The sequence below is a fragment of the Hoplias malabaricus genome, chromosome 7, assembly GCF_029633855.1.
Source record: "Hoplias malabaricus isolate fHopMal1 chromosome 7, fHopMal1.hap1, whole genome shotgun sequence".
Classification (NCBI taxonomy): Eukaryota; Metazoa; Chordata; class Actinopteri; order Characiformes; family Erythrinidae; genus Hoplias; species Hoplias malabaricus.
In genome coordinates, this window is record NC_089806.1 from 6,557,218 (window position 1) to 6,701,396 (window position 144,179).

Sequence of the window (144,179 nt, forward strand, 5' to 3'; positions counted from 1 at the left end):
TTTGGAGATTACTCTTTTGATTAAAACTCTTTTCACACAGTGAGCAGTCGAATGTTTTCTGTTTGTCTGTAGTTTTCTCTGTTGTTCCAGCAAGTGTATCACTGTGGAGAGTAGATGATGTTGTTTCTGGAGACATGGTGCTTCCACACTCTGTATTTTCACATGTAATCTCTCCTGATTTCCACATTGTGTTATATTCCTTTGGGTGAGTTTGTGGAAGATAGGCAGGAATGCCTTAGACACCAGGAGCAGGAGTTTTTCTTTTCTGGAAGTGAATAACGAAAAATTTTTTAAAATTAAACATCAAATTCAACAAAAGTTATAAAGTGGTAACAGTAGTAGACTGTGCTGCAAATATGACTTTGACACTACAGTGTTTTAAAAGCCCAGTGAACCCACAGGGTGGGGGTGGGTGGAAGTGTAAACACTGGACTGTGCCTGAATTATTTCACCTGAGGGGAGAGGATCTACTTCTACCTCAGATGGACAGTTTTAATGTGTGACTACATTCCAGAAAATACAGAGACCTGTCACTGGACGGCTGCAGGTTGGGGATATTTCTCATGTGTCACATTAAACTGATCAGAATAGTCGTGTTCTTAGTGTAATCAACAAGAATAATCAATAACTAAATGGTCCAAATTGCAAAATAGTTTGTCTGAGTCCAAGGAATCAGGGTAAAAAAATGTCGTCTCTACGCCTCACAGTTTAGGAGATATTGACCTAAACGCGTTTTGTTGCTCTATAGCGCCACCATTAGGCCAAGAAGTGTCATTTTTATTGGCTGAGTCATTTAAGGGGGTTCCCTATCAGTCTGCCAAGTGTGGTGTTTCTAGGCTTTACGGTTTATGCTCCACGTTGCGTTTTAGCCGAGAAAAAGAATAAGAAGAAGAAGAAGAAAAATTCGAGCAATTACAATATGGTCCTACACTACGTGTTAGGACCATAATAAGATAAAAAGGTACTCTAAGCTGGGGATAGTTAGCAGTAGAAAGGGTGTTTGCATATTTATAACTATTGTAGGAGCCTAACTACATTTATTATTATTATTGTTTTTGGGGATAAATACGCTTGTGAAAGACAAACTCACGAGAGCTCACAAGAAAGAGATTTGGTAGAAGGAGAGTTGGAGTGATAGGTGTTTGATCTCAAGCTTTTTTTTTTTATGGAATCTCTGTAAAATGCTGGATTTCTCTTCTGGTATCAATGATCCTTCAAGAGATGTAAATTGTTAAAAGCTTAAAGATCACTTCTGTGGATATTTTTCTCAAATCTTTTATTGTAGAAGTGGATTAAAAGACAAAAGGAGAGTGTTTAGAGCATCAAAAAAGGCTTTGTACTCAGTGAAAACATATATTAAAGTCAAAAACCTGCTCTGCATGGATTAAATTCTACAGTACTGTCATTTTTTTACTTAAAGTGGGGAAATTATACTAGTTATGGTATTATACTAGTTATGCTTCTTTCTGGCAAGAAGAAGGGAAGTGGACTGGTGATGTACATTAACAACAGATGTTGCAATCCCGGACATGTTACAGTGAAGGCGACTGTATGCTGTAAAGATGTGGAGTTATTGGCGGTCAGTGTCCGACCGTACTACATGCCGAGAGAATTCTCGCACGCCATTGTGGTGTGTGTTTATGTTCCGCCGCGTGCTCTTCCGGACAGAGCGTGTGACGTCATCTACTCAACAATCACTAGGCTGCAAACTCAACACACTGATGCCTTTTTTGCGATCTCGGGCGACTTCAATCACATAACATTGGACTCCACTCTCACGAATTTCTACCAGTTTGTCAACTGCCCTACTAGAAAAAACAGAACAATAGACCTCATGTATGCAAAGTTGAGGGATGCATACAGTGCCACGCCCCTCCCCCCGCTGGGGACGTCAGACCACAACCTCATTCATCTACAGCCAGTGTACAAGCCCAAAGTACAGAGGCTACCAGCCACCACACGCACCTTCAGGAAATGGACACCTGAAGCAGGTGAGGCTTCGGATCCACAGACTGGAGCATGTTACAGAGTGGTGAGGACCTAAAGGAGGTCACACATTGCACTACTGACTACCTGAACTTCTGTATGGACATTGTTGTTCCCAAGAGAACTGTACGCTGCTTTCCCAACAACAAGCCTTGGATAACCAGCAATGTCAAGGCCCTTCTCAATAGGAAGAAAATGGAGTTTAGAGAGGGAGACATGGCAGAGCTGAGCTCAGACTTAAGTTCTTAAGCATACAGAATTCAAAGTCAAGCTGAGAAGGAAGGTGGAACAGAAACTGCAGGAGAACAACATGAGGGAGGTTTGGGATGGTATGAAGACCATCACTGGCCTCAAGAAGAGCAGCAGTTCTGTGGAGGGGGATCTGGACATGGCGAATCAGCTGAACCAGTTCTACTGCAGGTTTGACCGCCCTGATCCTGATCCAACTCCAATGACAGTGGTATGCCAACCACCACTTGCTGACTCAGACATTGCTCTTGTGTGCATGCCTGACCAACCAACACCTCCTACATCACACTCTGGGTGACCCCCATTACAGGCTATCACACCCCTCCCCCACATGGTGTTAGCGGCTGCAGTCAAAAGCCATCAGTCTCCAGCCATCCAACTTCCCCCCTTCCCCCCATCGTCATGGCTGACCAGGTCAGAGGACAGCTGAGGAGACTGCGACATGGTAAGGCTGCCGGGCCGGACAGACTGTGTCCAAGGCTGCTCAAGGCCTGTGCTGCTGAACTGGGAGAGCCACTGAAGCACATCTTCAACCCGAGTCTCCATCTCGGACGAGTTCCAACACTGTGGAAGACATATCTCACCCTTGTCCCCAAGAAGCCACACCCAAGTGAGCTTAATAACTACAGGTCTGTGGCTCTAACATCACATGTGATGAAGACAATGGAGAGACTGGTCTTATGCATACTGAGACCCCAGGTAAGCCATGCACTGGACCCACTACAGTTCGCATACCAGGAGAAAGTGGGCGTGGATGATGCCATCACTTATCTCCTACACAGGACACATTCACACCTGGACAAGGGGAACAGTGCTGTGAGAATCATGTTCTTTGACTTCTCAAGCGCTTTCAACACCATCCAACCTCTCAGACTGGAAAACAAGCTCCAACAGATGGGTGTGGACGCTCACCTGGTAACCTGGATTACAGATTATCTGTTAGAGGGGCCACAGTACGTGAGACTGAAGAACTGTCTCTCCGACACTGTGATTTGCAGCACAGGAGCTCCACAGGGAACTGTGCTCTCCCCAGTCCTGTTCACCCTGTACACATCTGACTTCTGCTACAACACTGAATTGTGCCACATGCAGAAGTCCTCTGATGGTACTGCGATTGTGGGGTGTATCAGGAATGAGCAGGAGGAGGAGTACAGGAGCCTGGTGGAGGTCTTGTGAAATGGTGCAAACTGAACCACCTCCAACTGAACACTTCAAAGACCAAGGAGATGGTGGTGGACTTCCGCAGGTCAAAGCCTGTCCTGCTACCAGTCACCATTGCTGGGGTGGATGTGGAGGTGGTGCACACCTATAAGTATCTGGGCTTACACCGAGAAAATAAACTGGACTGGTCAGCCAACACTGAAGCACTCTACAAGAAAGGGCAGAGCATGCTGTACGTCCTGAGGAGGTTGGGGTCCTTCAATGTCTGCAGTAAGCTCCTCAGGATGTTTTACCAGACTGTTGTTGCCAGTGTCCTCTTTAATGCTGTGGTATGCTGGGGAGAAAGTATAAAGAAGAGGGACACTGGGCGACTAGACAGGCTGGTTAAGAAAGCTAGCTTTGTAGTGGGGGCTGAACTGGAGTGCATCACTTCCATATCAGACAAGAGGACCCTGAACAAACTGATTAGCATCTTGAACAATGAGTGTCATCCACTCCACAGTATCATAATTAAACAGAAGAGCTTGATCAGCTGGAGACTTCGCTCACTGCTAGACAGAGGAAGTCATTTGTCCCCAGGGCTATTGAGCTTGACTTCTCGGCATAGTCTTGTCTGCCCATCCACCACCTCCATATTGTACATGTGCACCTAACTGGACAAGAGACAAGTCAACCAACTCATCAACCTCATGTGTACTTTAACCTGACAGCTACAATAGGTTTATACTTAATACAGGATCATTGCACTGAACTGCCTTGCACTATTTATTTATTTTACTATATTTATTTCTAATTCCAAACCTCAGTCTATACTGATATTGCACATTCCATACCCAACTTTTAAACTATATACTGCACTCAAGAGATCATCCTCAGCTGCTCACGGTATCACAGATTCTTGCCGACTGTGTTTGATCATTCTTAAGCACACTATGTTAAGTTTTTGGTATTTGATTTTTTTATATTTTGATATATGACTCAGCCTATAGTATTTTTAAGCATTCTATGTTGATTTTGATATTTGTTTTAGGTTATAAAGTATTTTTAGCATTTAGTATTTTAGTTATCATGTTCTATCTTCTACTGTCTCTTATGCACAGTGGAATGTTTTTCTTTATAGTAGTCCATTGCTGTTAGTGCTTCTTGTATGTGATGTCTGTAAGCTGTAAGAGGTATATTTATCAGAAGGCCTCGTAAGGCAGTATTAAGAAATGTTCAGTGTTTTTTTATGTTCAGCCATATGCTCTATGTCTGTGCGCTACAGAGAGGGATGTTTAGGATGAGCTGTCAGTGAGAGCAGGAAACTATCAATTTTACACCCTCCCTTAAGAACATGCAAATGTAAACTATCCTCTATGTTTGCCTTATTTGGAAAGGTAAGGACTATATACACGAGGGATCCGAGCCAGCCAAGAGAGAGAATCGGAGCTCTCAATTGAACACTACTCTCACGGGATCCTTAAGAACCCGTAAGACACTGTTTTGGTAAATAAAGATGTATTTACACTTTTAATCGTGTCTGCGGAGATTCTTTTCCATCACCTGTCTTCACAACACAGCAAAAGTTAACAAAACTACTGAGACCTTGAATTTCCCCTGGGGATCAATAAAGTATCTATCTATCTATCTATTATCAGAAACAGAGATTTACACAACGAGGACAAAAGTATGAGGACAGTCGACCACCCAACACTCCCAGCTAAGAGCTAGCATTATCCTCCTGAGCTGAGTGTGGAGCAGCTCCCACATTTCCCCCATTCTCCATCTTCCTTTTCAGAGAGAGAAAATGTGTCCCCCGTTTCTGTGAGAGTTCAAACCCAGTGTAAAAAGTGTGGAAAAGTCTTACACAGATATTTACCTTCAGTAAAACACCTCCTGATTTAGCTCCAGCTCACAGCTCTTCTTCTGCTCCTCACTCACACAGTCCCCGCCCACAGCACCGCCCCCTACGCTCTCATTAGCTACAGCTCCACATAACAGTGCTTTGATTGGCCCTCAGCACCACTACAATATAAAATTTATGTCCCCTCCAACAAGTAACAGGACCGACTGAGCCAGTCACGGTGTCAAACTGTAAGTCATAGTGATGGGAATTTCGGCTCTTTTTGGGGAGCCGGCTCTTTTGGCTCGGCTCTTCATAAAGAGCCGGCTCTTTCGGCTCCTAAATGGCTCTTTGTTTTATCACTTATTTCCACTGGTACAGAACAATATTACCTACATTTTACAAAACTATATGGACAAAATATTATTGTTCAATATTACAAAAAATTAATAGTGTTTCAATGGCCAATTGTTTTTATGGCTGTCTTGTAATAACTCACTGATTGCACTCACACATTCAATTGTATAAATAACTGGATTTTTATTTAAACACCTTAATAAAAAATCACTTGTAAACTCTGAAATATAGCCAATAGAACCCAAAAGGTAGGTATTACAAAATAATCATCCATTTCTGGGTAATAAAATAAACAAATACTCAGCAAAACAGCAGCATTCAACGGTAGTGATTAAAACAACCACAACTGTCAACAAACATTTAACTGATTTAACATTTTCCTCAGCTATTTTTTGGAAGGCAGATTGGCATTCAGGAAAACCAAGTGTCTCAGCTCGGAGGGTTGGAGGGTTGGAGCTTGCTTGTTGTTCTCTGATTGGTTGAATGACAAGCCTTAGAAAAAAATGGCTCGGTCTTAGACGGGAACCGGCTCTCATCGTTCACTTACAAGAGCCGGCTCTTTGAACCGGTTCGTTCGAGACCGACACATCACTAGTAAGTCATTTAAGGAATAAATCTCATCTGATTCACTCGTGGGCGGCACGGTGGCGCAACAGGTAGATGTCGCAGTCACACAGCTCCAGGGGCCTGGAGGTTGTGGGTTCATTTCCCGCTCCGGGTGACTGTCTGTGAGGAGTTGGTGTGTTCTCCCCGTGTCCGCGTGGGTTTCCTCCGGGTGACTGTCTGTGAGGAGTGTGGTGTGTTCTCCCCGTGTCCGCGTGGGTTTCCTCCGGGTGACTGTCTGTGAGGAGTGTGGTGTGTTCTCCCTGTGTCTGTGTGGGTTTCCTCCGGGTGACTGTCTGTGAGGAGTGTGGTGTGTTCTCCCTGTGTCTGTGTGGGTTTCCTCCGGGTGCTCCGGTTTCCTCCCACAGTCCAAAAACACACGTTGCAGGTGGATTGACGACTCGAAAGTGTCCGTAGGTGTGAATGTCTTTGTGTCTGGGTTGCCCTGTGAAGGACTGGCGTCCCCTCCAGGGTGTATTCCCGCCTTGCGCCCAATGATTCCAGATAGGCTCTGGACCCCCCGCAACCCTAAATTGGATAAGCGGTTACAGATAATGGATGGATATTCATGTGTACATACATTCCTTTATATGCCTAAGGTATGTGGGAAAAAATATGTTCCCCTTCTGTTCTATGTATTCTATATTCTATGGTCTGAGTGTCAACAGTTCCTCTTGGGTTCTTGATTTTAAGCTTAATTAAATACTCTGAGCAAATAGCAGTTGTCAATTTCATGTTTTTGCTGGATGTCCACCAAAGCTGTGAGCAACATCACTTCATATTAATATTAATAATTGATAGGACATATGTTTAACCATCTGGAGTCTGCACTCCTAGCTGTGTTAATCATAAAAATTCAGAGAATAACATGTTTTTTGCTGCAATGCATTTAATTAACATTTCTGTAAATGTTTACTCTTTATTTGAAATAGAATATTTTACCTGTAAAATATTTATAACATTTAAATCCAATGTAAAAACTTTGAAACTATAATAGGTGGATTATATATAAAATATATTTTACCTATAAGAATGATCTAAAATCAGTGTAAACTTTTAATAAGGAACAACAAGCTACAAACAGGCGGCACGGTGGCGCAGCAGGTAGGTGTCGCAGTCACACAGCTCCAGGGACCTGGAGGTTGTGGGTTTGATTCCCGCTCCGGGTGACTGTCTGTGAGGAGTGTGGTGTGTTCTCCCTGTGTCTGCATGGGTTTCCTCCGGGTGACTGTCTGTGAGGAGTGTGGTGTGTTCTCCCTGTGTCTGCGTGGGTTTCCTCCGGGTGACTGTCTGTGAGGAGTGTGGTGTGTTCTCCCCGTGTCCGCGTGGGTTTCCTCTGGGTGACTGTCTGTGAGGAGTTGGTGTGTTCTCTCTGTGTCCGCGTGGGTTTCCTCCGGGTGACTGTCTGTGAGGAGTGTGGTGTGTTCTCCCTGTGTCTGCGTGGGTTTCCTTTGGGTGACTGTCTGTGAGGAGTGTGGTGTGTTCTCTCTGTGTCTGCGTGGGTTTCCTCCGGGTGACTGTCTGTGAGGAGTGTGGTGTGTTCTCTCTGTGTCTGCGTGGGTTTCCTCCGGGTGACTGTCTGTGAGGAGTGTGGTGTGTTCTCCCTGTGTCTGCGTGGGTTTCCTTTGGGTGACTGTCTGTGAGGAGTGTGGTGTGTTCTCTCTGTGTCCGCGTGGGTTTCCTCCGGGTGACTGTCTGTGAGGAGTGTGGTGTGTTCTCTCTGTGTCTGTGTGGGTTTCCTCCGGGTGACGTTGGCAGGTTGATTGGTGACTCAAAAAAAAGTGTCCGTAGGTGTGAGTGAATGTGTGTGTTTGTGTGTTGCCCTGTGAAGGACTGGCGCCCCCTCCAGGGTGTGTTCCCGCCTTGCGCCCAATGATTCCAGGTAGGCTCTGGACCCACCGCGACCCTGAATGGGATAAGGGTTACAGATAATGAATGAAAAGCTACAAACATGTTTCATATCAAAACCATATATCCTCACATATAGTTATATAAGGTTTACCCAAAAGTTTTATAGTTTTCTTATAGGAGTCCCTTATATGTCATGATTTTTTTTCTTTTGTACAAATGTGGCCATAATCATACACAAAATAAATCTGACTTATAGGGAACATATATAACAACCTATTATGTTTTTATCTGATTTCAGTGAGAAAAACACTTGTGTCCCTTATAAGAAACAGTGATTTTTTTTAATATGGACAGTCTGTCTTTCAGAAATATCATTTTACTTAAACAGATCTTCTTCTTCTGACTGACAAAGTTACCTCTGCACTTGAAGACAATACATTTGCTTGTGGTATTTTTATAGACCTTGAAATGATTTTGATACCTTTAATGATCATAAATTTGCATTAATTTAGTTTTCATGATACAACGAATAACTTATTAGAAAGTCTTTTTCAAATAAAAGGCAGTTTGGCTCCATTAAGGCTTGTTATTCTAATAAACCTAGATTACCTTGTGGGGTCCCACAGGGATCTATTTTTGGACCAGTATTATTCTATATTTATATTAATGATTTGTCTTATATTTTAAATATTCTGTTTCCAATAATGTCTGCAGATTACACCACTCTATTTCTTTCACATTCAAATTTCCATTTCCTGATTAAGAACGTAAATTTTAGATTCCCTTCCTGGATCCAAGTAGAATCCAGACCCACCACGACCCTGAACTGGATAAACTCTTACAGACAATAAATGAATGAATGTTAATGTTTATTAACCAGTTAAAACTCAGAAAAATATTCTGAAACCCAATAAAGTTTCCCCAAGTTTCAGTGTCTTCACCTTTTTCTTGATGCATTCATGAGTCTTTGAACCCTGATGTCTCAAGGTAATCACACACTCGCTGCAGGTTTTCTGCTTCTGTTTTGGTTGAAGGCACTGATGTTTCTTGATACTCCTCTGTTTAGAAAAACTCGTCCCACTCTCTGAACTGGAACAGGATTTTTGTCTTGTGTGAGTGCGCTGGTGTGTTTGGGCATTAGACAGACTATTAAAATTTTTCCCACACTCAGCGCAGTAATATGGTTTCTCTCCTGTGTGAATGCGCTGGTGCATACTGAAATTACTCTCATTAGTAAAACTCTAGCCACACTCTGGACAGGAATATGGTTTCTCTCGTGTGAATGCGATGATGTATTTGGAGGTGACTCTGTTGAATAAAACTTTTCCCACACAGTGAGCAGTCATATGTTCTCCGTTTGTCTGTAGATTTTTCTGTTGTTACAGCAGATGTATCACTGTTGAGAGAATATGATGTTGTTTCTGGAGAAATGGGGCTTCCAGACTCCATATTTAACCTCCTCTGATTTCCACATTGTGTTATATTCCTTTTGAAGAGTTTGTGGAAGATAGGTAGGAATGCCTTAGACACCAGGAGCAGGAGACAACACCAAAAGTGATGCTTTTTTCTGGAAGTGAAAAAGAAAAAGGAAAATTTAAAATTAAACATCAAATTCAACAAAAGTAATAAAGTGGTAACAGTAGTAGACTGTGCTGCAAATATGACTTTGACACTACAGTGTTTTAAAAGCCCAGTGAAGATGGGGTGGGGTTGGGGGAGGGTGGAAGTGTAAACACTGGACTGTGCCTGAATTATTTCACCTGAGGGGAGATGATCTACTTCTACCTCAGATGGACAATTCTAGTCAGTGGCTACATTCCAGAAAATACAGAGACCTGTCACTGGACTGGTTGGGGATGATTCTAACATGTGTCACATTAAACTGATCAGAATAGTCAGGTTCTTAGTGTAATCAACAAGAGTAATCAATAAGATAAAAAGGTACTCTAAGCTGGGGATAGATAGCAGTACAAAGGGTGTTTACATATTTATAACTGTGTTGAAATAAATACCAGTGTATTTCACAATGCTATGATAATTAAATTTTACAATATCAAAAAATCTGATTTCCAGAATGATGTTTGTCCATTTTCCAATACTGACATAATTTTTTGTTTATTCATTTCCACATTAAACGGTGTCTGTGTTTCCAAATTGTGTTGTTCCAAACACAATGAGGAAATAAACTCAGGTCCCAATGAGAGCATCTTTCCCTCCAATTCCCTGTAAACAAAGCAGAACAGATCTTCACAGAAAACAAGCTCTGTGCACTTGTTCCATGGGATGTGAATGTTTAGTCTCTGATTGGTTGTTTATGAGGATAAAAATTGTTAGATAAATTCTTACTATTTGTGCTCAATGCAGGAGAAACCATTATTACAGTCCAGCGCTGGAAATTCACCCTTTATTGATATAATGCTGCTTTCCATTTACATCATAAGATGCTGGAGCTGGGAATGACATCACACCGAAGTTGACCATGTTCCAGTTAAATTTCAGAAAACACTATGCCCCTGTTAGAAGTTAGTGAAACCAGTTGATTAAAAATCATTCAAACACAGAGAGTGGACATCATTGTGTGTACGATTTAATGACACACCAATAAATAGTAGCCATCCTTTTTTTTTAATTAGATTGAATTAAGGGCTTGTAAAACTCCAGTTTAAATATCCTACTTGTAACTCAGAAAATCTGACATCTGAGTTTAACTAGAAAGCAGCATGAGAAAGAGAGAGAGAGAGAGAGAGAGAAAAAGAGAGAGAGAAATTGTGGTTTCCCACCTGAATTCCACAAATGCCCACCCAGTGATGAGATACTAATAAAGCCCCTGTGAATTCAGACAGATTCTTCAGGGTGAGATCATCTCAGACTTCATTTTTAAAAGAGGTGCTTGAGGTGGAGCTCCATCAAACGGTGGAACACCACACAGGTACGGCAAGCCATTTTAGACTAAAATGATGCCTGCAATACAAGTCCTAACTCAATTTTTACTGGTAAGAACTCTAATTCAAGATCTCTCTACATATCCATTATTAAATTCAGACTAGTCACATTGCCAGGACATATCTTTAATGTAATTCTGACTAGCCATATTTCTCCTACATTGAATTTCACACTTTCGTATCTGTAATTACATGTTTACTAGTAAAAACTCCCATTAGAGATATCTGTAATTATATTTTTAGTAGTACAAATGTAACTTTATATACCTACCATGCAATCCCGACTAGTAAAATATTCCTGGTCCACATATCCATAATTGAATTCTGACTAGTAAAAATGCTAATTCAAGATCTCTCTAATATAGTTTTTACTATTAAAAATATGCATTAGAAATAGAGATCATTTATGGAGAGTGTCAGTTCAGAAGGATCTCTGGGGAGGAACTTTCTGACACTTTCGGCAGGTTTCTAAATAAACAAGTATATTTTTACTAGTAAAAACTCAATTAGTACTTGTATCACTGGTGTAACTTGTATGGTAAGCCGTTTTAGCCTAAAATGACACCAGTGATACAAGTCCTAACTAGTTTTACTAGTAGAATTCTAATTAGAGATATCTGCAATTATATTTGTACTAGCAAAAAATGTTATTTCAGATATCTACAATGCAATTCTTACTAGTAAAACGTCCTGGTCCACATACCCATAATTAAATACTGATTAGTAAAAATGCTAATTCAAGAGCTCTCCGATTAAGTTTTTAGGAGTAAAAATATACATTAGAGACATGTAAGATTTCAGATTGATATCTACAATTCAGTTTTGAGTAGTAAGAATTACATTCTTGATATCTTTAAAAATATAGTATTTTTTTAAGGTTCAGTGATATTTTTAATTAAATTTTTTTTGAGAATATAAAAATATTTAACGTGCCATGCCACAAGTGACCTTTTTCTGTGTCACGCCTGTCTCTGTGGACGCCTCGCTTCCTCCCTCACTTCATGCCGGATTACCACTTGAGTCTGTGAATTACTCTGGGAACCAGTTCCCATGGTTCAACGGATGGTCACATGACTCCATCAACCAATGGGAACTCTTTGGTGCGCTCCGGGTCACCTGAGTTTTAAGTTACAGCTGTTTTGTATTTGACATAATCATTCAGTTACTGTATAAACCCAGGTTTTTGCATCTGCCACTTGCAAAGTATTGCTAACTCTTTGTTACTTACTGAGCGATTCTTGTTTATGAAATCCAACTCATGTATGACCATTTCTTACGTTTCTCTTGACTCTGTGTTTTTGGATCCGGACTGCTATTGTTTGATACGTTGTGTTTTTGACCTCAGCCTGTACCTCATTATTCTTTGGATTGCCCTTTTTGTTGTGACTGCTCTCTCTTTACGGTGTGCTTTGCACCTTAACGTCTCTGAAGTAAAACTGTTCCTGCTAAAAACCAGTGAGCGTCTCTCCTGTTTACATAGCCTGACATTCTGCAAGTTAAATTAATTAAAATGAGCATTCCCTCACCAATAAGACAACTTATTCAGGGGTGTCCAAACTTCACGTAAGATTAACATTCATTCATTCATTCATTCATTATCTGTAACCTAAACTATTCAGAAATTTCAATATTTAAACCTACGGTACGCATTGATAATACTATTTGCATTTAAGTTGAAAATAAATTGAATTATTTGCTAATCTTGATTCTGATTACCAATATACGTGTTCTTTCATGTTCAAGAAAATACGTAGAGACATCACAACAGGTCCTGCAGGATGTACCTTAAATTTTCCTTACATTTGAAGAGCCAGTTATCAGAGAGAATCTAAATTTTTGATGAAAATCAGGTAAATGTTTAGCTAAATCAAAATTGATTTATTGGTCAGTATATTCATTCCTTCATTATCTGTAACCCTTATCCAGTTCAGGGTCACGGTGGGTCCAGAGTCCTGGAATCATTGGGCGCAAGGCAGGAATATACCCTGGAAAGGGGTATATTCCCGCGCCAGTCCTTCACAGGGCAACACAGACACTCACACACATTCACACACTTTTGAGTCGCCAATCCACCTACCAACGTGTGTTTTTGGACTGTGGGAGGAAACCGGAGCACCCGGAGGAAACCCACGCAGACACAGGGAGAACACACCACACTCCTCACAGACAGTCACCCGGAGCGGGAATCGAACCCACAACCTCCAGGCCCCTGGAGCTGTGTGACTGCGACACCTACCTGCTGCACCACCGTGCCACCCCTGGTCAGTATATCATTTCATTAAATCATTACAATGTCATACAAGCAACATGCTTTATGTTTTTGAAAACAGACAGAGGCTATCATAGAAAGAATTTATGAAGTCACACATTGGGACAGAGCCGACTTACACAGAACACCTTACATTCTCGAGGTTTTAACACCTGAGGTAAGACATCTGTGATGGGAAAATGCAATCTAACATTGTAATGAGATAATAATGATGATAATCCACCAATATACTCTATTAATGTCACACACCGATACATCATGATTGAAGTGTGGAAGTATAGAACTTATGCTTTGGCTCATGACCATAAAGTACTTACATAAATGTACTCAGGACATGACCCTGGAGTGGGGAGGGAAAGTGCTTAACATTGCATTTCTGTAGTTAAATTAGAGAGGTAAAATATCTAGATAGATGAGAGAAGGCTAATAAATATGTTCAAGAACATCCTGAGTGGAAAGTTTGACCTAGCCGTCTGCAAACATTATGCTGATGAGAGAAAAGAAGAGAACAGAACTTTGTATAGCACAAGATGCCAGTTTGGGAGTGTCTGGATTTTGAGCAATGACACATGATGTCATAATGAAAATTGGTGTATGTGCAACAAATGTTTGAATAAACTAGAGGTTGGAGTGAACACGTGACTCTGTCTTTATTCCTCTGATTTCTCCTCGGGCCTGAGAATCATTTTAGAACTTGGTCTTCCTTCTTGGAGACACTTGGGCAATTGCCATAACAACATCTATTTTAAAATTGTTTCAGTACATACAATGAAGAGCCACAAAAAAAAATGTTTGATTTAATTTAGCATCTTTTCATAAGTCATGCAGATAACCATCTTGATCCTACAGAAGACAGAGGGCTTCAACAGGTTCCAGGCCCAAATGGCTTTTATTACAAAGGGAAATTAGAATAATGCTTTCCCAACAGTGTAATAAGTCTCTTCCATTTACACTTTATTCAATATTTTACTCTTTTTTACACCTATTTTTATATTAAATTGGAGATTTTTGATCACTTTTATCATACATTGTCACGATTCTCGGGGTGGACTGACGGAGGGGGACGCACTTGCTAAAACACAGTGAACTTTATTTTTAAAGAATAACAAAAAAAGAGAGATAACCGAGACATAGACAAAGGAGCTATGCGAACTAAACTAGGACAAAGTAAAATAGACAAAACCTAAACACGGAGTACTAAACAGACTAAATCTAAACAGTGTTAAACAGACAGAAACAGACTCAACCTAGACATATAACTAAATAGACAAACCTGGACACAGAGCTTAAACAGAGACCTAAACCTGTGGGAGAAAACCGGAGCACCCGGAGGATACCCACACGGTCATGGGGAGAACACACCACACTCCTCACAGACAGTCACCCGGAGGAAACCCATGCAGACACATGGAGAACACACCACACTCCTCACAGACAGTCACCCGGAGGAAACCCACGCAGACACAGAGAACACCCCACACTCCTCACAGACAGTCACCCGGAGGAAACCCACGCAGACACAGGGAGAACACACCACACTCCTCACAGACAGTCACCCGGAGGATACCCACACGGTCACGAGGAGAACACACCACACTCCTCACAGACAGTCACCCGGAGGAAACCCACGCAGACACAGGGAGAACACACCACACTCCTCACAGACAGTCACCCGGAGGAAACCCACGCAGACACAGAACACACCACCCTCCTCACAGACAGTCACCCGGAGGAAACCCACGCAGACACAGGGAGAACACACCACACTCCTCACCGAGACATAGACAAAGGAGCTATGCGAACTAAACTAGGACATAAAGTAAAATAGACAAAACCTAAACACGGAGTACTAAACAGACTAAATCTAAACAGTGTTAAACAGACAGAGAAACAGACTCAACCTAGACATATAACTAAATAGACAAACCTGGACACAGAGCTTAAACAGAGACCTAAACCTGAACACGGAAAGCTAAACAGACTGAACAGTATTGACAACGAGAGACACAAGGAAGGAAACAGACAGAGAATAAACTGAAGCGAGGGACAGACAGACTGAGCAACATGACAAAGGAAGCAACAAGACTGAATTAGAACGAGAATGAATGACCAACAAGAGGAACTGATACAAGGGGACTTAAATACTTAACACAGAAGAGACGCACCTGAGACAGATAACGAGGGGGCGGAAGAAAGGCGGGACATGGGCGGAGACATGGACAAAAACAAACAGAGCCATGTGCTGAGAGAGCACATGGCGGGGAAAACAGACAGGACAAGGGCGTGACATACATTTACAATTTATATACATATATTTTACACTATTTCACATTTGATTGGAAGTTTTAGAACAACCTTTCATTCATATTTCATATATAAATGTTCCCAAAACACCAATACATCATTTTATAAATTAATTATTTTATAAATAATCACAATCTTGTTTTCTTTATAATTTCACCACAATAAATACAATTTATGAATTTAAATATATATTTTTTCAAACTTTCAAACACAGAATTTTTAGCAGAAATTGCTCATCTGGGTTTACGTTGGTACAACCACACCACGCACCTCGAACAGATAACAAGAATTTTCTGTGGACAGGACGGAAACAAATATTACACACAGGAACATTTCATGGACTTTAATTTTGACAGAGAATATAGTCAGAGTTTGGAAACTTTTGAAAAAGAAATTATTATTAGATGAGATTTATTTCTTATTTAAACGACTTTTAGTTTGACACAGAGTGGCTCAGCTGGTCCTGTTACGTGGTGAAGGGGACTTTTATTGTATGTTGTGGTGGTGCTGTGGGCCAATCAGAGCTTCAGCCAATGACAGCGGACTCTATGTGAGTGAAGAGAAGAAGAGCTGTGAGCTGGAGCTAAATCAGGAGGTGTTTTACTGAAGGTAAATATCTGTGTAAGACTTTTCCACACTGTTTACACTGGGTTTGAACTCACTCTCACAGAAACGGGGGACACGTGTTCTCTCTCTGAAAAGGAAGATGGAGAATGGGGGAAATGTGGGAGCTGCTCCACACTCAGCTCAGGAGGATAATGCTAGCTCTTAGCTGGGACTGTGGGGTGGTCAGGTGTACTCATACATTTGACCTCGTTGTGTAAATCTCTGTTTCAGTTACAGCGAGAGGCAGTAGTAACATGAAATGGCATATTAGGTACAGGGGACAATGATATATACCAAAGGCATTACATTTGTTTTTGTATTTGTGAGAGTGACATACAGTAGTGTTAAAAAATGTTTGCTCCCTTCATAATTTTTTTATTTATTTATTTTTCATGTTTGTCATTCTTTTATGTTCCAGTTCATCAAACAAATTAAAGCATTAGTCACGGCCAACACAAGTAAATACAAAATGCAGTTTTTAAATGATGGATTTTATCATTAAGGGAGAAAAAAAAATCCAAACCTTCATGACCCTTTGTGAAAAAGTGCCCCTAAACTGTGCACCTAAATAACTGGTTTGGCCAGCTTCAGCAGCAACAGCTACAATCAAGCGTATATGGTAACTGAGTCTTTCACCGTGCTGTGGGGGAATTTTGGCCCCCTCATCTTTGCAGAATTGTTGTAATTCAGACACATTGGAGGGTTTTTGAGCATGAGCCACCTTTCTGAAATCATGTCACAGCATCTCAATAGGATTCAGGTCAGGACTGTGACTAGATCACTCCAGAGTCTTCACTTTGCTTTTCTTCAGCTGTTCAGAGGTGGACTTGCTGGTGTGTTTTGGATCATTGTCCTGCTACAGAACCCAAGTTCATTTCAGCATGAGGTCACGAACAGATGGCCGGACAGTCTCCTTCAGGATTTTTGTGGTAAACAGTTTAATTCATGGTTCCATTTATCACAGGAAGTTTTTCCCAAAATGTTGGTGATCATTAAGATGTTTCTGGCAAAACTGAGAGGAGCCTTAATGTTCTTTTTGCTCAGCAGTGGTTTTCATGTTGACATTTTTGCCCAGTCTCTTTCTTATGGTGGAGTCATGAACGCTGACCTTAACTGAGGCAAGTGAGGTCTGTAGCTCTTTGGATGTTGTCGTGGGGTTTTTTGTGACTCTTGGGGTAATTTTGGTCAGCTGGCCACTCCTGGGAAGGTTCACCACTGTTCCACATTTTCACCAATTGTGGATAATGACTCTCATTGAGGTTCGCTGGAGTCCCAAAAGTTTAAAAATGGCTTTATAACCTTTTCCAGATTGATAGAGCTCAATTACTTTCTCATTTGTTCCTGATTTTCTGTGGATCTTGGCATGGTGTCTAGATTTTGAGGATGTGTTGGTCTACTTTGCTTTGTCAGGTAGGTCCTGTTTAAGGGATTTCTTGATTGAGAACAGGTGTGGCAGAAATCTCAGGTGTGATAAACCACAGTTATTTTTTTACTTTTTTTATGTTTAACACTTTTTCACAGAGGGCCATGTAGGTTTGGAATTAATAATAAGATTCTTAATAATAAGAACCTTCATTTAAAAACTGCATTTTGTGTTTGCTTATATTGCCTTTCACAAATATTTAAATTTATTTGACGATCTGAAACATTTAAGAGTGACAAACATGCGAAAAAAAAATAATCAAGGGGGAATGTATATTCCATTGTGGAACATCTGCCAGTAGCCTACGTTTAACAAGCACTTTGATGTTTATATAGACACTTAGCTAAAAGTTGGTGCCAAATCCATATTACTAGTAAATATGTATCGATGGTGTCATTTTAGTCTAAAACGGCTTGCCGTACCTGTGTGGCGTTCCGCTGTTTGATGAAGTTCCACCTCAAGTACGTCTTTTAAAAATGAGGTCTGAGATGATCTCACCCTGAGGAATCTGGCTGAACTCCAAGAGGCTCATACACTAACACTGTAGCGCTGGTTCCAGTTGAACTCGGATGTCAGATTTTCCGAGTTACAAGTAAAATATTTAAACTGAAGTCTCACCAGCCCTGAATTCAATCTAATTTGAAAATAGATGGCTACTATCTATTTGTGTGTCTCTAAATCATACATCATTAATCAATAAAGGTTGACTTTCCAGTGCTGGACTGTGTGATTAAAACATAGAGAAATAATGGTTTCTCCTTCACTGAACACAAATAGTAAGAATTTATCTAACAATTTTTATCCTCATAAACAACCAATCAGAGACTAGACATTCACATCCCATGGAACAAGTGCACAGAGCTTGTTTTCTGTGAAGATCTGTTCTGCTTTGTTCACAGGGAATTGGAGGGAAAGATGCTCTCACTGGGACCTGAGTTTATTTCCTCATTCTGAAGTGTGTCTTTGGAATATAAAGCATGTTTGGAACGACACAATTTGGAAACACAGCCACCGTTTAATGTGGAAATGGAAAAGGAATATAACACAATGTGGAAATCAGAAGAGATTAAATGTGAAAATAAGGAGTGTGGAAGCACCATTTCTCCAGAAACATCATCATCTACTCTCCACAGGGACACGTCTGCTGTAAAAACAGAGACAACCACAAAGAGACAGAAAACATACGACTGCTCACTGTGTGGAAAGAGTTTTATTCAACAGCTTCAGCTCCAGATACACCAGCGCATTCACACAGGAGATAAACCGTATCAGTGCTCAGAGTGTGGGAAGAGGTTTAATCATAAGAGTGATTTCAGTATGCACCACCGCATTCACACAGGAGAGAAACCGCATCAGTGCTCAGAGTGTGGAAAGGGTTTTGTTCGAAAGACTAATCTCCGAACACACAAACGCGTTCACACAGGAGAGAAACCTTATTCCTGTTCAGACTGTGGAAGGAGTTTCTCTCGACACGGTTCTCTAAAAGAACACCGGAGCATTCACACAGGAGAGAAACCGCATCAGTGCTCGGAGTGTGGGAAGAGGTTTTTTTTACAGAGTCGTCTCCAATCGCACCAGCGCATTCACACAGGAGAGCAACAGCATTACTGCTCTGAGTGTGGGAAAAGTTTTGATAAACAAAGTCTACTCCAAGTGCACCAGCGCATTCACACAGGAGAGAGACCGTATTACGGCGCTGAGTGTGGGAAAAGCTTTGTATGTCTGTCTAATGCCCGAAAACAACAGCGCACTCACGCAAGACAAAAATCCTGTTCCAGTTCAGAGAGTGCGAAGAGTTTTTCTAAACAGAAGAGTCTCAAGAAACATCAGCGCCTTCAAACAAAACAGAAGCAGAAAACCTGCAGCGAGTGTGGGATTACCTTGAGACCTAAGGATTCAAAGACTCATAAATGCATTAAGAAAGAGAAGAAGAAACGCTGATATTGTCGTGCTGATGGTTGGGGAACTTTATTGAGGTTCAGAGTTTACCAGGGGTTTTTACTAATTTATAAACATTAATATTTATTCATTCATTCACTGTGAGCCAATCCAAGTGTGTTTTTGAAGCATGTGAGAAACCCACACAGACACACATTCATTCATTCATTCATTCATTATCTGTAACCCTTATCCAGTTCAGGGTCGCGGTGGGTCCAGAGCCTACCTGGAATCATTGGGCGCAAGGCGGGAATACACCCTGGAGGGGGCGCCAGTCCTTCACAGGGCAACACACACACATTCACTCACACCTACGGACACTTTTGAGTCGCCAATCCATCTACCAACGTGTGTTTTTTTTTGTTTTTTTTTTTAATAATTTTTTTGTTTGGACTGTGGGAGGAAACCGGAGCACCCGGAGGAAACCCACACAGACACAGGGAGGACACACCAACTCCTCACAGACAGTCACACGGAGGAAACCCACGCAGACAGAGAGAACACACCAACTCCTCACAGACAGTCACCCGGAGGAAACCCACACAGACACAGAGAGAACACACCACACTCCTCACAGACAGTCACCCGGAGGAAACCCACGCAGACAGAGAGAACACACCAACTCCTCACAGACAGTCACCTGGAGGAAACCCACACAGACACAGAGAGAACACACCACACTCCTCACAGACAGTCACCCGGAGGAAACCCACGCAGACACAGGGAGAACACACCACACTCCTCACAGACAGTCACCCGGAGGAAACCCACACAGACAGAGAGAACACACCAACTCCTCACAGACAGTCACACGGAGGAAACCCACGCAGACACAGGGAGAACACACCACACTCCTCACAGACAGTCACACGGAGGAAACCCACGCAGACAGAGAGAACACACCAACTCCTCACAGACAGTCACCCGGAGGAAACCCACACAGACACAGAGAGAACACACCACACTCCTCACAGACAGTCACCCGGAGGAAACCCACGCAGACAGAGAGAACACACCAACTCCTCACAGACAGTCACCCGGAGGAAACCCACACAGACACAGAGAGAACACACCACACTCCTCACAGACAGTCACCCGGAGGAAACCCACGCAGACACAGGGAGAACACACCACACTCCTCACAGACAGTCACCCGGAGGAAACCCACACAGACACAGGGAGAACACACCACACTCCTCACAGACAGTCACCCGGAGCAGGAATCGAACCCACAACCTCCAGGTCCCTGGAGCTGTGTGACTGCGACACTAACTGCTGCGCCACCGTGCCGCCCACACAGACACACACAACATTATAATTTGCCTGTTAGTCACTAACTTGTGGCACATTATTTAAAGAACAATTTACTTACTTAATTTACACAGTTATCATCACAAGCTAAAATAAGTAAACTAAGGAATTCACATTGAGACCAGGACCCTATTCACAGGATAGCCACATGTCATAATATTAATTTCTCTTTGTTGAGATTCCAACTCTGATAATGACTTTGTCATTGGTTGTCTGTCCAGTGACGAGGGATTAAATGTTCCCTCCAGACTTTGATGCGTATTTGTCTCTTTGATAAAATATAAACCTTAGTAACCTACCTAAGATTACATTTAGTCAAACACAGACACACCCATTCACTCACACCTGTGGACACTTTTGAGTCGCCAATCCACCTTGGACAGTGGGAGGAAACCCACACAGACACAGGGAGAACACAACACTCTCCTCACACTCCTCACAGTATATATATATATATATATATATATATATATATATATATATATATATATATATATATATATATCCTTTTGCGGCCGATACAGCGTCAGTTCGTCTTGGGAATGACGTACACAAGTCCTGCACAGTGGTCAGAGGGATTTGAAGCCATTCTTCTTGCAGGATAGTGGCCAGGTCTCTACGTGATGCTGGTGGAGGAAAACGTTTCCTGACTCGCTCCTCCAAAACACCCCAAAGTGTCTCAATAATATTTAGATCTGGTGACTGTGCAGGCCATGGGAGATGTTCAACTTCACTTTCATGTTCATCAAACCAGTCTTTCACCAGTCTCGCTGTGTGTATTGGTGCATTGTCGTCCTGATACACGGCACCGCCTTCAGGACACAGTGTTTGAACCATTGGATGCATATGGTCCTCCAGAATTGTTCGGTAGTCCTCGGCAGTGACGCGCCCATCTAGCACAAGTATTGGGCCAAGGGAATGCCATGATACGGCAGCCCAAACCATCACTGATCCACCCCCATGCTTCACTCTGGGCATGCAACAGTCTGGTGGTACGCTTCTCTGGGTCTTCTCCACACCGTAACTCTCCCCGATGTGGGGAAAACAGTAAAGGTGGACTCATCAGAGAACAATACATGTTTCACATTGTCCACAGCCCAAGATTTGCGCTCCTTGCACCATTGAAACCGATGTTTGGCGTTGGCATGAGTGACCAAAGGTTTGGCTACAGCAGCCCGGGCCGTGTGTATTGACCCTGTGGAGCTCCCGACGGACAGTTCTGGTGGAAACAGGAGAGTCGAGGTGCACATTTAATTCTGCCGTGATTTGGGCAGCCGTGGTTTTATGTTTTTTGGATACAATCCGGGTCAGCACCAGAACATCTCTTTCAGACAGCTTCCTCTTGCATCCACAGTGAATCCTGTTGGATGTGTTTCGTCCTTCTTGGTGGTACACTGACATTACCCTGGATACCGTGGCTCTTGATACATCACAAAGACTCGCTGTCTTGGTCACAGATGCGCCAGCAAGACGTGCACCAACAATTTGTCCTCTTTTGAACTCTGGTATGTCACCCATAATGTTGTGTGCATTGCAATATTTTGAGAAAAAACCCTGTACATTATATATAAAAAGGATCACCACAAATATTGTCATTAAAACTCAAATTATGGGATGATGGGATATGACCCTTTAACCAAATCACATACAATTTAGTACAATAAGTGACAAAAACTGAAATAATACAATAATACACACTTCTTATGGGATTATTTTTATTATTATTGAGTGCAAACACAGAAATAAAGACATGGTTGGCACATGTTCATTCCCAAAGTCTTTAACACATAATCATTCATTTAAAAGGAAAATGTATGAACAGAATTTTTAATCAATGTTTTTGTTTCTAGCCGAAAAGGTAACTCAGGAATTCCGACACTTTTCAGGAACGAACAAGAAAAACAACAAATACAATCAAGCACACTGTAAACAAACAAACAAAGAAGAAAGCAAACAAAGTGATAATAAAAGAGACAAAGCGTACTTTATCCCTTTCGTAACTCAGTGAAAATGCACGCTGCTGCACCACAACTATTCAGACGTAAGCCTAAGGAAAAAAATTAATTACAAACATTTTGCATGATGCTCTCCACAGAAGCATCTTTACAAACTTAGCAATTAAACATCAGGGGCGTTTTATAATGAAACAGGAGGTGACACAAAACAACATGTTAACTGAATCAGAATCTCTAAAACTGAGCTACAGAGTTCAAGAGGCTGAAGTTGAAACTACAGTCACATTTCACTTTATCTGCTGCTGTGCTTCAGGATGCAACATGTTAAAAAAATCACTGTCTTATGTGTGGGTTTAATTAATGAATGTATACATGCACTCCAGCCTGACATAAGAATTTAATCATTTGTACCTTATCACCAACAACAGTCGCACTCGTATTAACAATGCATTTGTAACACATCAAACAGTATCACAATTATAATACATCACAATTTAATCTCAGTGTCAGTATTTTCTCCATATCACAGCGCTACATGAAAGTAGTGTTCTGCAGGAGCAGGCCCAATTGGCACCGTCATAAGAGGATGATAATATCCCCACCATGCTGTACTTTCAAACTTTCCAACTGGAGTGTTAACGATCTTTTGGAATGAAATTGAGAAGAAGTGTCTGAAACTTGCAGCTTAGGAGCTGTTGCATTCCCAGCTAGCAAGGTAGATCTGGGCCGATTCTGGCTCAGGCTCGGCACTGTCGGCCGGCTGCCGTCTCGGCGTGAATGCGGCAGCCTGCATCTGGCCCAAGTCTGGCTGCACGTTGGCACTGTCGGCTAGCTGAGGCTCGGCGTGAATGCGGCACGCTGCATCTGGCCCAGTTCTGGCTGCACGTTGGCACTGTCGGCTAGCTGAGGCTCAGTCCATTTTATCAGCTCCACTGACCACACAAGAGCACTTAATAGTTCAACAATCACAGGTTGTAGTCCATCTATTGCTCTACATACTGAGTTACGTTATCTTATTCTCCAGCGGTCAGGCCCACCACAGAGCAGGTATGATTCGGGTGGCGGTAGAAACAAATGAGGTCTTGGGGTCGTAGGTGTACTTCTACAGTAGGTGGACTTCAGTTAAATATGGATTAGACATGTATTAGAGGTTTTAAAGTGTTTTCTTCGTGTGTGTGTGTGTGTGTGTGTGTGTAGCATATAATCTCAATTCAAAGTTTAAACATTCTGCTCCTTTTTTTCAACAAAAATTAAGTAGTTTGAAAATGGCGAGAGAGAAGAATTCATCACTGAATTCAGGAGTGTTTGAATTTTGAATTACACGTTAAACAAAGGTGAACAAAGAAGTTTGAAAGTATTTAATACTCTAATACTCTTGAAAGTATTTAATACTGCTCTAGAAAATGATTTTATGTCTTGTTTTTCAAAGAAAAACTGAAATACGTTTTGAAATATTAAAGAAATTGAGTGAGAGCTATTTCCTACTTCACTCAGATGTTCTCAACTAAGCCATTTTCTCTTCTTTGTCTCACAGCTAAATGGTAAACACTGATCCTGGGTCTGTGTGTGCTCAGTCTGGCTGTTGTGATTTCTGCAAACCACCAGATGTCACTGTTTTAAGCCTTTACATCTTCTGGCCAATCAGGATGAAGCTTCAAAACATCCTCCACCTGTCTGTGACTTGAATGATTACTAATTGGAGTCAACTGTGTTGTCTCGGTTCGGTTCAGTTCAGCAGCTTTCCCATCAGTCTTGTTGTTTTCTGAAAACAGGACTTTATTTTGTTGTTATTTTGGCTGTTGTCTTTAGATGAGGCTGAATTTGGGTTCTCTTGCATTTTAGAGATTTCTGTGTTATTCATTGCTTGATTGATGTACAATTTTGACACATTGAATGCTGTAAACAAGGGTTGTTTGTAGATTGTAAAGGTCATTAGCTCTTTATGAATTGTTTTTAGTTTCATTGGAGATTTGTAGTTTTCTGTTATGACGAAATGTGCTGTTTTTGTTAGGTTTTATTCTGTGGAATCTGTTGGGTTCTGTTTGGAGACGTCCAGGTCTTTGTTGTCTGAAAGGGCTTTTATTTTACCCCAGGTCCATTCAGTAAGGGGCAATAACTGAATCCGTCTGACGTTAAAAAACAGACTTTCCATCACACGGCCAGTGTGATCCTCTTGAAGAGATGTTGAGCAAGGTCTGTGAGGTAGGTCAGAATGTTTTTTTTGCTCTCGTGTGTGTGTGTCACCTCTCATATGAAGAGCCATGGTCCTGGTCTATGGAGGCCACCTGTTTGTTTGGGGCAGGATTAGGAGCTGGATGGTTGCTTTTAAAGTCTTGGTTCAGGTCTGTGGAGCTAATGGGATCTTTCTAGAATGTTGAATTCCATTCCAGGAGACCCTGTTTCTCTGTTGTAAAAGAGGGCCCCATTTTTTCTTTCTCTCTCTCTCACACACACACACACACACACACACGAATCCAAGGTTATTGGATTCTGAAGGGCTATGTTCTGGTCTGTGGCAACACTGGGATCTGTCTCAAAGATTGATTCCAACCTGTAGGACCAGCTGAACCCAGTTTTGGAGTTCAGATGCCCTCTAGTGTAAAAAAAAAAAAAAAGGCCAATTCCACCTCAATCCTTGTCCCATTCCAATACACACACACACACACACCCAATACTGACATGGCGGCACCACCGGAACATATGGATGAACCGAAGCATAATAAAAGAATTATCCAGTGGTTCGTTGTGTGTAATGTCTCTTTGATCCCAGAACAGACTCATTCTCACTTGTTCATGGACGGTCATGCATATTTAACCTTGCTGTTTCACCGCAGGAGATGAATATTCTCTGGAGCTGTCTGATGAAATCTTCCATCACTTCATTATTAAAAGCGTGTCCTGCAGCCCTCTTGTCTAGATTTATATTTGGAAACAGAGCAAATGTGCCACGTGAACTTGTGTGAGGAGGACGAGGGGCTTGGTCACTTGTGGGCACTTTAGCTCCTTTACTGTCTTTTGGGAAAAAATGAAGCCCATAATGTTACATTTTTAAAATCAGATTCTTCTCCTTTGTCTTATTTTTGCTCTTTTTATTTAAAGAATCCAAGAAATTATAAAATCAACAACAACAAACTGGTCCTGCATGGGGGGGATACCATTGCAACCACCTAAGAACACCTTAGTAACACCATAGACAGCACTTGCGATATCATAGCAGCTGCCTATCAACACCTTAGCAACCACCTGGGATACTGTAGCAACTTCCTGGTGAAACCCTAGAAATAATCAAGTAGAACATAGCAACAGCTTAGCAACACCTTAGAAATCTCTTGGGATGGCATAGAACCAACCTAGCCACACCTTAGAAACCATGTGGGATAGCGTATTACCAGCCTAGAAACACCTTAGCAACCACTGTACCATAGCAACTGTGTGCTTTGGATTACACAGTGACAGCCTAGCAACCCGTTATATATGCCTTTATTCTTTTTATTAATTTTTTATTAATATTATTAATGTGTTTAACAATTTAATTGATTAATATGAGCACTACAATTTCAAAACAAGTACAAATTGCCTTGTAATGTGACATGGCCTCCTTTACCCACTACCCGTGTTTTCATACAGTTTTGAACAATACGCAAAATCAAATACTTAAATTTACACCAACGTAAACAATGACAGTAAATAACAGAAGATTGCTCCATTCAACATCTATACTAGCAACCCATTATAAACTACATGATTATTATTATTAATAGTAATATTAATAGAATTAGAAGTTTACAATAATTCAAAAATACATTTTACAATGATAAAATGTATTTTATTGACTAACTTTATTATCCATTATTCACTCATATGATAAGTAATTAATACAATTGAATGATTGGTCTATTTCTGTATTAAAGATACATTAGATTAATTCATTTATATATATATATATATATATGTGTGTATGTGTGTGTGTGTGTGTGTGTATAAATAATAAAACAAACAAAATGTCTAATATATCCCAACATACCCCTGTCACCTGCTCATAAATGATAAATAATAAACGACAGATGTGTATATAACAGTACAGAGTCAGAATAAATACAGTACTACACGGGTGTTTGCCACGGTGCGCGCTCCCGTGGCCGGCTGAGGGAGGGCGCCGCTGTGACGTCAGCTGCCGGAGTAGTGTGGAGAGGGAGAGAATCACGACGAGGAGGAGGAGGAGGAGGAGAGAGAGACGGGGAGAGAGAGAGAGTGTGATGAGAGGAGGAGGAGAGAGAGACGGGGAGAGAGAGAGAGTGTGATGAGAGGAGGAGGACTTGTCTCCGAGGATAGACAGCTAGTGTGTGCACCGACACAGAGCCTCATCCGCACGGTAAGGCAAAGACAAGCTGGGTTTTGTGGTTGATTTATATTCTCGGTTCCACCTTAAACTGTGCAGCATGTTTCTTCTGGCGCCTGACGCTGGAATACAACTGCCGCACCATTTAAGGTGGAACGGAGAATATTAGAAGCAGGCGAATAAGCACGAGTGAGTTGTTGTTTGTGAGTTTGAGAGACAACTTGCTGCGAATGCTGCTGTTTCTTTGTTGTTGTTGTTGTTGTTGTTTACATTTCCATTTAAAGCCTGCAATTCAAACCCTAGCAACAGCGAGTCTCAGGTAAATGGAGCTCACACGTGTGAACTGTGGATTAACAGGACTTCAGATGGAGACCAAATTGTGTGCCATTGTTCCAGTGCGTCTACCTGTGTTTTTCTGGATGAACAGACTTTTACAGCTCTTGATAAAAAACCATTACACCTTCCATACCTTGCAATTTCAAAGCATTCCCATTTCAATACGTTTTTAAAGACAGTGCCGGGTGAACATCATTTTAAAAATGGTATGTTCGTAACCTACAAAGATAAACAAGCTGCAAAAACCCATCCCTCTGCTTTTATTTTGTCAGTAAAGTCATACCCCCCTCAGGCTACTTGCATTCTTAAATAGATAGAACGTTCTTTGATGTCCAGACTGGCATTTTTCATTGGCACTCAGTCGGTCCTGGTCATCTCACTGACCTTGGACGCGGTCCACTTCGGGCATGCAGTTCAGTTCCTGTCTGAGCCAGTGTGGGGAATATGACCAGAATCCATATGTAACTCAGAGCAGTGGTCTCTGGCTCAATGAGGCACAGCCCGTGTGAAAATGGCAAGAAGAGGCTCATCCTCGCTGCATTAGGACAGAGGCTGATGAACACAGAGAGGAGCTGAATAACAGACACTGCGAGCTGTGCCTCGTCTCACTGCTGAATTAAACAGAGACAGACAGGTGATAATCTGGACGCAGAGTGTGGAAGACAAGGACAGGATGCATGTAAAAATGTGCCATACCTCTTCAGAAGTGTGTGGACGTACCGTATAACTGAACAGAATAAGATGCTCTGGAGTGAGATGGTAACTCCAAGGCACAGGTCTAAATCCCCCCCCCCCCTGCATTGGGCTGTGGGCAGCAGATGATGGAGAACAATTCACTGCCTTTGGGATGGAACATCTAGTGGAAAGCCTTCCCTGGGGGTAGAAGCCCTTACTGCAGTAAAAGGAGAGAAACTCCTTGTGAATACGTGTCGGTTCGGATGAATGATGATTTGCCCACGGTCTTTTAGTAAATGTGGTGTATTTCTGCATCTTCAGGATTTTATTGATAGTAAGTTAAGAGTGTAATGTATTTGAAATGGTTTCAAAATATTGAATAATGTTCATTTTAAACTGCTAATTGATTGGAGTGGGGTGTACGCTAAGCAATCGTAAAACATTATTCATTCATTCATTAATGATCTGTAAGTGCTTATCCAGTTCAGGGTCACGGTGGGTCTAGAGCCTACCTGGAATCATTGGATTGGGCGCAAGGCGGGAACACACCCTGGAGGGGGCGCCAGTCGTTCACCGGGAAGTAAAACGTTATAAAGATAAATAAGTAAATTAGGGCTCAGTCATAAAACATAATCAAATTAAGTGAGCTTTTCTAATGTTGTCAAAAATTCTCATGACTGAACTGAGACTAAATACTTAAGTGAACTTTATACGCCACCAGAGGGCACTATAAAGTGTACGACCCGAGAGACACTGCCTTCAAATCCTGTCAGCATTGTGATTAGAGGGTGAACTCTAAGGGTGGAGGAAACGCCACCACACTGCCGTATTTTCTAGTGGGAAACTCAGTTATCAGTTAACATCTGACTCTCAGAGCTGGTTGTCGTTCAGTAACGAACCATGACGGCGACCACGCTGAGAAGAGGTAACCGTTTCTACCCACGGACACCGTCATGGGTCGCTCTGAAGAACCTGCTCTTGTTTGGTTCCAGCTGGGAATTTACTTCCAATGGTTTCACATTAGGTTTGTGGATGGAAACCGAATCAGCTCTACATTGGTGGAAATGGGGTGTGATTTCTGGGCAATGCTCTTTCTCTCTTTCTCACCTGGCTTTGTTCACGCCTCGACCTGGAGTCGCCGGAGAGAGCGTTTTCTACTGTAGGGTTCTTCCGTAGCTGGCTTCCTTCATCGTGCTTTATGGGCAGGGCCTTTTCTGTGCAGGTTTTGTTGTCACCTGGTTGTAGACTGGCTGAAACCTTTCAAGATGGGTGGTGACCATGGCGGCCATTTTGAATTCGGCAATTTTGGATCCAACTTTTCTATATACAATAGGAAGAGGGTCATGTGACACATCAAACTTATTGGGAATTTCACAAGAAAAACAAATGTGTGCTTGGTTTTAACGTAACTTTATTCTTTCATGAGTTATTTACAAGTTTCTGACCACTTATAAAATGTGTTCAAAGTGCTGCCCATTGTGTTGGATTGTCAATGCAACCCTCTTCTCCCACTCTTCACACACTGATAGCAACACCGCAGGAGAAATGCTAGCACAGGCTTCCAGTATCCGTAGTTTCAGGTGCTGCACATCTTGATGGTACGGTGTGGTATATGGGGTACAAAGATAGTGGGGCCATTCTTCATCAGTGGAAACCTCAAGGCCACTGGATATGCAAAATTGCTACATGATAAAGTGTTTTCCTCTTTATGCACTGAAGCTGTTCCCTGAGTTTTTCCAGCAAGATGGTGCACCACCACATTATAGGTGTCAGGTCCGAGCATTCCTAGATGAACAGTTTCCTAGAAAGTGGATTGGTCATCGTGGGCCAGTTGAATGGCCCCCAAGGTCTCCCCCAAGTGTTTTGAAACTTGTAAATACCTCATGAAATAATAACGTTGCGTTAAAACCAAGCACGCCATTGTTTTTCTTGTGAAATTCCCAATTAGTTTGATGTGTCACATGACCCTCTTCCCATTGAAAAAATAAAAGTTGGATCCAAAATGGCTGACTTCAAAATGGCTACCATTGTCACCACCCTTGAAAAGTTTACCCATCCCATATACTAATGTGCCACAAACAGGAAGTTAATATCACCAACCATTCCCATTTTATTAAGGTGTATCCATATAAATGGAACCACTCTGTATATTAAAAACATCTCTGCAGACTGTATATTGCAGCTCACTGTTACAGTCTGCAGAGATGCTTGTAAACTAACAGCATGTTTCCACATGTTGAGAACAGAAATGAGATGTGACAGCTGAAGCTGCTGAGGAGGTATAGCATCTTCCTGTACATCCATCTCCTCTGGGCAGCTTTGACTCCAGTAAACTCCATGCCCTTTTCTAACTCCCAGATTTAGCCCCACAGGACATTCACGGGGCTATTTTTATCCACAGATTTTTTAAAATGTCTTATTATCTAAAGCCATCTTCTCGTTCTGTCCATCATTAGGTTAATGCTAGCTTTATCAGCAGCTTTACTGCCCTGAAAATCTTCACAGTAAGACTATGCATATATTTTAATATTCTCTTTGGAGGACGTTAAACATTTTTCCTAGAAATCTGTCGATGAAATGGATGTCTGTGGCCGGGGTTAAATGAGATGTGAAATTACCCTCTATCTTCCTCCAGCTCAGACAGATTAAACACCACGGAAGGGCAAGTCCTGTTCCAGAGGAGGTTTTTATTTACTGACTCACACACAGAAAAAGGGAATGATGAATTAGGCTTTGTGTCTGTCTGATCTTTAAAACACGATTTTCCTGAAGGGGGTTCTGGTTGTTCTGGACGCAGCCGCGTAAATGTAACCCCCATTTTACGGCAGAAGTGACGCAGTGCATGAGGCAGGCCACAAATACAGTTCAACACTTTCTGTTTTTACACCGTTGGTGACCACCTTCTTTTTCCACCTGATTTTTGATTCTGTTCCTCAGAAGTCCTCTGGTCATTTGTGACCAACGGTGACCTTTAATAAGGTTCATGTTAAAGGCGATGTTCATGATTTTAGTCAAAAATTCGGAGGATGTTTCCTCATCTGTTGCTGCTCTTGAAGTCGGTTTGCGCTCAAAACTGTTCTAATGTGTTTATGAAGAGCCCCAGTGTCTGTAAATGGCTTAAAAAAACAAGTGCCTCAGTCGAGACTTTCCCTCTTTACCTACGGCAGAACAACAACTTCTGGAGGTGTTTAGACACTGGAGAGACCTCCAAACTCCAAAGCACAAACAGAGCTGAGGATGTAGCTCCATTCCTGCTCCAGAGGCGGGACACACAGACGTAAACACACCAGAGAGAACAGCACTCTCCCCGAATTGTTGATGTACACCTTTAAAAGCTGTGGGCTTTGATTACGCTTGATGTAACTATTTTGGTGCCACGTGCTGTACACAGCCAGTGAAAAGGCTACGCTGATTGAAGTACAGTGATCCCTCGTTTTTCGTTGGGTTGGGGATGCATTCCAAGACCACCCGTGAAAAACGAATTTCCACGAAGTAGAGGAAAGATATTTTTGTTATGTATTTAATGAGTATTTGGACTTTTAAAACCCTCCCTGTTGCTGTTAACAACCCGCCCTTTGCATTAAACAGTCGTTCTCTAATGTTTTTCAGCTGGAACTACATGTGATATCCTACCAGTTTCTTTAATAGAGTCATTCCTAAGCTGTGATTTAGCGTCAGTAACTTTCACTCGGGGCGGCACGGTGGCGCAGCAGGTAGGTGTCGCAGTCACCTACCTGGGTTCGATTCCCGCTCTGGGTGACTGTCTGTGAGGAGTTGGTGTGTTCTCCCTGTGTCTGTGTGGGTTTCCTCCGGGTGACTGTCTGTGAGGAGTTGGTGTGTTCTCCCTGTGTCTGCGTAGGTTTCCTCCGGGTGCTCCAGTTTCCTCCCACAGTCCAAAAACACACGTTGGTAGGTGGATTGGTGACTCCAAAGTGTCCGTAGGTGTGAGTGAATGTGTGAGTGTGTGTCGCCCTGTGAAGGACTGGCGCCCCCTCCAGGGTGTATTCCTGCCTTGCGCACAATGATTCCAGGTAGGCTCTGGACCCACCGCGACCCTGAATTGGATAAGGGTTACAGATGATGAATGAATGAATGAATGAAATTTCACTCGGATGTGGACATGAACAATACATGTACTGTACGTAAGAAATACTTGGGTTTTTTCTAGATTTTCCCTCAATATCCGTGATATCGCGGCCATAAGCCCCCTTGAAAAAACCTGTGAATCTGCGAAAGATGAACTGCGAAGTAGCGAGGGATTACTGTATTTACTTATTGGCATCACATCTATACATTTGGTGTAAGAGCCTTCTTTTTTTAATTCATTAATTAGTTTCGAGTACTTGTTGGTTTGATGATTTCAGATGAAATCCCGTCTCAGAAAACTAGACTTCTGCCCGTCGTCTGGTGTAAGTTACCGCTTTACTCAGCGAAGAGCAGCTTTATTTCACCGTCGGTCAAAGTTGCCAGCCACAAACAGCTGTTGTCGTGTCACTTAAGCCTCCCAGCTTTGAAAAGGGCTCTACAACAAAAACAAACCCGCTTGAAAAAAAGTGGTAGAACTGGAGGATGTCTTGTTTCCTAGGGTTTAGACCCTAAAATGTGTTACGTTTCTTTTAATCATTGAACTCTGACTTTATCTAAAAGACGTTTCATTGGGTTCAGTGCGTTCAAATGTTTCCAAAACACTGGTTTACTCCCACAGTGTAAACACACATGTTGGTAGATGAACTGGAAGTGTACGTTTGTCCACAGGTGTGAGTGACAGGGTGAGACTGTGATGGACTGGCACCTCGTCGTGTGTGTGTTCTTAACCCTACACACTGCACAGGATGAAGTGGTTACAGAAAATGAATGGATAAACATGACAGACGTAGACAGTTGTATATGTAGCAAATGAACCCAACTGATTTTGAACAGTATTTGTGGCCAGGTTAACAGCAGATATCAGGTGGAGACTAGATGAATCTAAGGAGTTGTACCAACAGAGCACTGATTAGACTCACTCACTTACTCACACATTCATTATCTGTAACCCTTATCCAATTCAGGGTCGCGGTGGGTCCAGAGCCTACCTGGAATCATTGGGCGCAAGGTGGGAATACACCCTGGAGGGGGCGCCAGTCCTTCACAGAGCAACACAGACACTCACACACTCACACCTACGGACACTTTTGAGTCGTCAATCCACCTACCAACGTGTGTTTTTGGACTGTGGGAGGAAACCGGAGCACCCGGAGGAAACCCACGCGGACACAGGGAGAACACACCACACTCCTCACAGACAGTCACCCGGAGGAAACCCGCACAGACACAGGGAGAACACACCACACTCCTCACAGACAGTCACCCGGAGGAAACCCGCACAGACACAGGGAGAACACACCACACTCCTCACAGACAGTCACCCGGAGGAAACCCGCACAGACACAGGGAGAACACACCACACTCCTCACAGACAGTCACCCGGAGGAAACCCGCACAGACACAGGGAGAACACACCACACTCCTCACAGACAGTCACCCGGAGGAGACCCACGCAGACACAGGGAGAACACACCACACTCCTCACAGACAGTCACCCGGAGGAGACCCGCGCAGACACAGGGAGAACACACCACACTCCTCACAGACAGTCACCCGGAGGAGACCCGCGCAGACACAGGGAGAACACACCACACTCCTCACAGACAGTCACCCGGAGGAGACCCGCGCAGACACAGGGAGAACACACCACACTCCTCACAGACAGTCACCCGGAGGAGACCCACACAGACACAGGGAGAACACACCACACTCCTCACAGACAGTCACCCGGAGCGGGAACCGAACCCACAACCTCCAGGGCCCTGGAGCTGTGTGACTGCGACACCTACCTGCTGTGCCACCGTGCCGCCATACTCACACATTCACTTATGTTTAACCAAATGCACTCTATTCTGTGTTTTGTCTTAGTGACCCAGCATGTCCTAGTTTTTAATCTTTCTTTAATATATTTCACTGTACTTTTATTTCAATCCATGACTTAGGACTGGACAATAATTATATATCAATATATATTTCAATAAAAAATGTTTCAATAACAATATGATTTTTAAACACGTTCGTTCTTGTTTGTTCTTGGAAGTTTTTCAGTGGATAATTTAACGTTCAAATCGATACCGGAATTATATCGTATCGACCAAAATTATGAAATATATTGTAATATAAATTTTGGCCGTATCGTCCAGCCCTAACATGACACATGACCTGAGGCTGACTGAGGTCTGCTGTTGTTCAGGTGTTCTCTTGTTAAAGGAACTGGATGAAAGCAGCAACTTCATACTCCAAACCTGTTGTGGTTTATCTGCTCAGTATGAGGTCAAAGGGAGATCTGTGTGCGAACTGTGTCTTTAAAAGCAGAGAGTGGGTGTTAATTCCTCGGCAGGGCTCCGCTGTGTGGGTGTCGTGTTATCAGGTGAGTTATGAAGCAGCTGCTCCCTCAGTCCATCAGTCTGAGGCTCAGCCGGGGTCCGAACGCTTGCCTGTTTCTCCTGGTGGGATTCAGCTTGTAATTGGCCTGGTTGCTGATAACACAGACTTAGCAATTGTCTCTGCCTGCTAGCAGCGCTAATTGTGCCCAAGGGAGAGCTATTTATTGTTCCAGTAACCACATGCACTCTGCGTTCTCATTACTGCGCTGCTGCTACACTTCTGTGACCACGCTTAATATCTGAGCTTATTATATTATAGGGACTTTTAATGCAGTTCGTTTTAGTGATTAGATTCTATTAACAAGTGGAGGATGTGCGCACATTGGTTATGTGGCTGCTCCCACTGAATAAGATCAAACCAATTTATGTTGCGGATACTTTTATATTATCGTATACACATGTAATATAATCTATACATTTCTGACAAATTGTAGTAAAGTGTAAAATAAAAAAACAGTGATGCTGCAAGGTATCTCTGGGGACCTGGAGTTTGTGGGTTCAAGTCTTGCTGCAAGTGACTGTGAGGAGTGTGGTGTGTTGTCCGTGTGGGTTTCCTCCAGGTGACGCAGGGAGAACATACCACACTCCTCACAGACAGTCACCCGGAGGAAACCCATGTAGACACAGGGAGAACACACCACACTCCTCACAGACAGTCACCCGGAGGAAACCTACGCAGACACAGGGAGAACACACCACACTCCTCACAGACAGTCACCCGGAGGAAACCCACTCTGACACAGGGAGAACACACCATGCTCCTCACAGACAAATTTTCCGCCCTCCTTTGAAAGGATAATAGAGTCTAGGACTAGGCTTAATTTCTGTCTGGAAAACAACCTCTCTATGATTTACATTTGTCTTTTTTTAATATGTTACATTGAGCAAATAAATTATATTTGTCATTAATATGTGAAAAAAATGCCATAATCTTGCACTAAACTGTTATTCTTTGCTGTCTGAGCTTTATATTTGATTTGACTGTGAGCTGACAATATGCAACAGTTGAAATCTGACCTTGATAAAGCGAGTGTTTATCTTGGAAGGCTCTGGCGTCTCTCAGCTGTTGGGATTCAGTCTGTCTGAGAGCTGTGGAGGCGCTAGTGAAAGCTTTGACAGCTTTCTGTGCTTGTGGTTCACTGGCAGAGCCCCAGGCCTGATTCTCAACCGTCCCGTAATTCAGTGTGTGATTGATCAGCTCTTTCGTTCCTGCACAGTCCCGCAGCACAGGACTCATGACGCATGTTGGACTTCACCCAGTCTAACCATCACCAGCCCAGCTCAGAGAAACACAAACAATGGGGCACATCGCCAGTGTAACCTACATTGTTTCTGTCTAAGTCGCATGGCTTATCTTATGCCGTTTTACTGCTTCACCACCTGGTACTTCCAGCTGGTGACTGTTCTCAGCTAACAGCATCTGTCTGACATTGATGTATCAGTGCTGGTTTTAATCAGTGCATGCTGCTAAATGTGGTTGTTGCTTTTTATAGACTTCAGGGTGGACAGGGTGATGATATGGCAGTCGTACTCATTAAATAACAAAGAGAATAGTTCTAGGTGTACTATGGGCGCGGTAGAGTAGATGTTTACATCACAAAATAAAACCTCTAATACGTTGACACCATTAAATAAATATATAAATATTTTTTTTAATGGTTGCTTGACTAAGTGCAGCTTGAGTGCAAAATATAAATTGTGTGTTGATTTTTCATCATACATTTACATTTAAACATGTGAGTATGTAATTTCCAGGCATACATTTCATAAATATATATTTTCTAACTTAATTTCAGCAGCTATCCCAAGATTCCCATTACTAAACTATTCTGTGTTTGAGAATGAATGCTGTAAACAGTTCCCCACCCAACAAACAAACGAACTGAGGTCATAATTTATAGGGGTATGAAACATCTGTGAATTTGCTTTGGTCAAACCCCACAGCAGGTTTCTCCCCCTGTGTAAACAGCTCTGTTCAGAACGGCGTCTGTTCCTTTAAATGATAATGAGCCGCTCGCTGTTCACCCCGACCCCGAGCGCACAGCAGTGAGGAGCGAGGAGCAGAAGCTAAGGTTTTTAGCCGTTTTTGCTCTGTTCTCTTTGTATCAGTTTTGCTGCCTTTAACCTCGTCTTTGTGCTCTCACATAAACACAAGTCCAGCGCTGTGATTGGACAGACTCAGACGAGGGGGCGGGACAATTCTCTAGTGTCTGAACTCTATGTAAGAAGCTACACAAAGTCAGAATGGCTCCTTTTATTCCTTGATTGCAGATTAGGCAACCCGCAAAAAGGGCTTCTGTTGTTTTGTTTTATTTTATTGTTTTACAGTGTGTGGGTTGGTGGGCTCCAGATCCCCACATAAATAAACACATGCCCTGAACAAGTGAGATTTTTCATAACCTATCCCCTTTGAGTCCCAAGAGAATTAGACACTGAGGAAAGGTTTTAAATTTCGAAGATAATGCCATTGCAGTCTGTTCAATGAGTGATGCTTTATGACTGGAAAGAAGTTAAAGTTTAACAGCCACGTTGCTTGACCCGTAAAGAGCACCAAAAGCCTGAGCCTAATCTACAGCGTCAGTACCTGTTTAAGGTCGGGCTCTGGGAGGTGATGAAGCACCGGAGAACCTGCTGCGCTATCATAAATCGCTGGATCTGAGCGAGTCATCACCGGCGCTAAAAATAAACCCCAATCTGGGCTTTGAGGCATTCTTAACGTCCTGCCGCAAACCAACAAGGCAATTTGTTCCAGGACCGGCCTGTGACGGCTTTATTGTCTGTGTTCAGCCACACAGATGTCGAGTAAATATACTGAGGCTTTACAGCTCTCACTTTTTTGTTCAATAAAGCCTCTGTTTACACTCATAATTGCCTGCAACAAGAGAGAACGCATTAGAAAAAGCTGAAATGGCACTCACAATCTCACATAGTGCTCCCAATCGATTGCTCCCACGATTCCTCACTGCTCATAGAGATGAATTATTTATCAGGGCCTACTGGGAGCTCTGAGGTTGGAGGCATCCTATAGAAATTCTCAATGGCAGAACATGAAACAATGTGAAGCTCTCTGTGTTTATGATAAACATGTCATTGTGTTTAATATAGGATCACACTTCTTCTTATTAGTCAAAGTGCAACTGGGTTTACACACGTGGCATAAACTCCACAGAAAACATATATAGAATCTATAGAATATTAATCTCCGGAGCCCAAGTGCCAGCTGGAAGAGTGTAAAACCCCCAGAATTGGGCTGTGGAGCAGTGAAACTGTATGCTCTGAAGTGATGGAGCTCTGGGATTTGTTTGTAATCACATCCTGCATTACAGACAAAAAACAACGCAGCCTTCCATCCCTTTTAATATTTATATTTACATACTCTATCTAGGGGGCACTGTGGCGCAGCAGGTAGTGTCGCAGTCACACAGCTCCAGGGACCTGGAGGTTGTGGGATCGATTCCCGCTCCGGGTGACTGTCTGTGAGGAGTGTGGTGTGTTCTCCCTGTGTCACTGTGGGTTTCCTCCGGGTGGCTGTCTGTGAGGTGTGTGGTGTGTTCTCTCTGTGTCTGCGTGGGTTTCCTCCGGGTGACTGTCTGTGAGGAGTGTGGTGTGTTCTCCCTGTGTCTGCGTGGGTTTCCTCCGGGTGACTGTCTGTGAGGAGTGTGGTGTGTTCTCTCTGTGTCTGCGTGGGTTTCCTCCGGGTGCTCCGGTTTCCTCCCACATTCCAAAAAAAACACGTTGGTAGGTTGATTGGCGACTCAAAAATGTCCGTAGCTGTGTGTGTGTGTCTGTGTTGCCCTGTGAATGACTGGCGCCCCCTCCAGGGTGTATTCCTGCCTTGCGCCCAATGATTCCAGGTAGGCTCTGGACCCACCGAGACCCTGAACTGGATAAGGGTTACAGATACTGAATGAATGCTCTATCTATGCTCTGTCATAATTGAGTCCGCACCTCTGACGTTTTATATGATCGCTGTCCTTTTAAAAATATGTATCTCTCTAAATAGTATTTTTACAGCAGAATGGAAAGAACCTTCTCAACTTCCAGTGGAAGTCAGTGTAAAAATATTTATTCCCATTCATTCTGAAGCATTTCTATTGGTTCGTTCATCATAAATTAACACAGTGTGAAGGACAGCTGCGGTGCTCAAATGACATAAACTAAACATCCACAAAAATTAGAAACGTTTTTAATTGGACAGACAACAATATGCAAATCACTTCACACACTCAATCGTGTTTAAGAAAATGCACCCCAAGAGGCACTTTTCGGTATCAGTGACACCACGTGTCCTGAGGAACCGGGAAGGTTCCCAGTCACGAATCTAGTTTGGAACCGTTCAGCCGCTTCCACAGACAAACTGATTCACGAACCGGGAAAGTTCATTCCCAGTCGGAACCAAATGAATGTAGGTTCCTCAGCATGGACCGTGATGTGTTTGTGAGTGGGTCGAGATAAAGAAAAAAGTAAAGTGCTATAGAACAGTGGAGCCAGGCGGTCATTTACAGAGTGTTTTATTGTCCTTGGAGACGTGCAGGAAAATGCAGTACGTGTTTTCTGTGGCTGTGTTCAGTGCGGCTTCAGCCATTTTGGATATTCTTTTAACAACAACAACAACAAAAAAAAAACCCTGTTCTGGGTGACTGTCTGTGAGGAGTTCTCCCAGTTTCCTCCCACACTCCAATAACACACATTGGTCGGTGTATTGGCCACTCAAATGTGTCCGTAGGTGTGAGTGTGTGTCGCCCTGTGAAGGACAGGCGCCCCCTCCAGCGTGGGTTCCTTCCTTGCGCCCAGTGATTCCAGATAGGCTCCAGACCCCCCGCGAATCTGAACTGGGTAAAAGGTTACAGACAATTAATGAATGAATTAACCACAAACCACAATGTATTTTTAGACATTTTAACCGTTTTTATGCTAATCAGTTTCTTTGTGTTGGGCTTAACAACGAAAACTGCTTTGTCCAACTTTGCTCTGGCCGTTGTAATAGAAATTACGTCACAATGTTTTCGGGGCAGGTTCAGTTACTGAAGTGGATATCAGTGTGGACTCATTCCCTCACCCAACTGAGGGCTCATTTAGCACGCTTTATTTATTTCAGCCAATGCAGAAAAGGAACGGCCCTTGAGATGACGTCAGGTAGTGGTGAGTGCCAGTTAAGACCAGAATTGAAACATGGAGAGGGTCTTTGATGCGAAGCACTGAACCGCACCTCATTATGGAGCAGTTCTTAAAGAGGAGAGAGTGAGTGATGCCATCTTAGAGAGAGCCGTATGAGTGACTATGTGGGTTACAAACCAGCTCCATAAGGTGCATTGCATCTAAAAATGCGAAGGAGGATGATAATAATAGAAATAAATATATAAGACTTCATGTGTAATGTTAAAGGTAATGATTGACTTGGCTTCCATGAGTCCAGGTTTAAATCTTGTTGATGTGAGTTTACGTGGGAGTTGCTGTGTATATATTCAAGTCTGACCAGCCCTGCATGGCTCTCAAGATTGTGGCTATTGCTTTGACTCCATTGGTGCATCTAACAGCTAGAGTTCACTTTTCAGGTGCGGTTCTCCGCTGTAGGTTTTTCAGTGGCGTTTGGAGGAAAGTGCTTCAAAGGCTGAACCTGCCGAGAGTGTGTGGAAAAACCTCTTAGGGTTTCACAGGCTGATAACAGATCATGGGGAAGCAGAGGATGGGGGGAAAAAGTCCTCCGGACCGACCCTGAACAGGATTGAATTGTTACTGAAAATGAATGAATGAATGAATGAATGCTAATTAATTCACGCTGTGCAGAATCCTTGTATCTTTAAATGTTTACAGACTTCCTAACATGGGCAAGATGCACAGTACATAATGACGCACCACTTTAGAAGTCCATATTAACCAGATTTAAAGGAAGCTGTGTGACGTGTTTATCTCTTTTATTGATTTCAGTGATAAAAACCTAGTAGTGTCTCAGGTTACGGCTTTTTTAAACCGTTGTGTTTGGTCGAGCTGCGCTCAGAGATGTCTTATCTCTCCAGGGCCTGGTTCATTAGCAGGCTTCTGTCCATTCAGATTACTGCTCTGCTCGTCATGTGATGTGTTACAGCATCACTTAAAAGCAGATAAGGCCCTCTGCTCACTTCAAAGCTCTAGAAGAAGTCCAGTGCTGGTTCAAAGAGATTTTAACCAAATCCCTTGGGGCATTTGTTTCTGGACAGCTTTGAAAACTGATTAAGCAGCTCTGTGAAATGGAGACAAACACGATGACATGTATTTCATCAAAAAAGTGGTGCACACTCGGTGCATTTCAGATAAAATGTTAGTCGTGTTCAGTCCTTTTCTGAATAAACGTAAAAGCTTCTTCACTGGAATCGAACTGTATTCCATTCAAACAAAGAGTTTCAGGGAAAAGCTAAAATTCTCTTGTCTGAATAGGCTTTGTTTCGTTTGGATAAGGTGCTGTACTCATTTATGGTGCTTTTCCACTGTAGAGTCTCTACTCGGCTCGACTCGGCTCTTTTGCTTTTCCATTAGGCAAATCTGGAACCTGGTCCCCAGAACTGGGTACTTTTTCACTCCCCGGTGGTGCCTGGTACGAAGCGAGCAGAGTGGGTACTTAATGTGACGTGTAAACATTGCAGAGAGCTGATTGGGCAGGGAGGCTTGTTTCCATGGCAAAGTGCAGACATCCAGTACAAACTTGTAAAGTCTTCAAGTTACCGCAGTGGTCACATTTAACTTTATCTGACTCACAACTGCAGCTTATTAAATTATACTGTGGATCCTTGAATCCACAATCCTTGGCCAACTAAAAACTCCAGCTTTGCTGATCTGTGAGAACTGGGACGCGGAACAACAACAGGTGAAAACAAAATGAGTAACCAGCGCTTAACGTTACTGCTGTCGTTGTGGTTTTCAAAGCTTGCGGTTCTCTTAGAGTCTGGGTTTTGCAACATCATTGGCTACATTTTGTGGGGGAGTGGCGCTAGTGGAAAAGAGACCTGGGAAAAGCGTGTCGAGTTTAAATCGGCTGTTCTGAACAGGGGAAGAAAAGCGCTGTGTTGTTTGATCCTTGTGGTGTTTTGACCATATCATGTTACAGATATTTTATTAAGACCCCAGAACTATCTTCACTTGTGGGGAAAAATGGGGATGTCTTCTATAAAAAGGCTCTTCACTTTACCTGATGTTAGGACAGGAATGAAACATTAATTTTGCAGCTGAATTTTAGCATGTCATAGAAATGCAATCTGATTGTAAGGTGCCTTGACATTCCCAGCCCTAGTGGAGCCATCGCCTTTGTTCAGCATGACTTTGACCTGTCAGACTGTGTGACTGCTGGTGCCCTAGAAGTGCCGTACTAAAGCCCTTGAGCAAACACACTGACTGCGCTAATTCATATGGCCCAGTGCGAGTCACTGGACGCCCCATTTGGCACCAAGCATCCTGGCCTTGTTCTCAGTCCAAATAGGGCTTTGAGTTATGTTCAGATCCGTGGATGTCATTGATGCCTCATCGTCTATCCTTCCCTTTTATTTGTTTATTTATTTGTTAGTTCTTTCTGTCTCTAGCGGTGGCCACTTATGGAATTTCACTGGATGAGACCCTTGAGGAAGTGAGCTGTTTATTTGTGGAGGTCCAGTGCCAGTGGGAAAGACATTCAGAATGGACGTGAGCTGCATAGAAGTGCAACGTGAGTCTGCCTTTCACTGCACTCAAGAAGGTGAAAGGAAAGACGTCTAATCTCTGTATTGTGTGGTGCGGGCTCGGCCCCAGCTCTGCTCATCAGCAGCCGTTATAAACGACCTTAAATTAAAGCCATTTTTCTTCTCGCTAACTCTCTGTTCATCTTGATTTTTTTTCAGGGGCAGTGTGTGTGTTCTCTCAGCACCATCGCTGATGTCAACGTACCCAGCGCTCGGTTATTTTTAGTCCTTGCGTGTGCCGTGATGCGGTGAACCCTGGTGATAGCTTAAGGCTGCAGCGTAATGCTAAGCTAATTACTTCTGTCTGCCTTAAACAGATGTGTCAACTGGTGTTAAAATGAAAGGGCCAAATATAATCCTGAACAAATTCAGATAGGGCTCAGTTTAACCACAAATATTAAATCTGAGAAATCCAGACTGTGAGAGTCTCAGGCCTCTGTAAGCCCTTCCGTACACGAATCACGACCACATTAGCACCATATACATGATATCGGAAATACCCCCATCATCCAAACCTTTACACTGACCTTGTGTCTACACTCACTGTCCAATATCTCAGCTCCACTGACCACACAGGAGCACTTTGTAGTTCCACAATTACAGACTGTAGTTAATGTTGCTCTGCATAATTTAAACCCCCCCCCAGAGCAGGTGTGATGTGGTTTTGGATCATTCTCAGCGCTGCAGTGACACTGACGTGGTGGTGGTGTGTTAGTGTGTGTTGTGCTGGTGTAGAGTGGATCAGACACAGCAGTGCTGCTGGAGTTTTTAAACCCTGTGTCCACTCTCTGTCCACTCTGTGAGACACTCCTCCCTCGTTGGTCCACCTTGTAGATGTAGAGTCAGAGACAGTAGCTCATCTGTCGCTGCACAGTGTGTGTCGCTCGTCCTCTAGTCCTTCATCAGTGACACAGGACGCTGTCGGCTGGATGTTTTTGGCCGGTGGACTGTTCTCAGTCCAGACAATGAGGATGATAAGTATGTACGCTATGACCACCGTACGTGGAAGGTTTAAACTGCCTGTTTGTTTATAGAGGCTAGTCTTATATATAGTGTGTGTGTGATTTTAAGAGACAGCTGGGAGGCATATTTTCACACACAGCAGGAAGTGTGCTTAAGCCACAAGTGTTCCAGTCACTTTCTGCCCCGTTCTGAAAAGATTCAGCAGCAGCTTTTCTTATTCCGGGCAGAACATCAGCACTAACCTCTGACCAGTGGCTCTCCACTGAGAGAGAAATCTGTGTGATAAACTGTCATGTACTTGGACCAGTATAACAGCAGGAGCCTTGGGAAAAATGCAGCCAAACATTTGGACTGAGTAGAATAACATGCCCTAAATTCTGTGGTAAGAAAAGTAGCAATTACTGGCTTTAGATCCACTCTTAATCTGAGCAATGTTTCTTATTTAACTTAACATTCACGTCTGCTTTTTGGTTTTCAGACTGAATATAAACAATCAATTCCCTGAGCTGAGTCAGTCTTGGAATCTGGTCACTAACACAGCTAACAACTTCTCATCACCACATAAAATTAGCTTCCCCAGAGGGATATATACAGGTTTTAAACATATAAAGTATTATATGTAATAGAATAAAATATACAGTAAGGGCGGCACGGTGGCACAGCAGGTAGTGTTGCTGTAACACAGCTCCAGGGACCTGGAAGTTGTATGTTCGATTCCTGCTCCGGAGTGGTGTGTTCTCTCTGTGTCTGCGTGGGTTTCCTCCGGGTGATTGTCTGTGAGGAGTGTGGTGTGTTCTCCTTGTGTCTGCGTGGGTTTCCTCCGGGTGACTGTCTGTGAGGAGTGTGGTGTGTTCTCCCTGTGTCTGCGTGGGTTTCCTCCGGGTGACTGTCTGTGAGGAGTGTGGTGTGTTCTCTCTGTGTCTGCGTGGGTTTCCTCTGGGTGACTGTCTGTGAGGAGTGTGGTGTGTTCTCCCTGTGTCTGCGTGGGTTTCCTCCGGGTGCTCCGGTTTCCTCCCATGGTCCAAAAACACATGTTGGTAGGTGGATTGGCGACTCAAAAGTGTCCGTAGGTGTGAGTGAATGTGTGAGTGTGTGTCGCCCTGTGAAGGACTGGCGCCCCCTCCAGGGTGTATTCTCGCCTTGCGGCCAGTGATTCCAGGTAGGCTCTGGACCCACCGCGACTCTGAACTGGATAAGGGTTACAGACAATGAATTAATGAATGAATATACAGTAAGTCACAACCAGTAATTGCACATTTATTTATTACTAATGAACCTTGTGTTTTGCAGCTACATCGTACATTTTCTTGAAAGCGAGGAGCCGAAGTCACACTGCTGAAATATAGACAGACGATTGTAATCCATTTAAAGGAGACATATTCTCCACTTTTCCACAAGGGAACACAGTTCTGAGATTTTTAATGAACTGTCTGTGACCTGCATTTGTCAAAACACCACAAGGATCACAGCAGCGTTCAACAGCCCTGTTCAGAACGTCTGATTTCAGCGTTGACTCGCAGTTCATCCGCCGACCCATTCTCTTTTTCTGTTTTAACTCAGCGTTTACTGTTTAACTTCATATTGCACTCTCACATAAACGCAGGAACAGCGCTGTGGTTGTGGAGACTAAGACAGGAGGGCGGGACAATCCTATAGTCTCTGTGCTTGAGCAGAATCAGAACGCTTTGTTTTATTTCGTGTTGTTTGACTCGTGTTGGCATCCCACACTAGGGTGCAGATACACACATTACGTTGCATCATGACTAGCTTTGACAATATGTGAAATATGATATGACCTCGTAGCTCTTTTAACAGCTACAAGCTGAACGTTCATCCTCTGAATGAATTTCATACATTTTGTACACAGGGGGCAGCCGGTTTGATTCCTAGGACTGACAGGAAAAATGGTGGTGAGATGAGTAAGTGAGCTGTGCTTTCTCTTCCTCCTACATCCACAGCGGAAAAACCCCTTGAGTAAGGCTCCTTACACCCAGAGACTCCCTGGGGTGCTATGGCTGGCAGCCTGCTGCTCAGGGAGTGGATGTGTGTGTTGGTGTGTGTTCAATACCATACATGGGTTAAATGCAGAGACTCAGTTTCCCCAGTCTGATTAATATAGTAATACTTTTACCTCGTCTGTGTTGAAGTGATGTAGATATTAACCTACTTTGTCTTTGTTGAGGTTATGAAGTGGCCTCCCTCATTGCTGTCCTTAGAAACCAACTGGATGCCACAGCTGTGACAGATGGAGATTAGGTTTGTGAACATTTCCTTCAAGTCTCCACAGTCTGGCTGTCCCTTCATTGCACCGAAGCCTTATTACAGACCACAAACTGAGAAGGGAAATAAAGCCTTGTGTGTTTTCAATGGGGTAATTTAGACTAGTGTAGAACCCACGCAAGACTGCACTCTGAATGATGTGTAGGAGATGCGTGTAAGTCTTCAGCTGAGTTTATTGTGTACAGTCCAGGGAAGGCCTTGACCTCAGCAACAATCGGCAAATTCTGACTTCATTCATGCTTCCGTCTCACGCCTCTGTGTGCAGCAGTGAGAACTAGTGAAAGGAAAAGTATTTGGCTGTAAACATAAAATACATGTAAGAAAGCTACTAAAATGATTTGAATACAGTCTGGCTTATAATAAGTGCCACAAAATACATCCAATAAGACTATTAATAAACATACAATGAAACTACTTTATGTAGCCGCCTTAGCTACTTAGCATTCCACCTTAAAATGGTGCAGTAGTAGCTTTCTGGTGTGTTCTGTACAGTTATGCTTGCACATGCGAACTCTGTATTCTCCCGTAGCATTTAAAGTGCCACAGAAGGTCTTTCTAAATGGCACCTTCTTAATGGAATTTCCATCTTACTATAAATGATGTAGCTCTGTACTTTTGGCACCTAGGCTGTAAAACCACTTAAGGTAGAAATGAAATTCAATTAAAAAGGTGCAATTTAACAAGAACTCTTGGCATTTTAAAAGCTATAGCTACATGTAGCGTTAGCATAGCATCAGGGTTTGTTTTCCTTCTGCTTCTGCTGTATTCTGTGTATAGAGACGGGTGTTATGTTTTAAAGTGGAACGAAACCTGTTAAGGAGAAGTTGTTGAGTGTTTCCTCTTGAAGCAAGACATGATCTGAGATTATAAATAGCTTATGCTGTGTTCCTAGTAAGAAGTAGCACCACATAGCCAACATTAACGCTACTCTGCTGCTGCTCAAACTGATTGACAAGCACGGACATGAACTGGCTGGTGAAGGAAAGGCTTATTTTATTGTGTTTTTAGATAAAAGTGAACAGGTTTTGGTCATTCTTTGGTTGAAACAAACAGGAGTTGAAGTTTCTATCATTCTCTAGTGAGACCTGCATCATCCCAGGAGCTGAGAGTTGCCTACAGTGGCTCTGGTGCTGTAGACCTACTTTCCTGCGCTCATCCACTTATCTGTGTCAGCGTAAGCCTCCTGAGAATCAGAGCACACTGTGAAGCTTGTGCCGTGACAGACTCCCATTCTAATCTCGTTCAGCGTTGGAGGGATGTATTGGCGGCTTGTTCCCTGCCCCCAGGTTGAAGGTGGATGGGGGTTTATCTGTTCTGTAACAGCGTTGACCTGGCTTTAGTGAGCTAACCAAGTCCTGTCTTTGTCCCTGGCATTATGAGAGATTTTACACAGTGCTGGTCAAAAGGGACCTGAGGTTACTCAGTAAACAATTAGCCGTTGATTCAACATTGAAATAACGTAATGACTGCCGTCTAATCAACGTTCTCTTAAGGTTGAAAATGAAAGTTGAAAAGACGTCCAAACACAGACATTGAAAAGACGACTATTAGACGCATTTTGGACGTCCATTGACGTTATTAATTGGTCCCGAAATAAATTACTTGTATAAAACGCGTTTTGGACGTCCACTGACGTTATCGATTGGTCACCACTTAACTAACTTATTAAGATGGATTTTGGACGTCCATCGACGTTTAAAATATGTCCTTGATGGACAGACTACTTTTAGACCTATTTTGAACGTCCAGGGACCTTCCTTGTTTACTGGGTAGGGCTGAACAGTTTGGGAAAACTGACTTTGCAATTTTTCTTACTGATATTCAGATGGTGATTAAATTGATATTAATTTCTATAAATTAAGGTCCAGACCTGTGTTTATAAAAAAAAAGAAGCTCAAAAAATGTGGTGTTAATACTTTACTGTAAATATATAGAGAGACAGATGGTCATTCTGTGGGTTTGGTCATGTAAACAGAAGGGTGTTTGGTAGCCTCGGATTGGTCTAACTCTTATGAACTAATGGAGATAACATCACTGGAATAGAACTGTTGTTCAGGGCAGTATTCTCAGACAATATTTCACACTATAATTTGATTTGAACACACCTTAATGTTTCTAATTGTGTATGTTCTTGGTTATTTTTCCTTGTTGTTGTAGAATGCCTATTTATACGCCTCGGTGCTGCATTATGCTGCATTTGAACCGCTCTGGCACTCATGCTGAAGCACATGACCACCTCCTTCCCCTTCAGTTAACTACATATGGGTGATGTAGGGGCATTACTTGTGAAATCCAAAGCAAAGGAAGTCTTACCCAGCATTGATGGGTTTTGCCAGTGTCTTTCCATGATGCATGCAAACCAGGGAAGATTTAGCTGCTTTTAACAGAGGCTGTTTCTCAGTACAGAGTAGAAGAGCACTCTGGGCCATTGATGGACATCTGGCTGAGTGCACTTTGAGCATAGACACACTAAATGCTTGAGAATGGACTAATATGGTTCTTTAACAAATGCAATGGAAAATGCTACTTTTATAAGATGGTTTGGCCTTAACCTGGAACAGTAAAGATGTTGAAGGAAGACAACCAGGAAGTGTTCCACAATCACAAACTAACAGGATTATCGCTCAGTCCTTTTCCTACTGGAAAGGCTTGCTTTTGAGCTTATCTTGCAAAATATGCTTTGTGGAACACCTTCCAGGTTATTCCACAAACATCAGACAAATGATGAGAGAGAAATGAATTAAATAAATGAGTAGGGCGGCACGGTGGCGCAGCAGGTAGAGTCGCAGTCACACAGCTCCAGGGACCTGAAGGCTGTGGGTTAGAGTCCCACTCCCGGTGACTGTCTGTGAGGAGTGTGGTGTGTTCTCCCTGTGTCTGCGTGGGTTTCCTCCGGGTGACTGTCTGTGAGGAGTGTGGTGTGTTCTCCCTGTGTCTGCGTGGGTTTCCTCCGGGTGACTGTCTGTGAGGAGTGTGGTGTGTTCTCCCTGTGTCTGCGTGGGTTTCCTCCGGGTGACTGTCTGTGAGGAGCGTGATGTGTTCTCCCTGTGTCTGTGTGGGTTTCCTCCGGGTGACTGTCTGTGAGGAGTGTGGTGTGTTCTCCCTGTGTCTGCGTGGGTTTCCTCCGGGTGACTGTCTGTGAGGAGCGTGGTGTGTTCTCCCTGTGTCTGTGTGGGTTTCCTCCGGGTGACTGTCTGTGAGGAGTGGCGTGTTCTCCCCGTGTCCGCGTGGGTTTCCTCCGGGTGCTCTGGTTTCCTCCCATGGTCCAAAAACACACGTTTGTAGGTGGATTGGTGACTCAAAATTGTCTGTGAGTGAATGTGTGAGTGTGTGTTGCCCTGTGAAGGACTGGTGCCCCCTCCAGGGTGTATTCCTGCCTTGCGCCCAATGATTCCAGGTAGGTTCTGGACCCACCGTGACCCTGAACTGGACAAGGATTACAGATAATGAATGAATGAATAAATGAGAAATAAACAAAACAGATGCTCTGCAGGGGATGCCACTGTTTGTAGAAAATCAGTTACTGTAGAACATTTGCATCCTTTTTATCCTGGGTTCTCAGTCTGGTACAAACACATTCACATCATTCCCCAAAAAAACTCTATTATTGACAGCAAAAATGTTTTCAAGTTGCAACACTACTTCACATCATTTGTAGTTCACAGAATGAGCAAACACGACACTCAGTGGGCTACAGTAATTTCATCTGTTTAATGTATAAATGTGCACTAATTAAACACTGTACATGTATATAATAATAATATGATTAATTTAACAAGAGAAGCTGGAACTTGGACTCCGTTCATGGATGTCTCAGATGTCGATGAGACTATTAGAGTCCATTTTGGAGATGCTAGCTCCACATGTAATGAAGCAGGGGAAACACTAGTTCTTTTGATCTGTGTGTGAAATGTTGTAGTTACCAACATTTTGTGTGTAATGAATCATTACTTATTCTGCTCAAGCTAAAAATTTCCACAGATGTCTGAAAAAATACCAAGATTTGTGCCTCTGGGTCGGAAACCCCACCACAGCTCTGTACCTGAAGGTTTTACACCCCTCTAGGAGACATTTGGCATTGAGCATGGTGACCTTAGGCTCATGAGAGGCTGCTCCAGAGTGTCCCGTTTTAATGGCAGTGGAGTTCAGTTGCGTGCACTGGAAAGAAGCATAAACCACTCATAAGAGGTGTCTACCAACAGCTGGACGTACTGTGTGCGTACGTTATGCTGTAATCACACTGTAGACCATTGTAATTTCAATATGTAAATTCACTGGTTTTGTTCAAGCCTAGCCAATCTAATCAGCTTCAAAGACCAAACAAGAGTCACTACACACAGCGCCACATGTACCTCACTGTGCTTTATTGCCCAGGCCCCTAGGGCCTGTGATTGAAAGGGCCTTGGTTTGCCCTGGGTCCTCAGCGGTGGGATGACATTTGCAGCACAGAATCGCTTGAACTTTCCTCCCGCAGATTTTGAACTTTACCGTTTTTAGACTGCATCTCTGATGGCTGTGTACAAGAGGAACTCCTCATACATTAAATGCTCTCAGGAAGGGTAGACCTGTCGTGTGTGTGGACGGTTGCATAATTCCTCCGCTTATGTGGCACTTTGCAGTGTTTTAAATGGCTCTGAGAAACAGTTTGTGCTGATTGACAGTGTTATGTAACTCGAATTGTGAGCATGACTAAGCCAGGTGGAACAGGCTGTACGAAGTACTGCTGCTTCTCACCGTCCGAGAGGCACCGTGCCATTTCTGTAGACAGTTGTTAGGCAACTGTTAGCATGATACATGATTGGCTGTAATGCAGACACCTGCTCTTCCAGTGTTTTGTCCGAAATCATGGGTGTTCATAATGAATTTGCCTGCCTTTTGCTGGCTGCTGTAACAGACCTACAGCAGTTCTGGCAAGATGATGTTGGAATATTGCTGTGAGGATTTAATGGCAGTCACATAAACCTGCGTGAGATCAGGGGCTGATGATGGAGGATTAGTTCTGGATCAGAAACACCTCTCCATCTAATCCCATTAGGAATTGGATGGCGCTCCATGACTCTAACAAAAGCACACCTGTTGGACACCTGTGTCACCAACCAATGATAAATGTTTTAAGATACGCTAGTACGGTTATGTTGCCACGTTATTTTTAAAACTCATCGGGGAGGCTCATGAGTGATGCAACTGTCTTAGCACTGATCTTGTTATCACTAGAGAAAGAGTCTCAGGGATCCCGTCCAAACGCTCTGAGATCAGAAGTCCAAGGGAGCACAGCTGACATCTCTCCCATCACTCAGCGAGATGCTAACAAACATGAGGGTCTGTTAATTAACATAAGAACACCATGCTGTTAGTGTTCTCCTCCATGTGTTTTGAGAAGTCTAATGACGTTGGTTTAATGGCATTTTCAGTGTTAATTTTTTTAACAAATACTATGACCAAAAATATTAATTGTCGACCTATTTTCACAATGAATCTGAATATATGTACATAGTTGTCCAGACTGAGAGAAATATCTGTGGCCTGGTAATTTCATAATGGTTATTCAGAGCTGTAAAAGACTCCCAGACTGTGCTCACAGTTTTTTATTTAAATACTGTAGGTTTCTCACTGTTGAAATAGACTTTGGTTTCACACAAGCCTTGGTGTTTTTAGCTGTTGTTGGCCACAGCCACAAAATACACTGATGGAGTTTTCACTCTTACTTTTTTCTATTTTTCTCAACGTACATGTTCTCCCTTCCCTCTCCCTTATATACATAAAAGTACACAGCGTGGTTCCTAGCCTGCTCTTACCCGATAAAAGTCCATGAAAGTGACACAGTCTAATGAAGCACTGAGAAAACACGACCTGAAATTAATTTAACTAACACATCACCTGAACTCTGTAATATGATCAGAGTCAGCGTCACTGTAAATCAATACAGGAGGTCCTTGGGTTACGTCAGTCCTTGGGTTACGTCAGTCCCGACTTACGATGTTTCGTGGTTACGACACATCTCCCATTTACTGTATAAAGCCTTATTTCGACTTAAGTGGTTTTGTGTCGTAAACGTCGTAACGCGACGTGATACACGGTTACGCGGCTCGGGATAATTAGGGAGGGGTTTACTGTGCTGAACAAGTGTTCAACGTGGACGAGTAAGGCTTGTATATACGTATGTTCCGACTTACACTGAAAATCGGTTTACGACGCGACGTAGGAACGGATCAACGTCGTAAGTCGAGGACCCCCTGTATAAGGTTGTAAAAGAATGATCAAATCATCATGTCATACAAGCTCATGTTGCACATCATTTGTAATACTCTCAGTGTCTTTTTGCCTTATTAGTTCCAATGAAGTAAACCTCGAGGTCAGATAACGGATTCATCCAATCAGCAGTTGGACATGTACTGTCACTTTCAAGTGGAGTCCATAAATAAATGGGTAGTTGTCCCACTTTGTTGCCTTTCCTGATGAAATCTCAAAGAAGAGAAATGAAATGCAAGCTGGCAACCTCAATGCAATCAGTGCACCACCAGACGAGACTCTTTGTATTATATCAGGACAAGCAGCTGTGGATCTTCTCCCACATTGTTCCTGCTCATATCCACCGAACAATACCTGGGCCATTAAAGTCATCAATCTGAATGAGCAAAAGACAAAGCAGGTAAAGAGAACTCTGACTACTAAGATTTAAATGCTTTAAACTAGTGTACATTTCCATCTACAGGTGGGTCACACCGAGGATGAGGACACTCGTTTGTCTTCTTATGGTAACTGTTGAGTAGTGTTAAAAATGAGTATTGTGGTTTGTTTGAAAAAAGAAAACCATAAAATGCAAGTATTAATACAGTACTTTCACGATCTCTATTTCTAAACTATATCTCCCTTTTAGTTTTGGGTACAATATTATCCCCATGCACATGCTTCTGCAGCCCTTTTTCCTGATGGAACTCATAACGAAAGAGCAGCTAATCGAGTCCCATGAGGTGACCAAGTTAGTTGCTTGTCTCTCTGGGATGGAAACTAGTGACAGAGAGCTGATCCTGACTCTTGGATTGTTGAGATGAGGCTGACGTCCTTGTCCTCACAGAGTGACCGCCCTCTCTCTCCTCCCCATCCACTCACAGGGACAAAGTTCAAGAGGCCTGAGGGCATCGGTTCACATTAGTCAGTGTAATTTGAATAAGTTTAAAGGTGTATACATATTCATGACCAATAAGTTATCCGCTTGTAAAGCCATTGACTGAAGAGGTACTTCATTAGGATCCTCAGGCTGAGCTCTGTGTATAAATCAGTGTGAAGAGCAGTTGCTCCACAATGGCTCCTTTTGATCTTTTTGTGTTTGAATAATTACAATAATAATGACAACAATAATAAAATGTATTATCTATAGTTCTCCTTCTTGCTTGTTATAGGATTCCAACAGCTCAGGGTTTTAATTTTAGTGTTTTTCACTTTATAATGTGCCAGTTGTTTTCAGTGGGAGACAAGTCTGGACATGTTTATAAGAGCCGTGCTGTTGTAATCCACACAGAATGTGGACAGGCTTGGTCTTACTGAAATGAACCAGGCCTTCCCTGAAAAAGACGTTCTTTGGATGGCAGCGTGTTGCTCCAAAACTTGTATATATCATTCAGCATTAACGGTACCTTCGCAGATGTGCACGTCGCTCATGTCATGTGCATTAATACCCCTTCATAACTTTATGCATGCTGGCTTTTGATCTGTGCGATTACAACAAACTGGATGGTCCCGCTCCTCTTTAACCCAGAGGACACAGCATCCGTGCTGGAAGAGACTCAGATGAGGGGGTGGGACAATTCCAATTCTCCGAACTTGACGTCAGAAGTGAAGCAGAATCAGAACAGTCCTTCTGATCCCATGGTTTCTGAACACAGAATACTTACTGGATGGTGTTGTTTTACTCAGTTGTGTGGTTTGGTGGGCTCCAGATTCACACATTAATTCACACATGCTCTGAACAAGGGATTTTTTTTTCACTTGTCCTCTTGAACAATATTTTAATTACATATTATTGTATTTCTTTTTTTTTTTTTACCATTATTGAATTGAGTCACTTTCTTGTGAAGCTTTTTGAACTGCGGCCCGTACTAAAGGTGTGCTACGAATAAAATGTATTACCACTAGGGTTGAGCGGTATAACCGTAATACCTTATAATGCGATATTTAAAAATTAGGGCAATATTTCAAAATTATGACGTGGTGCGTCAAATTTTTGCTCTGTGTCTGACTATGGAAAAAGTTTCTGTGCATTTAAGTGAGCCACCGGGAGGGGGCGCTGTGGGAACCCACTGACGGATGATGTCACAGTCTGAAAATGGGTGGGGGAAAAAAACGCAAGCAAGTTTGGGTTAAAAGCGAGAGACAGGAAGCAGAAAACAAACAAAATACCCAGAAGAGCTTTCACTCAACTTTGTGCTGCTCACAGGTATGAGGCTCTATCCTCTAAATGTGCGTGATTTGAGCTGGAATCATCTGATGTGGTCAGAATTATCTAATGCCTGGTAGCGCCAGCCGTGCTTCTAAACACTGTAGGACCGTCTCATTTCCCTTACTTTAAAACGTTTGTGTTTTTTTTTTTTATCTTCAGTCCATGTGTCGTTGTGCACTGTCAGGCTGTGCTGAGCTGAACTGCACAGTACCGAAAACCCTTTGCTTGACTTGTGTTCACAGATGTGAGGCCCCCCCCCAAGTAATAACGCATACTGTGTTAATATTTTGAGATGATTTGAAAAACGTGAATACCCACATCCCTTATTAGCGTTGCTTTTATTACAAATTAAAAAGCAATTTAAAGAACACTAAACTGAAAAAGAAACAATTCTAAGAAGCTTTAAATAAGAAATGAGTTCTATAGTGTGATCATAAATCAGCGACACAGCGTTCATTCCTCCAGGGGTCTCAGTCATACTGTAATTATGGTGATGAATTCCTCAGGTTGGTAGACACCACCGTGATTGCTTGTTCATTGTTGGTTTAATCTCATTTCACTCTTCATTCTGCCTTTTCCTGGAGATCCTTTATCTTCATGCCTGGATTGTCACTCGAGGGACTAAAGGCTTTTCTTAGTAAAAGAGCTGTTATTACGCCACGCGCCACGTTCATCCTTTACTGTGATTAGGGGAATGTTTGTGTAAAGGAGCAGCTGAAGATACTTTTATAGGAGTGCTATTTTCATGCTTGTTACTGTGGCTTTATGTGGATTAGCACTGGATTAACCTTGTATACTTGTTTATTTTGGCTTTTTGAAAGTAATGCCAGCTGTTACCCAACCACGGTTCTGCGTGTGGACAAACTGTGTGTGGTTTGTGTTTATGTGGCTTGCTGGAACAGTGTTCTCCACTGAACCTTGGCTCGGTCCAGCGTCTTCAGTTGCTAAAATGAGCTTTTTCAGGACGGGATCCAGGCACAGTGTAAGGCTGTGGGTGAGTCTCTGAGGGACACAGAGAGCAGATGGTGAATACACATATGGAGGTGGACATAGGTGAACAGTACAATAACACACACATACTAAGACCTAGAGAGGGAGAATCATACACATGGAAACATAGAAATGTCAGCAACGAAACATCAACATAATCACCACTATAAAGAACGAAAGACAAGACGCTGTGTTTGTTGGCGGAGGAGGTTAGGAAAGAGCCGTCAACACGGACAAACGGCACCTGCATCCCACATGAACTATGATGGATCTTGTGGCTTTTCATGACGTAGAATTATAATTATGACAAGAAACTTATTATATTTAAAATAATAATGTAAATAAAGGCACACAGCTCCAGGGACCTGGAGGTTGTGGGTTCGATTCCCGCTCCGGGTGACTGTCTGTGAGGAGTGTGGTGTGTTCTCCCTGTGTCTGCGTGGGTTTCCTCCGGGTGACTGTCTGTGAGGAGTGTGGTGTGTTCTCCCTGTGTCTGCGTGTGTTTCCTCCGGGTGACTGTCTGTGAGGAGTGTGGTGTGTTCTCCGTGTCCGCTTGGGTTTCCTCCGGGTGACTGTCTGTGAGGAGTGTGGTGTGTTCTCTCTGTGTCTGCGTGGGTTTCCTCCGGGTGACTGTCTATGAGGAGTGTGGTGTGTTCTCCCTGTGTCCGCGTGGGTTTCCTCCGGGTGACTGTCTGTGAGGAGTGTGGTGTGTTCTCCCTGTGTCCGCGTGGGTTTCCTCCGGGTGACTGTCTGTGAGGAGTGTGGTGTGTTCTCCCTGTGTCTGCGTGGGTTTCCTCCGGGTGACTGTCTGTGAGGAGTGTGGTGTGTTCTCCCTGTGTCCGCGTGGGTTTCCTCCGGGTGACTGTCTGTGAGGAGTGTGGTGTGTTCTCCCTGTGTCCGCGTGGGTTTCCTCCGGGTGACTGTCTGTGAGGAGTGTGGTGTGTTCTCTCTGTGTCTGCGTGGGTTTCCTCCGGGTGACTGTCTGTGAGGAGTGTGGTGTGTTCTCCCTGTGTCTGCATGGGTTTCCTCCGGGTGCTCCGGTTTCCTCCCACAGTCCAAAAACACACGATGCAGGTGGATTGGCGACTAAAAAGTGTCCGTAGGTGTGAGTGTGTGAGTGAGTGTGTCTGTGTTTCCCTGTGAAGGACTGGTGCCCCCTCCAGGGTGTATTCCCGCCTTGTGCCCAATGATTCCAGGTAGGCTCTGGACCCACCGCGACCCTGAACTGGATAAGGGTTACAGACAATGAATGAATGAATGAATAAACTGTAACATTATGCTACAGAGTATTATTACCGCACTTACCCGGCCTTCAAAAGAGATAATACAGGTTTACGTTTTAAAGACTGAAAAGAAACAAATGTCTAAGGTGTCAGTGGAGCTTCTAGCCAATGAGGATTAACCCTTTGAGACCTACATTAAAAGTATTTTGCGTTTTCACACTATATTTTGCGCTGTGAGGATATTTTTATTGACCAACGCATCAGGTACGACATATATTTTCTTTTACAACATCAGAAAATAAAATACCATTCAATAAACATTTTTATACCCTGTTAGTGAAGATATTGATTAATGACAAGAACCAAATATAGATTTTTATTTATTTATATTTTTAATTTATTTTACAATCTCTTAAAAATACAATTTCTAAACCATTGTATCCTTAAATAAATATGACACAGAATATTACACAAGGCCCTTTGGGGGGTGGGGTGGGGGGGTTCTGAAACCAGCAGCAGATTCACACGCAATGGAGTGTGTGTCGTTGTAACGCACGCTCCGACACATGTTGGACCCAAAAAAATTAAAAAACCCAAACTAACCAGCAAGGTTGGCCTAAGGACACAGAGGTGCTAAACATACACTGATCAGCCATAACATTACGACCACCTCCTTGTTTGTACACTTACTGTCCACACAGGAGAACATTGTTGTTCTACAATTACAGACTGCAGTCCATTTGTTGCTCTGTATACTTACTTTTCACCATTCTTCAAAGGTCAGGACCCCCATTTTAAACACAGTTGTAGAACTCCAGAGTGCTCCTGTGTGGTCAGTGGAGCTGAGAGAATGGACAGTGAGTGTAGAAACAAGGTGGTGGTGGTCATAATGTTATGGCTGATCGGTGTGTGTGTTAGCGCCTGTGAGCCAACTAACAGATGACACACAAGGGAACTGAAGCACATAGCAACATCAACAAACCAGGCACATGACAATAACAGGATGAAAAGCGGGGGCATAATGAAGTACATGACTAGAGCAGAGACAGATCATGATACACGTGTGTGTGTGTGAGAGAGAGAGATGTATCCTGTCTGCTCAGAAGTGCAGGTGTTCACCAGTGATGCTGATTTTTGACACGTCCTTCTGCTGGTGTTATAACACACACTGGCGCTGAGGCCCATGTCGGACTAAGCCTGTGAACACTGTTTTTTTGTCACGTACATGAACTGCGGGCTGTGGACCTGTCTTCTCCAAAGTGATAGAGCTCTGTCCAGTGCCTTTAGGATGAGAGAGAGCGGTGTTTGTGATCCGGAACTGAGTATCTGACCTCAGTACTGTTGATGTGGCACAGTGCCATTAAATCCTCACAGAGATGTTACAAAATCTAATGTAAAGCCTTAGTGTAAAAGAAGAAACAAACTCTTTATTGCTTAATTTCTGAAGAAATACTGGAGGAGCCTTTAATTGGAATTTATACCAGTCCTTAACCTTGTGACATTAAGGGTTCACTTGTGTTTTTAATGCTATTCCAGGCAGTTTGCAGCAGTATGATCACATTACTGTATTTCACAGCCCTGTAAAAGTCCAGGAGCTGCCCCCGGCACTGGTCGGTTTCTCTGCTGTTGATGAATGGAGGTGATGCTGTGTCCTACTGGAGCTTCACTTCCTCAGCTCTGTGGGCTTGCAGCAGCCTATATAGTCATGTTAGACACTATATAAGTGTGTGTGTGTGTGTGTGTCTCTCTCTCTGACTGTCCATCCGACCATGTGCTACAAATCACATGCACACACATACACACCCACACACACAAAAGCTCTTCCCAGAAAGCCACTCTGAGCCTTTAAGAGCGTGTGCTTTGGGGGAGAGACTGGGGCCAGCTGGCAGCAGCTGAGGTGCGTCAGGATCGATTAAGTGCAGGAGGTTTACTCTCAGCGTCTGAGACTCATCACTGAGAGAGAGGCTTCTCAAACTGCAGAGGTCTTTGTTGTGTCCGTATGAATCAGTGTGCATTGATTACTAGCGACATTTGATATCTCTAAGTCTCTGAGATGGACAGATGAAAGCGAGGCTGGAGGGATAGATGTAAGGTACCATTTTTCATTCAGTCTTCATTCTGTGGTGGGTTTGAAGCCTAGCTGCAGTCATTGGGCTTAAGGCAGGAACACACCCGGGACAAGGCACCTGTCAATCACAGGACATCACGCACTCACCCAGTCACTCGCACGTGTGGACAGTGTCACACACTCACCCTGTCACTCACACACCTGTGGACAGTGTCACACACTCACCCAGTCACTCTCACACCTGTGGACAGTGTCACACACACACACACACACACCTGTGGACAGTGTCACACACTCACACACCTGTGGACAGTGTCTCACACTCACACACTCACACACCTGTGGACAGTGTCACACACTCACCCAGTCACTCTCACACCTGTGGACAGTGTCACACACACACACACACACCTGTGGACAGTGTCACACACTCACACACCTGTGGACAGTGTCACACACTCACACACTCACACACCTGTGGACAGTGTCACACACTCACACACCTGTGGACAGTGTCACACACTCACACACCTGTGGACAGTGTCACACGCTCACCCTGTCACTCACACACACACACACCTGTGGACAGTGTCACACACTCACCCTGTCACTCACACCTGTGGACAATGTCACTCACTCACACACCTGTGGACAGTGTCACACACTCACCCTGTCACTCACACACATGTGGACAGTGTCACACACTCACCCTGTCACTCACACACCTGTGGACAGTGTCACACACTCACCCAGTCACTCACACACCTGTGGACAGTGTTACACACTCACACACACCTCTGGACAATTTTCCACACTGTTCTGAACAAACTGAGGGATGTCAGTAATTCACAGTTCAGATGCTGCATTTAAAATCTTAAGTCTGATCTATGCACTAGGCCAGGTTTTAAGCTTAAATCTTTAAAATCAGCTCTGGACATTCTCTCAGAATAGCTCCAGCTGAGGGATGAGACTTGATTAAATTCTAAATCTTTCTCCAACCAACAGGTGATTATCCTCAACTCATCAAATAAAACCCGCCTCGGCCGCAGCTCCATCTGCTGAATGGGTTATCAGGCTTTCACTCGCATGGAAACTAATGCACACAAAGTAGTACTGGTGTGTGTGTGTGTGTGTCTCTGTGTGTGTCTGTGCTAGGAATATATTACAATTTGGGGACCAATTCCTAAGGTAGGTGTAATGGTTAGGGTAAGCTTGGTAAGAAGGCTTGGGGTTGGGGTAACAGGGTTGGGGTTAGATAAGTTGGGGGTAACAGTTAGGGTTGGGGTTAGATAAGTTGGGGGTAACAGTTAGGGTTGGGGTTAGATAAGTTGGGGGTAACAGTTAGGGTTGGGGTTAGATAAGTTGGGGGTAACAGTTAGGGTTGGGGTTAGATAAGTTGGGGGTAACAGTTAGGGTTGGGGTTAGATAAGTTGGGGGTAACAGTTAGGGTTGGGGTTAGATAAGTTGGGGGTAACAGTTAGGGTTGGGGTTAGATAAGTTGGGGGTAACAGTTAGGGTTGGGGTTAGATAAGTTGGGGGTAACAGTTAGGGTTGGGGTTAGATAAGTTGGGGGTAACAGGGTTGGCGTTAGATAAGTTGGGGGTAACAGGGTTGGCGTTAGATAAGTTGGGGGTAACAGTTAGGGTTGGGGTTAGATAAGTTGGGGGTAACAGTTAGGGTTGGGGTTAGATAAGTTGGGGGTAACAGTTAGGGTTGGGGTTAGATAAGTTGGGGGTAACAGTTAGGGTTGGGGTTAGATAAGTTGGGGGTAACAGGGTTGGCGTTAGATAAGTTGGGGGTAACAGGGTTGGCGTTAGATAAGTTGGGGGTAACAGTTAGGGTTGGGGTTAGATAAGTTGGGGGTAACAGGGTTGGCGTTAGATAAGTTGGGGGTAACAGGGTTGGCGTTAGATAAGTTGGGGGTAACAGTTAGGGTTGGGGTTAGATAAGTTGGGGGTAACAGTTAGGGTTGGGGTTAGATAAGTTGGGGGTAACAGTTAGGGTTGGGGTTAGATAAGTTGGGGGTAACAGTTAGGGTTGGGGTTAGATAAGTTGGGGGTAACAGGGTTGGGGTTAGATAAGTTGGGGGTAACAGTTAGGGTTGGGGTTAGATAAGTTGGGGGTAACAGGGTTGGGGTTAGATAAGTTGGGGGTAACAGTTAGGGTTGGGGTTAGATAAGTTGGGGGTAACAGTTAGGGTTGGGGTTAGATAAGTTGGGGGTAACAGTTAGGGTTGGGGTTAGATAAGTTGGGGGTAACAGGGTTGGCGTTAGATAAGTTGGGGGTAACAGTTATGGTTGGGGTTAGATAAGTTGGGGGTAACAGTTAGGGTTGGGGTTAGATAAGTTGGGGGTAACAGTTAGGGTTGGGGTTAGATAAGTTGGGGGTAACAGTTAGGGTTGGGGTTAGATAAGTTGGGGGTAACAGGGTTGGGGTTAGATAAGTTGGGGGTAACAGTTAGGGTTGGGGTTAGATAAGTTGGGGGTAACAGGGTTGGGGTTAGATAAGTTGGGGGTAACAGTTAGGGTTGGGGTTAGATAAGTTGGGGGTAACAGGGTAAGTCTCCACTAAATTAATGGAAATGTAAGCAATGTCCCCACAGTTCAGAAAAACTAATTGTGTGTGTTATTATGAGAAAGTGGGGATTAGTGCAGCAGGACAGAATAACAGCTTTGTAGGAACTTGTTTATTTGTCTGTATGTCCCCAGTCAGTCCTCTCTCAGATTAAAGCCACAGATCGACCCAGTGCCCTGCTCTGCCTCATGAGACGTAATAGACGAAGATTATCTGTTATTGTTTAATGCTGAAAAATAAAATGCTCTGAATTGATTTTGATTCAAACATCAGCATAGATTTGTTGTTTAATTTGCTTATGTTTGATATTAACTGTGATTTAAAGTATTTCATTAAAGGGCCGACATAGTATTCAGTTTCAAATTAAATTTATTAAAAACAGAGCTCTGTCAAAGACAATATCTAAGGCCTAGATGAGTTCTGAACTGCAGAGGATTCAACCAGAATATGTGGCTTAAGATCACAATTTTCTGGTGTGTGTGTGTGTGTGTGTGTGTGTGTGTGTTAATGTTGTCATTCATTCATTCTTGCTATTGGAAACACTAATACTAACAGCGGTAGGTCTGGAGCATTGTTGTGAAGCGTGCCCCCTGGTGGCCATCATTTAGCGCTGTAGCCAGTGTGGGTCTGTGGAGCCTCTATAAATAAAGGTAATAAGGCCAGTCGAGAGAGATCACAGAAAGTCAATGAGACGCTTATGTAGCTGCAGGAGATGCATTTCCAGAGCACTACTATTGATTCCAGGGCACAGAGAAACTGTTTGGCTGCTGGGACTGTTCTCTGAAGTCTCTAAAATCCCATTGTGTTTATTACACTAGGAAAGATGCCCAGTGCATTTTAAGGGTTTTCTCTCAGTTAATAAGAATGGTCTCTCAGTGCGGAGCAGTGCCCATGTAACTCCACTCGCACTTGCGTTGTGTGTTGTGCCGTCTGTGTACTCCAGCACAGTGGACATCAAATTAACCTATAAGTGACGTGTTTCCAATCAATATGCACTGCTCAGCCAAAACATTACAATCACCTCCCTGTTTCTACACTCACTCTCCATCCTCCCAGCTCCACTGACCACACCACAGTACTTTGTAGTTCTACAGTTACACACTGTAGTCCAGTTGTTCTGCATACTTTTTAATCCCCTTTCACCCTTTCCTTCAATGGTCAGGACCAGTGGCAGTTCCTGCCAAATCTCCCAGCAGGGGTAATTGTTGCAATCACTGCTAAGGGGACGCAAGGTCTAGACAACTGGCACATTGCTCTGTGCAAATTAATCAGGAATCTAACTTGATAGTGTCATCTAATGTTGAGGAGTTTTATTTCTGTGGTCACCTCATATAGAAAATCCCAGCAGTATCCATTAGATTTATAAAGCTTTCTCTTTATCTACGTACCGTACAGTGTTTGTGAAAAGCTTTATTCAGGAGTTCATTATAAAGGTCTTTAATAAAGTTACTTTGCCTCTACAGTGAATCAACATAAACATTAATTGCTGGGTTGTGCCCAAAATTAATCACTTCCTTATTCACTATACAGTGAGCAATGTAGGGAATAGAGTAGGGGGCCATTTGGAACATGCATCACCTTGTATGTAACGTAAGTATGTAGGGGTGAGTCCTCCCGGAACCCACTGAGAATGTACTGAAGGCCTTTTGGCTCTGGATCGACTGCAGCCCTAATCACAATGAAGTGGTTACAGAAGATGAATGAATGAATGAATGAATGAATGAATGAATGCACACACTTATGTTTTTAGATGTGAAGCACTTCATGAAACTGACTTGTAATTCACTCTCACGCTCGCATACGTATTCCGTCACGTTCAGGAACTGCTCCACAAGGGGGTGCTATTCAATGCTTTGCATTAGAGACACTGTGTGTCACTGTTATTCAGGAAACACAGGTCTTTTTTGGGAAACTGCTTCTATTTCTCTCTTTTTGAATATTTATATTTTTGTTTAAACTGGGTTTGTACAAAGTTTGTTTATGTATTCAGTGTGATTTGCATGGGCAGAGTGAGTCATTTACATAAAATATTTACACTAAGGCCCAGATCGCTAAGCTATTTATAGAGTTGCCATGGCACCCCATTCTCAGGCAGCGAGTTTAAGATGAGAAAGAGGACAACATGAAGATGTTAACAAAACTTTGTAATGAATTAAAAAAAGCCTGAGGATTTTCAATTCTGCCGCCTGCTGGATTATATTTTAAATGGTTTTCCACTCAGCCTCAAGTATCACTGACTGCATGATAAAGCTGAAGTACTAATTACTTTTTTGTGTCACATATAGAATTAGCGAGTGTGCTATTTTTTGTGCTATAAGGTGGAAAATGTAACTTAATAACACAGAGCTTGTAAGCTGCCTGTAAAGGAGTTTAGACCAATCAGAAGCAAACAAACAGTCATATCCTGTGACATCACAAACACAATAAAAATAAATAAATAAATAACATAAATAGACCTGTGCCTGACACATAAACCGGTTCTTGTGTCTCTCCGCCACAGTAGGAACTCTACAATCACTGTGCTGAAATAATTCAGACATTTCCCTCTGAAGGTTTTACTACAGTGGTTGGGGATTTGATGCATTAAATTGTGTTAGGACATCCTACTTTGATGCATGAACACACCTTCCATCAGTCTATCACAGCTATAGCAGAGCTGACCCTGAGGGGGCACTGTAGAGACAACTGTAAATCTTTTAATTTATTCATTCATTTATTATCTGTAACCCTTATCCAGTTCAGGGCCGCTGTGAGTCCAGAGCCTACCTGGAATCATTGGGCACAAGGCAGAAATACACCCTGGAGGGGGCGCCAGTCCTTCACAGGGCAACACACACATGTTCACTCACACCTACGGACACTTTTGAGTCGCCAGTTCATCTACCAACGTGTGTTTTTGGACTGTGGGAGGAAACCGGAGCACCCGGAGGAAACCCACGCAGACACAGGGAGAACACACCACACTCCTCAAAGACAGTCACCCGGAGGAAGCCCACGCGGACACAGGGAGAACACACCACACTCCTCAAAGACAGTCAACCGGAGGAAACCCACGCAGACACAGGGAGAACACACCACACTCCTCACAGACAGTCACCCGGAGGAAACCCACACAGACACAGGGAAAACACACCACACTCCTTACAGACAGTCACCCGGAGGAAACCCACGCAGACACAGAGAGAACACACCACACTCCTTACAGACAGTCACTCAGAGGAAACCCACGCAGACACAGGGAGAACACACCACACTCCTCACAGACAGTCACCCGGAGCAGGAATCAAACCCACAACCTCCAGGCCCCTGGAGCTGTGTGACTGCGACACTACCTGCTGCACCACCGTGCCGCCATCTTTTAATTTATTTATTTTTAACTGCTGTGAATTGTATTTGAAAAGACAGATGTATTTGGTCATTACAAAGCATCACAATTCAGCTGTTGAATGAAAAACAGCCTTAGGGAGTAGCAATGTTTTAACAGAGCCTACTAGTACCATGACAATTAATGCCGAAGCCAGCTCAGTTAAAATCAGGTTTCATTTCCTGTTTCTGACGAGGAGAGCTTGAAACTCTTTCCATTAACCAACTGCAAAGAGGGTTTTCCACTGTGGGTTGAGTGGAACCATTTACTCGAGGGTCTGAAAACTCAGCTAGAAATCATTAATGTATTAATTTAATACAGAGGCAATGTTTGTGTTTATTTATATAAAAACGTATAAAGAAAAGAAAAAACAGCAATGACTTACAGCTTCCTTTAATGTTATGTTAGGTACGTTTCTATACCGTCTGGTCATGTGCAAAGTGCTCTGTGACTGGACACTTTGTCACTTCAGTCAATCTCTTCACTTACTTATTTATAGCAGACACAAGCGAAGGTAAAGTACAGCCAAAATCCAGACATTTTTGTCTATAAATAGTTAAAAGTCCAGCCAGGAAATAGGTGCAACTCGTACTCTATATATAACGTGACATATTGGTCCACTTCTGAGGCCTTCATCGGGCTGAAATGTCACGTTTGAGCTTATTAAGGTCAGGGATTTGCTGCAGTGTAGAGTGAATGTCATACCTTTCTCTTACTGGACTTTCATAAACAGACAATAACTGACTAAAGCATGGCCAAGAATATCACAATCAGACATTTTCCCCGGATGGTTTGGCCCTGTTGAGTGAGTAGCTGAATGGATAACTGCAGGATTAAGTGAAAAACATCCTCTTGTGTTGCAGATGATGCTATGAGGAGAAGGCGCAGAGATGACGGATGTGGAGCCAGTCGTCACTGACTTCGCCGCCACAGGTCGGACCGGCCGGAGGAACGCGATGCCGGACATTTTAGGATCCAACGCAGGCCCTGGAGCTTCAGAACTGCCCAACAAACTCGCCGAGCTTTCTGTAGGAGGTACAGTACCTGCCATTTACCTCTCTTTAAAGGTGCACTTCCAGATTTTGCCAGCAGAGGATGCACTAGCATCTCAGAGTCAAACATATACAGTTATTCAGCTACGAGAGCTGAGAGCAAAAGCTGAAAAAGTCAAACTGACTCATTCAATCTGTAAACATGGTGTAAACCGGATATATGTAAACAGTACACTCATTTACAGTCCAACAGGCCAGTGTTTGCGTGAAGAAGTGTGTGTGTGTGTGTGTGTGTGTGTTTCTTTCAGTCCAGTCTCAGCCTCCAGGTGTTTAGGAGTCTGATAGCATGTGGGAAGAAGCTGTTACGGAGTCTGGATGTGAGGGCTCGAATGCTTCGATACCTTTTTCCAGATGGCAGTAGGTTGAAGAGTGTGTGTGAAGGGTGTGTGTGAACTCCCACAATGCTGAGTGCTTTGCGGGTGCAGCGAGTGGTGTAGATGTCTGTAATGGAGGGAAGAGACACACCGATAATCTTCTCAGCTGTCCTCACGATCCGCTGGAGGGACTTGCGATCTGCCACAGTGCAGTTCCCAAAGCAGACAGAGATGCAGCTGGTCATGATGCTCTCGATGACTCCTCTGTAGAAAATGGTGAGAATTGGAGGGGGGAGATGAGCCTTCTTCAGCCTTCGCAGGAAGTAGAGGCGTTCCTGGGCTTTCTTTTTGATGTTACTGGTGTTAGTGGACCAGGTGAGATCATCCGCTAGGTGAACACCAAGGAATTTGGTATTCCTGACAATCTCCACAGCAGAGTTGTCGATGTTCAGCTGCGAGTGCTCACCCCTTGTTTTTCGGAAGTCTACAACCATCTCTTTGGTTTTGTCCACGTTCAGAGACAGGTTGTTGACTTCACACCAGTCAGTTAGCCGCTGCACCTCCTCTCTGTATGCTGACTCGTCGTTCTTACTGATGAGACCCACCACAGTCGTGTCATCAGCGAACTTGATGATATGATTTGAGCTGTGCATCGCTGCACAGTCATGGGTCAACAGTTTGAACAGCAGTGGACTGAGCACGAAGCCCTGGGGGGCTCCAGTGTTCAGTGTGATGGTGCTGGAGGTGTTCCTACCGATCGGGACTGACTGAGGTCTCCCAGTCAGGAAGTCCAGGATCCAGTTGCAGAGAGAAGTGTTGAGGCCCAGTATATTCAGGTTCCCGATCAGATGCTGAGGAATGATGGTGTTGAATGCTGAGCTGAAGTCTATGAACAGCATTCGGGCAAATGTGTCTTTCTTGTCCAGGTGGGTGAGTGCCAGGTGCAGCATGGTGGATACGGCATCGTTCGTTGAACGGTTAGGACGATACGCGAACTGTAGAGGGTCCAGTGTGGGGGGAAGTAGGGTTTTGATGTGCCTCATGACGAGCCTCTCGAAGCACTTTGTGATGACCGGTGTGAGTGCAACGGGACGATAGTCATTGAGGCAGGACACAGAAGAATTCTTAGGCATCGGGATGATGGTGGTGTTCTTGAAGCATGTTGGAACAATGGCGCTGCTAAGAGAGATATTGAAGATATCAGTGAAGACATCAGCAAGCTGGTCTGCACATTCTCTGAGCACTCTGCCAGGAATCTTGTCTGGTCCAGCAGCTTTCCGCGGGTCGACTCTGCATAGAGTTTTCCTCACGTCGGCTACAGTAAAAGACAGCACCTGGTCGCTGGGAGAAGGGGTGGACTTTCTCGCCGTTACGTTGTTCTGTGCCTCAAACCGTGCGTAGAATTTACTTGGTGCTATCACTCAAAGCGCTTCCAGAGGTCAACAAACCCCAACACAAAGGATACAACCCAACACGGAATAGAGAAGTCCAGGGAGAACAGGAGTAGTTGATGTGCTCAGTGACTCAGTGTGGACACGGAGTGTAGTCATTTTCTGTCTGTGTGAAAGCAATACAGCTACGGCCTAAGAGCACGGTTCACCGGCTCAAGGGAGCTCTCCTCACCGGCGCATAGCCGACAAACACAGACGTACTCCTATAGGTCTGGAGCATGGGAAAACACGAGAGTGAGCGAGCTGTGGTGAGCTGAGCGGCAGTCTTTGCCCTAGTCAGTGTCTCTTTGTAATTCCCACTCCACCTTAATTGGTGCCAATGTACATTGTGTTTTAAGACTGATAAAGGTAAATAACAATGAGAAATGTAAATAAAGTGCTGTGTAAATGTCCTGAATGGAAAAGAAACAACACGGCGTCACAGGAACTAGAAGTTTAGTTTACTGAAGTTTTTAAGGTGGAATAGGAAGTCTCAGAGAAACTGCTGAATAAGATGCTAATTTCAGGATCGTGGGTTACGCAATGTGTGACTGCAGCAGCATTTAAAGAGGAACATTTACAGAGTGTAGGTTTCTAGATCCCTGGCTAATTTACAGCTGTACTGTTTGTTTAAAGGGAAAAGGGCAGTTATTTCTGCCATTTGTTTATATTCAAGTCAAGCATTTGTTCATTCACTCGTTCATTGTCTGTAAGCCTTATCCAGTTCAGGGTCACGGTGGGTCCGGGGTCTACTCGGAATCACTGGGCGCAAGGCAGGAGCACACCCTGGAGGGGGCGCCAGTCTCTCACAGGGCCACAAGTCAAACATACTGATAAAAAATAAACTTGTTCCATAAATGTTGACCACATGTTAATTTCAATGCAATGTAGAGGGGGTACGGTCCGTATTTTTACGGGTTTCACTATTTGAAGCAAAAGGAAACAAACATTGCTCAGGACATTGCTAAATTTTTCTCATTTTTAAAACACTAAATAATGGTTGACAACAAAAAATAAGGCATCAAATATTATTTCAGTTAACTACAGAGACATTAAAAGGCTGTAGTTTTGCATATTTGATTTCCTCCCCATTTTATTGTTAAAATGTATTTAATTATTATGATATACAGGGTCCGGCCATTTATGTGGATACACCTTAATAAAATGGGAATGGTTGGTGATATTAACTTCCTGTTTGTGGCACATTAGTATATGGGAGGGGGGGAAACGTTTCAAGATGGGTGGTGACCATGGCGGCCATTTTGAAGTCGGACATTTTTGATCCAACTTTTGTTTTTTTCAATGGGAAGAGGGTCATGTGAGACATCAAACTTATTGGAAATTTCACAAGAAAAACCAATGGTGTGTGGAAAGTGGATTGATCGTCATGGGCAAGTTGAATGGCCCCCAAGGGCTCCCGATCTGATGCCCTTAGACTTTTATCTTTGGGGTCATCTGAAGGTAATTGTCTATGCTGTGAATATACAAGGTGTGCAGCACCTGAAACTACGGATACAGGAAGCCTGTGCTAGCATTTCTCCTGCGGTGTTGCTATCAGTGTGTGAAGAGGGTTGCATTGACAATCCAACACAATGGGCAGCACTTTGAACACATTTTATAAGGGGTCAGAAACTTGTAAATAACTCATGAAAGAATAAAGTTACGTTAAAACCAAGCACAACATTGTTTTTCTTGTGAAATTCCAAATACGTTTGATGTGTCACATGACCCTCTTCCCATTGAAAAAACAAAAGTTGGATCCAAAATGGCCGCCATGGTCACCACCCATTTTGAAAAGCTTCCCCCCTCCCATATACTAATGTGCCACAAACAGGAAGTTAATATCACCAACCATTCAGCTCAGTCAAAAAGGGCCATGAGCTGCCTCTCTGCACGTCCTTGGTCCCTCAAAGCAACTAGACACAGACAACGTGCAACAATTAATGCAAGATTAACATTAATAATACAACCTTAATTACTTATCTCAGTATAACCTTAGTTATGTTATGATAATGAAAGCAGTCGGCCCAGACCATCCTGAACCCAGAGGGCCCATGTTGAACCCACGTGGGCCTCACTGAGCTGTGCAGACTGGGGAAAGGCATCAGTTACAACGTTTTTACGTAGTAAACCAGAAATGGTTCAATAACCTTTATTTCAGGATTTATGTTTTTATTTTTACAAAAACAGCATTAAAATCATCATCTTATTTTCTGCTTTATCATCTCAGTGGTAGTTTATTTGAAAACAGCAACCGAGTAACCAATTAAAAGGTATTACAACACCCAATCCTGATTGTGACTTGTGTAAACAGGCGTGAAGCTCATGTTCCAGTGGCCCACGTTTTTTATTTTATTTTTTTTGTCCAACACAGGGCTCTGTCTGAAGGGCACTTTTCTGAGAGAAGAAGAAGTGCTCTGTCATTGTAGATACACTTTTCTCAGAAGTATAAGTGGTTTTGTTGGGTTTAGATCTTCCCCAAAGCTGTTATCAAGTGCCTGTACCTAACTCAGGCTTCTAGACCAAACAGCCAGAGGTGGTCATCGCTTTTTTGACGGCTGTTAGAGTGGGGAATCTGTGAACAGCAGGCTGATGTTAGGTGAGTGTGCTGAAAGCAGGTTTACATAAAGGTTTAATGTGATTTTGAAGCACATACGTTCACAATAAAATGACAAAGGGCCAGATTAATGTAACTCAGAGATAACAAGCCAGACTGTGTAAGGCTAATAGGATTTTATTCGTGAAGTCACTATGGTGGTGATCAGTGCACCTGCCAGTGCTTTACTGTTGTGCTGTGGCACTGGAGGGCATTGCCACGAATAACAGCTACAATAGCAAGATTATTTACGTGATCGCTGTGTAAAATTTGAATGAAATCTTGTCATTACTGTAAAAAAAATTTAAAAAATGGCTGCAAACTAAACTACAGCATTTTGGAAAGTGATCACATGTCCTTACGTAGTTATAGCAATCATTTACATATTAAATAAACGACTGGATCAAAGGAAAACTAGTACCGTACAATTACAGCTTCCAAATCATTGTGATGTTCCACTGAGCTGTAATAGGGACAATGGAGCCTCTGTTGTTGCTACTCCAGGCTCAGCACTGCAGAAACTACACTCTGTAACTTTGGAGAAGCGTAGGAAACCAGCCACTCGATGATTTCTGATTTGATTTGATGTCGTGATTTCAGGAGCTTATATAAGTTCAAAAAATGTAAAGGTTTATTTATTCATTCATTCATTCATTATCTGTAACCCTTATCCAGTTCAGGGTCACGGTGGGTCCAGAGCCTACCTGGAATCATTGGGCGCAAGGCGGGAATACACCCTGGAGGGGGCGCCAGTCCTTCACAAGGCAACACAGACACACACATTCACTCACACACTCACACCTACGGACACTTTTGAGTCGCCAATCCACCTACCAACGTGTGTTTTTGGACTGTGGGAGAAAACCGGAGCACCCGGAGGAAACCCACACAGACACAGGGAGAACACACCACACTCCTCACAGACAGTCACCCGGAGGAAACCCACGCAGACACAGAGAGAACACACCACACTCCTCACAGACAGTCACTCGGAGGAAACCCACGCAGACACAGGGAGAACACACCACACTCCTCACAGACAGTCACCCGGAGGAAACCCACGCGGACACGGGGAGAACACACCAACTCCTCACAGACAGTCACCCGGAGCGGGAATCGAACCCACAACCTCCAGGTTTCTGGAGCTGTGTGACTGTGACATCTACCTGCTGCGCCACTGTGCGGCCCTAAGGTTTATTTAATTTAATTTAATTAATTATTTTTGAGCTCCTGCCCTGTGAAGGACTGGCGCCCCCTCCAGGATGTGTTCCCGCCTTGCGACCAATGATTCCAGGTAGGCTCTGGACCCTGAATTAGATAAGGGTTACAGACAATGAATGAATGAATGAATTTTGTGCTCCTACATTTGCATTGACCAACTGCTCCCCAGGTGCCATGTCAAGGGCTGCCCTCCGCTCCGGGCATGTGTGTTCACTACCCCCTAGTGTTCGCTAGTGTGTGCATGTGTGTAAATGTGTGTTTCGCTGTACGGATTGGGTTTAATGATGAGAACAACTTCTTCTGTTTCTAATTCTAATTTCCATGTGATGGGGCCAATGAAGCATTTAGTTGCTGTTGGGTGAAAAATATTATTTAGATGAGATTGTTTAATTGTTATTAAGGCACCAATAGATAGAGACCCATAACTTCTATTCAGTTACAGGAAGAGTGAGTGTCCCCATTTCTGTGATGTAGCTGTAAAATGGAGTATCGTTTCTGTTTATCTGTGTATACTTTTTACAGATGATGGTGAGCAGGAAGGAGAGGGCTCATCGTCCAGTGACCCAGCCAAGGACACGGGGGAGGACAAGGCAGAGGGAACCTAACTTCACCAATAACAGCCCTGAACTGAACTCGAGAGAGGAGCCAGGACAGCAGAGAGAGTATCAGGCTCTACCTCTCCTCCGAACCCAATGACCAGTCTACTGTTATGGCCACACTCTGAGCTATGCAAGGCCACTCTGATAAAGGCCAATGGAGGAGGATGTCCATAAACCCAGAGGAGGCCCTTGGAAATCTCATTCAAGTCCCTTTTCGAAGGGCCAGCAACTGTTTCCGTTTCGTATCTGGTCGACTCTGGTACATCTGTCTCACAAAGACATACGCTTTCAGTGTTTAACAGTGGACCGAGTGTCTGATGGACAGAGATGGGACCTTGGTGGAAGGCGACCTATTGATAAATTAAACAGGAATCGTCACTGAATGTTGGTAGGTAGATGTACGAATGTCCAATTTTTTGCACAAAATAGGTCAAAACATTCCATTTGGTGATGTAAGTACAGTTTTTACCTTCAGTTTGTGGTCAGTTGTTCGTGATCAGCGCCACAGCATCTATTATCTGTGGGTTTTTTACTGTAAAAAAAAAACATGCTTTGATAACGTTCGTGAAAGTTGGTGAGAAGAAGACATTTTGTGTGTGTGTAAATACGGAGTATATTATGTCTACTGAGGTCTCGTCGTCTGCTGCTGTTGAATCGTTATGTCTGATGTGTTGCTGAGGCTGTAAACACCAGTTCTGGTCGCCAAGTCTCTGTTTTGACTCGTCCACGTCCCAGACGTCTGCATTTCTCCTCAGTGCTCTCAGTATCAAGGCAAAAGAAAACACTCTTAAGGATGAAAGTCGGCTCCTGCTTTGATCTTGTTTTCCTTTTTCACTCTCTGTGTTAACATAGGCTTATTACGCTAAAACAAGGAGCAGTGTGCAGTCAGGTGTGTCATTTCTCTGTTAACCTCGTGCTGAACCAACCTTCTTGTCCCTTGTAAGCTATGTACAAAATGCCATGATGCTGTAAAATAAATCCTGTACCTAGTTTTCACTGTGGGTGTGTTGTTGTGGTGCCTTTTGCAGCCCGCAGAGGGCACTGTTGGCCCCAAATGTGGATTATTGTTATTTAGCTATGATTTCAGCTACTTTTAATGTGAACCCCATTTTCTGAGATGATGGGGAATGAGAATGCATTGGTCAATAGAATGGAACCCATTGGAGCAGCTGCACATGAGCCCAATATCCCTGAAAATGGTGAAATGGTGTGGTGTTTTTGATCCAGAACAGACCAGACTAATGCTGTTCCTAGGTCAGTATCTTCCTATTAGGACTGAATGGAATTGAAATGAACAGAAACAACTTTGTTTGTCCCCAGTGGGCATTTCTTTACCACATACAGTATTTATCCAGTCATTCGTTACCTGGTGCCACTTCAACCTGTTCAGGGTTGTGTTGGGTCCAAAACCTAACCAGAGTCACTGGGGGCCAATGCAGGAACACACCTGAGACAGGGCACCAGTCCATCACAGTGTATCACACACTCACACACTCACACCTGTGGACAGTGTCGCACACACACACCTGTGGACAGTCTCACACACTCACACCTGTGGACAGTGTCACACACTCACCCTGTCACTCTCACACACACACCTGGGGACAGTGTCTCACACACACACCTGTGGACAGTCTCACACACTCACACCTGTGGACAGTGTCACACACTCACCCTGTCACGCTCTCTCTCTCTCACACACACACACACACACACCCCTGTGGACAGTTTCACACACTCACCCAGTCACTCTCACACTCACACCTGTGGACAGTCTCACACACTCACCCAGTCACTCTCTCTCTCTCTCTCTCTCACACACACACACACACACACACACACCCCTGTGGACAGTGTCACACACTCACACTGTCACTCTCTCTCACACACACACACACTCACACCTGTGGACAGTGTCACACACTCACCCTGTCACTGACACACACACACCTGTGGACAGTGTCACACATTCACCCTGTCACTCACACACTCACACCTGTGGACAGTGTCACACACTCACCCTGTCACTCACACACTCACACCTGTGGACAGTGTCACACACTCACCATGTCACTCACACACTCACACCTGTGGACAGTGTCACACACTCACCCAGTCACTCACACACTCACAAAGATAATAATGCTTTAAAATCTCTATTTTTTGTGGAGTATATATATATATATATACACACACACACACACACTGTAGATTAGAGAGAACAGAGAGAAAAAAAGATATTATTTTCTTTTACCTTTCACTGCTTATTTTAGATATTTTATTAATATAAAAATATAAAGTTTAATTATTGTTATTTAAAAAAAACCTCTTTCAAGGCTCAGATTAATTTACATCACATAGTTAATATATAATGACTGTCCAAATCAAACAAAACAACATAAAACCCCCACCTATCTCTGAAATGGTGACTGAATATGACAAGGCAAGCCTTTCTTACACTTTAATGTAGGTTCATTTTAAAGAGACTTTATTCCAAGTCTTTTTCTCTTGGTCCATTCATAATCTTTCAATAAAGATCTGTATTTAAGAATCTGTACTGTTCAATTTAGTACATCGTCTGAACAGTGGAATTGAACCCTGAAGAGATCAGCACTTTGTCATTATATATAACGTCCTCGCGTGAAGGATTTGACCAAATTTACTTGGCCATCGTTCCAAACGTATTAAGGTCTTTGATAACAGACACTTCTCATTTTCTTACCCTCCACCATCTGTCATCTGTATTCTCTTCGAACTCCTCTCCCAGTACGAAGCAGAGCTCAGAGCTAGTCACGGTGGTCAGGGTCCTCATCACCAGCTTGTTCCCTTCTTGGCAAATGGAGCTTCACTAAACTCCCGACTTGTAAAAGTTCATCTTCGTAACCTGTAAAAGAGTGCAGCAAATGAAATACCATTGAGTCGATAGACGTGGGGATTTAGAGGGAAAATAAAACTAAAATGTACCGATCGCTTTCAGGTATCCGTTGAAGTTTTCACTGCTCACCAGTTTACAGAGACAATTTTTTAAATTGTCAGCAATGTATTTACTTTCAAAGGAACTGTAAATCTTTTTCTGTCTTGTTCACCTTTGACAGCTCTTCTGTTGAGAGGCGTGGCTTGGTCCTGGTTCATTTGTTAAGTTCCATTCCTCAAACTCTGGAAAGAATTGCATTGAAGTTGCTTGCTCTGAAATGACTGGTCTTCCACTCTGGACACTGACCATTCGCCTAAAAACAGATACTAAAGAATGGCCTCTCATTAATTAATGACCCAGCTCGTGTCCTCCTGTCTGCTTGGGAGTTGTTGTCCTTGGGTCATTCTTACCCGTGTCCCCAGTGTCAGACTGTCCAACAGAGTGGGACCTTTGTGTCGGAGGATTTATCAGTGACCATTACCGCTGTATTAGAGGATTGGCATGTAACTGATTGGTATGGTGGCTCTGCAGTTAGAGTCGCTGTCACACAGCTTCAGGGTCCAAGGGTTGTGGGTTCAGTCCCCACCATGGGTCACTGCCTGTGAGGACTGTGGTGTGTTCTCCCTGTGTGTGTGTGTGTGAGTGACTGTGTGAGTGTGAGACACTGTCCACAGGTGTGAGTGTGTAAGTGACTGGGTGAGTGTGTGAAACTGTCCACAGGTGTGTGTGTGAGACACTGTCCACAGGTGTGTGTGTGAGACACTGTCCACAGGTGAGAGTGACTGGGTGAGTGTGTGAAACTGTCCACAGGGGTGTGTGTGTGTGTGTGTGTGAGTGAGAGAGTGACACTGTCAACATGTGTGAGTGTGTGAGTGACTGGGTGAGTGTGTGAAACTGTCCACAGGTGTGAGTGACTGGGTGAGTGTGTGAGTGACTGTGTGAGTGACAGCGTGAGTGTGTGAGTGACAGGGTGAGTGTGTGAGTGACTGGGTGAGTGTGTGAAACTGTCCACAGGTGTGAGTGACTGGGTGAGTGTGTGAGTGACTGTGTGAGTGTGTGAGTGACTGTGTGAGTGACAGGGTGAGTGTGTGAGAGACAGGGTGAGTGTGTGAGAGACAGGGTGAGTGTGTGAGAGACAGGGTGAGTGTGTGAAACTGTCCACAGGTGTGAGTGACTGAGTGAGGGTGTGAAACTGTCCACAGGTGTGAGTGTGTGAGTGACTGGGTGAGTGTGTGAAACTGTCCTCAGGTGTGAGTGTGTGAGTGACTGGGTGAGTGTGTGAAACTGTCCTCAGGTGTGAGTGTGTGAGTGACTGGGTGAGTGTGTGAAACTGTCCACAGGTGTGAGTGTGTGAGTGACTGGGTGAGGGTGTGAAACTGTCCTCAGGTGTGAGTGTGTGAGTGACTGGGTGAGTGTGTGAGTGACTGGGTGAGTGTGTGAAACTGTCCTCAGGTGTGACTGGGTGTGTGACACTGTCCACAGGTGTGAGTGTGTGAGTGACTGGGTGTGTGACACTGTCCACAGGTGTGAGTGTGTGAGTGACAGGGTGAGTGTGTGACACTGTCCACAGGTGTGAGTGTGTGAGTGACAGGGTGAGTGTGTGACACTGTCCACAGGTGTGAGTGTGTGAGTGACAGGGTGAGTGTGTGACACTGTCCACAGGTGTGAGTGTGTGAGTGACTGGGTGAGTGTGTGAAACTGTCCACAGGTGTGAGTGTGTGAGTGACTGGGTGAGTGTGTGAGTGACTGGGTGAGTGTGTGAGTGACAGGGTGAGTGTGTGAAACTTTTCACAGGTGTGAGTGTGTGAGTGACAGGGTGAGTGTGTGATGTCCTGTGATGGATTGGTGCTCTGTCCAGGGTGTGTCTCTTTACTGGGCCCAGTGATTCTAGGTAGCGATTTTACCGTTACCCTGATCAGGGTCAAGCAGTTACAGAAGAAGTAGTATTATATATTATCTTTATGTTTCATTACAAATAAAATGTGATGATACATGGGGCAGCTAAATGATATTACGTGCTTTAACCAACTCACTCCTACGTGCTTTTGTTAATGAGCACAGAGACGTTTAGAAAACAGGAACGGGTCGACCTTGTGGATGACCATTACACAGATAAACTCCTGCAAGTAATGCTCTTTCAAACTCATAAAACCATCATTAGGGGTCTTAGGAAATAAACATTTAACAGATGTTGAAGGAAAGTGAACCAATGACAATGTCTTTCTAAGGATTAATTTGACCGGGGCCTGGCTGTTCCAGTGATAAAAGCCTTTTGATGTCTCTGGTCCATCTGTGCTCGCTCTGTAAGGTCTGATTTAGATTTAAATGGGGAACACGCATGGATGTTAAACTCTGTGTGGGACTCAGTGAAGCTGTTGTCTTCCTAGTCTGTTGCTGACCTGGATGGAGACAGACTGGTGCATGGGACGGTAAAGTGAGCAGCCTCGCTCGAGGGATCAAAGACGTCAACATGATCATGGTAGGAATGAGCTAGCTCAGTTCTCACAAACCCACTTTCTTACCTTACGCACTGAAGCCCTCTTCGGCATGCACCGTTTTTCTATACGTCTGTAGCATCATGCTCGCTGCCAAGTGTTGGAATAGATCCAAATGCATCACCTGAGATGAGCTGTAGTGGTGTTCTTGATTCAGGAATTCACTACCTGACCTCACTGATGTTTATGTGGCTGAACGGCAGTGATCCAGTATCTAATGTGAAGTCTTTCCCGAGAAGTAGAAGCAAACCGGGGAGGTATATATCTCATTCATGACTCCGCTCACCTGTAGAGAGAGAGAATGGACAGAGAAACTGCCTTAGGCTTTGACTGTGTGTTTACAGACTCTGAGATGCGATGATGCCGTGTCAGTGCGTACCTCTGAGGAGATCAGTGAAGAGGCCTGAAGTCTACAACCTGCGCGAGGCCTGGAATGATCTGAATGAGTCTGCACACCTGTTCTGTTGCTTGATCATGTGTCTGCCTGATCATCACAGACCTGCCAGATAAGAAATAACCTCATTCAAGTGTATCCCTCACCTTTAAACTCACCAGTGTGATCCCTACTGAGTGTGGAGTCAAAATAAAATAGTTATAATTCTGTATTTAATTTAATTTTGTGTTTTACTTTACTACAGATACAATCAGTTTATACACCTCCAGGGCTCCAGCTCACCACAGGGTCTCTCTCTCTCACTCACAGACACACACACACACACACACCACTGTGGAGCATTTCTCACACACCTGTGGACATTTACTCTCACTCATTCACACCTGTGGACAGTTCAGTTTCTCTCTCTCTCTCTCTCTCTCACACACACATACACCACTGTGGAGCATTTCTCACACACCTGTGTCTCAGAGAGTGGACACAGGGTTTAAAAACTCCAGCAGCACTGCTGTGTCTGATCCACTCTACACCAGCACAACACACACTAACACACCACCACCCACGTCAGTGTCACTGCAGCGCTGAGAATGATCCACCGCCCAAATACAACGTATGCTGAGCAAAAAATGGACAACAGTCTGTGATATATAGTGTGTGCAAAGTTCAGTACTGCGAGGGCTTCATGCCCCTTGAGTTCAAGCTTGGCATTTGTCACGGCGGTCTTAAGCTTGTGCAGTTGCTTCAGAAATGGCCACTCTTATTAATCCCTAACCCTCAGCTGTCTGCGCCTTCAGGTAGGAGTTCACAAATGAGTAGATGTTCCCACATACATTTGGACATACAGAGTGTACTGAAACATATAAAGTGTGTATGGAAATGTGAGTTAAGGGAGGGGTTCAGAACTGAGAAACACATTTCATCTTTAAATTTCACTACAAACAAATTACTCCTGATTTCAAGAAATTTACAAACCGTCGCCACCCACAGTCTTCTGTATAAATACGAACTCGCACCTGAAGATATGACACAGGTGAACTCCACTCAGAAGAGCTGCGGTTATTGTGTGGATCACGACCTGAACCTCCATCTGTAAAATGGATGCTTTGTGCGGCAGCTGGAAGATGGTGAAGAGCGAAAACGTTGACGATTATCTAAAAGCACTTGGTAAGATCCTTTTCATTTTACACCCGCGGTACTCCTTGGGGACCATCGCTTGTGTGAATGCTTTTAACACACCCAGTGTTGCTTCCTGGAGTTTTTAAATCACTGGTGCACATTAATGTGGTCGTCTTGGGACCGTCGTCAGTAGTGCTGTTAAGTTTGGTCACTGTGGTATTTTGACCAAAGCAGGTAATGGATCTTTCACTAGAACACAGTGTTCACTTGTGAAAAGGGGGATGATAATAAAATGATGTAAGTCCTTTATTTCCACTTCTAATTTTAGAATGATTTGCTCTAATGACATTTTCATTTAATCGTGTGTGTGTGTGAGTGAATGTGTGTGTGTGAGAATGAGTGAAAGTGTGAGGGAGTGTGTAAGTGACTCCATGTGGTGCTTTTCATATAAATGACTCATTTTCTGCTCTCCTCTGATTACAGGTCATGATGATGAATTGAGACAAATTGGGAACATAGTGAAACCAATGATCACCATTTCCCAGGACGGGGACACCGTGGTGGTGAAAACGGAGACCAGTGTAAAGAGCTCTGAAAGCTCCTTCATATTGGGTCAGGAGTTAGACCACACTACGATAGACAACAGAAACTGCAAGGTATATTTTGCCTTTCAGAGGTTTAAGGTGTGTTCACAAAGAGAGGAACAGATTGCAGTTGGTGAAATGGTATATAAATGTACTCTGAAATGTTCCCAAACATTGTAGGGGTCAAATTAACCACAAGGGGCGGCACGGTGGCGCAGCAGGGAGTGTTGCAGTCACACAGCTCCAGGGACCTGGAGGTTGTGGGTTCGATTCCTGCTCCGGGTGACTGTCTGTGAGGAGTGTGGTGTGTTCTCCCTGTGTCTGCGTGGGTTTCCTCCGGGTGACTGTCTGTGAAAAGTGTGGTGTGTTCTCCCTGTGTCTGCGTGGGTTTCCTCCGGGTGACTGTCTGTGAGGAGTGTGGTGCGTTCTCCCTGTGTCTGCGTGGGTTTCCTCCGGGTGACTGTCTGTGAGGAGTGTGGTGTGTTCTCCCTGTGTCTGCGTGGGTTTCCTCCGGGTGACTGTCTGTGAGGAGTGTGGTGTGTTCTCCCTCTGTCTGCGTGGGTTTCCTCCGGGTGACTGTCTGTGAGGAGTGTGGTGCGTTCTCCCTGTGTCTGCGTGGGTTTCCTCCGGGTGACTGTCTGTGAGGAGTGTGGTGTGTTCTCCCTGTGTCTGCGTGGGTTTCCTCCGGGTGACTGTCTGTGAGGAGTGTGGTGTGTTCTCCCTCTGTCTGCGTGGGTTTCCTCCGGGTGACTGTCTGTGAGGAGTGTGGTGTGTTTTCCCTGTGTCTGCGTGGGTTTCCTCTGGGTGCTCTGGTTTCCTCCCACAGTCCAAAAACACACGTTGGTAGGTGGATTGGCGACTCAAAAGTGTCTGTAGGTGTGAGTGAATGTGTGTGTTGCCCTGTGAAGGACTGGCGCCCCCTCCAGGGTGTATTCCCTCTTTGCTCCCAATGATTCCAGGTAGGCTCTGGACCCACCGCGACCCTGAACTGGATAAGGGTTAGAGATAATGAATGAAAGAATGAAATTAACCACAAAGAATATGAGGTGTGAGCAGATGAAGTGCATTTCTGGTGTCATCAGTATTTCTGTCTGCTTCTAGTCTGTGGTTTACGTGGATGAAGGTCAACTGGTGCATGTGCAGAAGTGGGATGGAAACGTGACCACCATCACCCGTGAGGTCAAGGATGGTCAGATGATCGTGGTAAGGTTGTGTTCATTTTATTTCAGACTTGTGAACTTGTGTAGGGGATATATCTGGGTGGGAAACCGTTAATAACATACTGTTCATTGTGTTTTACAGACACTGACCTTTGAGGACGCTGTGGCTGTGTGCGCCTACGACAGAGTGTAAACACTACACACTCTCAAAGAAAAAAGAGGATGACAGACTGCATGAAGAGTGTTAGAACAGTATTTTAAATCTCACACATCTTAATGTTATTCTCCATGAACTAGACGTGATCTTCTGTCATTGATATTGTTAGAATGTTGTACTGAGTCCACATCTGTCCAATGTTCAAAGCAGAATTAATAAATGAATCAAATATAATCACGTATCTCTCTCATAACTTGTGTACTGTGTCCTGCAAATTCTTCCCTCTGCCCTTTTCGGTTCAGTATTTGCCACATCCCTTAATGCTGGGTACCATTCAGTGTTTGTTCGCTTTACCTTTGAAAGGAACTGTGTACCATAAATGGCTTCCCAAAGTTGCTTAGAAGTCTGAATCACTTTGTGATGTGCCTATTAACAGCAAATGGACACTTGCAGATCAAAAGCTGCAGAGGCGATTGCTCTAAGACTGCAAGTGAAGCTCAGCTTCCCCTAAAATGTCAAAAAATAAGTGATCAAATATATACTGTTGTGTGTACGTGTCATTGAATAAATATGCACTACAACGCGCTCAACTTTTGTTCAGAATCAGCTTCTTATCACTGGTAAAGACGCAGCTTTCCTCTCAGTCATTCCCACAGCTTCACAGTGCTTTAAAGAGTGAGGACGCTTAGCGTCCACGGAGTTCTATATGGAAGCAGCGAAGTGCGGCAAAACGAGACGAGCCATTGGATAAATGCTGGGCTTTGTCCCGCCCATCGGACGCTCAGCGTCTCTGGGGGTCTAAGGGGCAGTGGGCTGGCCTCGGCTGGCCCGGACGCTCAGCTTCTGCATAATGATTGGATGATCTGTCTGAGGCTGAATCCCTTTTTGATTGACAGCGAAATGAGTGAATCAGCGATCCTTTGGTGTAAAGATCCGTGGGAGCATTACATTTTCATTCTGTTCTGAGTTGAACCAGAGACTTTCTTAATCCTCTTAGCAGCATTTTCTTTGTTAAAAACGACTAGCGACAAATAGAGCTTCTATTTCTGGTGGGTTTTTTGTAGCTGCTTGTGTTTGGAGACTGACTTCTATCACTCTTTCTGACTTCTATCACAGTTTCTGTCCAGCGGGTGCTGCTGAGCCCCTCCACCGTCACAAAGCACTCACAGGCGGACACACTTCACATGGGCCAAGGCCGTTTAAGCAGCCTAGCTCTGCTGGCCATTGAGAGGACACTAGTCAAGTCCCTGGAAAAGACGCCTTGTTGGTACGACAGGGTCACAGATACTAAATTAAAGAGAGCACAGCATGTCGTTCCATTCACCATCACGTCTTCATTACTAGGGCCCACAGTTGGTGTACCGTCTCGGTTTCTGGTGCCAGTTGCATGGATGTCAAGGGGACTTTCCTGACAGTCCATAGTTCCCCAAATGACCACAAGTTCTGTGTTTAAGAGCAGGCTTGTCTTTCCTCCATTCGCTGCCTTGCCTTTGTTTTGTGTTGACAAAATGGCCGTGCAACATGGACCGTTTGACATGTGTAATCTGGCTTACTGTTAGTTGAGGATTGAGGCTGGGAATACTCCTTTAATGAGTCACTGGAGGTTTGACTAACTTGGCCTCTAACTGAGCAAGTCCGTGTAACTGTTCGCCGCTTAAGGCCAATTCATTATTTTACCACAAGCTCAGTAAGTTCTAACAAGTCTGAGTTTTGTTTAGTAGTGATCTCCAGCTTTTTGGGCTATGCTCTGTTCTCTGGACGTGAACCTGGATCGCCATTTTCTGGTGTTTAGGGTGAGTCTGAAATGGTCCTACCCTCTCCAGATAGACTGCACATTTCCACCTGGAGTTCCTTAACTTCACATCACAGTCTGAAGAATGAAAACATCGATTCTGTGAGTGTTCTGTGAGGAAAGGGAGTAAGGTGACTCACAATGTTAATAGAGGTCTGCTTGGGGGTCCGCAGATGTCTGTGTGTCGCTGTATTCTTGTCTAAGCTTGTGCTGGTGACTGCTCCTGGGTACAATATAAAGGTTTCGTACAATATTCAGGTGTCGCACCACAGGGGCAAACGCTAGATGAGAGGCAAGACCACCAGCATCTACAAGTTACTGCATATTACTTATCCAATCATTTTGATTCCGTCCTCTATATAGCCATTAAACACATGAACACGCTTTACTTGATGTGTCTGTGAGAATACTGGGGTGTGTGTTGCACTACCGAAAGGTGCAGGTGGTGTTTAGGTGTGGAGATAAGGGTGGAGACAGGGGGACAGGGGAAAGGGTGTTCCCTCTATGTAATTCTAAGACTACAGGGTCAGTCCTCTAGGTAACTCAGCGATGGGGAGTCAAACAACAACCAGGGAGCATCGGGCAACGATTTACACGTGAAAACCAATCTGAATGGGGTTCTTTGGAAGCATCCTGCATTGTTTTTTTCTGATTGAGAGTGGGGCTTTGTTTTGTTTTATTAAAGGAGACTTTAATGATTGTAATCAAAAACACTTTGTTACCACTTTAGAATAAGACTACATTTCTAAAGGTTTATAAAGGGGTTAATAGTTATTGAGGGCGGCACGGTGGCGCAGCAGGTAGGTGTCGCAGTCACACAGCTCCAGGGACCTGGAGGTTTTGGGTTCGATTCCCGCTCCGGGTGACTGTCTGTGAGGAGTGTGGTGTGTTCTCCCACTATCCGCGTGGGTTTCCTCCGGGTGACTGTCTGTGAGGAGTGTGGTGTGTTCTCCCCGTGTCCGCGTGGGTTTCCTCCGGGTGACTGTCTGTGAGGAGTGTGGTGTGTTCTCCCCGTGTCTGCGTGGGTTTCCTCCGGGTGACCCTCTGTGAGGAGTGTGGTGTGTTCTCCCTGTGTCTGCGTGGGTTTCCTCCAGGTGACTGTCTGTGAGGAGTGTGGTGTGTTCTCCCCGTGTCCGCCTGGGTTTCCTCCGGGTGACTGTCTGTGAGGAGTGTGGTGTGTTCTCCCCCTGTCCGCATGGGTTTCCTCCGGGTGACTGTCTGTGAGGAGTGTGGTGTGTTCTCCCTGTGTCTGCGTGGGTTTGCTCCGGGTGACTGTCTGTGAGGAGTGTGGTGAGTTCTCCCAGTGTCTGCGTGGGTGTCCTCCAGGTGACTGTCTGTGAGGAGTGTGGTGTGTTCTCCCTGTGTCTGCGTGGGTTTCCTCCGGGTGACTGTCTGTGAGGAGTGTGGTGTGTTCTCCCCGTGTCCGCCTGGGTTTCCTCCGGGTGACTGTCTGTGAGGAGTGTGGTGTGTTCTCCCCGTGTCTGCGTGGGTTTCCTCCGGGTGACCCTCTGTGAGGAGTGTGGTGTGTTCTCCCTGTGTCTGCGTGGGTTTACTCCGGGTGACTGTCTGTGAGGAGTGTGGTGTGTTCTCCCCGTGTCCGCGTGGGTTTCCTCTGGGTGACCCTCTGTGAGGAGTGTGGTGTGTTCTCCCTGTGTCTGCGTGGGTTTCCTCCGGGTGACTGTCTGTGAGGAGTGTGGTGTGTTCTCCCCGTGTCTGCGTGGGTTTCCTCCGGGTGACTGTCTGTGAGGAGTGTTGTGTGTTCTCCCCGTGTCCGCCTGGGTTTCCTCCGGGTGACTGTCTGTGAGGAGTGTGGTGTGTTCTCCCCGTGTCTGCGTGGGTTTCCTCCGGGTGACCCTCTGTGAGGAGTGTGGTGTGTTCTCCCTGTGTCTGCGTGGGTTTACTCCGGGTGACTGTCTGTGAGGAGTGTGGTGTGTTCTCCCCGTGTCCGCGTGGGTTTCCTCTGGGTGACCCTCTGTGAGGAGTGTGGTGTGTTCTCCCTGTGTCTGCGTGGGTTTCCTCCGGGTGACTGTCTGTGAGGAGTGTGGTGTGTTCTCTCTGTGTCTGCGTGGGTTTCCTCCGGGTGACTGTCTGTGAGGAGTGTGGTGTGTTCTCCCCGTGTCCGCCTGGGTTTCCTCCGGGTGACTGTCTGTGAGGAGTGTGGTGTGTTCTCCCCGTGTCTGCGTGGGTTTCCTCCGGGTGACCCTCTGTGAGGAGTGTGGTGTGTTCTCCCTGTGTCTGCGTGGGTTTACTCCGGGTGACTGTCTGTGAGGAGTGTGGTGTGTTCTCCCCGTGTCCGCGTGGGTTTCCTCTGGGTGACCCTCTGTGAGGAGTGTGGTGTGTTCTCCCTGTGTCTGCGTGGGTTTCCTCCGGGTGACTGTCTGTGAGGAGTGTGGTGTGTTCTCTCTGTGTCTGCGTGGGTTTCCTCCGGGTGACTGTCTGTGAGGAGTGTGGTGTGTTCTCTCCGTGTCTGCGTGGGTTTACTCCGGGTGACTGTCTGTGAGGAGTGTGGTGTGTTCTCCCCGTGTCCGCGTGGGTTTCCTCCGGGTGCTCCGGTTTCCTCCCACAGTCCAAAAACACATGTTGGTAGGTGGATTGGTGACTCAAAAGTGTCCGTAGGTGTGAGTGTGTGAGTGAATGTGTGTGTGTCTGTGTTGCCCTGTGAAGGACTGGCGCCCCCTCCAGGGTGTATTCCTGCCTTGCGCCCAATGATTCCAGGTAGGCTCTGGACCCACCGCGACCCTGAACTGGATAAGGGTTACAGATAATGAATGAATGAATAGTTATTGATCATGTTGTTAATACATTAGCAGTCATTAACAATGGGGAGCTGTTATTTGCCAATTAGTGAACCCACATTCATCTACAGTTAAACCTCGGTTCTCACCAAATACTGACCTCACTGTGTCTCCTCCATCAGTCGACGTTAACCCTGTCAGCTCCAGCACAGATTTATTAAGGAGGTTAACCCTTTACTGAATGAACCACCAGCAGAGTGTCTTTTATACATTTATGTTAATGTGGTGTGGATACTGACAAATGAAACGACTAAATTCACATTCTCGGGTCTGAGCTTTTTCTTTATCTTGATATTTTCACTAAGTTCTGACCCTTTCAGTATTTTAGATTAAAAAAAGCACTAAAAAGGCACTTCCTGTCTCTGCGTTACAATGGATTATTAATGACATTTCAAGTGTTTACAATTTAATTAATAACCATTTGTAGTCTTATTTTAAAGTGGTATCAACACTTTTTTTACTCTGCCTGGTATGCCAGACTCCCCCCCCCCCTCTCTCCCTCGGTCTCTGTCTCTCTCTCTTTCTCTCCCTCTCTCTCGGTCTCTCTCTCCCTCTCTTACTCTCTCTCTCTCTCCCTCGGTCTCTCTCTCCCTTTTTCACTCCCTCTATCTCTCTCTCCCTCTCTTACTCTCTCTCTCCCGCGGTCTCTCTCCCTCTCTTACTCTCTCTCTCCCTCTCTCTCTCTCTCTCTCCCTCTTTTTCACTCCCTCTCTTACTCTCTCTCTCCCGCGGTCTCTCTCCCTCTCTTACTCTCTCTCTCTCTCTCTCCCTCTCTCTCTCTCTCTCTCCCTCTTTTTCACTCCCTCTCTTACTCTCTCTCTCCCGCGGTCTCTCTCTCTCTCTCTCTCTCTCTCCCTCTTTTTCACTCCCTCTCTTACTCTCTCTCTCCCGCGGTCTCTCTCCCTCTCTTACTCTCTCTCTCCCTCTTTTTCACTCCCTCTCTCTCTCTCTCTCTCTTTTTAAGGTGCATGTAAATATATGTGGGACATAAAATGTTCCCTATTCATGAAATGGCCCATTTAATCTTCGAAAAACCCTGTTAAATTGATGAATGTATCTCGTATGTAATCAGTGTGGATATAAACCTAGGGTTAGCTTACTGTGCTGTATCAGCATGTCCCCCCCCCCCCCACACACACACACACACACACACACACACAGAGGAGTGAACCGGTCTGTTCACATGACCGTCCGGGAATGGGCCAACCGCGCGGTCACGTGACCCCTGTACACTTCCCGATTGTTTGTGTTGGTTATTTATTAAATTATTTGTCTTTGAGACGCAGTTCACAGCTGTCGGACCCCGCCGAACACAGTGGGGGACACGGAGCTGGACATGGAGCTGTTTCTCCTCTTTCTCACCGCCCCAGTCCTCACTCTTCAGCTGCTGGTGGGCGCTGCTCCAATAACAGAGTCCAGAGACTCTCACCTGCACAGAGCAAGTAAGTGCCCTACTCTCTACAGAAGCCCTTCACTCTATTAACACTCACTGCAGTACACCAATGCCCTGACGAACTGCAGTCATACACACACACTCCTGAGAACACCTGTTGTAGCTTTGTCTGTTGTTCCCTTGGTTTTTGGTTTCATTTAAATCCAGCTCCTCTTTGATTTAGCTCATGACCACAGGTATGTTTCAGGTGTTGTGTTGTCAGTGTACTCCACATTATCAATAGAATATTCTATGATAGCTGTCTATTTATTTTAAATAATTATTAAATAGTAGACGTAACTGTAGTTAATAAATAAATAGTAGAAAACTCACCCCAGTAAACAATTAGCCGTTGATTCAACGTTGAAATAACGTAATGACTGCCGTCTAATCAACGTTCTCTTAAGGTTGAAAATGAAAGTTGAAAAGACGTCCAAACACAGACATTGAAAAGACGACTGTTAGACGTATTTTGGACGTCCATTGACGTTATTAATTGGTCCCGAAATAAATGACTTGTATAAAACGCATTTTGGACGTCCACTGACGTTATCGATTGATCACCATTTAACTAACTTATTAAGATGGATTTTGGACGTCCGTTGACGTTTAAAATATGTCCTTGACGGACAGACTACTTTTAGACCTATTCTGAACGTCCAGGGACGGTCCTTGTTTACTGGGACCATTTTTTTACAGTGGACTAATAACCTGTGCTCACACACATCAGCAGGAAGCTGATCATATGCTCCATAGTTAAGGAAATAATCTATTTTTGCTGTATTTTTTAGCTCCAATGAACATGAGATACGTGTCTTTTCTGTGTGTTCCAGATGATGTGTTAAATAATGATTATCAACATGATAAAGAGTGCAACAGCACTGTTCTCAAGATATAGTTATAACCCCCCACCGCAAGGTGCACGCCACCTTGTTGTAACAGAGTCTAATTTGCCTGTACAGTGACAGTGATTGATTGTTCTTGGTGTGAGAATAATAACACAGGTCACGTGTACGTTAAACTCTCCCGCTGCTGTGCGTTAGAGAAAGAAACAGGCCATTCACATGCATTAAGGCTTAGATGTTTACCCGTGTTTATTGCTGTGGTGTTCATACACTCTTAGACAAACTGTCCCTGTGGTGGTACCATATTCCACATTAACTCTAGGTTTAAAGTTTCAAGTTAATGTCCAGGACATATATTACGTTGTTTTATTGGACACTGTTCTAAAGAAAAGTGTAGTGTACCTTTAGGAAACACAGCTGGGCTTTAACCGTATTGTACCTTTAAAGTAAAGGGACATTTACACTGATTGAGTCTTTAGAGACAATAATGTACCTTTTTATTCTGAGAGTGTGTGTGTAATTGGTACCATTCCTAAAGAGAAGCCACTACACACTGTAGTCACAGCCCTAAGTCTGTTACAAACTATGGTGGTGTAAGTGAGTGTGAGTGTGAACGCCATGTTTCTACCAGGCCTCAGGTGGTGTCTCATGACTGCAGACCAAACTGGTGTAAGTCAGATCATATGCTTCGTTGTATGGTACAGAGACACGGTGCATGATCTGGAGTTTGTTATTGTTGTTTCCAGCTACAGGCAAATTCTGGCATCTATCGGACCTACACCTGGACCCCACCTATCACGTGTCCGAGGATCCCACCAAAGTGTGTTTCTCCTCAAAGGGAGCCCCAGTGACGTCCCCTGGGCTTTTTGGAGATTACTTATGTGACTCTCCGTATCAGCTGATCCTCTCTGCCTTCAGCCGCATGAAGCAAGTGGAGCAGCAGCCTGAGTTCATTATCTGGACGGGGTATGAGACCTTGAGACCTTCACTGCTTACGCTCTGCGTACAGAGACGCAACATAGTCGCTGTGTTTGATCACCGTAGAAGTCTCTGTGTAGTTTGAATAGGCAACCATTGTTGAAATAACGAGTTCTTGGTCAGTTCCACGTGCCTGCCGCGTGAATGGGGAACTTTTACAGAAAGTGAACTGAGAAAGCCTTCACTTCTTCTACTACAAAATAATACTGCGCATATTTTCAGAAGCTTATTCTATTCCACTACGCCCCTTGAGTCGTAGTATGTAGCTGTGGCCCTGTGAGCTCAGTGTAATCTCATAAGCTCAATACTGGCCTTCACTTCACTTATTGGGCGTAATTAAAATGTTTTATGTGGGGAGTGCTGTTAATGCAGGATTAGCATTTTTTAGTGTAATCACTGAATGAAATGCCCTCTGTGTTTGTCAGTTGTTAACAGTTGTGTGAAGTGTGTGTGTGTGTGTTCTTTGCAGAGACAGCCCTCCTCATGTTCCAGCAGAAGAGCTGTCCACAGAAGCTGTCATCAGTGTGATCAGCAACATGACCCACACCATCCGTCAGTTCTTCCCTCAAGTGCCCATTTATCCCACACTTGGTAACCATGACTACTGGCCACAGGTAGAGCCCCCTTTTTTACTCCACACGTTTTAGATGCACAGCACTTCAGGGAACACAGGGAGAACACACCTCACAGACAGTCACCCGGAGGAAACCCACGCAGACACAGGGAGAACACACCACACTCCTCACAGACAGTCACCCGGAGGAAACCCACGCGGACACAGGGAGAACACACCACATTCCTCACAGACATTCACCCGGAGGAAACCCACGCGGACACAGGGAGAACACACCACACTCCTCACAGACAGTCACCCGGAGGAAACCCACGCAGACACAGAGAGAACACACCACACTCCTCACAGACAGTCACCCAGAGGAAACCCACGCAGACACAGGGTGAACACACCACACTCCTCACAGACAGTCACCCGGAGGAAACCCACGCAGACACAGGGAGAACACACCAACTCCTCACAGACAGTCACCCGGAGGAAACCCACGCAGACACAGGGAGAACACACCACACTCCTCACAGACAGTCACCCCGAGCGGGAATCGAACCCACAACCTTCAGGACCCTGGAGCTGTGTGACTGCGACACCTACCTGCTGCGCCACAGTGCCGCCCCCTCCTCTAATAATGAAAATGAAAAATGAAATGACTCTTTATCTGATAACATTGGCATGACTTACCTGTATAATCTCAACCAGGACTAAATATTGGATGCAGAGCTAAGTACTTGATCTCAACTTGATATTGATCTTGTTACAGTAGAGTATTCACGTAAATAAACATGGGTTAAGGTGTAGTTGTGGAGTCGATCCTGTCGCTCCGGCTGCGAGAGTCGGACTGAATGAGCCATATATTGGTTTTATTCCTGTGTGATTTTACTTTCTGTTTTTAAATCAGAAAATCGGGTACTGGGTCATTTCCTGTTTTCTATTTTCCCATTTAAAACGAAGGCACACAGACCATAATATACAGTCATTCACTTCTGTTTTCTTTCTTTTTTATTACAGAACTAGTTACAATAATCAGACAAAATGTAGTTCCTCCTCTCTTTGTATTTTACACTGACCCTTTCTTTCTCCTTTATTTCTGTTTCAGGACCAGTTTCCAGCGAGTGCCAACATCATCTATCAGTCTGTAGCTAAGCTTTGGGCTCCGTGGCTGAGCCCAGACGCCCTGGCAACTCTTCGTGAAGGTACCCCCTGAAGATATTACAGATTTATGAGAGTGTTTTCTGTGCTTTTCCACCTCTCGCTCTGAGCATTGTAAATAAACACCTCCTGAGAAAAGGCTACGTGATTCCTCCATTGACACTTTGTTTGTTTTAAAGGTGGATTTTACTCTCAGCTGATTAAGCCTGGTCTCCGGCTGTTAAGCCTGAACACAAACCTCTATTACAGTCCCAACAAGGCGACGGAGAACTTGACCGACCCAAGTGGTCAGTTCAAGTGGCTGCAGGAAACTCTGGAGCTGGCCAAACAGAAGCTGGAGAGAGTAGGTGAAACTTCACTAAACCAGAGGCCCTTCTCTTCAGACAGAGGCTGTGTACTGATGGAGTCTGTGATTTCTGAGCGCCTCCAAGCAAGGGTTTGGCCATTACTCTGGTGTGATAAATAGTAATATGCCACTATAACGGCAGTGCTTTATAGTGATTTTGCCACTGTTAGGGGTGCTGTTGTGTGTGTGGTAAATGTAATGCTGTGGCTTAAAATTGTTTACCACTGTGTAGCTTCAGCTGTTCTTTTAATAATTCAGGTATTACACAACTGAAGGAGCCATTTAGTCCGTGTTCAGAGCAGAACTGCTTCCTGTTCTTGTGATTTACAAATTGTCCTCTCTCTCTATCTTTCTATCTCTCTGTCTCTCTCTTTCTCTCTCTCTGTCTCACTCCCTCTCTCTCTCTGTCTCTCTATCTGTCTTTCTGTCTCTCTCTCTCTTTCTCTCTCTCTCTGTCTCTTTCTCTCTGTCTATCTCTGTCTGTCTGTCTGTCTCTCTCTCTCTGTCTCTTTCTCTCTCTCTCTCTCTCTGTCTCTCTCTCTCTCTCTCTCTGTCTCTCTCTCTCTCTGTCTCTCTCTCTCTGTCTCTCTCTGTCTCTCTCTCTCTCTCTCTCTCTCTCTCTGTCTCTCTCTCTCTCTGTCTCTCTCTCTCTGTCTCTCTCTGTCTCTCTCTCTGTCTCTGTCTCTCTCTCTCTCTCTGTGTCTCTCTCTCTCTCTCTCTCTGTCTCTCTCTCTGTCTCTGTCTCTCTCTCTCTCTCTGTGTCTCTCTCTCTCTCTCTCTCTGTCTCTTTCTCTCTCTCTCTCTCTCTCTCTCTGTCTCTCCAAGGTCTATGTGATTGCTCATGTCCCGATTGGTTACCTTCCCTATGCTAAAAACATCACGGCCATGAGAGAGCACCACAATGAAAAGCTGGTGGACATATTCCGCAGTTACGGCGACATCATTCAGGGTCATTTCTATGGTCACACTCACAGAGACAGCATCATGGTCCTACTGGACCAGCAAGGTACGAAGCCTGTCATTGCTGAAGACCTATGCTCATGGATAAATATAAGACTGTCTTTGAGCTGCAGTGACCTACTGCTCTGGGAACTGTGACCACACACGTTTGAAGGGGATTGATTTTTTTGTTTGTAGACAACACTGATATGGTCATTTCCACTAATGCAACTTTACAAACCTCAGTGAGAGACAGCTGCATTAGCACCACATCAGACCAAGCAGCAAAAACAATGTGTTGCTTTAAAATAATAAATAATTCAAACAAAACAAAAAAACCAAGAAGCAAGTGGCATTTTATTTACCGTTTAAATTTTTAATTAGGTTCTACATTAGGTATAACATTTATTTAAACAGTGACAGTTAATTAAGAACTAAAAACTTAAAAGGCATTTAAAACATTTAAAATAGTACAGTATTAAAAAAGCATGTTTAAAATGATTAAAACAATTGATAAATGAAAAAAGAAAAGACAGTAAATTAGAATAAAAACATAAAGAAGTTGTGCAAGAACTAAAGTGCTGATCCCTCGATTATAAAAAAAGAAAAAAGAAAAAAGAATTGTTAGTTGCATCCAAAGTGTGAAATACAGGGGTCCCAGGGGGTCAATGACCCTCAAATTAAACTTTAGAATCACTTTTTAAAGAAAAATTGAAGCTGTCGTGGTCATTTAACCCCACGCTTGATAAAGTCCTAAATGTGAATTCAGAAAAAAAAATTATTTTAGCATTGCCCCCTTAAAATAGAGTTGTTCTTTTACTATTTTAAACTAATCAGTGCAGCACTCTGCTGCTTTAGCTCTGCTCCAAAAGGTGGGATGGCACAGCTTTTAAATTCTGTTTTAAGGTCTTGTGTGTGATGCTAGTCCAGTGGCATGGTCTATTCCCACACTGACTGCAGCCCTAGTCCCGACACTGTTGTAGATAAACAATGGATTGTTGTCTATTTTTCTAGATAACAGTATTTTATACGTTGTCAAAGAGTCTTTGAGATCTGAGGTTTGGGATTACACAGCATCACATCACTGTTATAAGAAAGTGTGTGATGATTCAGCCCTTTACACACTTCAAACTGGTGGGTTGTAGGCTTTGAGTAAATGTGACGTACTGATTTTTTTTTACCTAAACATTTCATTAATACATTCTCTTCATTTGTTCTTGTAATACCTAATGCCTTTGAATGGAGGGCCATTCTTTAAACCTTCTTCGTTTTTTTTTAAAGGGAAAACTGTTAACTCCATCTTTGTCGCTCCGGCTGTGACACCAATCAAAAGTGTCCAGGAGCTGTATTCAAACAACCCTGCTGTTCGTATGTACCTGTACGACACTCAGGACTTTGGCTTACAGGTGAGTGTGAGCTGATGCTCGTACACATCAGAGTCGTTTCGCCAGAGGAAAGTGCTACTTTGAATTTTTATTTGAATTAGAAATGTGCAATTAAGGAAATTTGTTTGATAATTTACATTCCCTAAGCTGAAGCGTCTGTGAGCCCTGGGGATCAACAGAAGGAGGTTGTAACTTGATCTGTTTGTAGAATTTATTCATTCATTTGTAACCCTTATCCAGTTCAGGGTCGCGGTGGGTCTGGAGTCTACCCAGAATCACTGGGTACAAGGCAGGAACACACCCTGGAGGGGGCGCCAGTCCTTCACAGGACGACACACACTCACACATTCACTTACACTACAGACACTTTTGAGTCACCAATCCATCTACAAACGTGTGTGTTTGGAGCATGGGAGGAAACCGGAGCACCCGGAGGAAACCTACGCAGACACAGGGAGAACACACCACACTCCTCACAGACAGTCACCCGGAGGAAACCCACACAGACACAGGAAGAACACACCACACTCCTCACAGACAGTCATCCGGAGGAAACCCACGCAGACACAGAGAGAACACACCACACTCCTCACAGACAGTCACCCGGAGGAAACCCACACAGACACAGGGAGAACACTCCTCACAGACAGTCACCTGGAGGAAACCCACACAGACACAGGGAGAACACTCCTCACAGACAGTCACCCGGAGGAAACCCACACAGACACAGGGAGAACACTCCTCACAGACAGTCACCCGGAGGAAACCCACACAGACACAGGGAGAACACTCCTCACAGACAGTCACCCGGAGGAAACCCACACAGACACAGGGAGAACACACCACACTCCTCACAGACAGTCACCCGGAGGAAACCCACGCAGACACAGGGAGAACACACCACACTTCTCACAGACAGTCACCCAGAGGAAACCCTCGCAGACACAGGGAGAACACACCACACTCCTCACAGACAGTCACCCAGAGGAAACCCTCGCAGACACAGGGAGAACACACCACACTCCTCACAGACAGTCACCCGGAGGAAACCCTCGCAGACACAGGGAGAACACTCCTCACAGACAGTCACCCTGAGACAGAGCACTGAGACAGAGCACTGAGTAAAAACGGGGAAAAAAAGAGAACCAAGCGAAAACGGCTAAAAACCAGAGCTCCTCACTGCTGTGCACTCGGGGTCGGGGTGAACAGCGAGCGGCTCATTATCATTTAAAGGAATGGGTGCTGAAACAGCTGTTTAGACAGGGGGCCTTGTGGTATTTTGACCAAGGCAGGTCACGTATTTAATTAAGACCCAGAACTTTGTTCACTTGTGGAAAAGGGAGAATATGCCCATTGCTGCTGTTATTCTTTTTATGAGAAGGAGGTAAACACGCTCTACTGATGTAACACCCAGTATAGAGAGCAGCAACAGTTTATCAGTAGTACTTATATTAGAATGGGTTTAGGCCTCTTTACCGGAGGGAGGATGACTGTGGCCTCAGTTTTAATCAGGACTCCTCTCTCCTTTCTCTCTTGTTGTAAACACTTTCTTCTGCTCTTCTCTAAAGGATCTTTGGCAGTACTACTTGAATCTCACTGAAGCAAACAAGAAAGAGAAGCCCGACTGGAGCCTTGAATACACGATGACCGAGGCTTTTGGAATCAAAGACGTTCGGCCACAAAGCCTGCATGAACTCGCGCTACAGTTCGAGGAGCCGCAGAGCAAGGCCTTTCAGAAGTATTTCACCCATTTCATGGTCAGTTACAGTGACACCATCAGCTGTGAAGACGACTGTAAGACCGTGCAGGTCTGCTCCGTGCACTTTTTGGATCGTGAGTCCTATTCACAGTGTCTGAAGAAAAGAAGCAAATGTAGGCACCACTGAAAAACCATGAACTGAAAGGCTTACTATTTCTGTTCTTTACAGACCTCCTAGAGTCAAGGTGGTGAAAGTGTTTAGAGAGGTTTAATATTCCAATGGTTTAATAAATTGTTCTCTCAGGTTTATAGCATGTTTTATTAATTTAACAATCACTTCTCTTACTTTAATCAGTTTTTATACCGAATGATTTATTTCACTGAGAGACTGAATTACGAAACATAAAAATATTACGTTATTGTTTTGAGGGAACACAGCGGTGTGTGTGTGAAACTGGTCACAGGTGGAGAGTGTGAGTGACTGATTGGGTACGAGGCAGGAACACACCATGGATAGAGCCATTTCAAACCATCACACACTCTCACCCAGACACACACACAAACACACACACACCTGTGGACAGTTTCACACACTCACCCAGTCACTCACACACAAACACACACACACCTGTGGACAGTTTCACACACTCACCCAGTCACTCTCACACTTTCTCTCTCTCTCACACACACACACACACACACACACACACACCCGTGGACAGTTTCACGCATTCACCCAGTCACTCTCACACTCACACCTGTGGACAGTGTCACACACTCACTCAGTCATTTACACACTCATAAAAAAGTAACACAGCCAGTCTACCTACCAGTGTGTGTTTGGACTGTGAGGCGACACCCAGAGGAAACCCACACAGACACAGGGAGAAAACGGGCTGAGATAAATCCAGACAAACTGAAGCCAAAGTACATTTGTGGCTTTCCATCTTCTGAGTGAGCTGTTGCTGTGAGAAGTGCTGACTGATCACATGAAGTAGCTGCTGGGTTGTTTTCTTTAATGTAGGAATTAAAATATTTAATGCTGTCTATCAAGGGCAGTTTTCTCTCCAGTGTTGTGGCGCCCATGCTTTTTTTGCACATTAAATAAAGTCGTTGACAGCTGTGGTACTGTTTTTTATTTTGTAAGGGATAGCTAGTTCTTTACAGTTTACTCAGCGTTTCCATGTTTCATTCTGTTTTTTCCAGTGCGACATTTCCTCTTGTAGTCAACGGTTCCCATTTGGTTCCACCTCTCTTTAGAAGAACTGAAAGGTCATAGTATCACAGCGGTAGACACAGAAGTCCTCTCTCAGTCAACATTTTGTGTGTGTTATAAGTCTTATTAATTTTATTAATCTATTTTATTGCCCAAATTCTTTTATAAATACAGATTAATGTTCGTACCTAAGATGGGAATCAGATGCTACTCTGCCACATGAAGAAACATTCAGTCATAGTACATTTTCCATGTGGGTTCTATTAAATTTAATTCATTCATTCATTATCTGTAACCCTTATCCAGTTCAGGGTCGTGGTGGGTCCAGAGCCTACCTGGAATCATTGGGCGCAAGGGGGGAATACACCCTGGAGGGGGCGCCAGTCCTTCACAGAGCAACACAGACACACACATTCACTCACACACTCACACCTACGGACACTTTTTGAGTCGCCAATCCACCTACCAACGTGTGTTTTTGGACTGTGGGAGGAAACCGGAGCACCCGGAGGAAACCCACGCAGACACAGGGAGAACACACCACACTCCTCACAGACAGTCACCCGGAGGAAACCCACGCAGACACAGGGAGAACACACCACACTCCTCACAGACAGTTACCTGGAGCGGGAATCGAACCCACAACCCCCAGGAGCTCTGGAGTTGTGTGACTGTGACACTACCTGCTGTGCCACCGTGCCGCCCTGTTCTATTAAATTTGCACTAGGCAATTTTTTTTTCATATACTAAGTAGTACAAACAAAATATAAATATGTATAACATGATTAAAAATAAAATTTTAGGAATAACATCAGCACAAGTGCATTCTGTGCCTGAGAAACCTGTTTGAAATCTGTCACTCCAGCCCACAGAGGCTGTCTTTGTTGTTATGCTTGGCCTGTTTATCCACTGGAGGTCACGTGCCTTGAACCTTGCTTATGCGACCTCTAGTGTCTAGGTTGGGGAACTACAACAACAGACCAACACTCTGGAGAAACTGTGGTGTGCACCTTTAATGCGAAGTTGTTGTTGTTTTTACCTCTGAAGTCATGTCCTGCAGCTTGTGTTTAATCTTGTTCTACAGCTGATGGAATCGTAAGCCATCTGTTGTGATACTTTTAATGCATACTTTGGCTGGTAATTACTCACAAAATGCACATCTTGCCATCTGCTTGTTGACCCCTGTGTCTTGATGGACATGATGTTTGTGTTACTCACATGTAATGATTATACAATATTAAACGGCTGATTAGCTGCTCAGTGCTGCGGCGTATGCTCGCCCTCGCGGCCCCATCCTGAGTGTACTTCATGCCCCGAGTCTGCTTTGGATATTTCTGTGAAAGCATAAATCATTTTAGACGATTTCCCAGAGTAGAGCCCCCTCTCCGTACTTAGAATCAGATTCATTTGATTACTGTCCTTTTTAGAGTGACGAATGCAAATGATCTCTTTGTACTGCACCTCACTGAAACTGCATCCTCAGCTGAAAAACACAGACACAAGCTGAAATCATTGGGAAAGCTGGAAACAAAAAATATATTTACTCCCTGACCTCCACGAACAGCACGTTTAATGGTTTTCCCAACGACTTCCAACACAGTGAACTCCAAAAAAGGAGGCTGTCAGCTGTTAGAAGGCTCTGTGTTTCATGTAATACAAATGTATGTTTAAATTGGTAAATATACAAAGATAAATGTGCATTCTTGCTTATATAATTAACTTGTATATATAATTTGGGCTGCACGGTGGCTTAGTGGTGAGCACGTTCGCCTCCCAGCGCTGGGATCCCTCCGGGTGACTGTCTGTGAGGAGTGTGGTGTGTTCTCCGTGTCTGCGTGGGTTTCCTCCGGGTGACTGTCTGTGAGGAGTGTGGTGTGTTCTCCCTGTGTCTGCGTGGGTTTCCTCCGGGTGACTGTCTGTGAGGAGTGTGGCGTGTTCTCTCTGTGTCTGCGTGGGTTTCCTCCGGGTGACTGTCTGTGAGGAGGTTGATGTGTTCTCCCTGTGTATGCGTGGGTTTCCTCCGGGTGACTGTCTGTGAGGAGTGTGGTGTGTTCTCCCTGTGTCTGCGTGCGTTTCCTCCGGGTGACTGTCTGTGAGGAGTGTGGTGTGTTCTCCCTGTGTCTGCGTGGGTTTCCTCCGGGTGACTGTCTGTGAGGAGTGTGGCGTGTTCTCCCTGTGTCTGCGTGGGTTTCCTCCGGGTGACTGTCTGTGAGGAGTGTGGCGTGTTCTCTCTGTGTCTGCGTGGGTTTCCTCCGGGTGACTGTCTGTGAGGAGTGTGATGTGTTCTCTCTGTGTCTGCATGGGTTTCCTCCGGGTGACTGTCTGTGAGGAGTGTGGTGTGTTCTCCCTGTGTATGCGTGGGTTTCCTCCGGATGACTCCGGAGGAGTGTGGTGTGTTCTCCCTGTGTCTGTGTGGGTTTCCTCCGGATGACTGTCTGTGAGGAGTGTGGTGTGTTCTCCCTGTGTCTGTGTGGGTTTCCTCCGGATGACTGTCTGTGAGGAGTGTGGTGTGTTCTGCCTGTGTCTGCGTGGGTTTCCTCCGGGTGACTGTCTGTGAGGAGGTTGATGTGTTCTCCCTGTGTCTGTGTGGGTTTCCTCCGGATGACTGTCTGTGAGGAGTGTGGTGTGTTCTCCCTGTGTCTGCGCGGGTTTCCTCCGGGTGACTGTCTGTGAGGAGTGTGGTGTGTACTCCCTGTGTCTGCGTGGGTTTCCTCCGGGTGACTGTCTGTGAGGAGTGTGGTGTGTTCTCTCTGTGTCCACGTGTGTTTCCTCCGGGAGCTCCGGTTTCATCCCACAGTCCAAAAACACACGTTGGTAGGTGGATTGGCGACTCAAAAGGGTCCGTAGGTGTGAGTGAATGTGTGTGTGTTGCCCTGTGAAGGACTGGCGCCCCCTCCAGGGTGTGTTCCCACCTTGCGCCCAATGATTCCAGGTAGGCTCTGGACCCACCGCGACCCTGAACTGGATAAGGGTTACAGACAATGAATGAATGAATGAATATAATACAGTAAATGTCTACAGTCATGATATACACAGAATAGCACAAGTGTGGTGACATCACAACTCTAATGAAAACAAAATGAACTGCTCCCGTGAAAGGTGCCAAGTTCCGTAACGTTTTGAATAATTGCAGAGTGTGGAAACTTTGGTTGAAAGTATTACACACCATTGAAACTGAAGAGCGAGGGTCAGTGCCGGACAGAGGCAGGGGTCCTCGGGTTCCACGGCTTCATTAACCCTTAAAACTCTAATCAGGGCCTGTGTACTTCTCATCGCCGTGCTCTGAGGAAGCACCACCCTCTGGATTACTGTCAGGATTGTTGAAGTACGATGGCCTGTGGGTAAAATGCAGCTGGTAATTTCACCAGGAACAGTATGGGTACAGGGACTGTACGCTCCGAGGGGTGAGGATTACACATCATCCGTCACTTCCACAAAGACAGAGCTTGTAAAAGAGTGTAATGATGCGGTACAACATCATTCAGAGAACGTCCCACACCTTAGGCCTACAGCATTTCCGCTTATTAGCGAGACGCTTCTTTCACTTTCTAAGCCTTTCTGAGGCTGCCCTGAATAAATGGCTTATCCCAGAGTAGCTCTTCTTAATTACAGTCGTTTGACTCCTTTGATCAGTGGGTTTTTTTCACAGCCGCTCTGATGAAATGTGAATGTGATGCGCTGCTTGGAGCGACGACGACCAGCTTTCACACAATTTTGCAACCAACTACTGATGCAATTTTCCTGACAACTTTCTGACACATCAGTGAGATATTCCCCTATGCATTAGTGTGTGTGTGTGTGTGTGTGTGTGTGTGTGTGTGTGTGTGTGAGTGCCAAAACCTGTTTACACTCTCACAGTGTGGGGATCTGTCATCTTTGTGGGGACAACAATATGCTCCCTACTGTGTAAATGATTCATTTCAAAGGTGAAGATTTTTTAGACATTTAGGGTTTAGTGTATTGCCTAAGGTTAGATTTGGGGTTTAGTGTGTATTTGCAGGTATAGTAGTGCTACCCTTACTTGGCTGGTTATGTCTTCAGGAGCTGGTGTGAATGGATCAGACACAGCAGTGCTGCTGGAGTTTTTAAACCCTGTTTCCACTCTCTGTCCACTCTGTGAGACACTCCTCCCTCGTTGGTCCACCTTGTAGATGTAGAGTCAGAGACAGTAGCTCATCTGTCGCTGCACAGTGTGTTGCTCATCCTCTAGTCCTTCATCAGTGACACAGGATGCTGTCGGCTGGATGTTTTTGGTCGGAGGACTGTTCTCAGTCCAGACACTGAGGGGTTTAAAAACTCCAGCAGCACTGCTGTGTCTGATCCACTCTACACCAGCACCACACACACTAACACACCACCACCACGTCAGTGTCACTGCAGCGCGGAGAGTGACCCACCATCTAAACTACTGGATTATTTCTTTTAGATGTACGTTATCGGAAAGAAAGGTACAAACAGTGTAAACGTGTCTTTAAAAGGTACAACACTGCTTTTAAAGTCTGGTTTTGTTCCTGGTTCATTACAGTCTCTTCTCCAGAAGGAGAGGGGGAGTAGTTGTAATCTTTCATTATACAACTGTGTACAATGAAATAATAGAATGAAAGTCCTGGAGATGAAACGGAGCGACACAATTTTAAAATGTATGATTATAATAGAATTAAAGGTTATTATGTAGTTATGGCATTAACCTGTTGCTATTCCATCGATGGTCCTTCCCCAGACCACTTTTGCTTGGTACTGACCACTACACACTGGGAACACCCCCTGCAAAAGACGCTCTGACCAAAACATTACGACCATCACAATTCCACGCTCGTCAAAGGGGCTCAGACCTTGACGTGGACTATGTCTTCAGCTTCTAACATGAATGTCAAGAACTGACAGTTTACTTGCTGCTGGATATATCCCCATCTCGACAGGGGCCACTAAAGCCAGCGCTATTCTCCTCACCGGTCAGTGGCTTTAACGGTGTGGATGATCGGTGTCTTTAAAAACAATCCTGAAGCAGAGACCGCTGTGACCTTCTGGTGAAGCTGAAGAACGGTGGTCAGTGTAGGAGTCTGACCTCATGTAACCCCAGTCTGCTGCACCTCGGAGCTCATTAGTGAAAAAGCCCTTCAAGCTGAGCTTCTGCTCTCATGTGCTGGACGGACAGATTGTAAGAACTCAAGATTGTTCCTCTCAAGGCCGGCTACGTTTCGTGGAATTATACACGTTTCCTGGAAGCTTAGTGAAGACTGCAGCATTCTCTGGCATCAGGATTCATAATGGTTTTTGATTTCTTGGGACTTATTGTTTTTGTCCTTGCTGGTCGTACAATGGCTAATGAATGTGTACTTTTGTTAGCACTTAAATGAACTCTGTGTATTACATTTACCTTAAAATTACAGCATCAATATCATTGTGATACTCCACTGAACTGTAACAGGGAGAACAGAGCCTCTGTCATTGCTAATCTGGGCTCAGCACTTCAGAAACGGCACTATGTAACATTTGGAGGAGGGTAGGAAAATAATGAGTTCTGTGACACATCAGATCTTTTCCAGACCCTCAGTAAATACACCGTCCTATAAGTTACTGAAAACAAACACAATCAAGCACTGCTGTATAAAGATAGCCAGGTGTTAACTGAGTGTTATTAAGAAACCGCATGTTAGGGGAATGGTGACGGTCTGAAGTGGTGGTGCACCATTACACTGTGCAGTGTTGCTTGCACAAACATAATCTCCATGGAGATGTCATAATAAGGAAACCTTACCTGCGACTTCATTACAACTCACAGAACATTTGAAATATGTTACAGAAAGTCTATATAAGGTTTGAAAAAGTGCTGTGGCCTGATGATGTCAAAATGGAACACTTTGACCCCAAAATGTACATTTAAAGAAATAAGGATGACTTCATGAAAAGAGCACTGTCAACCACTGAGGTGGACCTACCATGCTTTGGGATTGTGTTGCCCCCAGTGGCATCAGCAGGGTGGGTAAATATATACAGATTCCACAAAATACCAGTGAATCCTAGAAGCGGAATTACAATTTTCAGGTGAAATGCTGAAGCTGAAAAGAGTGTTGCTGCTACAATAGGATAATGTTCCAAAACATACCTCAAAATCCACCCTGGTTTTAATGAAGAGACACAAGCTGAAGCCTTGTAATGACCCTCACCGTCCCCTGACCTCAACATCTGAGAAGAATTGCGGATAGATCTTAAACAAACTGTGTGTGCAAAGATGATCCAATCATTTCTCAGGTCTAGAGGCTTTTAGCTGCTACATAATAGTGTTTGTAACCTGTTATTTCCGTCATTACAGGGGGTACTGACTCTATAAAGCGTCCCAACTTTTGCATAGGCCTCATTAGTCATTTTAACCCTAAAAATCAAAGAGGCCAAACATTTGCATACAACTCTCTGTGTGGTTCTATACACACACCCCTTACTGGTGCTTGTGTATGGCTGTAGCTCAGCTAGTGTAGGTGTTTGACCTCATGTGACCCCAGCTGCTGTTGCTCGGAGCTCATTATTGAGGCAGCCGTCCGTTCTGAGCTTCTGCTCTCATCTCCTGGTCGGACAAATTACATAAACTCAGGTCTTCTCAAGGCCAGCTATGTTTCCTGGAAACAGCAACTAATGCAAAAAGCATTTGTTTCTGAAATGGTCCTGACTTGCTGCTTTCCTGCTGTTCATGCTTCATTTGACTCCTGCTAGAGCTTAAGAAGATGTAGCCTTTATTATATTATCTCATGTATTCTCACATAACAGCCTTCAGCCTCCAAGTACATACTTCAAAATACGCCACTGCAGCGCGGTAGTTAATCAGCTCTGGATCTCAGGGTTGGATCCACTGAGGAGTTCGGGATGTTATCCCTGTGTCTGCTCGGGTTTCTTCCCACAGTCCAAAAACGCAGGCTGGTAGCTGTGAGACTGGCTGTGTGAAATTGTCCAGATGTGTGTGTGACTGGGTGAGTGTGTGAAACTGTCCCAGGCGTGAGTGACTAGGTGAATATGTGAAATTGTCCAGATGTGTGTGTGACTGGGTGAGTGTGTGAAACTATCCCAGGTATGTATGTGTGACTGGGTGAATGTGTGAAATTGTTCAGATGTGTGTGTGTGTGTGTGACTGGGTGAATGTGTGAAATTGTTCAGATGTGTGTGTGTGTGACTGGGTGAATGTGTGAAATTGTTCAGATGTGTGTGTGTGTGTGTGTGACTGGGTGAATGTGTGAAATTGTTCAGATGTGTGTGTGTGTGTGTGTGACTGGGTGAATGTGTGAAATTGTTCAGATGTGTGTGTGTGTGTGTGACTGGGTGAATGTGTGAAATTGTTCAGATGTGTGTGTGTGTGTGTGACTGGGTGAATGTGTGAAATTGTTCAGATGTGTGTGTGTGTGTGTGACTGGGTGAATGTGTGAAATTGTTCAGATGTGTGTGTGTGTGTGTGTGTGTGTGACTGGGTGAATGTGTGAAATTGTTCAGATGTGTGTGTGTGTGTGTGACTGGGTGAATGTGTGAAATTGTTCAGATGTGTGTGTGTGACTGGTTGAGTGTGTGAAACTGTCACAGTTTAGAAGTTTCACAGTAGTAGCCCTGAAATAGCCAAATTACCATAAACAATGAAATCAATATTTCATGCTCAAACTGTGAAAGCTCACAATTAAACTGTCAAGTAATTCATAGTTTTACGATGAAATTTCACAGTATATTTTTTTCTGGTATTCCTCAGGGAGCCATGTGTCTCCACAGCCAGTCCAGGCCCCTCTGTAAACCCCATAGTCATCGCCACAATACGACACAAGACGATGTCTTCCTGTTGTCTGCAAAATAATACAGACAACTTCCAGGCCTCTGTGTGGCTGCAGATATAGTGCCAGGTATTTTTGTCTGTGTTTGCAGAAGACTATATCATAGTTTCAGATATCTCAGGGTATGGTGATTTATGGGTACATGATTTGTGTAATAACCTGAAGGCTACAAGCTTCCACTGCTGGTTAGCTCATTAGCCTCGTAGCTACAGTGCTAAAACAAAAGAAGCAAATATTTCAGACATAGCAGGTCTTGATTGATTAACAGTGTTTGAGGTGAGTGACAAAAGATGTAAATGCTTTTTCAAAAAATGCCTTTCAGGAAAAGGCAAATGACATTTGCAGCAGACAAGGAAAATGAACTGGGAGTAACTGGACGATTCTGATGTATCGCCTGCAGTGTTATTACTGATGCAGTGGGTTTACTATTCATCTAAGGAAAGGGATTATTATAAAATAAAAAAGGAGCTACAGCTTATTCAATGAAGCATGATTATTATTATTATATTATTATTAAAATGTATTACAACCCATGAATACTGGCAGTGACACATCATCTCTGTGTCCCTCATCATCCGTAATACAATGCGTTAAATAGTAAAATCCTGCATTGTTAAGTGAATAATGACAAGATCAAATTTGTCCATTTTCAGATGCAACAGCCAGCGCTGGGGAGGGACTGAGGATCTGTGAAATGGTGGGAGGCTACAGCAGGGTGTACCTACTACTGCTGTATCCGAGACCTTTCGACCATTAGTGGTGAGTGCAAGTCAAGACTGTATTTAGAAGAAGAAAATGGGAAAAAAAGAAACGAGTTGTACATTTGTTTCTACACACAACAGATAGGAATAAATAACCTAATTGATTATAACAATAGTTCTCAGTCCTGGGGGACCACTGCTCGGCACATCTTAGAGATTCCTCTGCACTCAACACACCTGATGCATCTAAAGAGTTAAACAACATGGCATAGCCACAACCATAGAAATCACATATGAGATCAGAGGTAAGTACGATGAAGAACAATGTGTGTGTTATAAACATGTCGACAGTGAGTTTGCCTCAAGGGATTTCTCACATTGTCTTTCAATGTCTACAGTTCACAGTGGAGCACTTGTTCACGATCGTATATTTATTGCATGAATCACAACTGACCTCAACTGTGAACAGAACAGAAGCCTGACTCTTTGTAATGTTTTGTTCTTCGAATGTTCTTCTTGATGGTCTTCACCAGCTTCACACTCTTTGTGTTACACTGAAATAAAGATGCACTGAATGTGCACGTCATTTTAGTACAAAATAAAATGTACTACACAAACACAAAGTCGTTTTTCCATGCCTAATCATCTGCATTTGCATGATGCATTGCAGATGCATTTTCCATGCATCTTATCATCGGCGACTCTATAGTTAGACATTTAAGAGTCTCAGGCACAAAGAGTAAAGCTACTGTGTCCTGTCTTCCAGGTGCTCGTGTCCTGGATGTTGCCAGACGACTTCCCTCGGCGCTGCGGCAGCGTGAGGATCTCGGCACCGTCGTTCTCCACGTGGGGACGAACGACACTTCCGCCCGCCGCAGCGAGGTCCTGAAGGAGCACTACCGTTCGCTTCTGGATACCGCTCGGAAGAAGACGGACGCCAGGATCGTCGTCTCCGGCCCCCTACCCACCTACAGACGAGGATGTGAGGCGTACAGCAGGCTCTTCGCACTCCACTCCTGGCTCCGGGTTTGGTGTGGCACTGTCGGCGTGGACTACGTCGACCACTGGGAGTGTTTTTGGGAACGTCCTGCCCTCTACCGCCGGGATGGGCTTCACCCTAGTCGGCTAGGTTCTGCAGTTCTCTCTGGGAACATCGAGGATGTTCTTCGCCAGGCTTGACTAACCCCACCCACCAGCACAAACCAGGCAAGTAGATTACACAGCGAACAGGTAAGTGATTTTAAGGATACACTTACAGATAATGGCCATTTGTTTGCCCATAGTAAGAGTGTATGTACAAAGCTTGCTTTAAGAAATATAAAAATTTGTTACAGTATCAAGACTGTGTCTGTCCCCTGAATCAAACTTAAACCCAGAAAATATCAAACAGCGTGCCCCAATAACCTAATCACTATTAAACCATCAGAAACAGAGGGTAGTATCATCCCCACAGACCTAAAGTTTGGCCTACTCAATATAAGAGCACTTAACTCTAAAGCAGTCATTATACATGAAATAATAATGGATCAGAAACTTGATGTTTTATGCCTTAGTGAAACTTGGGTCAGAAATGATGAATATTTAGCACTAAATCAAGCCACTCCTACAGGCTATAAATATGTACACAGCCCCAGACTGACAGGCAAAGGGGGTGGATTATGTATAATTTACAAAAATAATTTAATTATTAACCAAAAACATGGTTACAACTGTACTTCCTTCGAAATCATGTACATTAACATAATTAACCCCGCCACAAATAAGAACACTATCTCCTTATTAAACATTTAAAGACCACCAGGGCCCTATTCAGAATTTATAAAAGAATTTGGTGAACTAGCTGCTAATTTAGCAGTGTCATGTGATAAGTTAATAATTGTAGGAAACTTTAACATTCATTTTGAGAAAAGTGATGATCCCCTAAAAAAGGCGTTCACATCAATCATAGATTCTGTTGGTTTCACACAAAATGTATCAGGTCCTACTCATTATTGTAATCACACACTAGACTTGGTTTTGACCCTGGGCACGAACATAAAAAACCTAAACATTCTCCCTCAGTCTTCCACAGTCTCAGACCACTACCTAATTTCATATGAACTGAGTTTAGATATTAAAAAATGTACATGCCCACATTATTATCTAAAGCGCTCACTAACCCCATCTACAGCCCCTAAATTTACTGAAAACATCACTGATTTATTGACCTCAGTCAGTAGTCCAGCAGACCCACTGGAGCTGGATAGACTAACGGACTACTTAGATAACACTCTTCGATCAACTTTAGATAGTGTAGCACGCTTAAGCGTAAAAAGCTACAACAGAAAAAACTCGCTCCCTGGTATAATGAAGAAACACTCACCCTAAAACAAACCGTAAGGAAATTAGAGCGGAAATGGCGGTCGACTAAACTGGAAGTATTTCACTGTGCCTGGAAAGACAGCCTTAACGAATATAGAAGGGCACTCGTCAATGCACGTTCAGCACATCTGTCCTCACTGATTGAAAATAATAAACACAATCCTAGAGCACTCTTTAATGTAATCTCTAAACTTACAAACAATCGGGCAGCTACTGATCCACAGATCCCAGCCGTTCACACCAGCAATGCTTTTATGGACTTTTTTAACAATAAGATTGAAAATATTAGACAAAAAATAAATACCATATTACTAAATCCAGCCTGTCTGTCATCTGGTGTGGATGATATAGAACAAAACATAGAAGAAAGATTAGAGGACTTTGACCCACTACCACAGCTAGAACTGGAGAAAATCATCTACTCGTCAAATTGTACGACCTGCACACTTGATGCAATACCAACAAAACTATTTAAAGAAGTATTACCAGTCATAATCAATCCCATTTTAACAATCATAAATTCGTCCCTTAGACTAGGTCACATACCCAAAGCATTTAAACTAGCAGTTTAAATTAAGCCCCTGATCAAAAAACCGAATCTTGATCCTAGTGTACTATCCAATTACAGACCCATCTCTAACCTTCCCTTCATTTCTAAGATCTTAGAAAAAGTTGTGGCCCAACAACTTAGGTCATACTTGCATAAGAATAACATATATGAAAAATTTCAATCTGGTTTTAGGCCACACCATAGCACCGAAACAGCTTTAGTTAAGATAACAAACGACCTTCTTCTAGCCTCTGATCGAGGCTGCGTATCCATGCTAGTTCTACTAGACCTCAGTGCAGCTTTCGATACAATTGATCATACTATTCTGCTAGAAAGATTAAAAACATGGTTGGAATAACAGGAACAGCCCTATCATGGTTTAAGTCTTACCTCACAGATCGCTATCAGTTTGTAAACGTAAATAATGTTTCTTCTACTCATACAAAAATGAGATTTGGAGTTCCCCAAGGCTCCATTTTAGGACCTTTGCTATTCGTATTATACATGCTGCCACTGGGCAGAGTTATTAGCAGGCATGGCATTACCTTCCACAGTTATGCAGATGACACACAGTTATACATATCAGCCAAACCAGATGACAAACCTACATTAAAGAAAATGGAGGACTGTGTTACAGAAGTGAAGCATTGGATGTCATACAATTTCCTTCTGCTAAACAGCAACAAAACCGAGGTTCTCCTTCTAGGTCCAAAACCTGCTATAAATAAGGTATCAGACTTAATACATAATTTTGACTTCCCTGTTCTCCCGAGCTCATCAGCTAAAAATCTGGGTGTTATAATTGATTCAGATCTATCATTTGATCAGCATATAGGTAACATTACAAGAATAGCTTTCCTACATCTTCGGAACCTCGCTAAGTTAAGAAATTCCTTATCCCTCCCAGATGCGGAAAAATTAGTTCACGCTTTTATTTCATCAAGATTAGATTATTGCAATGCACTTTTATCAGGATGCTCCAGCAGAAACTTGAGTAAACTCCAGTTAATTCAAAATGCTGCAGCCAGGGTCCTCACTAAAACTAGAAAATTTGATCATATCAGTCCAGTCTTATCGGCCCTTCACTGGCTTCCAGTTAAATTCTGTATTGATTACAAAATTCTTTTACTCACGTATAAATCCTTATATGGTCTTGCCCCTGAATACTTGCAAGACCTCATCACACACTATGAACCACCAAGATTACTCAGATCTCAGGGCGCCGGCCTCTTACGAGTACCCAGAATTCATAAGACGTCAGCGGGGGGGAAAGCCTTCCCCTACAAAGCCCCTCAGCTCTGGAACAATCTTCCAGCTAGTGTTCGGGACGCAGACACAGTCACTATGTTTAAGTCTAGGCTCAAAACACACTTGTTCAGTTTAGCCTTTGGCAACTAACCTCTGTCTAGTTTAAGGTTGTCATTTCAGGAACCCATAGACATGGAGAATCAGGGTAAACTCGGATGATGTGCTCACAATTTCTCTTGCTTGGAACAAATGGATGTCTTTGCCTGAGCTCCTTCTGGTTTCCCTACTCCCAGTCTGTTACAGTCAGATCCCTCACTACACTAAAAGAAAATATTCACATGCTGTTATTCTCTGCTGCACTCAACTAAACTAACTGCTTCCCTTTTACTGTTTTCTGAGAGAATGGTGGCCCACTGATGGAAGATTGTTTGCTGGATTCTCCTACAGACCAGACCAGACCAGCTGCTCACCTTATTATTATTATTATTATGTAGCATAATGACACTTCATTGGTGATCATTTAAAATTCAATCTATAGTTTGATCAGAGGAGGATGGGTCCCCTTTGTGAGTCTTGGTTCCTCCCAAGGTTTCTTCCTCCAGCCTCGAGGGAGTTTTTCCTTGCCACTGTCGCCTTCGGCTTGCTTGCATTGGGCTTTGATTTAAATGTTCTGTTTTGAAACTGTGAAGCTGCTTTGTGACAACGTCAGTTGTAAAAAGCGCTATACAAATAAATTTGATTTGATTAATACTTTTATATAAAAAACATGTACATCCTTTGATTTTTCTGTTTTGTCTGTGGCCCAATTCAATGCAAGGCAGTTGTATTTGATTAGCGCTTTTTTCAACCTGATGGTGACAGCTTTATAGGCTTTGAGAGTTAAAACAAAGCTCAAAACAAATAACCACAGCTGAGCAGGACAAAATGTGATGCAGTTTTAAATTTCCTATGTTTGCAGTGCTCTAAGAAATATTATAAACTATATGAAATGTTAAATATTTCCATTTTTTTTTTACAAATGTTTTGTTCTTTAGGAATCTCACCCTCCGTCCCTGAGAGCAAGGAGACGGCGGACCACTGTTTAATCACTGAGGGCAAAGTTGGAGGTCCACTAGTGTTTTACACAGCATTTTCTGGGCGGACCGCTGGTGATTAAACAGAATTTTAGACAAAATGCCACATTTTAGCCCTTTTTACATTCACAGTCCAATGTATATACTTTTCCTTCATTAGGTTCTTTTTGTTATTCTTTATAAATAAGATTAGTAAATAATTTTAATCAGCACAGCGTCCATAATCATTTTATATCAGTCTTATACTCATTATTATATCTCTCACAGTTGTTGGTAATATTTGTATTAGTGTGTTTTCCAGAATAAAAGTCTCTGTGAATGTAAAATCTGTTTGAGGAGATTATAAATGAGTTATATCCGGTACAGGACAGTAATCTGAGGGGCGTGGACCAGCAGTGGGCTACAGTTAGCCTTTTTATGCCAGTGGACCGATATATGCTCGCTGTCGTGGTTTTGTTAACCTGCTGACCTCTCATTTTTTTCTGCAAGTGCTTTGTTTGTTTGTGCTTTTTCTTGTCTCTCAGGAAGTCCGTTTCTTTCCTTTATGCTAATTATAAAACGCTGATTGGCTGTCCACTGCCTCTATGGGTGATGTAATGCTGCCCCCTTGTGGAGCAGCAGGAGAGCCGTTCAGCATCTAACGCTGATCGTTTGCTCAGAAATAAATCACTGGATCTCTGAAGAGATAGGAAAGATGTCTGGATTAAAACATCTATAACGAAATATCACGGAGTTGTGGTGAATGTTAATTAATTGAATTCTTGGCTTCGATCCCAGAGCGTAGTGGAATAAGCAGATTAAATTGTGAATGCATTATAGCGTTCAGTAATTAAACATGGCAACGCCTAATGGCCTGCTGGACACGGACCAATTTATTACTTTATCAGTTGTTCACTAATTGAGGCTGTCTATGTGAATTACAGTGTGTGTGTGTGTGTGTGTGTGTGTGTGTGTGTGTGTCTCCAGATGTCAGTAAGAGGCTGAGGCTGGGGTTGGGGGAGGGTGGGCGGGGGGGGCACTGCACATCCAAAGGGCCAATCTGCCATATGGTGTGTCATTTATAGTGACTTATACAGGGCTAAGGGTCAGTGGCTGCTCTTAATAAAGGCTGACCAGAAGGGGGCGCCCTTACAACTCTCTAAAGCACAAAGCCTATTCGCTGTAGTGTTTTGTGTGGATGAGTAGAGAGGCAGAACATTTCTGAATGTCACTGCGGGGGGACACACCCATAACAAGACACACAGGGCTTGATGTAGCTTCTAACCCACAGCTTCTCAGTCTCTGCCACTTTAATGTCAATATATGTTTGTTTGTTTGTTTTGAAGGGGCTTAGGTTATTAATACAATATATTCATATACTAAGGTTATTTTTCATTTTTTTTTATATGAACCCGGGTCCAAGTGTCCTCAGCAGTGGCCATTTACAGACGATTTACAGTATTAGCTGGAGGATCACCACCGACTGTTTAGCGACCCACCTATGGTCCACAGCTCAGTGACCTAAGCACGTAAAGCAGTCTGTTGGATATGCTTAAAGTGGACATATGAATATTAATGTGGGGATCTGCAGGCAGTTTAAAATTGCCCTGCCCTCTCTTCTGACTCCTCTGGACCCACATGTGAGAGCACAAAGACGAGGTTAAACGCAGCAAATCAGACACAACAAGCGCGGAGAAATAAGAGCACTGAGTAAAAGCGGAGAAAACGAGAACCGAGAAGAAAGAGAACTGAGCGAAAACGGCTAAAAACCAGAGCTTCTGCTCCTCGCTCCTCACTGCTGTGCGCTCGGGGTCGGGGTGAACAGCGAGCGGCTCATTATCATTTAAAGGAACAGGTGTGTGTGTGTGTGTGTGTGTGTGTGTGTGTGTGTGTGTGTGGTCACTTCCATGTATGGGTTAAATGTGAAGGCACACATTCACTGTACTGCTGTGCACATTTAAGTTTAACCCTTCACTGTCAGTATTAATGCAAGACAAGACACTTGTGACAAGATGCTAATCCTCGAAAGTGACCAACAGAAAACTCCAGCCTGGATCTGAGTAAACGGAACTGCCTGCTAGCCATGTGTTAATATAGATTCCCTGATTGACTCATGGTGTGTGTACATTCACTGGTTGCACCCATTAAGGCGATAAACCCAACAAAGCGAGTGATGTCAGAGGAAAGTCATCCGTGTGCCGCTCTCATTAGTTCTACTTGATGTGAACGGTGGGGGATCAGGCTGCTCTTGCCATCTGCTTTGCGAGATAAGCTTTTGGGTCACTGCTTTGATGGGGTCCCACTCTAACATGTGCTGGGTGGTGGAGATATGGGGTTTTCACACTTTGCCTAGAATCAGCTGAGGTCAAGGGCTTCGGACCCTGAGGCGTTTGTTTAATTCATTCACCACAACCACAGACTGCTGCATGTATTATTCATGCCGTGGGTCGCACAGAGTGGGCTTTAAATATGTAAAGATTTTTAACTCCTACCTTAAGCTTAAGGAGTATATTTCTCTGTTTATTAAATATATTTCCCTTTTTTCATTCGGTAAAAAGAATAAAATGATCCGTTAATTCGGTCTTAATAAGGAGTCATTTACATTTCTGTGACTGAGAGGTGGTTTGTTGGGTTTGTCTTTGATTCGTTACCAGTTCTCCTTCATTCATTCATTCATTCATTCATTCATTCATTCATTCATTCATTCATTCGTTCATTCATTTGTTTGTTTTCAGTCTTATGTCAGCACCATTATTTACAGTGGTGTAGTTATAATTACAGCTTGTCTACATCTGTACACATCTGTAGATCATAAACAGATGTCCAGGTGATGTCCACAATCCTTATGATGGGTTAATTAGCATTTTAGCTTAGCTGTGTCTCCCACAGAAATAGCCCACAAGATTTTGGCCATGAGTTTACACCAATTAAAGAAGAAAAAGGGAATTCATCCACCTCCTTGTTTCTTGTTCACCCTGTTCTTCAAAGGTCAGGACCCCCACAGAGCAGGTGTGATGTGGTGGTGTGTCATTCTCAGCGCTGCAGTGACACTGACGTGGTGGTGGTGTGTTAGTGTGTGTTGTGCTGGTGTAGAGTGGATCAGACACAGCAGTGCTGCTGGAGTTTTTAAACCCTGTGTCCACTCTCTGTCCACTCTGTGAGACACTCCTCCCTCGTTGGTCCACCTTGTAGATGTAGAGTCAGAGACAGTAGCTCATCTGTCGCTGCACAGTGTGTGTCGCTCGTCCTCTAGTCCTTCATCAGTGACACAGGACGCTGTCGGCTGGATGTTTTTGGTCGGTGGACTGTTCTCAGTCCAGACACTGAGGGGTCTCTTGTCCTATCTGTCTCAAACAGCAAGATGACACTCAACATATGCTCCAAGAGGCTCCACGTTAAACAGAGCTGAGGTAAATCCACTGAGCATGACATAAGGGCTGACAGATCAGGATCACAAACTGTGGAGAATGCAGTGACACTGCTCCATAGCCCACTGCTGGGGGGCTTTATACCACACTACTCTGTGCTTGGCATTTTATAAATATTATTATTTATTTTAACCTTAATTTAACCAGGAAAGTCATTAAAGAACAGCTTCTTATTTACAGTGGTGATCTGGCAAAAGGCAGAGCCTCTTGAAAACACACAGAATCTGGAACAATTCAAAATTCAATTCAAGAAAGCGACAAGAAGAAAGAAGACAGAGAGAAGGGAAAAGTGGCCCAAATCTGTTTTTTTGTTCTGCCGTTCACACTGTGTATATAATGTGACCTATATCTGACATCAGTGTGAACAGATCACACTTCTAAACTGAGCCGCATGTACGAAAGGATGATGATTCAGGCTCATTGACCAGAAGGAAATGTCCCGCTCCGGGTGACTGTCTTTGAGGAGTGTGGTGTGTTCTCTCTGTGTATGCGTGGGTTTCCTCCGGGTGACTGTCTGTGAGGAGTGTGGTGTGTTCTCCCCGTGTCTGTGTGGGTTTTCTCCAGGTGACTGTCTTTGAGGAGTGTGGTGTGTTCTCTCTGTGTCTGCGTGGGTTTCCCCCGGGTGACTGTCTGTGAGGAGTGTGGTGTGTTCTCCCTGTGTCTGTGTGGGTTTCCTCTGGGTTACTGTCTGTGAGGAGCGTGGTGTGTTCTCCCTGTGTCTGCGTGGGTTTCCCCCGGGTGACTCTCTGTGAGGCGTGTAGTGTGTTCTCCCTGTGTCTGCGTGGGTTTCCCCCGGGTGACTCTCTGTGAGGCGTGTAGTGTGTTCTCCCTGTGTCTGCGTGGGTTTCCTCTGGGTTACTGTCTGTGAGGAGCGTGGTGTGTTCTCCCTGTGTCTGCGTGGGTTTCCCCCGGGTGACTCTCTGTGAGGCGTGTAGTGTGTTCTCCCTGTGTCTGCGTGGGTTTCCCCCGGGTGACTGTCTGTGAGGCGTGTGGTGTGTTCTCCCTGTGTCTGCGTGGGTTTCCTCCGGGTGACTGTCTGTGAGGAGTGTGGTGTGTTCTCCCTGTGTCTGCGTGGGTTTCCTCCGGGTGACTGTCTGTGAGGAGTGTGGTGTGTTCTCCCTGTGTCTGCGTGGGTTTCCTCCGGGTGACTGTCTGTGAGGAGTGTGGTGTGTTCTCCCTGTGTCTGCGAGGGTTTCTTCCGGGTGACTGTCTGTGAGGAGTGTGGTGTGTTCTCCTTGTGTCTGTGTGGGTTTCCTCCTGGTGACTGTCTGTGAGGAGTGTGGTGTGTTCTCTCTGTGTCTGTGTGGGTTTCCTCCGGGTGACTGTCTGTAAGGAGTGTGGTGTGTTCTCCCTGTGTCTGCGTGGGTTTCCTCCGGGTGACTGTCTGTAAGGAGTGTGGTGTGTTCTCCCTGTGTCTGCGTGGGTTTCCTCCGGGTGACTGTGTGTGAGGAGTGTGGTGTGTTCTTTATTTTCTCAAAATGGGTGAGTGTAGTGAGTTTAGACTTTTCTGGGGCTGCTCCAGAGCCTCCCATACTGTGCCTTTAAGACTAGACTAGTACAATACACTACAGTCAGGATGTCCCAGTAAAAACCTCCAGTAAACTCCAGGTAAATTCTGTATTGATCGTAACATTCTCACACTGACGTGTAAAGCCCTGTATGATCTCGCCGCTGAACCACCGTGATCGCTTAGATCACAGGGCGCTGGCTTCTTATTAGTTCCCAGCGTTCAGAAAACTTCAGCAGGGGGTAAAGCCTGTTCCTTTAAATCTCCCCCAACTCTGGAATAATCACCCAGATAAAGTTTGGGACTCAGACACAAGTCGTAATCATCGGTAATGACCTCCACGCACTCGTCTCATTCTGAAACAACCGCTAATACTCCACCTGTCCTCTCTGACACTGATGGAGGACCAGTCGGCAGGGTCTCAGACCACTGGGATGCACCAGTCTCTCCACACTCATAACAGGATGAATATATTATTAATATATTTACCCCACAATCGGTCTCTTTCCATTTTCTGAGATATTGTCTGTCCACCTTTTCTGAGGGCCCTGACCCTAGAGGAAGATTGACCACCTGGGTCTCCTGCTGTTTACCGCGGACCTGTTGTTCACCCGCCATCTGCCTCTACCCACCCCCCACCAACACAGTTCACATGGACTCCAATTATTCATTCTCTCAACAAGTATTTTTGTATTAACCTTTATTACTTTGCATCATTCTTAAGATACCCACTGTTCATGTTTATATCAGTACACCAGAACATAACAGACATGTGATGGTACTGTGACTCTGCATCAGGACTTTCTTCATGGTTCTCACTAGAGGAGGAAGGTCTCACAGTGAGTCTTGGTTCCTTCAAGTGTTTCTTCCTCCAGCTTCGAGGGAGTTTTTCCTCTGCCGCTGTCGAGTGAGTGTGTGTGTCTGTGTTGCCCTGTGAAGGGTGTGTTCCCAATGATTCCAGGTAGGCTCTGGATCCACCGCGACCCTGAACTGGATAAGGGTTACAGACAATGAATAAATGATTGATGGGTCAGTGCATGGCTATGGAGATTATACAAAATGTCAGTGATGTGAACTGACTTCACTTACACTGATATAGACTTTGACAGCTGATGAAGGTCATCTCCCATCTTCCAGCCCTCATTCTCGTCCTGGAGAACAGATAAGAGCTGTTATTCTCTCTGCCTCTCCGTCTAATGATCCACCTTGTCTTCCCGCGACCGCTCAAGAACCCAGGCTCTAAAAATAGAAGACAAAATGGCAGACTGACCCATTTTAAGTGACAGCTGCTCTTCTGCAACAAAGGTAATTCCTTATGCAAGTGGGGCCCTTTAACGGTGGATTTCCTCTACATCTCCCAGAGAGCTGAATGTAATTACGGCCCCTCTGTCTCGCCGTCCCCAGGGAGCCCCTCCCCCTCGCTCAGACGCTTGTGTGCCAGAGACCCCCGGCCCACCCTCAGCATTTGTGCATCTGTGTGTGTGGCTTTATCCTTACTGCCCCACCCAGCTTACACCGAACCAGCTGTGTGGCTTGTGTCCGTCACTCTGTGTGATGTGCAATCAAACACACTCTCATCTGTAGTCCATCTGTTGCTCTGCATACTTTGCTAGCCCCCTATGATGTGTGTGGTAGATCATTCTCAGGTGACACTGACATGGTGGTGTGTTAGTGTGTGTTGTGCTGGTGTAGAGTGGATCAGACACAGCAGTGCTGCTGGAGTTTATAACCCCCTCAGTGTCTGGACTGAGAACAGTCCACCGACCAAAAACATCCAGCCGACAGCGTCCTGTGTCACTGATGAAGGACTAGATCCACTGCCCTGTGGTGGTCCTGTGTGTGAAAGACTTCTACAACAAGCAAAGCTCTGTACAGAAACCATTAGAAACAACGCTTACTGACCGTCTCAACACAAGCTGTTTACTTTGTGTTGTGGAGAGTTAAGCCTTTGATAAAACGTGTGAGCCTTCACTCCGAAACACTGACCAGAGCAGTACACAATAGAGCAGAGCCGTGCAGAATAGAGCCATTGCTCCTCGGCACAGATGGCCCTCGAGAGCCAGGACTGAACTCAGTCAAGTGGCAGTGTGTGAATGGAGGGTTGTTTGTGTGTGTGGAGGGTTTGTGTGCAGAAGTACATAATTACTTAATTCAGGCACGTGAGTGTGTGTGTCTTTGTGTGTGTGTGTGCACCAGGTATAAATCACATTGTGGGGACCAGAACCTGTTTACACACTCACATTGTGTGGACGGACCTAACTTGGAAGGACGTGTAACATGTGTTTAGCTTTAGGGTCAAGGGTTATTACTAAAGTTAGTGTTCGTTTAGGGTTAAAGGTTAGTGTTAGGGTTTGGGTAGCAGTAGATTGTGTTAAGGTTAATGCAGGGTAAGTGCGTGTTAGGGGTAGGGTACACTCTCGGAAGTAAAGGTACAGTACAGACACATTATTAGTCACTAACAATACACAGTGTAAATGTAGCTCTAAAGGTACAACAGTGTTTAAAAGTCCAGTTGTGTTCCATAACAGTTCTTTACACTCTCTTCTCCAGAAGGAGAGGGGGATATCTGTAATCTTTCTTTATAGAAGTGTGTACAATAAAATAACGTAATCTAAGTCCTGAAGATGAAAGTGTGAAGTCTCCACAAAGTGAAAGGGAGCCTAGGAACCCAAAACGCATGGAAACAAAAGTGTGTGTGTGTTTTAAACCCTGTTCAGGCGATTCTGTTGATCCTCCAATGCTGCTGATAGTCCGACCTGTGCCGCACGGTGTGTAAGCTTCTGATCACATTTGCTGTAGCCCCTGGTGGAAAAAGCAGCGCAGGAGGAGAGGAGCAAAGCTTGATGCTGGCGGCCGATACACACCAGCAGGAATAAGCCAAACATTAAATGGGGTGTAAGGGATAACACGACCTGAGGATAAACAGCAGCACACCTGTGAAGGACCTGTTGTAAAATATTTCTATATATTTTTATTATTTATTATTATGTTATTTACTTGGTTTATTTATGTTTACCTAATATTCTCATCAATGCTGCTTTCTGTGAGTTCTGAAAAATCATAACACCACCAGGCTGGACTCTTAAAGGCATTTGCATATCATTGTTGTCCAATTAAAAACATGTATCTCCCAAAATATTAACTTTACAGCAGAAGGAAAAAATCTTCTTAACCCTCAGTGGATGTAGATGTAAAGAGATTTTATTCTGAGTGACTTTGGAGCATTTCTATTGGTTCATTCATCACAGTGTGAAGGACAGCGGCTGTGTGCTGTGTTCAGATGATGTAGTAACTTATTAATCAGCAAAAATGGAGATACATGTTTTGTTTTGATTTTTTGGAAAGCATTGATATGTAGTTTCATTCAGATATAATAAATATTTATTAAATCATTTCAGTCCAAAAGGCCCTGTAAGGACTGGAGATGGTTGTCAGAGCAGGTGGTAAGATGAAACACGCCACTGGGAGGCGCTTTACCCTCCCCCCTCCCCCTCCTCCTCCTCCTCCTCCTCCTCCTCCACTGTGTGTGTGTGTGTGTGTGACTGGATCTCCGGGTATAAGTCACTTTCACCAGCAACAAAGCGTCGGCAGCAGCGGCAGCAGCGCTGACGTAAACCATCCGCCACAGCACAGGGAGCCAGGAGGCTGAAACCCACCCGTGTTCCGGCGACGCCCCGCCCACAGCGCTGTCAACTCCAAACCAATCAGAACGCGTGTGGCAGAAGCGCAGCAGGTTCAATTATAAACCTGTTTTAGCTGAGGGCACATCAGAATAAACAATCAGAATGCAGGGATATTAACGACTGACCAATCAGAGTGCACACTGGTCAGTAATAATAATAATAATAATAATAATAATAACTATTATTATTATTATCATTATTATTAATAACGTTTTTTATGTACATGTACTAGGATTGGCTAACTGTGTGCTAGCTCCTGATTGGCTACTATTGATCTGCCTCTTGCTCTGGGATTGGCTTGAGCTTCAAAATAGACTCGGCTACTGCTCGCAGACACGTGACACTATTCATTCTTAACCAATCACAACCCAGGGGACATACTCTTACCGTCCAATCAGAAGCAGGGACACCAGCAGCCAGTCCTGACGTCGGTGTTTAGGTACAGCAGCCAATCCGGGCGCAGGGGGCGGGGCATGTGTGAAAACGGGTGTGGAAAGAACTACTAACGCAGAGGCGCTGAGTCTTTTAGCACTGCAAAGGGAATCATAGTCTCCCTCTCACTCTCTCGCTCTCAGAAGGATACGGGATGAAAATGAGCTGCTGGGAGATGCTGTGGAGCTCGTTTGGCTGAATCTGTATTCTTTTTTTTATGTGTTTAATATTAACATATTTACAGGTCCTGCGTGTCTCAGTCTGTTGCTGCATGCTCACCATCTGAGATGCCCAGTAAATGGAGACTTATGAGAAGAGTTGCTGCAGGGTGCCGCATTGCCTGGCTGCCTCCTTCTAGGAGAGTGTAGCCCGATGGAGGCGTGTAAGGCTTAAATCTTTGTTCCTCCGTGGTTCCGTTTTGAATGGGGGTCGTGGGGAAGGATGAGCGAGCCCCTTTTGTTGTGTTAAGGGGGAGCCAAAAGCCGAGAAGCGCCCAGATGCTCGTTCTCTCGCAGCCCGGACTTTAAAGGCAGGCCATCTGAGCATCGATGAAATAACGAAGGACCAGATGAACGTAGGCGAGGACCTCTCACACACTGCGGGCGATTACGAGGCAGAAGAGGTGCGTGAAAGTGGCCCGGATGGGAGATAACGCACGGCGGCTGAAACAGTCTGCTTGTATTTGGACCTAACCCCAGAGAGGACCACCTTCCAGCCCCTGGAAGTAGTGCACGGGAGAGCAGCATCCTAACATCCTCTGTGCTGTAGATACCCCCCCACCCCCTCCCCTCCCCGTACACCTCTTTCTCTGCCTCCATCCTCTCTCAGCAGGCTCGGACACAATGACTCATTTGCAGGCAGGCCTGTCTCCAGAAACCCTGGAGAAAGCCAAGGTGGAGCTAAAGGAGAACCCAGACACTTTGCACCAGGACATCCAGGAGGTGAGGGACATGATCATCACACGTCCGGACATTGGCTTCCTCAGGACGGACGATGCCTTCATCCTGCGCTTCCTCCGGGCCCGAAAGTTCAACCATTTCGAGGCGTTTCGCCTCCTGGCCCAGTACTTCGAGTACAGGCAGCAGAACCTGGACATGTTCAAGAACCTCAAGGCCACGGACCCCGGAATCAAGCAGGCCCTGAAGGACGGCTTCCCCGGAGTGCTCTCCAACCTGGACAGACACGGCCGGAAAATCCTCGTCCTCTTCGCCGCCAACTGGGACCAAAGCAGGTAATATTGGCTTTCTGCTAATCGTGCGCAACGGAGCTGTCCTTCAGGACCACTCAAGCATGAGGCCTACTTCAGCAGGCTTGGCTTTGTAGGTCAGTAGGGGTTTTGGAGGTGGGTGGAGCTGGGCTACTCTGTTTACTGTACTTTTCTCTGTGCAGCTCACATTCACCATCTTCAGGAATAGTCCAAGGCCACGTTTCCTATTAAGAGGTAGTCCAGAGGTACACACATCTGGTTCTGTTTTGGTTCCCAACACACCTGAGGCAGGTTGCCAGTGTTTAAACAGGTCTTTTCCTGAAGTGGTACTGAAGTGGTTTTCACAGTCTTGTCCTTATGGACCAACCAACACATTGTGTTTCTGCTCTATTCCAGCTCCTAGCACTTCTGAGGCAGGTAATCAAGAGGTACTAAACCAAACGGGTGTTGGAGGACCCTCCATCCAGGCCAGAGTTTGGTTCTATTCTGGTTCCTGAACTTAGTCTGAACTTATCATTGTCTCTTCTAAAGTACTGAGCAGTGTTTCCCAATCTAGTCCTTAAAGCACCAACCACCAGGCTGTGTTTTTGCTCTAGTCCAGTTCCTAGAACTCCTGAGGTACGCTTTTAAACATGGAGGATTTTCAAGGGTTCTTTATTAAAGAAAATGGGTTTTAGTAAAGAACCAAGAACAGTCAAAGAACCGTTTGCATGATTAAAGGGTTCTTTGCATCATGACAGGGTTCTTCAGATGGATGGAGAATGTGCTATAGATGGTTCATTGTAGCACCTTGTAGAAAAAGGTTACAACGATGTCAAGCTTGTTACAATAGAGGTGCCATATAAAACCCTACTCTTAAGGTGCTATATAGAACCATCTGTAGTACTTTCCCCATCAGTCTACAGAGCCCCTATCGTGATGCTGAAGAAACTTTAACCATGCACAAGTTCATTGAGTGTTCAGGGTTCAACACAGAACCGTTTTCTTTACTAAAGTACCACTGTAGAACCATTGTTTGAAAATGTACTTAACCATGTTTCCCAATCCAGCACTTACGGACCCTCCCACCAGCCAACGTTTTTGGGTTTTCTGAAGTGTTCCCAAGGCATTACCCAAGGACCCTGCAACCAGGCCAATTTACTTGTTCTATTCTGGTTTCTAAAACCTGGGGCACTGGTTTTAACACTGGTTCCCATGCTTCGAGTTCTCAAGGAACCAAGTTTCTTTCTTTTCCAAAGCATTTAACAATGTTTCCCAAGTTTGTCCTCGAAGAACCAGCCACCAGGTCTCGTTTGTGCTCTATTCCTGCTCCTGTGCGCTCAAACAAAATACATTTATTGGTCCCTAAAGGTGCACAGAGTAGATTTAAAATGATCTGTAGTAGAAAAAATGGGGATTTGATTGCACGCAGCCATGTAACTTTGGTTAGATCAGGTACCGATGTTGGATGATTAGTTGTGGAGCATGATCGCCACTGAAACTCATCCCAAAGTTTATTGAATGGTGTTCCATTCCAAAACTAAAGTACATTTATTGGTCCCTAAAGGTGCAAAGAGTGTAAATGATCTTTAAAGCTTCAGCACTGGTGTTAAAGTCCAGTTGTGTTTCCTAAAGGAGAGGTGAACGTTTCATTATAGAACTGTCTAAAATGTAAGAACATGATGTAAGTCCTGGAGGTGAAATTGGGTGTATAACATAAACTTTAAAATCTAAAATTAATAAAGAATAAGGTACAATTATGTTCCCTAATAAAAAGTACTGAATATGAACCTTTGAGGCTATCACCGCAGTGACATATTTTCAGTGTAGCACTCCTGATGTAGGTGATTGAGAGGTACTTTAGCACTTTTCCCAGTCCAGTACTTGAGGATTCTGTTCTGGTTCCTAACACACCTGAGGCAAGTGATCAAGAGACCTTCAGCAACATCAGTCTCCCAGTCCAGTACTGGAGGACTCCTCCACTAGGCCCAGGGTTTGTCCTTGACTCATCTTGAACCTCATTATAAGCGGTGTCACGTTTTTACAAGGAGAAAAAAAGCTTCCCTGCCCCCGGAGGCAGGCTGTACTGGGACTGGTTCAGTTTTAAAGGCCATCTACAGTGACCTGGAGTGGATAAGAAAGAACTAACAATAGCTATTTAAAATGTTTCCAGTCCAGTTCTGAAGAATTCCCAGAATTAGGCCATATCTGTGGTTTGGTCCAGTTCCTAGCTCATCCATGATTTTTAACATCACCTGTATCGGATTTGGTTCTGCTCCAGTTACTAGAACATCTGAGGCAGGTAACTGAGGAGCATTAATTGTAATAATTCATTCATTGTCTGGAACCCTTATCCAGTTCAGGTTCGCGGTGGGGCCGAAGCCTACCCAGAGTCACTGGGCACAAGGCAGGAACACACCCTGGAGGGGCCGCCAGTCCTTCACAGGGCGACACACACTCACACATTCACTCACACACTCATATACGAACACAGGGAGAACACACCATACTCCTCACAGACAGTCACCCGGAGGAAACCCACACAGACACAGGGAGAACACACCACACTCCTCACAGACAGTCACCCGGAGGAAACCCACGCAGACACAGGGAGAACACACCACACTCCTCACAGACAGTCATCCGGAGGAAACCTACGCAGACACAGGGAGAACACACCACACTCCTCACAGACAGTCACCCGGAGGAAACCCACACAGACACAGGGAGAACACACCACACTCCTCACAGACAGTCACCCGGAGGAAACCCACGCAGACACAGGGAGAACACACCACACTCCTCACAGACAGTCATCCGGAGGAAACCTACGCAGACACAGGGAGAACACACCACACTCCTCACAGACAGTCACCCGGAGGAAACCCACACAGACACAGGGAGAACACACCACACTCCTCACAGTCAGTCACCCGGAGGAAACCCACACAGACACAGGGAGAACACACCACACTCCTCACAGACAGTCACCTGGAGGAAACCCACACAGACACAGGTAGAACACACCACACTCCTCACAGACAGTCACCCGGAGGAAACCCACGCAGATACAGGGAGAACACACCACACTGCTCACAGACAGTCAACCAGAGGAAACCCACGCAGATACAGGGAGAACACACTACACTCCTCACAGACAGTCAACCAGAGGAAACCCACACTGACACAGAGAGAACACACCACACTCCTCACAGACGGTCACCCGGAGGAAACCCACACTGACACAGAGAGAACACACCACACTCCTCACAGTCAGTCACCCGGAGGAAACCCACACAGACACAGGGAGAACACACCACACTCCTCACAGACAGTCACCTGGAGGAAACCCACACAGACACAGGTAGAACACACCACACTCCTCACAGACAGTCACCCGGAGGAAACCCACGCAGATACAGGGAGAACACACCACACTGCTCACAGACAGTCAACCAGAGGAAACCCACGCAGATACAGGGAGAACACACTACACTCCTCACAGACAGTCAACCAGAGGAAACCCACACTGACACAGAGAGAACACACCACACTCCTCACAGACGGTCACCCGGAGGAAACCCACACTGACACAGAGAGAACACACCACACTCCTCACAGACAGTCAACCAGAGGAAACCCACACAGACACAGAGAGAACAGAGAGAGCTGTGGGTTCCTTTCAGGTTGCCAATCAGGATCTCATAGCTCTTCATAACCTGCTTCACTTCTTCACTTGTGTTTGTAATTGGAACAGAAAAAACATGGACGCTTCTATTCTACAGATAGAAGTAGTAAGTTTTAGGTCACTTCAGTAGTGGCACGCCCCAGTCTTAGCACTTGCACTTGTTGCATTAAAGGTTCACTAGGTAATTCTATTGCTTTTTCTGAGTTCTAAAAATTAAAGGTGAAATGTGAAAAACATTATTAAAGTAATTATTTTAGCAATGGCATTAGCATCAATACATTCTGGGCCTTATGAAACGTGTTCGGTAAACCGCACTCTGGGACAGAGTGGCTGTATTTGTTGTTGAGGTTCACCTACTTAGCCACGGGAAGTTGTCTTGAGTAATGCACTAGTGCACAGCTCAGGATTCTGGATACTCAGCCTCTTGTGGCTAGGCAGGTGAACTACATACACATGGACAAGTTATCAGGTGAAATTGTGTAGTGCACCTTTAAGGGGCCTATAAGAGACATGGTTATTGTATCTGTGTGGTTATTTGAACAAATGCAGATTCTTCTTGTATTTTCAGTGAAAGGAATTACCTCCTCTGATTGGCTGCCTTGTTTTGTGTCTTGTTCAGTCAAGGCTTCAAAGACTCCTTATAACTTCAGTGTGATTGTGGGCGGAGCTTAGCTGCTGTGGGCTGAAGCGGCAGCTGTGTGTAAATGTGTTTGTTGCTGTTGTTGCACTCTAGATTCCATGTATGGACATGTAGGGGAGGGACTGTACAGTTCTGAGCATTTAACAATGTTTACGTACTGTATCCCAAAGTTTATGGACTGTGTTGCAGTAAAAGTCTCTGCTCTTTTTTGAAGGCTTTATACATAAAACTGAAAAATTGCTGTGGGGATTTGATTGCACGCAGATATGTAACTTTGGTTAGATCAGGTACAGATGTTGGATGATTAGTTCTGGATCATGAACGCCACTGGAATTCATTCCAAAGCTATTGAATGGTGCTCCATCCTTCCTGGAAACACAGCTCCCCCTGTTCCACAGACCAGTGCTGAACGTTCTTAACGCTACACATTGTGACCCCCACGGCTGATCGAAAGCTGTCTGTTTTGGCTTTCATGTTTCCTTTGGATATTTTACAACATCTGGATCAGCATCTGGCTGTTCTGGATATCGACAAACCCATGGATATGAAGTGTTATTAATACAAACAATACTATGGTTATAGACTCATTAATAAATAGTCAGTTTAAAGGAACACTAAGTAATATTTTTACATTAAAATTACAACTTCAAAATCATTGTGATGCTCCACTGACCTGTAACAGGGAGAATAGAGCCTCTGTCATTGCTACTCCAGGCTCAGCACTGCAGAAATTGCACTATGTAACCTTTGGAGGGGGGGTAGGAAACTACCTGCCGTCTCCTTCTCCCACCCCATTGAATTCTGAACAGTGCTGTAACAAGGAACTACGCTAGGGGGAGCCCCAGAAGTAAAAATAAATAAATAAATACATAAAAACGTACCTAGCGTTGCTTTAAATAATAAGACACTATACTACAACCAGTTTATCAAGCACCAGTTTGTGTCCTTCGCGTGGCTTACTCATAAACATCTGCACTCTTACATTCAGCCTCTTTTTAAATTTAGTTACACTCAGCTGTGTAGGAGTTCATTACCACAGGCACTGTTGTGTACACTTGCATGAATGGTGGACACTGCTGGCTAATCGTCAGAGTGGAAGCTAATGAATCTCAGCTCATTAGACAGAGAAGTGCTCACAATGCCTCAATCCTTTTGAAAGGGACGTTGAAGCGGAGCCAGTCGCACCATGGCCTCTGAGGGCAGAGAGGACTTGTGCATCTTGGCACAAAAACGTGTGACAAACACCAACGAGGGTCAAGATGGGGCTCCATTAGCTTGATTCATCTGAGCACCTCTAGATCTACTTCTGTCTTTTTCTTTTCTGTTAAAAGCAGTGAGTGTGAACTAGCTTTTTGTAAATATCCAGCTGAAAAAAAAAATCACACCCGAACCTACTGTCCTCTTTCCAAAGCCACTCCTCCTAAACACATGGGCAGATGCCTACTGCCGGGCTACAGCTGGAGGAGTCCACAGATGAGAGAGAGAGAGTGAGTGTAGTGTCCTTCTCTTTCTCTTCTTTCCTTGTTTATCATTGTGAGCCATTGTAAGTATCAGTGTAATTCTTGTGGAGCTCCAGCTCGCAAGCTTTCGACAGTGCAGTGTGTGTAGAGCCATGTGAAGTATCGCCCAGATGAGCACCAGGTGTGCACTCACGCAACCCCAGTAGAAGGGGAAGACACACTGAACTCCACACAGACAATGACCCGAGGCGAGACTCGAACCCAGGCCCTCATGGACCCGGAGATATGCAGCTGTCACACCACTCATCACACCTCCACACTGCCAAACTGGACCCTGTTCTGGTTGACACTGCGCTTTATTGTGCCTAATTCATAAAAAATAATTACGGATAGAAGGGTTTAGGATGGATGAGGTTGAGCTGTTGATGAGGTGGATGAGGTAGTGTCACAGTCACACAGCTCCAGGGACTACACTTGTTAAGTCTACACTTAACATTTCATGATAAAGGCCCTTTAAGAACCTTTATTTTGAAGGTTGTCAGTGAACTCTCTTTAGTGTATTTTATTTATTTTTAACTCCAGCTACACTCAGGCGGTTTTGTGATCTAAACTCTCTCGTCTATCCTCAGGTACACGTTTGTGGATATACTGCGAGCTATTCTGTTGTCACTGGAGGCGATGATCGAAGACCCTGAGCTTCAAGTGAACGGATTTGTGCTGATCATCGACTGGAGTAACTTCACGTTCAAACAAGCTTCCAAACTGACTCCGAGTATGCTGAGATTGGCCATCGAGGGCTTACAGGTAAACATCACAATTAACACGCTGACATCCGTCATCAGAGCTGCTAGATGAGTCATGCGAGGAGCGTATGTTCATGATCTGTTCTGGCAGATCATGGACATTAGGATGTTTATGATTAACACGCTTGGGAACCACGCTTGGGAAAGGGATCATATGCCACTTCTATTTTGTAACTCACTTAAGGAGTGAGATTTATTTGAAACTGTCCCTTTAAGAGTGATACATGTAAATGACCTCAGTTTGATTGGTTACCTTCATTCAAAAAGGCCATGCAGGCTGATACACTCCTCATCACATCCATGTGAATTAACCTGCTGTAGGCTGAATGGGTGGCTATATGCAAATATGTAGGTGTTGTGACATCATAAGAACAGTGAATACAAAACAGGCTAGTTTTCAGATATGGAATATGTGGACTGTGATGTGCACAAACTGTGTTTCAGTCAGATGTTGAAGATTGGGCTCTATGTAATATGTTCCCTTTAACCTCTAGCCCTTAACATGTTGGTTGTAAAGTTTTTCACAACGCAACCCTCCATTTTTCTTTTTGGAGAGGTGAGAAACATTCAGCTCAGGAGAATCTGAGGAGACCCAAAGTCAGGAGGGAATCTGCAGAAGAGAAACAAGCTCCCGATTTAAGAAACATCTACTGATGAAGTCCATCAGTTTCATAAATGCAACCGATACAGATTGATCCACCCAAACCCTTCTGAGTTAGTGGAGTACAGAGTGTGTGCGGCAGCGGGAACCCACTGTTTAGTTCCACTGTGAGTTCTGTGTCTCACTGCTGGGGAAATGTGTGTGAACAGTGGGTTTACTGAGGAATGATGATTGGTCGATGAATCTGCACTATTGTTGTGTGGCAGCAAACAACACCTCCATCCAGCATAGCTCCGGGAGAGGGCTGGGCATTGGATTGCGTTGGTAAATCTTTTGTAAAACCTCTCTTGTGACATCCCTGTGACCAGATGTGGGCCCACACATTAGTTTCTCTAGTAACTGCAAAAGGTACAAGCTGTTGGTCTCTCAAAGCTGGTGGGCTTGAGTGCTGTCTCATGGTCTCATGGTTAAAGCATTACAAACAGAGCTATAAGAAGCATGTGCAGTAATTACTGTTTTTAAAGGCCATGTCTTTTATTCTGCTTCTCTGATCTTTAATCAACCTAAGCCCATTTCAACCACGTAATATTAATCAACCTTAGAGTCTCATCCGTGCTGGAGTCTTTCTCTCATTCACCTCTTCCTCAATCGTCATTTATATTTCTTTCTTTCACTCTCAGTCTTCCTTCCTTCTCTCCCTCTGTCTCTTTAGGTTTTCTCCCTTAGTCATCTCTCGTTTTTTTCTCTTTCTCTCCTCTCTCCCAATCTTTCACTCTTTCCTCACTCTCGAATCTCTCAATATTTATTTCTCTCTGTCTTTTCTCTTCCTTCTTGCAGTCCCTGTCTCTCACTCTGTTCTGTTTATTGCTCTCTCATCATTCTCTCTTAGTTTCTCTCTCTCTCTCTCTCTCTCTCTCTCTCTCTCTCACGTGTGCATTGAGCATTAGTCATCCTAAACGAACGCTACATGAACAGGAGTTGACCTAATGCTCCGTGGCTCTAACCATGGCTTCTGTGTCAGTTTGGACGGTGTGTTCCTCCTGTCATCACCCTCTCCTGATTATCACACTTGACTGTACATCGGTTTACACCTGTCACCATCTCTACCTTTTCTCTACCACTATCATCCCAGAGACATAACAACACACTGCTCAGCAGTACATGGGTCAGCCTCATCCCAGAGGTCCAGGTTCATATCCAGTGTTATTGGTTTTGTGTCGAAGGAGTCTAAGACAATATAGTGCATGTGCTCAAAATGGCTTACAACAAGCAATTCTCCTATAGCCGTTATGAGGGTTCACCCAGCACTCAACACAAATGTATGGGGGTGGATAGGGGATAGTGGATTTCTAAAACACATACAAACACAAACCACAGATAACCCACATAACAAAGAGTCTCTACGTCTGGGGGACTGTGACATGCACATTTCTCAAATTAATAGAAGTAATATTCATGTTCTCCCCGTGTCCGCGTGGGTTTCCTCCGGGTGCTCCGGTTTCCTCCCACAGTCCAAAAACACACATTGCAAGGTGGATTGGCGACTCGAAAGTGTCCGAGTGTGTGAGTGAATGTGTGTGTGTCTGTGTTGCCCTGTGAAGGACTGGCGTCCCCTCCAGGGTGTATTCCCGCCTTGCGCCCGATGAGTCCAGGTAGGCTCTGGACCCCCCGCGACCCTAAATTGGATAAGCGGTTACAGATAATGGATGGATGGAATATTCATGTTAAACTGCGTAAATATGTGTTACAAGATTTTAATCCCAGTTTAGCATTTGGAGTATTGTTTTTCATTCATTCATTATCTGTAACCCTTATCCAGTTCAGGGTCGTGGTGGGAATCATTGGGCGCAAGGCGGGAATACACCCTGGAGGGGGCGCCAGTCCTTCACAGGGCAACACACACACACTCACTCACACACTCACACCTACGGACACTTCTGAGTCACCAATCCACCTACCAACATGTGTTTTTGGACTGTGGGAGGAAACCGGAGCACCCGGAGGAAACCTACGCAGACACAGGGAGAACACACCACACTCCTCACAGACAGTCACCCGGAGGAAACCTACGCAGACACAGGGAGAACACACCACACTCCTCACAGACAGTCACCCGGAGGAAACCTACGCAGACACAGGGAGAACACACCACACTCCTCACAGACAGTCAACCAGAGGAAACCTACTCAGACACAGGGAGAACACACCACACTCCTCACAGACAGTCACCCGGAGGAAACCTACGCAGACACAGGGAGAACACACCACACTCCTCACAGACAGTCACCCGGAGGAAACCTACGCAGACACAGGGAGAACACACCACACTCCTCACAGACAGTCACCTGGAGGAAACCCACGCAGACACAGGGAGAACACACCACACTCCTCACAGACAGTCACCTGGAGGAAACCCACGCAGACACAGGGAGAACACACCACACTCCTTACAGACAGTCACCCGGATGAAACCCATGCAGACACAGGGAGAACACACCACACTCCTTACAGACAGTCACCCGGAGGAAACCCACGCAGACACAGGGAGAACACACCACACTCCTTACAGACAGTCACCCGGAGGAAACCCATGCAGAGACAGGGAGAACACACCACACTCCTTACAGACAGTCACCCGGAGGAAACCCACGCAGACACAGGGAGAACACATCACACTCCTCACAGACAGTCACCCGGAGGAAACCCACGCAAACACAGGGAGAACACACCACACTCCTCACAGTCACCTGGAGGAAACCCACGCAGACACAGGGAGAACACACCACACTCCTCACAGACAGTCACCTGGAGGAAACCCACGCAGACACAGGGAGAACACACCACACTCCTCACAGACAGTCACCTGGAGGAAACCCACGCAGACACAGGGAGAACACACCACACTCCTCACAGACAGTCACCTGGAGGAAACCCACGCAGACACAGAGAGAACACACCACACTCCTTACAGACAGTCACCCGGAGGAAACCCATGCAGACACAGGGAGAACACACCACACTCCTTACAGACAGTCACCCGGAGGAAACCCACGCAGACACAGGGAGAACACACCAACCCTTCACAGACAGTCACCTGGAGTGGGAAACGAACCCACAACCTCCAGGCCCCTGGAGCTGTGTGACTGCGACGCTATCTGCTGCACCACCGTACCGCCTGAGTATTGTTTTTCTGTGATTAAATTTAAACTCAGTATTAAAATAGCAGATGGCTTCACGTTTAAAAAAAATATACACAATACATAAGTGGAGACACAAGGATTTTGTTGTAGCATTGTGTAGTTATTGAGTTTGCAATTCACAAACAGCACTAACCAATCCCAGTGGTTTTCACTGCATTCGGACCAATCAGAGATCAGAAATCAAGACAAGGGAAACACAGTTCTCTCTGGTTTGTTTATATTCAGACTCTCCACGTCTTTTAAGGTGGAACAGTGTGTTTGAGGGAAATAACGAATTACCACAGAAACTCATTTGTAACTCGAGTTGTTTAGTTTTGCAGCATAATGCCGTTAGCTGTCTCACGAATCTGGAGACATTTCCACCTTAAGTGATCTGTAACAGCAAATATAAGTCAATGTTACCCACCTGTGGAGCAGGAAAAGAGCCATATCCTCATCTCAGTTCGTGCTTTTCAACGGTTGGAGTTCTCTCCGTTGTCTAAAAAACTCCAGATGCCTCTGCCGTGAGCAGAGAGAGAGAAAGCCTAGCACCGGACTGAGACAGTCAGATTGTTTTTTTGCCAAATACTGACACTGGTTTTTTTTGCTTTTAACTCTTCCACGTTGCATGGCCAGTATTTACATTTGTAATATCCAACATGGCATTGTGATCAGAACATGCAGCAGTGTAAGTGCACTACTACCGTTTTGCTTGTTTCATGTAGCGCTTGTGCTTCAGCCGAATGAACCCTAGTGTGATGTTTTGTGGCTGTGAGTCAGGAAGATGCACTGATTGCAGTGTTCCAGATTAGCCTTGCCGTTGGGTTGTTAAAGAAGAAGTGGATTCATACGGAGGTGGATATTTGTCTTGTGCTATTTGGTGTTAGCTGTATGTGAGACGCCCCCTCCAGGGTGTATTCCTGCCTTGCGCCCAGTGATTCCAGGTAGGCTCTGGACCCACCGCGACCCTGAACTGGATAAGGGTTACAGACAATGAATGAATGAATGAATGTGAGACGATGAGGATTATTTGGCCAGTGTTTCTCAGTGAGTTTGGTACTCTGGTGGTTTAGAACCAACCAAAGGAATAATCATGTGCGCGTATGTGTCTTTGTTTTGCTGAGGAGAGGATGATGAACTCTAGGACTCCAGCTCTGTTATTTACTTCTGTTCAGAGTAGTGCTCTGGATTGGAGCGTGGCTTTGAACTGTCACTGTGGCTAACTAATAATCTAAATGAATGTTGTCAACAATGCCTGGATCACTATTTGGCATCTACGCCCTGTGCATTGTGTCAGCGAGTGCTGCCTTCACCTTCCTAGCTTGGCAACATGGTGTGACTGGACTTAGCTGGTGGACCTATTGGCAGTGACAACTAACTGGAGAGATTATCTCCAAGCTATGAACCCAGGTTTATTAATTTGGGTGAGAGGACCATTTGGAGACCTGACAATTGCTAGTACCACCATGATAATCTACTGAAAGCTGTTGTAATATTGCACAGTGCATGCAGTGGAAATCCCAGTGTCAGATTTGTTTCCACACTCAAACCTAACCTGGCCTGCTGTTCTACAGGCTGTGTGAGGTCAGCGGGGCTGGTGTGATGTAAATAAAGACTGTCCAGTTCATACCTCAGGAGGCGGCTGGTCTCTGATGTGCCACGCTGGAGCTGTGAGTGAGGCCTGTTGCCTGAATTTTAATGCGAGTCAATGATGAGCCCATTCCACGTTCCAGTGGCTCTTCAGACAGATTAGCTGGTGAATAATTGATCGTTGCCATTAGCATCTCGCCTCCAGAATGTGCTGTTTTTCAGTGTGTGGGACTGTGCTTTTGTCGACGTGTGAAAGGGAAACAATGGCGGCGCGTGGGAAAGACAGCCACAGCTCATTTGTTCAACAGAGTGTTCAGCGGCTACGTCATTAATTTCAACCGGTGTCACGAGGGTCAGCGAGGGGTTCTTTCTTCCTGAGAGACGTAAGATGAAAATATGTGATTTTAAACACATATAAGTTAGTTTTGCTTTGATGGGGAATTTATCACAGTGTGTTTTATATTCATAAACTTCACTGATGTTATGTAAATGACAGTAATTCGGGTTTTAAAGTTAAAGGGGACATATACACAGTTCTGAGTCTTTAATGAAGCATCTGTGACCTGCTTTGGACAAAACCCCACAAGGATCAAACCCCACAGCAGTGTTCTCCCCCTGTGTAAACAGCCCTGTTCAGAACGCCCGCTTTCAGCACCTGTTCCTTTAAATGATAATGAGCCGCTCGCTGTTCACCCCGACCCCGAGCGCACAGCAGTGAGGAGCGAGGAGCAGAAGCTCTGGTTTTTAGCCGTTTTTACTCAGTTCTCTTATTTCTCAGCACTCATTGTGTCTGTTATGCTGTGTTTACCCTGGTCTTTGTGATCTCACATAAACAGCGCTGTGATTGGACAGACTCAGATGAGGGGGGCGGGGCAATTCTAAAGTCTCTGCATTCGACATCAGAAGCGGAGCAGAATCAGAACGGCTCGTTTTATCCTGTTATCTGACTTAGTTAGCACACACAAAAGTGACTGGGTGGTGCTGTTTCACAGTGTGTGAGTTGGTGGACTCCAGATTCACACATTAATGAGCGCATGAACTGAAAAAGTAATTTTCAAATATATAATACATCCCTTTTGAGGCATCGTTAATGCTTTAAGAAATCACATGTTGTGGTTCATTACGTTTCATATTTTTGAAACCCTTAAAATATAACTGATGAAGTTATTAAAATTGAAAATACTGTATTTCTACGTGTGGGAAACATTAACAAATGCAACTGATTCAACACTTTAACAGCAGGCGGACGGAACTGCAGCATTCTTCATGCAGCAAACATACAGTTCTGACTCACTCAAGCAAACAAACCTATGCCAGAGCATCGCCGCAGGGTTCACACCATTCAGAGCTCAGTGTTTGAACTTTAACCCCTTATTTGTGCACTGTAACTCCGGCCCGAGCTCCGGGGCGCTGTCTGAAATGACATTGAAGGAGTCTTCATGTGTCAGCGTGTACAGTGAGTCATTAAACATGCCATTTAGTGCCTGCAGTAAGATCACACTCCGCTCTAAGGTCAGGCAAGGCTTCCACAGTTTACAAAAACAGACTCCCTCCATTTGCCGCTTCGTGGATGCTTGATTTGATTCAGTCTTAGCATCTGTCCCGGACATCCGTCAGTACAATCTTAGCATGCGATGCGAGGCATTCTGTGGTCCTTCAGGAGGAAATCCAGTTACTTTTCAACATTTCTGCTTGGTTTTGTGGGTTGGAGTCTGGTTCACTGTCCAGATCAGGTTTGATACAGTGATGGTAACTGAATGCAGTGATAAATAGCCATTGCTTGTGTTATTTTACACTACACAAATCTGCCACTACAACAAATGAATAACAAATGAATTAACACTGATCGTCTCATTATGGGCACCAAAGGCTCACTAATACATGAGGGAGTAAGGGTTTCAACAAGCTGTGACGCACTGTGCATCGTGACCTTATTGTTAGAGTCAGCGTTCACTCCCCTCAAATACAAGTGAGCCATGGGCAGCCATGACCTTCACTGAGGTTCACTGGTTGTCTTTCCTTGGACCACTTTTGTCCAGCATTAACCACAGCACATCAGACGTTCCATGTTTGAAATGTAATGACCAATACATTAGGGCCAGCACTGAGTCTCAGATCCTTACGCTGACCATTTCTCCTGCTTCCAGCCACAACTTCAGGTTTGTGTTTGTGTGTGTGTGTGTGTGTGTGTGTGTGTGTGTGTGTATACACCCTCCAAAATATATATTAATTGTAGGATGTGGTTAATTATAATGAACAATATGAACATATATAAATATATATAATATAATGAACAGGCCCGTGGTCTGAGTCCAGTCCCAGACGCTGTCCGATCCGGGCCTGGACCTGTAACTGATAAACTATGAGCTGTTTGAACAGTGTTTGTTTTAAATGGTGTGACTCTTCTAGTCATTACGGTTCAGGTTTAACGCTCCAGGAAACTCACGGACTAATCACACATGAGGAAACTCAGCCAATCAGATCTGTGCAGCATTATGATGAGGGTTAGCTGTGCCTCCAATGAGTGACACACCCAGGGCAGGGCTCTAGACACCGCCAGTGAAAATAGCCCAAGAGACGTGATAAAAGCCTTTTGGGACAACAGTGTTGTGTGAGTTAAAAACCAGAAACTTTAAAAATAAGGGAACTATTACTGGTTGAAATTATCATAACACTGAACATGGATTCCTTATATGGATATAGTCCTGTCCTTCAGCATAAAGAGCCAATCATCCTGCTGTTAACGGATAAAGTCCTGACCCTCAGCATTAAGAGCCAATCAGATCGCTGGTTGTGGAAAAGCAGTAAAGTCAACTGCAACTACAAAAGTCTTTAGGGATTTTATGTAAAATACACATATTTTTTCATAATCATTGTTTTATTTGGCATCAGGTAGGTGTCGCAGTCACACAGCTCCAGGGGCCTGGAGGTTGTGGGTTCGATTCCTCTCTGTGAGGAGTGTGGTGTGTTCTCTCTGTGTCTGCGTGGGTTTCCTCCGGGTGATTGTCTGTGAGGAGTGTGGTGTGTTCTCCCTGTGTCTGCGTGGGTTTCCTCCAGGTGACTGTCTGTGAGGAGTGTGGTGTGTTCTCCCTGTGTCTGCGTGGGTTTCCTCCGGGTGACTGTCTGTGAGGAGTGTGGTGTGTTCTCTCTGTCTGTGTGGGTTTCCTCCAGTTGACTGTCTGTGAGGAGTGTGGTGTGTTCTCTCTGTGTCTGCGTGGGTTTCCTCCAGGTGACTGTCTGTGAGGAGTGTGGTGTGTTCTCCCTGTGTCTGCGTGGGTTTCCTCCGGGTGACTGTCTGTGAGGAGTGTGGTGTGTTCTCCCTGTGTCTGCGTGGGTTTCCTCCGGGTGACTGTCTGTGAGAAGTGTAGTGTGTTCTCTCTGTGTCTGTGTGGGTTTCCTCCAGTTGACTGTCTGTGAGGAGTGTGGTGTGTTCTCTCTGTGTCTGTGTGGGTTTCCTCCGGGTGACTGTCTGTGAGGAGTGTGGTGTGTTCTCCCTGTGTCTGCGTGGGTTTCCTCCGGGTGACTGTCTGTGAGGAGTGTGGTGTGTTCTCTCTGTCTGTGTGGGTTTCCTCCAGTTGACTGTCTGTGAGGAGTGTGGTGTGTTCTCTCTGTGTCTGCGTGGGTTTCCTCCAGTTGACTGTCTGTGAGGAGTGTGGTGTGTTCTCTCTGTGTCTGTGTGGGTTTCCTCCGGGTGACTGTCTGTGAGGAGTGTGGTGTGTTCTCCCTGTGTCTGCGTGGGTTTCCTCCGGGTGACTGTCTGTGAGGAGTGTGGTGTGTTCTCTCTGTGTCTGTGTGGGTTTCCTCCAGTTGACTGTCTGTGAGGAGTGTGGTGTGTTCTCTCTGTGTCTGCGTGGGTTTCCTCCGGGTGCTCCGGTTTCCTCCCATGGTCCAAAAACACACGTTGGTAGATGGATTGGTGACTCAAAAGTGTCCGTAGGTGTGTGTGTGTATGAGTGAATGTGTCTGTGTTGCCCTGTGAAGGACTGGCGCCCCCTCCAGGGTGTATTCCTGCCTTGCACCCAATGATTCTAGGTAGTCTGTGGACCCACCGTGATCCTGAACTGGATAAGGGTTACAGATAATGAATGAATGAATGAATTGTTTTATTTGTAAACTTCACTTTAAACGAGAAAGAATATTTTAATTAGATTTTTTTGTTATTTATAATTATTAATAAACCTTGTTGAAATATATTGAAATGCTATTGAAATTGTCATAAGATTGAACACACATTAAAGTGATGTGTAATTTGATTTGTTATACGTTATGTTCTGGACCTTGTCTTGGGAAAATTGTCTCTAACTGGACCTTAATAAATTTTAATTAATTAACTCCTGCACTTCAGTACTCCTTTACGCAGTGATGGCAGCTAAATTTCCATATGAGTTGTTGTAAGAATGCATCTGGCCGTGGATGTATGTGGATGACATAAAGGCAGTGTGAACTGGCATCTGCTGTGTTTTTCTGTTTATGCTCTCCTTGTAAAGCGTGTGCTGATAAAATAAAACATGGTGCAGTGATAGCCTCCACAGAGCTCAGCAAAAAAATAACATAGACCTCTGAGGATATCAGAGAAAAACATGTACACACTGATATTTACGTGTCCGCCATGAAATCAGGTCCCCAAAGAAAGCTGAAAGATCATGGACTATTATACTTTTTGCAGCTAACCCTCTCAGGTTTTTTATAGGAGTTACATTTACGTATATTTGTGTAGCTTTCTGTATTGACAGGTCTGAGTGCAAACTGGGTCCTTTCTGTCGGTTTCACCACCAAAACAAGGCAAAAACAAAAAGATCAAAATGTCAAACAAGGTTGAACACCAACTGTAATAAATCATATAATGTTTCAGCTTTTATTATCACAGTGACTTTTGCTATCACTGTGAATTAAGCCAGTTGCACACTACAGTGTTTCCTCTGAATCCCTCTTGTTAGCTTAGCATAGTGACTGTTTGTTTATCTGTTTTTAGTTTACCTTCAGTAAGAGTTTTAACATGATTATGGTGACTCACTGCAGAGAACTGGTTTGTGCTTTTGCTGACAGGGTCCCTCTACCCGCCCACCCACGCCTGAGGCTCCCCTCCCCCCACACACACACCCCAGTGTGATCCATAGCTCGCCAACCACCACTCACTGATCACGCTCCTTTTTGAAGTCTAAATTTACCTCAATGGCAACTCGAGCTGTAGTAGGGAAGCTGGATGTGTAGAAAAACTGATGGGAGATTACATCTCTCTTGGGATTATCAGTCAAATGAATGATGGAGGGAAATGTTTAGTGTTTCATGCGTGCTAAAGCTAGTTACCTCAATTTTAGGCGGGAATTGTCAGCTTCTCAAGGCTTTTGTAGGGTGCCTTGTCCACAGAGGGCTGTGAATTATGCTAAACATTGAACACGTAGAGATGAAAACATTATTGGAGAAAACACAGAGAAATAAAACACAAGTGAGAAATATTGGAGTAATTAGCTACATATTAAACCAAAACAACAACAGTTAGAGATCATATATTGTTTAGGATTACGAGGAACAACATCACACAGATGCTAACGCTAGTTAGCTGAGTTTATGTTTAAAAATGTGGATTCCTCTTGGCGTCTGGTCTGGTGTCCACCGAGGGCTGTGCATAACACTAATGAGTGAACAAAGAGAGAAACAAACAAAGGTATTGGTGTAAATATCTGATGTTTGAGAGGAAAAATGGTTTAATTAGCGACAAAAAGAACCGCTGCTGTAAGAGGAACGACAGCTTAGAGAGTATACATTTCACTGCAAATGGTGGCCCTGACTGAACACTTGATGCAGCCTCAGAAAATGGCTGTTCTTGGCCGAAGCAATAAGGCGGCGTACTCCCCAGACGGACGGAGGAACGAGAGAGGGAGCCGGAGCTCTCCCGGAGCATTTCTTTGTTATTGCAGCCCTCTGTTGTTTCCTTCTGTGTCTTGGACTTGCCTTTTGTCTCTCTTAGTCTTGAGAAATAACCCACGCTTGGCAGCCAATCACGGTGGACCGATCCTCCCCAGCCCACCTCATGCCGAGTTTCCCTGGCAACCTGTCCGACCGCCATGCTATGCTCCCTCCAGATGGGCTGTGCTCACAGAAAGAAAACACACTCATGTCACTCAGTCCCCATGGCTGCCTCTCTCTCACACACACACACACACACTCTGTGTGTGTTTTCATGTTGGTTCCTTGTGCTCTAGATTTATGCATGAGGTTTGTAGTAGATATTTCTTCAATAAAGAAAATAATCCATATTAAAGGCATTAAAGGCAACATTCACCCTTTTTTGATCACATTTTGAGGATGTTCCCTAAGCATTTGTTGCTCTCCAGTCTGTTTACGAAGCCTCAGTGTCTGTAAATGGGTAAAAACAAATGCTAGAAATGGCAACTGGAGGTTTTTAAACAACAGAGAGACATCTACACCTTGCTGTAGATGGAACTGACTCTGAAACTAAACACAAAACTAAACACCTCGAATGTGAATCGAGTTTCTGTGGTAATTCAAACAGAATAAAAATTTACACTTCAGCCGCCTACAAACATCAGTCTTTTTTCTCTTCAAAGCTACAATAGTAAAAGTCACAGAGCTTCTGAACTTAAACAAACGAGAGAACAGCATTTCCCCACAATTGTAGACGTTGCCCTAAGGGTTGACTTTAATGCAGATGGCCTTCTGTATACACAGGTTCTGTATCTGGATTCAAACACGCACACACATCAATACTGAATCTATGTGAAGGAAGTGATGTGTAGCCCACTCTGCTGTAGTCCCCTACCATTTCACAAAATCCTCAGTTTCTCTCCAGTGCTCGCTGGTCGAGTGTTGTTTACCTTGTGTCTTGTTCCTTCTTTGGGTTGTTGGTGGTGAACTGTAAAGTTAGGCCTTCGAAGGTTATTGACTTACGAGTGCAGTACAACAACTCTTTACTGTGTGTCCATTGTGTTAGGGATAATCAGTGTTCTAGAGATGGTTGGAAGTGTTTGGGAGGAGGATGTGTCGTTTTATTTAAGGGAATGGAGCATCTGCAGCATTTAGTCTCCAGTCAACAGTCCCCTGGATACGGAGGGACGACCTTCATCAAAGAAGGTGACATCAGAGGTTCACCCAAGCTGCTGTTTTAAGATAGGCCTGCATCTGTTCTCTGTTTGCTTGCTATGGTCTGCTATATATATATGGATCCACATTGGTATTAATAATAAATTAAATCTAATTTAATAAAACCTATATTTATCAGAGTATAAACCATGTCCTACATAAACAAAGCACAAGACTGAGCCCAGAGACTGTTTTTCCAAATATATATATGTGTGTGTGTGTGTGTGTGTGTGTGTGTGTGTGTGTGTGTGTGTGTGTGTGTGTGACATGCACTATTTGAATTGTTTTGAAGGTTCAAATCCCATCGTAGTCTGGATGGCCATATGGATCAATTCAGAAACACTGATGGTCAGAGTGGCAGAGATTGCATGGCCATTCTAAAAATAGCCCCTCCAGCCTCCTGTGTCCTGTAGATTGCGTTATCAGCTCTGGACAGCATTAAGAGATGAGAGCTTGAGCACTGAATGAGGGATTCAGAGTCTCTGTGAAACAGGAGCTCTACAGCCTTGTTTTTTTATGTATCTACAGAGGTTTATTATAAACCCACTGATGTACAGATGTGCCGATGTGCTGCGGCTTTGTGTATTCTGACTGGAGACCTAATACCTGCCTTACACACCAAAGCCCAGGAGCCAGTCAAGTTCATAATCTCTGCTTGGATGGCTTTGTGCAAAGGACAGAAGGGTGCATGCAATATTTATCAGGCCAGCAGCGTTTTTCCTTCATGAAAACACCAGAGCTTGGAGAGTGGGGGAAGATGGCGAGAGCTGTGTGGAGACGTATGAGACTGTGATGAGCTGGAGCTGTTTACACACGGAGCGAGGCAGCTTCTCTCAGAGCGAGGGAGTTTGAGTTGTGCATCTGGGTGTTCAGGTCCGCTGCCTCCCAAACAGAACGCTCCCAGCTCACCGCTCGGATGAAGGAACTCCAGGAGACGTGTCTAGGGCGGGGCGGTGGGAGTTGGAGCAATTGTTTTTCTGTGTGGGAAGGGTTTGAGTTTCTGTTTGTTTTTGGCTTTGGTCTGCGGCATCAGAGGGCAGCCGAGCAAGACCTTAATCCCAGCTGGATCCAGAGCTGAACTGTATGGACTGCAAATGTGTGTATACAGTGAATCTCTGGATGAGCAGCAAGCCTCATCTGTGTATTGACATGTACTAACTCAGTCATCCAGATAGGTTGGGACATTTTTGTAAAAATGCAATAAAAAATTGACATCTGTTATTTGTTAATTCACTTGAAACTTTATTTAAAACAAACTACACACAAAAAACGCTTTCAGTGTCTCAAGGATGAACTTATTATTATTTGTTACATTTAAAGAAATTTAAAAAGTGATGCCTATAACACATTGAAAAAAAAAAAAGCTGGGACAGAGGAGGGTTACCTACTGGGTCTCATCCCCTCTTTTCTGTTAATTGAACCTTTCAGTCGTTTGGGAACTGAAGATATTAAATGTTGCACTTTTCCTGTGTTTCTGGAAAAAGACGTCATCTTGATGGCAGCAGATGTCTATCCAAAATAGCGCCACATCAATGGTACTTTCGCATCAGTACCATTCACGTCATCACTGAAACTGGTGGTCTTTCCACTTTGTGTTGATAACAGTCTGGATGGTCATGCTTACCTTTGCCACATAGAGTCCGATGTCTGTTTTTCCCAAAAAACAAGAATAAACATAGACTCATCTGACCACAGAATACATTTCCAGTGTCTTTTGGTCCATCTGAGATGATTTCAGGCACTGAGAACTTGCTGGCACTTTATTTTAAATGGCAAAATTATTATAAGACTTCCTCTTTGCAAAATGCAGTTTCAGGTTGTATTTTTGATGCAGTGTTGGACTCTTAATTAACAATGATTTTTCACCTGCGACTTTACACACTGAGATTTCCCTCTAGTCCCTGAATCTTTAAATGATATTTTCATGATTTTATTCTATTACAGCTGTAGGTGGTGAACAGAGCTGGACAATAATTCAATATCAATATACATCACCATCTACCATCTACAGTATTTCAATAACAATGATATGATGTTTAAAGACATGTTCAATATTTCAGTACACATTATTTACAGCGTTTGTCACTGACTGACGTTCATTACAGGGCGCTGTCGTCAGTTCAGCACTCATAGTACTCATATTACTCATAGTAATACTGACAAAGCCGGGAGGTTGCTGTTTGAGAGTGGTGTCATATTTCTTTCAGTTGTTGGCTGTTTTTCTGTGTTTTTTTAATTGTTCATATCAATGTCAGTATTATACTGTTTTGACTGAATTCAGAAACATATTGTGACATAAATTTTGGTGACATCATCCAGCTCTAATGGTGAAAGACCAGAATTCTTCTGCTGAGAAACTTTGTCTTTGTTTGGCACATCATTGCTTCCAAAGACGTGCTTCTTTAACACTCAGTGTATACTGTATTGTATCTTTATGACTGATGTTACCAGTTAAACTGATCATTTTTGGAAACTTCCTGAATATTGTTACTTGTTTAACATTTTCACTCTTATTTTTTTAATTATATCTCTGTCCCGAATTATTTTCAGTGTCCTGCATGTGTCATATTTAATTGTTTTTTAAATATCACAAATATATAATTATGTTTATCAGTGAAGACACTGAAAATGTTGGTTTTTTAACAGTTAAAAAAAAAAGTTCAGGCGGTTTAACAAAGTACAGTGGTCATTTGTGGTGTGTTTTAAGGAAGTGTTCCAACTTTTCCGGGGCTGTTGCTGTCACAACAAAACCTTGAATCCCCAAAATGGTAACTTTATAGTAGAAGTGGACAGTGGATGGTTCTAAACTGTGTCCAAAAACTGACCAGTCTGAGGTTGTTTCAGACCTATACAGATCAGCCTTTACATTAAAGCCAGGTGGCTTTGTTTCCACATCCATCCTCTATATTATCAGCTCCACTGATCGTATGGGTTCACATTTTCATCTGTTCACCTGTTGCTCTGCATACATTGTTAGCCCCCTCTCACCTTTGTCCACACTGCTCAGGACCCCCACAGAGCAGGTGTGATGTGGTGGTGGATCATTCTCAGCGCTGCAGTGACACTGACGTGGTGGTGGTGTGTTAGTGTGTGTTGTGCTGGTGTAGAGTGGATCAGACACAGCAGTGCTGCTGGAGTTTTTAAACCCTGTGTCCACTCTCTGTCCACTCTGTGAGACACTCCTCCCTCATTGGTCCACCTTGTAGATGTAGAGTCAGAGACGGTACTGCCACTGTTCCACTGTATGGAGATTACACCAGCTGTGATTGCACAGTTTAGCTCCTGGTCCATTCAGGTCAAATGATTATGTTAAAATTACAGTACTTTGAGCAACACTATGGGCTCATCCTTCTTCTTTCCTTTGTCCTGGACATTCAAAACACCTTCGCCACCAACGTCTTCAGCTCCCGATGTGGTGTGTTGCTTGTGTCAGTGCATCAAACTTCTTTTGGCTGGCACAGGAACCCTGCCTAATTCACTCTATATCAGCGCAGACAGGTTTGACAAGTCTGTGTCAAGAACAGTTAAGCTTATAGGATTTTAATCATTCCTTGGTGTCAGAGAGACGTACGCATCTTCCCTCCGAAGACACGCTCCAGATCCAAAGGAGGAGCACATGTGGCCACATCTGTCGGCACGCTTTTAGTGGAGTGTGCTGTTGAAGTATACATAGACTGGGGTGCGTTATTTGATGTGGAAGCTGTGCTGAAGCACCGGCTTTACTCCAGGCTGTGTCTTTCAGAAGGACCCTACTACTTACAGAGTTCACTCATGCTCAATCAATGGGTCCTGCCAAGACGGGAACGTCACCTCACTAACAAAACCCAAATGGGAAAAGGAACTAATAGAGTCCTGTTGCAGAGCAAAACAATCTGTGAAATTGCTTTGATGAAGTGTCATAAACACACAGGGCAAACACGTGTTTCCTGTTTTCGAGGGCAGTTTCAGTAGGACCAGTCGCCAAAATCTATGGATGCTGCCCTATGGCCTGAAGCTCCACTAAGTGCAGCCTTACCATTAACCTGAAAGTGGGTCACTTCTTTAGAAACGCTCGTCTGCTTCATAGAATCCTCATTTCAGCTGAATGTATGGTGAAAAAACAAGCATCACACTATTTAAAAGACTGCCCATGGGGCAGTTACTTGGGACGACGTCTCAAATAATCCTACAGTACTCATAAGACCCAGTTTCAGCTTGTTTTAACAAGTGGCATAGTATAATTCTACACACCAGACAAAGTAAACCGTGCTGGTCATAGAAAAATCAGTGGTTCCCAAAGTGGGAGTAGAGCTATTGCGTGGGTTGTGGGGTGGAGGGCCATGATGCAAAATAATGAGATGCAATATGTTTGTCACTTGTAATAATGCCACTCTTAATGTTATTTATCACTTTATTTGGTGTATGTGTGTGTGGTGGGGGGTGGGCTTGCGTGTGGTATTGGGGTTTTCTGTTTTGGATTGTGTCCTTTAGCACTGTATTGGTTTAATTCGCTGTATTTAGATTTAATTCCAGAACCTCTAGAGGGGTGGGATGCATCAGGCAGCGAGTGAGCAGTCCGTTCTCGAAGCTAGAGAAATGTGTGAGTGTAAAGATCTGAGCCACTTTGACAAGGGCCACATTGTGATGGTCATAATCATTGACCCAGCGACAGGGTCGTGTTACCCCAAGGCTCATGGTTGGGCATGGAGAGTCAAGGCTAGTCCATCTGCTCCCACCCCACGGAAGAGCTACTGTAGCACAAGCTGCTAAAAAGGTAATGCTGTCTGAGATAGGAATGTGTCAGGACACAGAGTGTATTACAGCTGGCTGCGTGATCCCTGTGAATCTGTGAGCTTTGGTTGTCCTGTCTCGGACCAGTTTTGGCAGGTAGTAACCACCCCACAAGCCCCACCGTTTTGGAGACGCACTTACTGAATCGTTATGACCATCACAGTTTGGTCTTTGTGACTGTGTCTCAGATCCTTACACTCCCCCGTTTCTCCTGCTTCCTACATCACCTTCAAGAACCGACTGTTCACTCACTGCCTGATAAATCCCACCCCTCCACAGGGGCCACTGTGACCAGATCATCATTGCTATTCACTTCACTTGTCACTTGGCTTTAATGTTGTGGATGAAGAGCGTGGGCAGTCAGGCGAACTGGAGTAGCCTCTGTTTTGCGGTGGTCTTAAAGGGGATGTCACAGCCTTCATTACAGGCAGATTAGTAGGGTGTTAGTTCCAGGGTAAATCGCTCTTGTTTGGATATTTTCTGTGAAGCCAAATATGTTTCTGTAGGGGCAGCAGGACAAGCCCATGTCCATCTGTTCAGGCTCGTTTCTGCCGGCCCACTCCCCACCCCCTTCTTTTTTCTTTTTTTGCACTTTGGCAGTTCAGATCAATCAGGCTTCGGCTGCTTGGGCTGGAGAAGGGGGAGGCAGCCATCCTGGATTGTGGTTTGGTGTTTTATATTTAACGCAGCTCTCCTGACCGTGTCCCAGTCTGAACAGGGAGAACATGGGGTGGGAGATCTGATCAGTTCTGATGAATGAATCTGTTCAGAATCCATTTGGCTGAAAGACTCAGCTCTGTTCAAAACATCATTAGTCCTGATGAAAGTTCAGTTTTCTGTGAAACCATCCACATGTGTGAGTGACTGAGCGAGTGTTTGAGTGACTGAGTGAGTGTGTGAAACTGTCCACAGGTGTGAGTGTGTGAGTGACAGGGTGAGTGTGTGAAACTGTCCACAGGTGTGAGTGTGTGAGTGACTGGGTGAGTGTGTGAGTGACTGTGTGAGTGTGTGAGTGACAGGGTGAGTGTGTGAGT

At 44.4% G+C, this 144,179-nt stretch overlaps 6 protein-coding genes across 8 annotated transcripts in view; 5 read left to right on the forward strand and 1 right to left on the reverse strand.

The window, feature by feature from the left end:
• LOC136702254 (zinc finger protein 420-like) overlaps positions 1–5,390 on the reverse strand; it is an 8,082-nt gene extending 2,692 nt beyond the window's left edge. Inside the window, exons 1-2 of the mRNA XM_066677227.1 lie at positions 5,255–5,390; positions 1–265 (exon numbers count right to left, since the gene is read on the reverse strand). The exon at positions 1–265 is cut by the window's left edge and continues 2,692 nt beyond it. Of these exons, the coding sequence (XP_066533324.1) occupies positions 1–187 (187 nt within the window). The 5' untranslated portion in view covers positions 188–265; positions 5,255–5,390. The remainder of the gene's footprint in view (positions 266–5,254) is intronic.
• A 10,716-nt stretch (positions 5,391–16,106) lies between these two features.
• LOC136702673 (zinc finger protein 892-like) lies at positions 16,107–19,693 on the forward strand. The gene is made up of 2 exons (XM_066677825.1): positions 16,107–16,153; positions 18,473–19,693. The coding sequence occupies exon 2, from the start codon at positions 18,600–18,602 to the stop codon at positions 19,512–19,514; it is 915 nt and encodes a 304-aa protein (XP_066533922.1). The 5' UTR covers positions 16,107–16,153; positions 18,473–18,599; the 3' UTR covers positions 19,515–19,693.
• A 7,301-nt stretch (positions 19,694–26,994) lies between these two features.
• On the forward strand, positions 26,995–72,456 carry pkib (protein kinase (cAMP-dependent, catalytic) inhibitor beta). Of its 2 annotated transcripts, XM_066677512.1 has the most exons (5): positions 26,995–27,149; positions 45,116–45,167; positions 45,431–45,504; positions 65,048–65,219; positions 71,320–72,456. In XM_066677512.1, the coding sequence occupies exons 4-5, from the start codon at positions 65,075–65,077 to the stop codon at positions 71,400–71,402; spliced, it is 228 nt and encodes a 75-aa protein (XP_066533609.1). In that variant the 5' UTR covers positions 26,995–27,149; positions 45,116–45,167; positions 45,431–45,504; positions 65,048–65,074; the 3' UTR covers positions 71,403–72,456. The 2 variants fall into 2 exon arrangements, with proteins under 2 accessions (XP_066533609.1, XP_066533607.1); XM_066677510.1 differs by lacking the exons at positions 45,116–45,167; positions 45,431–45,504 and having other exon boundaries at positions 71,320–72,445.
• Positions 72,457–77,805: 5,349 nt separating this feature from the next.
• Positions 77,806–80,386, forward strand: fabp7b (fatty acid binding protein 7, brain, b). The gene is made up of 5 exons (XM_066676739.1): positions 77,806–77,993; positions 78,187–78,363; positions 78,799–78,971; positions 80,001–80,102; positions 80,202–80,386. Exons 2-5 carry the CDS (start codon positions 78,294–78,296, stop codon positions 80,250–80,252), a joined length of 396 nt encoding a protein of 131 aa, XP_066532836.1. The 5' UTR covers positions 77,806–77,993; positions 78,187–78,293; the 3' UTR covers positions 80,253–80,386.
• Positions 80,387–86,006: 5,620 nt separating this feature from the next.
• Positions 86,007–95,635, forward strand: smpdl3a (sphingomyelin phosphodiesterase acid like 3A). Of its 2 annotated transcripts, none has more exons than XM_066677098.1 (8): positions 86,007–86,245; positions 87,827–88,046; positions 88,528–88,672; positions 89,726–89,822; positions 89,958–90,121; positions 90,950–91,130; positions 92,345–92,469; positions 94,017–95,626. In XM_066677098.1, the coding sequence occupies exons 1-8, from the start codon at positions 86,140–86,142 to the stop codon at positions 94,332–94,334; spliced, it is 1,356 nt and encodes a 451-aa protein (XP_066533195.1). In that variant the 5' UTR covers positions 86,007–86,139; the 3' UTR covers positions 94,335–95,626. The 2 variants fall into 2 exon arrangements, with proteins under 2 accessions (XP_066533195.1, XP_066533196.1); XM_066677099.1 differs by lacking the exon at positions 86,007–86,245 and adding an exon at positions 86,315–86,432 and having other exon boundaries at positions 94,017–95,635.
• A 22,584-nt stretch (positions 95,636–118,219) lies between these two features.
• The window catches only part of clvs2 (clavesin 2), a 41,118-nt gene continuing 15,158 nt past the window's right edge, over positions 118,220–144,179 (forward strand). Inside the window, exons 1-2 of the mRNA XM_066677736.1 lie at positions 118,220–119,358; positions 125,731–125,905. Coding sequence (XP_066533833.1) covers positions 118,970–119,358; positions 125,731–125,905 — 564 coding nt within the window. The 5' untranslated portion in view covers positions 118,220–118,969. The remainder of the gene's footprint in view (positions 119,359–125,730; positions 125,906–144,179) is intronic.

What these genes read in the sequence shown, in the direction of transcription:
- LOC136702673 (XM_066677825.1), top strand. Translation starts at nt 18,600, where the DNA reads ATGGAAAAGGAATATAACACAATGTGGAAATCAGAAGAGATTAAATGT.
- pkib (XM_066677512.1), top strand. Translation starts at nt 65,075, where the DNA reads ATGACGGATGTGGAGCCAGTCGTCACTGACTTCGCCGCCACAGGTCGG. An exon ending in CGCCGAGCTTTCTGTAGGAG is followed by an intron (nt 65,220 to 71,319) that starts GTACAGTACCTG and finishes TACTTTTTACAG; the next exon opens with ATGATGGTGAGCAGGAAGGA.
- fabp7b (XM_066676739.1), top strand. Translation starts at nt 78,294, where the DNA reads ATGGATGCTTTGTGCGGCAGCTGGAAGATGGTGAAGAGCGAAAACGTT. An exon ending in CGATTATCTAAAAGCACTTG is followed by an intron (nt 78,364 to 78,798) that starts GTAAGATCCTTT and finishes CTCTGATTACAG; the next exon opens with GTCATGATGATGAATTGAGA. An exon ending in TAGACAACAGAAACTGCAAG is followed by an intron (nt 78,972 to 80,000) that starts GTATATTTTGCC and finishes GTCTGCTTCTAG; the next exon opens with TCTGTGGTTTACGTGGATGA.
- smpdl3a (XM_066677098.1), top strand. Translation starts at nt 86,140, where the DNA reads ATGGAGCTGTTTCTCCTCTTTCTCACCGCCCCAGTCCTCACTCTTCAG. An exon ending in CTCTCACCTGCACAGAGCAA is followed by an intron (nt 86,246 to 87,826) that starts GTAAGTGCCCTA and finishes TGTTGTTTCCAG; the next exon opens with CTACAGGCAAATTCTGGCAT. An exon ending in CCAAACAGAAGCTGGAGAGA is followed by an intron (nt 90,122 to 90,949) that starts GTAGGTGAAACT and finishes TGTCTCTCCAAG; the next exon opens with GTCTATGTGATTGCTCATGT.